Here is a 144179-nt window from a genome sequence, read left to right as displayed (position 1 = left end):
TGAACTGTAGCTCTCATGAAGTGCTGTGCAGCGTTTGCCTTGTGCGGGGCCTGTGGTGGGTTCTCATTTTGTGATTGGCCACTGACACTGGCGCAGTCTGTTATTCCGTCTGCCCCTCATAATGTGGTAATCACAAACACAGCCACATTGGAAAGTCTATGAGTCTGAGCCCCCTTCAGTTTATTTCATCAAGAGAATAACTGACATATGAGGTATTTTCGATAGGCATTTAAGTCGAGATTCCTTATTAATTAAATAAAGTATAGGTCTAACTTTTGAACATGTATGGTTAGCAGTTGTCTGGCCTTCATTTTGGCCCGGCGGGCACGCACTTTGCACATGATTCAAGCAGCAGCAACCCAGTTTGAATCTAAAGTCAAGTAAGTGAACACTTAGCTATCTACTCCCTCCACAGGTTGCACACTAGACCTCTTTTTCAGCTTATACTGTTCAGTTCGTGCTGCAAAATAATTTCAGTTCACTACACACGATCCAGTCAAACACTCTCATATGCACATGAAGTTAAGTAGGGCATACAAAAGTGAAGTGGCAGAGAGCGCACTGCTGGTGTCCAGGGACTCAGTGTCAGGTCCATTCCAGGTTCCATCAGTAGGCCCCCCTCAGTTCCTATTTTCAAGGGTAAAGTAAACGCTTTGCAGCAGTTTCCAATCTGGAGTTCCATCCAGAAACAGGTTCATGCCCGCAGTCTGAGGGAAAGTTGGTTTACGCTTCCTGATTGCTCCGCTAGAGTATTGGGTTAGCGTTCTAGTCTTCCTTGTTCGGTCCGCCATTTCCTTTTCCTGCACGTTCTAAGTGGCGCACTTCAACTGTCCTTTTTCGGCAGTTCGACGTCCCGCTTTTGGCCCCTGTCATAATCACTTAGTTTAGCCTAGTTTCAGCCCGTTTCCAGTCAGAAAACTCTCTGAATCATTTTTAGTGGGCTAAGGGGAGAAAGAGAATTCTCTGGTCCAATTCTTTTCTCCACTTCGTTTCCTGCCGCAGCTCCGCTCTTCGAGTTTCCAGTGGAGTCGGTAGGAATTCCTGAGGCAGCTTTCTTCAGCTGATTATTCCCAGTTGGCAAGTAATTCTTCCACTTCTATCCTGAACTTGAGCGGTAGGAATATTCATTTCTTCATAAAAGACTTCATTGCAGCGCTTGTGCAGTCCAGTGCAAATCTTGAACTATACCTTCTGAGTGGCAGAGACTTCATTGACAGGGAGAGTCTGCGCAGTTCTAATTGACTTTGTCAGCAATGCCTAATCTTTGAGCTGTTATTGAAAGGCAGTTTTCAATTGTAAGTCAGTCAACAGACTCTCCAGTTATACTGCAAATCCTTGAGTACAGTGAGCTTTGGATATCCTTCTGTAATTCTACGATGGCATAAACTCTACGAATTTCTACAAGTAAATGGGAGTATAAATTATATGCATGTGGTTATACTGTTATTTACCACCTCTACTAGACGCAACTATCAAAATAGACATTAACAAACAACTAGAGTCCTACTATTCAACAAGTAAAGACTAATTGGTAGTGTGCTCCAAGAGAGAGGCAAAATCCACATTGTATCAGGTATAGAGAGGTGGAGCGGAGAGAGAGTAGAATTTCCAAAAGTTGTCTGCACTGTAGTAATGATTTGTTAATTGTTTCAGGTGTTCGCCAGCTTCTCTAATTCAAGAGGTTGTGAAGAAGGCACCAGTGTGGAAGTCTCTCTTTGTTGTTTGTTATCCACTTCCCCTTTCCCTTCCATTCCTGGGCTTGGAGAAATCCGGGTGCAGGGGTGTTTGGTAATTTGGAAATATTCAGCATTGAAGGCTTGGTCATTCGCTCCCACGGAATCAAGATAATTCAGGTACTGCTTCTGACACTTAGTTTAAATCTGACACCAGGAGTGGTGATCACTTTAGCTCCTCCCCACACAGTAACCTCTCGTTCTCTGGCTTGAAAATACTGAAATGTAGTCCGTTATCAAGCGTGGTTCAAGTCACAACACAAGATTAAATTAATCACCACTCCAAATTGGATAGATGGACAAGTAGGGAGTAGGCAGACCACTGCAGGCAGCCAATCGACCCATTTCCCCCAAGACACGGAAGGGGTCAAATTAATTGTGGTTTATTGTGGTTTATTGCAATTTAGAATGGTTTATTCATGAGGCCTTGTAACTGATGATAGTTTTGAGGGGAGGCAGTGGCCTGTTTCTGTTAAGCACAGTGGCTTCCAAAAGTCTTGAAAATCCGCCATTTGCCTACTAATTTTTCCCCCCGAACCCTCCTTAGGTGGTTCGGGCTCGCTCGCTGCGCTCGCTCGCGCTGTGTGCTACACCAATCATTTTACGCCCACCACTTTCAAATGTCACCAGCCGCCACTGATCCATAGACTAAATGTTGTCCTGAAAGATGTTCAAGAATGGCTGACAAACAACCACCTGAAACTAAATCCAGACAAGACCGAAACACTCCTCATCTCGAACAAGGAGGATAACCCACAAATCACCGAATGGCTAAGGGCTATTGATGCGCTCAAAGGGAATCTTACTATAGCAGACTCTGTTAAATCTCTAGGCATCACCTTAGACCCAAAACTAAACATGATGAAACACTTTAAGAACTCAGCCAAAAGTGCATTCCTTAACCTTAGACTTCTGAACAAAACCAAACCCTACATTCCAACCAAGGATCTCAAACTGGCCACACAATCTCTGGTACTGTCAAGACTGGACTATGGGAACGCAGTGTGGTAAATATAAATTACCTATACTTAATTTATGCAGTAAAGTTCAATAAGAATAACTCAGTCAAAAATAAGAGGCAGAATCCGTGGTATTTGAGGTTTTAAAAGGGGTTTTATTCCTTAAAAAGGAATTGATTATATGGTTCGAACCAGGCAAATCGCATTCCATCACCACGAAGGTTCAGGAAGGGACAGACAATACTTTATTGACAGGTTATCATATATATAGTCAATGCATTACAGTAAAGGCAGATGCAGAAGGCGTAACAGCTGAGAGGAGAGATAAGAATACACATACGTAATGAAAAAGGCGTTACAATAGGCGTGCATGAGGGCATGTACTAGAAACGTCATTATGATATGTCACAGGTGGGTGGATCCACAAGAGAATCCTGCAGTGTCAGCAGAAATACATGGCAGAGATGCGCGTGCAGCAGCATGACGTGTAATTGACGTGTTACTGGAGGGTGAAGGGGACTTGACATTTAGCCCTACATGAGGAGACAGAAGTCTGGGATGTCAGAACAACCTAATCCCAAATCGTATCTAATACCTTGTGTTTAAGGAACTGTATTATCTGGAAGGAAAGGTCTCTCGGGCAGAGGCTATTCTATACTGACTGCTAGTGCGTGCATATGCGTCTACGTGTCTACGTGTAAAGCAAGAGGGCATGGGCCTACCATGGTAACAGGAGCTATGAATTACTTGAATGGAGACAGTGAGGCCGGGCCCTTTGCTCTGCAGCTGGAAGGATGTTTTCCTAAACTACTAGACAGGAATGTATTTTCGAGGAGCGGAGCAGATAACTTGAAGGCAAAATACAGTCTTGGCAGGCAAACAGGCTGAGCCTGGCACCGTTAGCCGCGTAGGGAGTAAGACAAAGGTCAGGGATACAGATGCAGGTCCAGGCTGCAGTATCCAAAGACAGAAGGCAGGCAAAGACTCGATGACAGAAATCAGGGCCTAACTCGCCTGAGCCACGGAAAACGTGAAAAGTGCACCATGGAAAGACGTTGGCAAGGCACACTTAGGAACGGAATATCCGACCCATTCATGGTGGATCTGAGAGAGGACATGTCAACGTTGGACGCAAATGTATTTGCGTCTTCATAGCTGGCACAGAAGGGAAGTTACATGCACTTTAAGCTCGTACATGGAGACGGTGGGGTACACGTTAGGGAACATTTCTGACCATAAAAATTTATATTTCCTCATTCCCTCCTTGTTCCCTACGGACCCTTCATGATATATCGATACTCATAAATCTATCAATCTGTTCACGTAGTATCATTTGCTCTTCTTTCTTCTTATGTCGTTTTGAATGAGAACTTGAATGAGGAATACATGATGTGGCGCACAAGCCGCAAATCGCTGGCCCACATTGCAGACATAGGCAGCAACTGAATACTATGAGAAGGGCAATACCTAGGAAGGATAGGACCTTCCATCCCCAGGCTGACAACGTGGTCCAGAACCAACCGGACCACGTCCAGGTGCCTGGATTCTGGTGTATCAAACTCTATGGCTCTATATACTGATGGCGCATTTTCTGGACTGAAAACACAGCAGCTCGATCCGATGACTCTACAAGCTCCGCCCCTATCGGCCAGGATGACGTCAAGGACGAGATGATTTTGAAGAACAACAATCCGCATCGCAGACTGCTCCTCTGTTAAGTTGCCTAGGGCAGAAGTAGTCTCATTCACTACTGCTTCGAGGGTTCTGGTTAACTTGCGTATCAGTTTACTATTAAAGACAGCACCTAAATAGGGAAAGAAACCTTTATTGAAATCTGTGTATTGCTCCCATGCCGTTTCAGTATAGTCGACAATCGGGAGATCTCTCTGGGGTCTATGGTGTACTAGATGGGTATTCCTATGATAATCAGGAGGGGCTAGGAAAACAGGTGGCAGAAGGAATGCAATGTAACAGGTGCCATCCCAATCTAGAGGTAAGCGTATATATGCGGTATGACCACAAATGAAGTAGGAATGTGGTGAAGCTTTAAACGCAGACTTGCCCTTATCACTGAATTCGATCACAGTAGTACATTTACTATGACCCAGGTGTACTGAACCATTCTTCCTAACACATAAATCACCTTTGACTGGTAATACTGACATAGCGGGCAAGACTGGCTCGGATTCGGATTCAACATTCAGAATCATGAGATTAAGTGTAAAGTTACCTAATCCATATACTTCATTTTCTAGATCAGTCCCTGTCCTTTTTGGTAGACCGTCCTTGTCAGGGTAACATACTTTATGCAGAACTGTGTTCAGGTTTCCCCATACCCAGTTGCCCTGGTAAACTACGGTATTTGAATCTAAAGAATTAATCAAACTAAACCATGCGCCACAGGAACCATTATGTGTGAACGGGTACGGAAAGAGGGGCAGAACTCCCTTGTATTTCTGGTAGGGAGGGAGTCGGCCACATATCCAACAATTTGTAGCGTTGCTGGTCTGATGAGAGTGATGTAACATACTAATGAAGGTGTTGTTGCGCAGCGCAAATCGGTAAGACAATTCATGCGGGGGTAATTCACTAAAAGAATGTTCAGCAGTAGCATTGAAAGCAGAATGTGCACGCTTGAAAATAGGGTAGTATATGTGTAACAGTATACTTGCAGCAATAATCAGAAGACTTAAAAAAAACATAATCAATAATGTCACTATACAGTGACTACGAAGTGATTTACAATATGCACGTTTCTTGAGCTGTTTCTGTCTATCTCTCTCTCTATTTCGGTCTAGGGGGTACATGTCAGAGACTAATTTAACTGATTCACCTAGGGGAGGACTTAAACAATTAAACTGTCTGACTTGCTAGACCTTAGTTTCAGCTTATATTCCTGGGAAGCGGTTTTCTCAACCAGGGGGAGTTTTGAGTCAGTCTGTGGAGGAGGGCAGGGCTGAGAATTCAAATCAGAAGGCAGTCCATGATATTTTTTTATGTGACTCGAGTGAAGCCAGCCCTTACGGCCCTCGACTTTCACTGCTGTCCTCGTCGTCAAAAGTACTAATTTCGGCGTCTGCCAGCGGGGCTCCAGCGGACTCCGTCGGTCGAAATTTCTTATGAAGACAAAGTCGCCAGGAACAACTTCATGGGGCTTCACCTCGTTGTTGTCGGGAAAGGCTGCAGCTACCTGTGAACGACAAGATTGTAGTGCAGACATCAAGGAGGCAAGGTAATCGGTCAGCATAATACAATCAACATCGGTAATTTTTCGAGGCAAAGGCGTCCCCCACATATTCGGTGGCCTACCAAAGACTACCTCATACGGGGATAGCCCTGTTCTGGAGTGTGGGACCATTCTTAGGTAAAAGAGTGCGACTGGCAAAGCTACTATCCAATCAACTCCTTTCTCTCTACAGATTTTGGCAAGTCGAATTTTCAAAGTCTGATTATGACGCTCCACGAGACCTGCTGCCTCGGGATGTCGGACACAGTGGAATTTCCACTGATAGCCTAACAGGAGTGTAACTTGTTTTACAAGCTCGGATGAGAATGGCTGACCGTTATCTGAGTATACGATACGGGGCAAACCATACCTGGGGAAAAATTCACGAACCAGCTGCTTGGCAGTGGTCGGAGCAGTGTAATCTGGGACTGGATATGCTTCTGTCCATCGGGAGAGTGCACATACAACTACGAGGACATATTTGAATCCTCGACAACGTTCCATCTGGATATAATCCATCTGGAGGACTTCAAAAGGGTGATCGGGAGGATGAAATCCACCTTGCTCTACAGGAATGCTTTTACCTGGGTTGAACTGACAACAAATCATGCAAGTACGCACTTTCTGTTTGGCTGCTGCTCGTAAGTGTTTATTGAACCAGATGTTTTGAATACTGTCTAGCATAGCTTTTTCTCCTAAATGTGCAGGACTGTGTACTGTGTTAATGATAACTTGAACCATAGAGTCGGGGAGAAACCATGTAGATTTTCCCTTCGTCATCCATCCCTGATCTGTTTGGATCCCTCCTAGTTCAGTCCATTTCTTGATTTCATCTGGTGTAGCATGTGTCTGTATGTCAATTACATCATGGGCGGGATCCCTAACAGTCATGCAGTGTGTCGGTGTCGGAACTATTGTCTTTGTCAAGTCAGTTGCGTGAGTCCGATTCTGAGCTGTATGCTTGGCTGTTCGATCTGCCAGGTCGTTACCCTGGGAAACGATATCGGTGACTTTTGTATGTGCCTTGCACTTCATGATGGATATAGCAGTAGGCAGATGTATTGCATCTAACAGAGCTTGAATGAGGGGACCGTGTTGAATGTTGGCACCGTGAGAAGTCAAGTAACCTCTCTCTCTCCATAATACACCGAAGTCGTGCACAACTCCGAATGCATAACGGTAATCTGTGTATATGTTAACTCTCTTGTTCTTGGCTTGAATACAGGCTTGTGTCAGAGCGATGAGCTCTGCTGCTTGAGCTGACAGAGTGTCAATACAATTTGTTTCTATGACTTCAGTGTCTGTCGTGACTGCGTAGGCGGCCACTAACTCTCCTGTACTTGTTCTCATACATGAACCATCCACATAAAGTGTCAGGTCTGGATCTGGTAATGGAGTGTCTGTCAAGTCTTGTCTAGGTTTCGTCGTAATAGTAATGACTTCAATACAATCATGTGCCAATGGGTCTGTTCCACTTAACGGCAAAAGTGTGGCGGGATTCAATGTACTACAGCGTCTGATCTCTATGTGTGGCTGAAACAATGTCAATTCATAACCTGTCAGTCGTGCTATAGTCAAGTGCTGGGTCTGTGTTCGGTTTAAAAGAACTTCCACGGAGTGTGGAACTTGTACTGTCAACTGATGTCCTAACACTATGGAATCACTTTGTCTGATTGCTAGAGCTGTTGCTGCAACTGATTTCAAGCACGCAGGCAGAGCCTGGGCTACTGGATCTAATGTGCTAGAAAAGTAAGCACACGGTTTGTGTGAACCTGCTTGTTCCTGGGTGAGTACTGACAAGGCAGTACCATCGCGTTCTGTGACAAAAAGTGTAAAAGGCTTACTGTAACATGGTGTTGCTAAAACAGGTGCTTGACATAAGGCTTTCTTTAAGTCTTCAAAAGCTTGTGTATGTTCCTGAGTCCAAGGAAGGACAGTCGAAGATGCTGCCTCCTGGGTTGTCAACTGAATGAGTGGCTTTGCTAGAAATGCGTATTGGGGAATCCATTGTCTGCAGTAAGAAGTGAGGCCTATGAAGGCCCGTACCTCCTTTTGTGTCTTGGGTCGTGACATATTTACAATTAACTGGATGCGATCAGGTGTGAGCTGTCTCCCCCCTTTGGACAGCAAGTGCCCAAGGTAAACAACTTGCTGAACACAGAATTGAAGCTTCGAAGGGGACACCTTGTGCCCCTTGTCGGCCAGAAAATGTAAAACCGTCAGTGATGCTCGTTCACATTCAGGTTCGCTTCGGGCGGTGATCAGCAGATCATCGACATACTGAAGCAGAGCAGTGTTATCAGGCATGTGAATACTGTCAAGTTGTCTTTTCAGTGCTTGGCTATAGATGCTGGGGCTTTCTGTAAATCCTTGAGGTGCGCGTGCAAATTTGAAGCTTCGTCCATTTAAACAGAATCCGAACAAGTATTGGCTTTCCGGATCAATTGGAACACTAAAGAAAGCGTTCTTCAGATCAATTACAGTAAAGAACGCTGCTTCGGAATCAATGGCTGTCAATAGAGATGAGATATCTGGAACCACCGGATACTGTGGTACAATGCATTTATTTAATTCGCGCAAATCAATAACTAATCGATAAACTGGAGGTGCATTGGGATCGGTACGTTTAAGAATTGGAATGATAGGGGAATTACATACATTGGAGTCGGTTTCCACCACCACTCCTTGTGCAATGAGCTCGTCAATGATTTGCAGTAAAGCCACTACAGCATCTGGGGGTAACTTGTATTGTCGCATTCGTGGTAATACCACTCCTGTCTTGAGTGTAACTCGATATGGTGTGATGTGCATACAACCTACATCAGTGGGGCCTTGCGCCCATAAATGTGCAGGGACGTTCTGTAATCTGGGATCAATATCTCTCAACACATAGTGACCCTTAAAGTCACGTAGGAACAATCTCACTCCTTCCGGAGAACAGCAAATCACAGCTCCTAGAGCTTTCAGTGTCTTTATACCTAGCAAGTTTTCTGGGCATGATTTTGTTAGCAATAAATCTGTAGTACGTGTCAATGGACCAACTGCAAGAGGAAGGGGTTGTGATACTTCGTTAATTATAGGTTTTCCTGAAAATCCAAGGGAAACATTCTGTGAGCCTGAGAGGGGTGCCCCTGGAACCTCGTCGTGACTGATAGGTGTCCTGCTTGCCCCTGTATCAATTAAAAACTTTCTGTCTTTCCCTAATACTTGACTATGTACATAAGGACCCTCTTGATCTACAGGAACCTCAATAAGAGGCAAACCAACCTCCCTCTCTAGGCTGTTTCATGTGTATCGCTGATAGTCAGGATAATCATTTTGCGCATACTGGTACATCTGTTGTGTCGTGTTTTGTGTTGCGGTGATGGGCTGTGACTGTGGCACTGCTACGGTCTGTACTGTCTGTTGTGAGGCTTGCATAGGCTGGATATTCTGGGGTACTTGTTGTTGGACCTGATCTTGTCTAGGTGGACGTGGTCTCTCTTTGGTTTTACCCGTAGAGATATTATGTTTCAAAACTGCACAATCATTTATATAGTGACCTGGCTGCTTACAGTAGTTACATGTCCCTTTAACAGGACCTGCGGACTGTGTCGTACCCTTTTTCTGACCGTCAGCTGGAACTGACTGAGCCACTAGCATCTTCATTTTCGTGTCTTTCATACGTCTTTGTTCGTGTTCATGTTCTTCTCTAATTCTATTCTGGTGGTACTGTAACATTTGTAACATTTGTGAAGGGGTATTAGCTTGCCAGGTACTTTCGACTTTCAATACTCGGTTCTTAACCTGGGGCAGGGAATTCTCGACTAATTTGGATACAAAAAGATGTGGATATGACTCGCTACTTGCTTTCAGGCCACTATTAATACCAAAACATTTCTCAAATCGGGAATAAAAATCACTAGTGTCTTCATCGGGTTTCTGTTTGCAGGCTGAGATTGCATCCCAGTCTTCCTTTTTCGTTGCCAATAAACGTGGTAATACTTGTACTAACAATCCTGGTAATGCTTTAGTTTTGTCCCCAAGCCCTAGGCCTGGAGTTCGAGTGTTTTCTTCGTTTTCTAATGCAGCCCACTCAATCTTTTGCTCTCCCACCTCCCATTCTTTTTCTTTGAGTTTCTCGTAAATACCGGCAGGCAATAATACTTTCAATATTTTCATGATATCGGGATAGGTATAATCACCCATGAGTAACATGTCTTTTATTTCACGGTGGAAACCTGCCGGATCTTTGTCATGGCTGGGCACTAATTTTTTCATTTCCAATAGTTCTATTTTAGTTATGGGCGTGTATACAAACATGCGTCTAAAAGTATTATCATCATTCCTGACTGGGTGCACTTCTCGTAAGGGATTCTGTCTGTCTATGTAATACGCTTTCCTTTCTATGGGTGTAGCTGGATCAAACTGTGGACACAGGAAGGCGCTATATCTGTGTCGATGTTCTAGAATTACTTTAATTAAATCGGTACCTAGGCCTCTCCATTTATTCATGAGTAGTTCTATTAATATGTCAGGTAGGGGACCAGGATCAGAGTGTTGGCTTTTATACAATATAAGGAGGTGTTGTATCATGTACATACCAGCTAGACGCTGTTCACCTGGGGAAAGATTCAAAAACGTTTGTGCTAACGTGTCATCACTATATTTATCAGGACTGTCAGCCCATTGTACTGCTGACCTGGCTAATTCTTGTTCATCCATGGAATCGAGTACATGGTACCCCATTCGTTCTTGAAGTATTTTATCGGTAGCCTGAAATAGGTATTCAGGTGTTTTTGGATTTGACATGGCTGCTTGAAAAACTCTCTTACTTTCTGGACGTACTGGACGCATACTATTATTAAAGTATCTTCCCTTACCTACATATGCTATTATTTCTCTAGCTGGTAACTGCACTGTTCCTGTTGCTGTTTCTGGTTGTTCCTCCTCCGAGGAATCATTCTTGTCTGTATCTATTTCCCTTTCCGGCTGTCTTCTTTCGTGTATTTGCTCTACTGTTTTTCGGATCCGTCGATACATATTTTCTATACAACTTTGTTTATCATGCTTTCCATCTGCTATATTCTGGCCCCATTTGTTAAGCGCTTTCATTTCTTCCGGGTCTACACCAGGCCTATCTCGATCTCTTATCAAGCAGTTTATGAAGAAACGTAATATCATTTTTTGAGTGTCAACTTTCTGGTGTGCCATAGCTTCGCCAATACTTTCCGGGCCTTGCCCCATTTGGACAAAGAGATATATTCGGTCTAGATGATCAATCATTCCTGGTAGTAACATTAAATAGTTTGCAACTCGTCGTAGACGTAGTGATGATAGCATCATTCTGTCGTCTTTACCGGGTACTGGATCATATCTACAGTCTGGAAGAGGTTCTTTAAACATGTCGTAACTCGCTGTTTGCGGTGTACGTTGTTGTGCTAAATCCATATAAGTCGTTCGATGTGTTGGTGGCGGTGTCTGGAAACCTCCTGCCGCACCTCCTGAAGATGAGCGCGGGACAACATACTTAAAGCTGAATTCATGGATGGTGCTTAGACCCCCGAAGAAGGGTCACCATAGACCCGAAATGCATTGGGTAAATGGGAGATGATAACTAAGATTGTCCGAAAAACGAAAGAATTTAAATGAATGATAAAGAAGTAATAAACAGAGATTATTGAAACAAAGAAAACAGTATGGATTATCATTATTCTGGCATACAGATATACCTGAGGAGAACCGAGTGGTTCATGTGAAAGTGTGCTGAGTGTTACCATAGACATTGGGATCTCCCGGTGTCTCACTTTTCGCAATATATCTAAGAAGTGTTTCCAGACTAAAACACTAAGGTAACTGTGCACAACAACGAAAGAGATTAAATTACAAAGAAAGCAAGTGAAAATAAGAGTGCTGGACGGACCCTATCACGGCACCTCCTGAGGTGCCAGGTAAAAAGGGATTTAGTGGATTCATGCCAGGGAGAATAGGTGCAGGAAGGACGGGGGCTGGAGGAACGGGCGCAGGATGTAGACCGGGCGGAGGAGTTCGTTGTTGTGGAAGTGGGTGCAGATTATCTCGGGGTGGGGTGCCGTCAGCAGGTGGTGTGTGTGGCGGCGGAATATTAACATATTCGGGGGCTACATCGTCTAAATAGGAAGAAAGGAATATATCCTTTGCTGTCTTGTGATGTAATTTAGTCGGGAGTAATGGAGGTGGCAGGTCTTTTGGTACTTCCGGGGTGGCCTTAGGTAAACCCTCGGCCATAAGAGGATACATACCATTCATAAGAGTGTTTCGTTGTCTGTCTACTTGTTCTGCTTTTACTCGTATACCTTCCTCAACTAATACGTTTTCTCGGGCTTTGTCAGAAACCTCCCTACTTTTCTCTTCTTTTCTGAGCGCTTTCTCTGTGCGTCTATGCGATTCCTTACGCCATAATTCAATGGCATCTTTCTGTGACTGTCTGGCTTTCTTTTTCCATAATGTTTCTTCTACTCTCATGATGCAATCGGCATCCCATGTCCCAGCAGCGGGCCATCTCTGATTCTCTGTTAAATCTTTGGTGTAATCCACCCACAAATCGAGATATAATACTGCATCTAGGCCATGTTTATGGTACATAAAGTACCCTGGAGTGTCCCTAGGTGGAATAGGAACAGCTTCCTCGAGTATCCCTTTTCTAGTTTTTATCTGTCTTAATTTGGAGAACAGTGGCATGTTTCAGCCGTGCTGCTTGATACTTGATACTTACTCGGACTTGACCACAATTAATACAATAAACACAGTAATAACAATCGAACAATCACTCATACCACGACATTTAAAACCACATTAAAACATTTTTAAAACGAACCACAATAATTAGAATAAAACTAGCTAACTGCATGATACTGGATGTACTGCTAAACAGTACAGATACACCGCTAAAACAGTGCAGACCGGATATACTGCTAAACAGTACAGATACACCGCTAAAACAGTGCAGACCGGGTCTGTGTACCCACCCCGTCTTGACCGGCACAAATTAATGCGCTCGTCTAGATGCGTCCCCAGCAACGGTACTCACCGGGAAGCACGGAACAGAAGGCCTCGGAAACTCGACACTGGACTGGACTGGACTCGACTCAACTCGTGACGTAGGTACTTCGGAACTTCGGAACCTGGTGGGCCTCCGTATACCTCGGATCTTGCTCTCTCAGCTAGGCTCTGGTCGGGATCCTCCGCACTCCTCACCGCCTCGTCTGGGTGTTGATCGCAGCCTCAGTCACCTCCGTTGGCCTGAGGGAGGTACAGGAAATCCTGCGGGTACGCGTAGTTGTCCATCCGGCTGTGGCAGGGGACCGGGCCTGCAACGCACCTCCGGCGCGTAAGGTGGGGGAGGGGTCCCTATTCGGGCGCCAATTATGTGGTAAATATAAATTACCTATACTTAATTTATGCGGTAAAGTTCAATAAGAATAACTCAGTCAAAAATAAGAGGCAGAATCCGTGGTATTTGAGGTTTTAAAAGGGGTTTTATTCCTTAAAAAGGAATTGATTATATGGTTCGAACCAGGCAAATCGCATTCCATCACCACAAAGGTTCAGGAAGGGACAGACAATACTTTATTGACAGGTTATCATATATATAGTCAATGCATTACAGTAAAGGCAGATGCAGAAGGCGTAACAGCTGAGAGGAGAGATAAGAATACACATACGTAATGAAAAAGGCGTTACAATAGGCGTGCATGAGGGCATGTACTAGAAACGTCATTATGAGATGTCACAGGTGGGTGGATCCACAAGAGAATCCTGCAGTGTCAGCAGAAATACATGGCAGAGATGCGCGCGCAGCAGCATGACGTGTAATTGACGTGTAACTGGAGGGTGAAGGGGACTTGACATTTAGCCCTACATGAGGAGACAGAAGTCTGGGATGTCAGAACAACCTAATCCCAAATCGTATCTAATATCTTGTGTTTAAGGAACTGTATTATCTGGAAGGAAAGGTCTCTCGGGCAGAGGCTATTCTATACTGACTGCTAGTGCGTGCATATGCGTCTACGTGTCTACGTGTAAAGCAAGGGGGGCATGGGTTTACCATGGTAACAGGAGCTATGAATTACTTGAATGGAGACAGTGAGGCCGGGCCCTTTGCTCTGCAGCTGGAAGGATGTTTTCCTAAACTACTAGACAGGAATGTATTTTCGAGGAGCGGAGCAGACAACTTGAAGGCAAAATACAGTCTTGGCAGGCAAACAGGCTGAGCCTGGCACCGTTAGCCGCGTAGGGAGTAAGACAAAGGTCAGGGATACAGATGCAGGTCCAGGCTGCAGTATCCAAAGACAGAAGGCAGGCAAAGACTCGATGACAGAAATCAGGGCCTAACTCGCCTGAGCCACGGAAAACGTGAAAAGTGCACCATGTAAAGACGTTGGCAAGGCACACTTAGGAACGGAATATCCGACCCATTCATGGTGGATCTGAGAAAGGACATGTTAACGTTGGACGCAAATGTATTTGCGTCTTCATAGCTGGCACAGAAGGGAAGTTACATGCACTTTAAGCTCGTACATGGAGACGGTGGGGTACACGTTAGGGAACATTTCTGACCATAAAAATTTATATTTCCTCAGCAGTCCTAACAGGAATTCCTAAATCGCACCTGGCACCGATCAAAACAACATTACATGCGGCAGCCAGAATGATCACCGGCATCAAAAAATCTGATCATATCTCCCCCGCACTCAAAGAACTCAAATGGCTCCCAGTAGAAATGCAAAGTAACTTCAGAACGGCCTGCCTAACCCACAAAGCCCTCCATACAGGCAAACCCGAATACCTGGCAAAAAAACTCAAAAAAGCAGGCCAAGCCAGGAATCTGAGAAGCTCTAACTCCCTCCTACTCATCCCACCTAAAACTAGAAAGAAAAGAACAGCGGATTGCTCTTTCACAGGAAACGCCCTTAAAATTTGGAACTCAATCCCCCCGTACATCAGAACATACCGTCCTTTGTGAAATTCAAAAGTCAACTCCAATCCCTGTTTCTCAACCGTTCCCTTGGTTGTGGATTGACATGATATGGGCCTCAGACCTGATTCTTGACAAATGCTTAATGGATATACATCCAAGGGTGACGTCTGATCATAACCCGATCTCTATAACATTTACACTTACAACTGAGGAAAATACTATTCGCTCCTTCTCTTTTCATCGTTACTTATTTTCTGATACGATGTTTATAAACCAGCTTAAAGAGCATATAAAAGAATTCATTGATATTAACAGACAATCCAGTTTACCATGGATAGTTTGGGATTCGTGTAAGGCTAGCGTACGTGGATTTACTCAGCAATACATTTGGCGACAAAACAAAGAACTCCGAACCATAAATCAGCAAAGGCTAAACGAAATCAGAGATATTGAACTCCAGATATCTGATGCTATCTGTAATAGTGCTTCAAACCTAGAAGAATTAAACTTCAAATTAATTGAGCTTAAAGCTGCAATAAAAAACCTTATGAGGGACAAAAGTATTAATAAACTTAAAAAATATCATCTAGAACAGTATGAAAATGGAGATAAAAGTGGGAAACTTTTGGCTTACAAAGTTGCGGAAGATCGTTCCATTAACATGGTTAAAGAAATTAAAGGGGACAATAATCAATTATTTTGCGATCCAAAATCGATTCTACAACAGTTTGCTTCCTTCTATCAAACCCTTTATACACCGGAAGCTGTTATCTCAGATGATTGTATTAATAACTATATTAATGTTAACAAAGTCAATAACTTAGAGCCAGAACAATCGGCTCCATTAGAGGCCGATATCACGCCTTTAGAAATTAGGGGCGCAATTAAATCTCTTGCAATGGGTAAAGCTGTAGGGGAAGATCTTATTCCTTTGGAACTGTATAAATATTGCATTGAAGAATTCATACCACTATTTGTTGATGTGATTAGTGCTATTGGTAAAGGGCAACAAGCACCCAGATCGTGGAATTTAACCCAAATTATTTTCTTTTTAAAAAAAGGTAAAGCACCACAAGAGAGGGGATCCTACAGGCCTATTTCACTTATTAATAGCGATGCAAAAATCTTTACCAAAATACTGGCTACTAGACTAGCTCCGTACATGTCCCAACTTGTCTCTCCCCAACAACATGGATTCATCCCTAAGCGTGACACCACAGCACATATTAACATGGCTATATCAGCCTTTGATGCAGCACGGATTAAACACACCCCACTCGGTATGATTTTATTAGACGCTGAAAAAGCATTTGACCGGGTGGGGTGGGGTTTTCTGTGGGCAGCTCTACAGGCATTTGGTATTAAAGGACAACATCTACGATGGATCCAATCTCTATATGATAATCCTATGGGTAAGATCTCATATATGGGGAAATGTTCTTCTCTGTTTTCCATTAAAAGAGGGACAAGGCAGGGGTGCCCTTTATCACCACTACTTTTTGCTCTTGCAATAGAACCTTTTTTAATTGCCCTACAACGCCAAACGCTAATCTGCCCTTTTTTTAATGGATTAGATAAATTAGATATAACTGTATATGCTGACGATATTGCAGTTTTCTCGCCAGATGTTGTTAAAACTATGAAAGGTATTTTAATAGAAGCTGGCATTTATGGCTCAGTCTCTGGTTACAGACTTAATACCACCAAAACTCAAGTCGTCATGAATTACCAACCAACCACTCCTGTTTCTGGAATAAGTAATGTAGCCACCTATTTAAGTGTTAAAATTTGCTCGGATATTGATTCCATCATAGGATTAAACTACGAACCTTTATTAAAAGAAACTGCCATGCAACTTAAGAAATGGCATAAACTTCCAATCAGTATGATTGGTCGAATAAATTTAATAAAAATGAAAATTTTGCCTAAATTCTTGTATTTGTTTCGAACAATCCCTCTGCGGGTCAACAATTCCTTCTTCATCAGACTAGAAGGTATCATTGGCAGTTTTGTATGGGGATATAAAAAATCCCGGCGTGCTGTATCACTGCTTAAACTCCCCTTTAGTCAAGGAGGACTGCTTTTTCCGGACTTTAAATTTTACTACTGGTCAGCATTTATGACTCGGATCTGCAGTTTGACAGTTCTGGATAAATGTTTATACTTTCACAAGTTCCTATTAGGATTAGATGTCAATATGTTTCTGTATAGGATAAATGACCCCAACTATTTTAAAAGGGTTAAATTTAAGACCATAAGGGACACTGTGAGTGTCTGGCGATCTATTATGGCTAAATGCAATACATCTCTTTTTCACAGTAAAACACCTTTATGGGGCAATCCCGGCTTCCCTACTATTTTTCATGACCCAGCCTGTCAAATGTTTTTAAACTCCGGTATTAGATTTCTGGGGGATTTATATGAGCATCATGGCTTTATGGCATTTGATAAAATGAAACTCTGCTATAATCTACCTGAAATGGCTAGGTTTAAATACTATCAGATTAGAGATTACTTAGTGAAAAAATTAGAACTCATTGCAGTCTCAGAATCTGAGATATGGGACTGTATCTATAGAGATGTTGATAAATCTATCATAAGCTTGGGTTATAAGCTCTTTTCTGATCTCAGGACCGGTGATGCTACTATTTTAACTGAGAAATGGAATAGGAAACTGGCAATGAGTGTCCCAACAGATCTAATTGTCACATCTCTTAAAAGCCTAAATGCATCAGTTCAATCTTCCTGCCTAAAATTGCAGATGTTTAAAACAGCTTGTCAATTATATTACACGCCTGAAAGGATACTTAAATGGGCAACGAACAATAATTATTCTGATAGAACGAAGTGCCCTAAATGTGATATGAGTGGCGCGGATATTGTCCACATGTTTTTCTCTTGCCCTCACCTTAAAGAATACTGGGAAGGAATAACTAAGGTTATCTCTGAGAGGCTGGAGCAACCCTTCTTAATTTCAAATATTGATGTTTGTGTTGGCGTCAATGGGGGTGAAAGGTTTAGAGATCTGTTGAATATCCTAATCACTTGTGCAAGGTTAATTATTGCCAGAGCATGGATCCAAAAGAACCCACCAATAGTTTTAGAATGGTGGAGTTTAGTTAAGGAGATTTATAGTATGGAAGCCGCTATTGCAGATTCAAGGGGATTGCAGGCCAGACGAAAAATTGACAGAATATGGGGTTTATTTATGTCTTAGTAATCTTTCTTAAAATTTATGTCTATCGGTTCTTAACTTTATGTTTGGCACTGTTTAAGTAGTGTTATATATGTATCTAAATGCAACCATGGAATACTGTTATATTTCTGTTTCTCTTTTGGAAAAAATGAAATGTTTATTGCCTATGTGATCCTTTGATGCAAATAAAAAACTTATTAAAAAAAAAAAAAAAATAGACTGTCTTTTGAAATTAAGTGATGTTCCCTCCTACGCATGTTGCACTCCAGCGTGGGGTGGTTGGCTCCTCTGCTAAATGCCTGGCGGAAAAAATATTCTTTTATCCTCCTGCGCACGCTGTGAGCGACACGTCAATCATAAATATAGAAGTGCTCACATTTGATCTGCAAACAAGAATAAGGGAATAGAGAAAAGGAATTTGATTTGGCCGTGCGATACAAGAGGAGGGTTAATAGTTACCCCATTCTCTGAGTGAAGTTTTATTTCAGGCACACCCTTCCCTTTGCCTGCAAAAACTCCTCCAATACCTCCACTTGTCAGTGGCGTACCTCCTCCATCCAGTGCTTACTTCAAGTGTACTTCACACTTTGGAGCAGCTAAATGGACAACAAGGAGTGGGGCAATGATCACTTTCCTTCAGCTTTGGAAGTTATCTTGTATGGTGGAAAGTTTGCCTCTTTACACATCGGACCTGTTGGCCTAATTATTATATTTTTACTACCCAGTCATGCATGCAAAAATGTAATTAGGTAGGATGTACATTCTGGCACAGCCCTTTCCTTTAGAAGTGTAGTAGTAAAGCTCATAGCACTTAACAAAGTACCCGTCACCAAATATAAAACTCAACTTTAAATAATGGAAATAAACATTTTTATTTACAAAGCAATCAATCAGCCATATCTTGAGCTATCTAGTGTATGGGATGAGTTACTTAAAACCTAATGTAACCAAATCAACACAAATGCACAAGCAACTCTAACCTATTATTTAGGGGCGTGTAACACTAAAGCACAATTATAATGACATGGTTTTATTTATTTGGCACTATAAAACCAAACCATTTTTTATTTCATGCAATGGAGTTGGTGATGATGGCTCACACACTCGCACATGGTTTTAACTCTGCTTTGAGATTATAGCTTGTGAAATCATATCATGGCATACTCGATTACAAAAAACAGCAGTACGATTTTCTGAATTCAACATGGGATAACATCAGATTCTTCTATTAGGAGTATTTTAATAAATATTTATCGGATGTCCTACGCATGCTGTCTACTTTTCACTCAGAGCACATTTGTTTTGGCTGTTCCATCAACCGTTTGGTATAGGTATAGGTTTTTGAATTTATTTGTCAGAAACTTGGGAAAAACCAAAACCGTCACATTATATGCGGAGACAATTACAAATGAATCTACCTATTTTTAAAAGCAATTTCACTGCCCCCATCTATGAAATGGAATTCACAGTACCTAGTATTTTTCTTGGCTTCTCTTGAAGTTGTTTATTTTAAAAATTAGCAATGAGGTAGTGAGCAGATATTGATCCAGAGTTAAAGAGGCATCTTCTGCATAAGAAAGGGTTTTCATTAGTGTCTTTATGTACTTGAAAGCAATCTAAGTCATTCTTCCTGTGAGACATTAAGGGGTAGTAAGCGCTATATAAATGCAATTACAATTATAAATACTTAACTGGAAGTCTGATTAACTGCTATGAAATGTTATGTAGAGTCATTTCAATGGTATTGAACTTTAGCTCTCATGAAGTGCTGTGCAGCGTTTGCCTTGTGCGGGGCCTGTGGTGGGTTCTCATTTTGTGATTGGCCACTGACACTGGCGCAGTCTGTTATTCCGTCTGCCCCTCATAATGTGGTAATCACAAACACAGCCACATTGGAAAGTCTATGAGTCTGAGCCCCCTTCAGTTTATTTCATCAAGAGAATAACTGACATATGAGGTATTTTCGATAGGCATTTAAGTCGAGATTCCTTATTAATTAAATAAAGTATAGGTCTAACTTTTGAACATGTATGGTTAGCAGTTGTCTGGCCTTCATTTTGGCCCGGCGGGCACGCACTTTGCACATGATTCAAGCAGCAGCAACCCAGTTTGAATCTAAAGTCAAGTAAGTGAACACTTAGCTATCTACTCCCTCTACAGGTTGCACACTAGACCTCTTTTTCAGCTTATACTGTTCAGTTCGTGCTGCAAAATAATTTCAGTTCACTACACACGATCCAGTCAAACACTCCCATATGCACATGAAGTTAAGTAGGGCATACAAAAGTGAAGTGGCAGAGAGCGCACTGCTGGTGTCCAGGGACTCAGTGTCAGGTCCATGCCAGGTTCCATCAGTAGGCCCCCCTCAGTTCCTATTTTCAAGGGTAAAGTAAACGCTTTGCAGCAGTTTCCAATCTGGAGTTCCATCTAGAAACAGGTTCATGCCCGCAGTCTGAGGGAAGGTTGGTTTACGCTTCCTGATTGCTCCGCTAGAGTATTGGGTTAGAGTTCTAGTCTTCCTTGTTCGGTCCGCCATTTCCTTTTCCTGCACGTTCTAAGTGGCGCACTTCAACTGTCCTTTTTCGGCAGTTCGACGTCTCGCGTTTGGCCCCTGTCATAATCACTTAGTTTAGCCTAGTTTCAGCCCGTTTCCAGTCAGAAAACTCTCTGAATCATTTTTAGTGGGCTAAGGGGAGAAGGAGAATTCTCTGGTCCAATTCTTTTCTCCACTTCGTTTCCTGCCGCAGCTCCGCTCTTCGAGTTTCCAGTGGAGTCGTTAGGAATTCCTGAGGCAGCTTTCTTCAGCTGATTATTCCCAGTTGGCAAGTAATTCTTCCACTTCTATCCTGAACTTGAGCGGTAGGAATATTCATTTCTTCATAAAAGACTTCATTGCAGCGCTTGTGCAGTCCAGTGCAAATCTTGAACTATACCTTCTGAGTGGCAGAGACTTCATTGACAGGGAGAGTCTGCGCAGTTCTAATTGACTTTGTCAGCAATGCCTAATCTTTGAGCTGTTATTGAAAGGCAGTTTTCAATTGTAAGTCAGTCAACAGACTCTCCAGTTATACTGCCAATCCTTGAGTACAGTGAGCTTTGGATATCCTTCTGTAATTCTACAATGGCATAAACTCTACGAATTTCTACAAGTAAATGGGAGTATAAATTATATGCATGTGGTTATACTGTTATTTACCACCTCTACTAGACGCAACTATCAAAATAGACATTAACAAATAACTAGAGTCCTACTATTCAACAAGTAAAGACTAATTGGTAGTGTGCTCCACAAGAGAGGCAAAATCCACATTGTATCAGGTATAGAGAGGTGGAGCGGAGAGAGAGTAGAATTTCCAAAAGTTGTCTGCACTGTAGTAATGATTTGTTAATTGTTTTAGGTGTTCGCCAGCTTCTCTAATTCAAGAGGTTGTGAAGAAGGCACCAGTGTGGAAGTCTCTCTTTGTTGTTTGTTATCCACTTCCCCTTTCCCTTCCATTCCTGGGCTTGGAGAAATCCGGGTGCAGGGGTGTTTGGGAATTTGGAAATATTCAGCATTGAAGCCTTGGTCATTCGCTCCCACGGAATCAAGATAATTCAGGTACTGCTTCTGACACTTAGTTTAAATCTGACACCAGGAGTGGTGATCACTTTAGCTCCTCCCCACACAGTAACCTCTCGTTCTCTGGCTTGAAAATACTGAAATGTAGTCCGTTATCAAACGTGGTTTAAGTCACAACACAAGATTAAATTAATCACCACTCCAAATTGGATAGATGGACAAGTAGGGAGTAGGCAGACCACTGCAGGCAGCCAATCGACCCATTTCCCCCAAGACACGGAAGGGGTCAAATTAATTGTGGTTTATTGTGGTTTATTGCAATTTAGAATAGTTTATTCGTGAGGCCTTGGAACTGATGATAGTTTTGAGGGGAGGCAGTGGCCTGTTTATGTTAAGCACAGTGGCTTCCAAAAGTCTTGAAAATCCGCCATTTGCCTACTAATTTTTCCCCCCGAACCCTCCTTAGGTGGTTCGGGCTCGCTCGCTCGCTGGGCTCCCTCGCGCGGTGTGCTACACCAATCATTTTACGCTCACCACTTTCAAATGTCACCAGCCGCCACTGATCCATAGACTAAATGTTGTCCTGAAAGATGTTCAAGAATGGCTGACAAACAACCACCTGAAACTAAATCCAGACAAGACCGAGACACTCCTCATCTCGAACAAGGAGGATAACCCACAAATCACTGAATGGCTAAGGGCTATTGATGCGCTCAAAGGGAATCTTACTCTAGCAGACTCTGTTAAATCTCTAGGCATCACCTTAGACCCAAAACTAAACATGATGAAACACATTAAGAACTCAGCCAAAAGTGCATTCCTTAACCTTAGACTTCTGAACAAAACCAAACCCTACATTCCAACCAAGGATCTCAAACTGGCCACACAATCTCTGGTACTGTCAAGACTGGACTATGGGAACGCAGTCCTAACAGGAATTCCTAAATCGCACCTGGCACCGATCAAAACAACATTACATGCGGCAGCCAGAATGATCACCGGCATCAAAAAATCTGATCATATCTCCCCCGCACTCAAAGAACTCAAATGGCTCCCAGTAGAAATGCGAAGTAACTTCAGAACGGCCTGCCTAACCCACAAAGCCCTCCATACAGGCAAACCCGAATACCTGGCAAAAAAACTCAAAAAAGCAGGCCAAGCCAGGAATCTGAGAAGCTCTAACTCCATCCTACTCATCCCACCTAAAACTAGAAAGAAAAGAACAGCGGATTGCTCTTTCACAGGAAACGCCCTTAAAATTTGGAACTCAATCCCCCCGTACATCAGAACATACCGTCCTTTGTGGAATTCAAAAGTCAACTCCAATCCCTGTTCCTCAACCGTTCCCTTGGTTGTGGATAACACGGAACAGACAGCAACCACAGAGCTATGCGACCCCAAAGAATCTTGAAGCCAAAGAAGTTCTGCATTACAATTACGCAGCTCTTACTCTGTCACTCGTTGATTGTAATACCGCTCATATGTCATGTTTCTGCTGATTATATGCTATTCTCCTACTGTAAAGCGCTCTGATACCTTTGGGTCTTGACAGCGCTATAGAAAACTTCTTAAATAATTTTTTTTTTTTAAAAATGGGTAGCCCGCACTGATACAACACTGGCCTAAATCCACTCACAGGTGCCTGTCTGCAGCCCCTACCAGAGCATCTCCCAGCAAATGACTGTGAACAGTTCTGGTAGTGAAGAAAGTGCCATCTTTACAAAAGGCAGCACCACTAGTTCCACTATTTGCACAAGGGCATTTTCCGATATGAGACAGTCTGAGAACGCACCCTCATAATAGAGCAGGATTCACTGCTCCCATGTTTTGTAAAAATGGCTATAAAAATCCTGTCTCTAAAACTACGTTTATGTTGTAGTTTATTAGCTTCCGTGAAAATTCGAGCTTTGCATTCAGGCAGTGAATGTCTGTGCTGTTACACATGACCATTGAGACTTTATTACCTCTGTCAGCTCTGAAACATAAACGGAAGCTGAAACATCCATGTTGGAACCGAATGTTGCCAAATCCTATAGCTCTGTTCAGGTGTACGGCGCGGTTTGCTTCAGAGCGCTTCTATTTGCATTCAGCAACTTTTCAGTTTTCCTTCAATGGATTTAGCAACGAGACTGAAACTTTGTCAAATGTTGATATATGCCACTGTCTGAGATCAAGCAATTTCCGTAATATTTTACGTAGAGAAAAATGCGCCCCTTCCCCACTGCTGAATGTTCATATGGGTCCTTGCCACAAGTGTTGAGGTTATTCAGAGAGCCTCCCAGGAACAGGGAAGGGGCAGGGGTTAACAAAAGACTCAATCAGAGGGAGCTGCCTGCTCTGATGAAGTACTGCGCCTGCTGCTGCCAGGCAATGCACAGGAGGTGGTTTTCTTGAACTTTCAACTGCAAGTGAAAGGCACAATGCTGTGCTGATAATGTTTCAAAATGAAGACTAATGGAGCCCTGATCCCTTCAAATTAATTTCAGGTCCTGTGTCCTAAATGTTTGTGATTTTGTACTTTGAACGTATCATATTCCTATGGTTAAGTACTGAATGCTTTTCCTGCTTTATTTGTTTAATTATTTGTATAGCACAGCTACTACCCTAAGGCATCCAGGCAATTGCCATCCAACATCCTGCCAGCGGAGAGACAGAGTAGTGCAAAGTCTAAAGTATAGCTGAATTTATGCAGTAAAAAGACAAGTCTTCAAACCTTTCCTGAAAGAAATCAGGTCAGGCGAATTTTGGAGTTTGTATGGCAGATGATTCCACAATCTGGCTGTGGTATTTAAAAAACCTTTGCCACCCCAGTTTGAAAGTCGTAATTTGGAGACCTCCACCAACATGTGTGAAGAGGACCGCAGCATTCTGGTCAGTGTATACCAGTGAAAACGATCCATCAGATATGCCGGGCCCTGATTATGCAGTGCCTTAAAGGCAATGCAAAGTGACTGAAATGAATCCGTTTTTCCACTGGAAGCCAGTGTAGAGAATTGAGGGCCAGCTTGGCGGAAGAATATGTTGGCATTCCAAAGAGCAATCGGGAGGCAGAGTTCTGTATAACTGCAGTTTAACAAGGAGAGCTTTGTTTATTCCAATCAGAAGGCCATTGCAGTAGTCCAGCCTTGACAGGACTAGTGCAGAAACCACTGTTTTCCGCAGGTCCAGTGGTATGAAAGGGGATATTTTCCTCAAAATCCTCAATGTGTAACAGGTAGGTAAAGTGATCGCTTTCACATGATGGGAGAAGGACAGGGTGGGCAAAGATGACTCCCAGATATTTTGCCTTGGTAGCTGGAATGGGGGGGGACTAATTCCTTGGGGCACCAGTCCGAGGACCGGAGAGATAAATCTCTGCCAAAAAGAAGAACCTCGGTCTTATTAGAGTTCATCTTGAGACAGTTTTCTGACATCCATCTGCTCACCTGCTGCATACAGGCGTGAAAGTTATGTGCTGTGTTGCGGGTATCATTTGAAATAGGGTTGTATGACGATCCATCGTAAACAAACTCCTCGCGGCCGTTCGCATCGCGGCCAATACATCGCAATGCCACTTACATCGCCGATTTTATCATCGCACGTCGTTGCGACGCAAATGCGGCCGTGGCCTAGGATCGCGTATCACATCGGCGACATTACATCGCGCAACATGACAACGCGATGTTTCACAGAGTTCCCGTGTTTGAGTAATAACACCTATGTATTATTTAAGTCCCAATTGTGTTTGCGGAGTGTGCACCCTAAATGGTCATTTGTATGGGGTACTCTATAGAACAATTTACTGAAAGAAAATGTGTTTCCATTTGATGGGCTTTGAGGCTGAGCCCTCTAAAAAGGACACTGAGAAATAAATGCCTCTTACACTTGCGAGATTGACTGAAGGGCTGGCAACAGAGCTAAAATTAAGCTGTGAAGCAGTTTCACTTGACCTCAGCATGGACAGACGTACATTTCAAGACTTCACACCTTTAGCAAAATTTATGGCGCGCCTCTCGAGTGACACCGGCAGAATGCGCATTACGTCTGGCAGCAGGCGCGCGAGCCAGCCACTTACTTTCATCGTGCGTTATACTTTAGGAACTGGGTCACACCTGCGGGTGCGATGACAAACGATGGCTCGAATAAACTTTCAAGACTGCCCTATCATTTTCACGGGCTACATTCATGTCGCGCGTAACAGGGGCCTTTCCGCAGCCCATCAGGAAATTTGGCAGGGTGTCCATTGGAACGGAATTTCTGATTGTCTGCTTTGACACTTGGATTCTTAATAATCTTCCAAATGACGCGGACCGTGGTCGGCTCATCTAAGCGCACTTTTCATTTTCTGTGCCCCAGTGCAGCAGACTGCCAGGTGATTCTGCTTTTCACCCTAGATATTTTCTGCAGGGCAGCTAATCAGCTTGTCAAGTTTATAAACATGAAAATCAAAAGAGAATTTAAGAACATGATAACCCCTTTTCCAAACTAACCACGCTTTTATTTTGTCTGTTGTGTTTACCCATATTGATCTGTTGTCTGGATCTCAAATGAGGCTGTGAAAGCCTCAGGCCCTCAGCGTGTCTTGAAGACTGTGTCAAAAATTGGATTCCAAGTCACATAAAATCAGGCTGCGAGCGGGTAAGGAGGCTTAAAAGAAATTTAGCCTTTCGTAGCTTTTAATACCTTCATGGGCTACTGTGTTATTGTGTTTGACTATTAACTATGTACAAACGTTGATTTTGTATTTGACAAATAAAAATGTACAAACTTGATTCTTGTCTATTTTTGTATGTGACATTACAGATCACCTCCATTAATCCACCATCACCCAAACACCCATCCACATCCATCCACCCATCCCACCCACCCACATCCATCCACCCATCCCACCCACTCATCCATTAATCCACCATCACCCATACACCCATCCCACCCACCCACATCCATCCCACCCACCCACATCCATCCACCCATCCCACCCACCCACATCCACCCACCCACCCACCCATTAATCCACCATCACCCACCCACCCATCCATCCATTAATCCACCATCACCCATACAGCCATCCCACCTACCCACATCCATCCACCCATCCCACCCACCCACATCCACCCACCCACCCATCCATTAATCCACCATTACCCATACACCCATCCCACCCACCCACATCCATCCACCCATCCCTCCCACCCACCCATTCATCCATTAATCCACCATCACCCATACAGCCAACATCCATCCACCCATCCCACCCACCCACCCATCCATCCATCAATCCACCATCACCCATCCACCCATCCCACCCACCCACATCCATCCACCCATCCCACCCATGCACATCAATCCACCAGGACCCATCCAACCCACCCGCCCATCCATCCCCCAGCACCCACCCATCCATCTATTAATCCACCCGCACCCATCCATCCACCCATCAGATGTTTATTAAATACTAGCAGCCCGTCCCGACCTTGTCCGGGAGCATTCAGGCTTCCCCTACCCCCGCCTGCCCCGACATTGGCAAGCAGCCCGTGCCCCCGCCTGCCCCGTCCCCCGCCTACCCTGACCCCAGCCTGCCCCGACATTGCCTTTCCTCAGCCGATCTGTTTTCCCACCTAGCCCGACCCCTGCCTGGCCTGAGTCAATGGAGGTCGGACAGTACTACCTGCAAAATGTTCCACCCATCACCTTGTTAGTCCCTGTCCCCCGCCTGCCCTGACCCCTGCCTGCCCCGACATTGCCTTTCCTCAGCTGATCTGTGTTGTTGTAACTCCCCGTCCCCTGCCTGGCCCGACACCCGCCTACCCCGACATTGTCCCCAGAGCCTTACCTCAGCCGCCGCTCCTTAGTTCACCACTCCTTGCCGCTCTGCTCCTCACCGCCTGTGTTGTTGTAACTCCCCGTCCCCCGCCTGGCCCGACACCCGCCTGCCCCGACTTTGTCCCCGGAGCCTTACCTCAACTGCCGCTCCTCAGTTCACCGCTCCTCGCCGCTCTGCTCCTCACCGCCTGTCCGCCGCGGCTCCTCCCCCGCGCCATGTCCGCCTCTCCGCTGATCGCACCGCCGCTGGCCTGTCCACTGCTTCTCAGGTCATCGCTCCTCCCCCACGCCATGTCCGCCGCTCCTCGGACGCCACTCCTCCCAGTGCTCCTGACGTGAGCACGCACGTCACGGCCTGCGCTACTTTGGAGGGACTACTTTTTTTTAAATATAAATTTTGTAAATAATGTATATTTTTTAAATTTATATAGCCTATGTCCTTCTGCTTGCCCTGATGTTTTCAAACATGCATTGGGTGTTTGGATTGGTGGTGTACTTTTCGAGTTTACCTGGCTCAAAGGACACAGTTCTCTCTTTATAATAGTAGTATAGATGATGCATCCACTCATCAGATGTTTATTAAATATGATGCATCCACTCATCAGATGTTTATTAAATATGATGCCTGAATCAGATGTTTATTAAATATGATGCTTGATTCAGATGTTTATCAAATATGATGCATGAATAAATATGATGCATGAAATTGTGTTGCATTTCTTTGTTTTCCAAATCAATTTACTTTAATAAAGATAATTTCCATTTGATGAACACAATTCCGCATATGCGCACAATTCCGCTCGCATATGCGCTGCTGTAATAATGCAATGTATGTTCAATGTACTGAAAAAACTTAATTGCCATTTTCTGAACACAATTCGGGTCGTATATCATTTTAGGAACACAATTCTGGTCGTATATCATTTTAGGAACACAATTTGGGTCATATATCATTTTAGGAACACAATTCTGGTTGTATATCATTTTAGGAACACAATTCTGGTCGTATATCATTTTGGTATGAATGGAGGCTCGAACCTTGTCTGCCAGCACCAAAGTCTGGCAACCTATCCGTCAGACCACATATCTTTTTTTATTTATTGACGTATTGTACGTCCTGGCTTGAATCAGATGTTAGTATCGTGAAAGAAATGACCTCAATTGCGTTGCATTTCTTTGTTTTCCAAATCAATTTACTTTAATAAAGACACGCACAATTCCGCTCGCATATGCATTTTCATATCTGTTAATGTTTCAATAAAGAAAATGCGATTCTGCTCGCAAAAGTCTCTTAAACAAAGAAATATGCCCGGTAAATAAATGTGTCTTCTTAAATAAACAAACCGCTTTATTTAAGAAGAGCACCAAAGTCTCTTCTTAAATAAACATTAAGTATGCCGGTATCTATTCTGCTCGTACCTTAAAGAAAATGCGATTCTGCTCGTATTGTGCTCTATTGTGTTCGTATCTGTTAGTGTTTCAATAAGCGATTCCGATGTAATGGTTAACGATGTACAAGGAAATGCGATGTACTTGCATGCGTCCTGATTACATGCGATGTCGTGCACGATGTAACAGCAACGATGCACTGTCAGCGCGATGCGATATATCCGCTGTAAGCGGTGCTTCCCTTGAAATAGAAACTATAATCTGGGTGTCATCTGAATATTACACCATGGCAAATCCATCGACTTTAATATGCCTAGCCAGGGGGACCACATATCGATTAAAAAGGGTCGGGCTCAGGGACGAGCCTTGTGGAATCCCACATGGAAGTTTGAAACTCTGGGAACTAAAACTGTCCATTTCCACAAATTGTTCCCGGTCCGAAAGGAAGGATTTGACCAGCGATAGGGCGGCACCAACTATGCCTATTTCTTGGAGGCGGTGTATTAGGAGGCTATGATCCACCGTATCAAACGCTGCCAAAAGATCCAGTAGGATCAGTGCCGCAAAGCCTCCCTTATCTACAGAGCGCCTGATTTCTTCTGACGCTGTGGTCAATGCATGCTTGGTTAATATTATATTGTATTTGGATATCATCCTTATGTAGTAGGTGCAGCATTTACTTAAATATTCTAAAGTATTTCTTTATCACGCCCAACCACTGTTTAGTGGCCACCAGCCAAATTACCATGAATGTTCCTTTAAACTTCTAGTGCTACTCAATAGAGAACTGAAGTGTCAAGATGGGAATTGGTCCTAATGTGCCACCTCTAGTTACTATTCAGTAGCACTTAAACAAAGAAGATGGAGGCTGTCATGTCTTACCATGTCTTACCACAGTTGTCTTGTGATTGCATCTATCCAACTTTGATGTCATCTCATAACTCATTTAAAAAATGTCTTCTTTTATTTCAGTACAACAGTCACTTACAGAGAGCTGGCTCTTTATGGCCCACATGCATCATTGTGTCATTTTGCATTTCTTAATTTGCGAAAAATAAGGAATCGCAAATTAAGAAGTGCAAAATGCTATGCATCATTTTTTTCGGTATTTCTTTGTGATTCGGTAAAAATCGCAATTTTTACCGAATCCCAAAGAAATACCGAATTCTTAAGTTAATTTTCGCAATTCCCATTGATTCCTATGGGCCAAAAGGCCCATAGGAGTCAATGCAAATTGCTAGTGGCACTTAGAAAATTTCATGGGTGCAGGGGGGGGGGTCCAAAGGACCCCCCCATGCACCCCTGAAATGTATTTTTCGCATCATGTTTCACACACACATGTCCTAAGGACATGTGTGTGTGAAACATGAATGTTGAAAAAAAAACATTCAAAGCATTTTAAACACTTTTTCCAAATTTACCGAGTGGTTCAACCACTCGGTAAATTTGGAACCCTAATTGCGAATTTCCACTTGTCAAAGTAATGATGCATTGCTTTTAAGAAGTCGCACATCTGCTACTTCTTAAAAGCACCCGCAATTTTAGAACTCGCAACAATGTTGCGAATTCTAAAATTGCTTCATGCATCCCAAAAAGCACTTTTGCATTCGCAAACGGCCGATTTTAAGGAATCGCACCGTTTGCGAATGAAAAAGTGCTTGATGCATGTGGGCCTATGTTTCTTTTTGATCAGTCTATCTTTATTGTGCTCTTTCCATTCTCTCTATATTTTCTTTTTATCCCAGTTGTCCCCTTTCCTCAGATTCTTTCCATCTCCTTCACTTACTCATTTTGGTATTCACAGAAGGCACTGTGAATACCAAAATGAGTAACTTACTCATTTTGAGTAACTTACTCATTTTGGTATTCACAGAATGCACTTACTCATCAGTAAGTGCTTTCTGTGAATACCAAAATGAGTAGGGGCCATATGTATCATCATGCCAATTTGCGATTCCTAAATAGCGATTTTTAAGGAATCGCTATTTAGAAATCGCAAAATGGTATGTATGTAGGAAATCGCTTCTTTTTAGCGATTTCTTAACATTCCTAAATTGCGATTAGCAAATTGCTAATCGCAAATTTCCCATTCATTTCTATGGGCCAGGAGGCCCGTAGGAATGAAGGGGAAATTTGTGATTAGCAATTTGCTAATCGCAATTTAGGAATATTTTCAAGGGTGCAGGGGTTTCACAAGAACACCCTGCTGCACCCCTGAAAATGACATGTGTGGGCATATGGCGCACATACATGCCCTAAGGGCATGTATGAGCGTCATATGCCACCTTTGGATTTAAAATAAATTGCTTTTTCAAAAGAATTCGCAACTTACCACCAACTAGAAGTTGGTGGTAATTTATGATTCCTTATGGGCATTTTTGCATACATTTTTATTTGATAAATTGCATTTAAGGAATCGCTAAATTTGCGATTCCTTAAGTGCAATTGCAAAATAAGGAATGGCAAATTTTGCGATTCCTTATTTTCCTGCGAAAATGTTTCATACATTCTATTTAGCAAATAAGTATGCACAAAGGCCGAAATTCGCTAATTTGCTTGATGCATATGGCCCTAAGTGCCTTCGGTGAATGCCAAAATTAGTAAGTGCCTTCTGTGAATACCAAAATGGTAATATGTTTAGGATTTTTGTCTTAAGTTAGTTTTGTGAATCGGGCCCAAGGAGTGGAATTGTGTTGTAGTGTTGAATTGTGTTGAATGTAATTGTGTGGTGCAGACTGGATTTTTGTGGCATGGAGTGTAATTATGTGGAGCCGAGTGGAGTATAATTGTGTAGAGTCATGTGGAATTGTATTGCGTGGAATTGTGTGGCGTGGAATTGTGCAGTGCAGAGCGGATCAATGTGGCATGAAGTGGACTTGTGTGGAACCGAGTGGAGTATAATTGTGTAGAGTTGCGTGGAATTGTATGGCGTGGAATTGTGTGGCGTGGAATTGTGCAGTGCAGAGCGGATAAATGTGGCATGAAGTGGACTTGAGCGGAGTGTAATTGTGTGGAATGAAACTGGTTGGCATGGAGTGGAAGTGAGTGGACTGGAAATGTGTGGAGTGGCATAGTGTGTCATAGAGTGAAATTGTTTGGCTCGGAATGCCATTTTGTGGTGTGAAGTGAAATAGATTGGGTTATGCAGCATAGAGTAGAATTGTATGGCATGGAGTGGAATTGTATGGAGTATAATGGAATTGTGTGGTGTGGAGTTGCATTCTGTGGCATGGAGTTGCAGTCTGTGGAGTGGAGTTGCAGTCTGTGGAGTGGAATTGTGTGTCATGGGATTATGTGGAATGTAATGTAACCAATGCTTATAAAGCACACTGTGACCCAAAGGGTATACTGTCGCTGTGAGACGAAGGGCCTGTGACAAGGGAGAAATCAGCGTTACGCTCTAGGGTAGAGCCAGGTCTTAATTTTCCTTCTAATCGGCAGTAGATCTTTCATCTGTCACAGCTCCGTGGGTAAGCTGTTCCAAAGCCTTGCTGCCGTGACACTGAAGGCTTGCCCCCTCAGTCTAGCTCTTCTGACCAAGGGTACCTTCACCCAGTAAGACAGAGAGTGGGAGCATACCAGCTGAATTTATTCTGCAGCGGTAGGGGCCCTAGACCATGCAGTGCCTTAAACACAACTCAAAGGGATTTAAAGTGAATCCTCTGCAAGATTGGGAGCCAATGAAGCTCCGCAAGGGCCTGGGAAGCAGAGGACTGGTAGGGTCTCATCAAGGCCAGCTTTGCCGCTGCCTTCTGGATTCTCTGTAGTCTCCCAATTAGATACTTTGGGGACTCCAGCAGCAACGCATTGTAGTAATCCAGTCTGCTCATAATGACACTCCTTACCACCAATGCACGTCTGTGTAGGAAGCATGGCGGGAATTTTCCTAAGGGCCCTGATAAGGGAGAAACAACTCCCAACGGCCTTGTTGACTTGTGTTTCCAAGGTCAACTTCTCATTAAAACCGATTCCCAAATTGCGAACCGTCTTAGATGGTGCCAAAGGAGGATCAACAGGAATGGGCCAGAAGTCCATTGAGAGAGAGTATGGCACTTTCCCACCCACAATACATAAAATCTCTGTTTTATCTGCGTTAAATTGCAGAGAATTGTTTCTCGGCCAGTGTACCACGTCCAGCATACAGGCATCGAAATTATATAGAGTGGTTGACTAATCTCCTTCCAGGGAAAGGATAAGCTGGGTGTCATCAGCATAGTTCACCAAGCCTATATTGTGGGACTTAATGACATCCACCAGGGGACACATATAGGCATTAAATAATATATGGCTAATCGCAGATCCCTGTGGAACCCCATAGCGTATCTTGGTGAACTTTGAACCGAAGGGGGGAAGGGCCACTGCCTGACATCTGTCAGACAGATAGGAATGAAGCCACTTCTGTGCCAGACCCACAACCCCCTCTCCTTCAAACTGTTTCAGGAGGACCTTATGATCGACTGTGTCGAATGCGGCAGACAGGTCTAACAGGATCAGTATGGCAGAATGACCCCTGTCTGCACGCAAACGAAGATCGTCCAACACAGTAAGCAGGGCGGTCTCCGTCCCATGTCCTGGGGAAGAGGGTCCAGGGGTACAGTGGAAATGTATGGAGTGGCATTTTGTAGCGTGAAGTGGTATGGAGTGATATTGTGTGGAGTAGAATAGACTGAAATTATGCAGCGTGGATTGGAATTGTGTGGCTTAGAGTGGGATTTTGTGGAGTGATTAGGAATTGTGTGGTGTGTAGTGGGATTGTGGTGTTGAGTTATGTGGAGTGGAATTGTGTGGCGTGGCATGGAATTGTGTGGCGTGGCGTGGAATTGCGTGGCATGGAGCAAAATTGTGTGGTGCGCAGTGAAATTGTGTAGAGTGGAATTGTGTGGAGTGGAGTTGAGTGATATTGAGTGCCATGGAGTGGAATTGTGTGGCTTAGAATTGTGCTGTGTAGAGTGGAATTGTGTGGTGTGGAGTGGAAGTCTGTGGCACAGAATTGCATGCATTAAATTGTGTGGAGTGGAGCAATATTGTATGGAGTGGAATTGTGTGGTGTGAAACTTTGTGTGGTGGAATTGTATGGTGCAAAGTGTATTTGTGTGGCATGGAGTAGAATTGTGAGGAATGGAATTGTGTGACATGGAATTGGTTGACATAGAGAGGAACAGTGTGGCGATGAGTGGAATTGCATGGCATGGAATAGATTGAAAATGTGTGGAGTTGAATGGCAATGTGGAGTGGCTTTCTTTGGCATTCAGTTGAGTGACCTTAAGAGGGGGACATTGAGTGGAGTGGAGTGACATTCTGCGGTGTGGAGTGCAGTGTGTGGAGTAGAATGGAGTGGTATTGTATGGCATAGAGTGGAATTGTGTAGAGTGGACTCATGTGGAATGGAATTATGTGCAGTGGAATTTATTGGATTGAAAGTGTGTGGACTGGAATTGTGTGGTTTGGAGTGGAATTGTGTGGCATTGAGTGTAATTTTGTGGCAAAGAGTGGAGTGGAATTGTGTGGCTTGGAGTTGCATGGAATTGTTTAGTGCAGAATTGTTTTGAGTGGAGCTGAAGCATGTGGAATAGCGTGGAGTGGAATTTTGTGCTGTGGAATTCGTTGGCATGGAGTGGAATGGTGTGGAGTGGAGTGAAATGTGTGAAATATATTGGCAGTGTGCAGAGTGGCACTGTGTGGAGTGGAGTGGCATTCAGTTGAGTTGCATTGCATGAAGTGGAGTGGCATTGAGTGGAGTGGCATTGGGTGGAGTGGAGTGGCATTGAGTGGATTGAAGTAGCATTGACTTTAGTGGTAGGCATTGTGTGGAGTCGAGTGGATTAGCATTGAGTTGAGTGGAGTTGTATTAAGTCAAATGGAGTGGCATTGTGTGCAGTGGAGTGGGATTATGTGGAGTGGAGTGGCAATGCGTGGAGTGGAGTGGCAATGCGTAGAGTGAAGTGGCAATGTGTAGAGTGGAATGGAGTGAAATTGTGTGGAATGGAGTGAAATTGTGTGGCATGGAGTGGAATTGTGTAGAGTGGAGGCATGTGTACTGGAATTATATGGAGTTGAGTTGAATTGTGTGGCATGCAGTGGAACTGTGTTGAGTGGAACTGTGTGGAGTGAAATGGAACTGTGCAGAGTGGAATTGTGTGGATTGTATTGTGTGGTATTAAGTGCTGTGGAATTGTGTGTTGCAGAATTGTGGGGAGTGGAGTTGAATTGTGTGGAGTGTAACTGTGTGAAATTGATTGAGTGGAATTACGTGGAGGAGAGTGGAATTGAGTGGAGTGGCCTCAAGTGGAATTGAGTGGAGGGGAATTGTGTTGCATGGAGTGCAACTGTGTGATGTGGTGTGGCAATGTGTGGCATAGAATTCTGTGGCATTGAATCCAGCTGTGTGGTGTGGAATTGTGTGGTGTGGAGTTGAATTGTGTGGAGTGGAATTGAGTCTAGTGGAATTGTGTGGGGTGGAATGGAATTGCGTGACATGGAGTGGAATTGTAGGGCATAGAGTAGAATTGTGTGGAGTGGAATTGCATAGCATGGAGTGGGATAGTGCAGCATGGAGTGGAAGTGTGCGGAGTGGAGTAGAATTGTGTGGAGTTGCATTGTCTTATGTGACGTGGTACTGTGTCTCCTGAAGTGGCACTGTGTCACCTAAAGTGGAACTTTGTCACGTGGAGTGGCACTTGATGGTGCTAAGTGATGTGGTATTGTGTGACTAAGAGTGGCATTTTGTGGAGTAGATTGGCACTAAGTGGAGTAGCATTGTGTGGAGTGGAGTGGCATTGTGTGATGTGGAAGTTAAATTGTGTGGCGTGCAGTGGAATTGAGTGGAGTGGAATACCTGGGCTGGGCCTGGATACTCAGGGCAAAACAATAGATCAACCTTGGATTGTTATTAATGCATTGATGGTCAGAGCATTATTTTCGTAAAGTTTGCCTATCTGCTCCTGTTAATGATTTCTTCCTATTGTGATCTATCTATATTGTCCCTTTTTTTTTTCTTTTTCTTACAAATTATTGCTTGATATTTATTTGTAAACCCTTCTCCCTATAAGGAGAACTTGTTTTAGGATTGTCTTTAAACTGTTTAATGTTCATTTTATGGTCAAGGAATATATATTTATCGTCAATTAATGTTTGTTATTATCTGTCTTTTATGATTATTTTAATCGAAATAAAGACTCTAAAACCTGAGTGGAGTGGAATTGTTTGGTTTGGAGTGGCATTGTGTGGCATAGAGAGACATTATGTGGAGTGGCGTGGAGTGGCGTGGGGTGGAATTTTGTGGCCAGGAATTGCAAGGGGTTCAGGAGAATTAACTGGAGTGGAGCTGAATTGTAGGGCATGGAGTGGAATTGTGTGGAGTGGAATTGCATAGCATGGGGTGGGATAGTGCAGCATGGAGTGGAATTGTGCGGAGTGGAGTAGAATTGTGTGGAGTTGCATTGTGTCATGTGAAGTGGTACTGTGTCTCCTGAATGGCACTGTGTCACCTAAAGTGGAACTTTGTCACGTGGAGTGGCAGCTGATGGCGCTAAGTGATGTGGTATTGTGTGACTATGAGTGGCATTGTGTGGTGGGAAGTGGCATTGTGTGGAGTAGAGTGGCCCTAAGTGGAGTGGCATTGTGTGGAGTGGAGTGGCATTGTGTGATGTAGAAGTTAAATTGTGTGACGTGCAGTGGAATTGAGTGGAGTGGAATTGTTTGGTTTGGAGTGGCATTAAGTGGCATGGAGAGACATTATGTGGAGTGGGGTGGGGTGGAATTTTGTGGCCAGGAATTGTGAGGGTTCAGGAGTATTGACTGAAGTGGAGCTGAATTGTGTGGTGTATAGTGGGATTGTGTGGCATGGAGTGCAATTGTGTGGTGTAGAGTGGAATTGAACTGTGGCATACAGCGTAATTGTGTGGAGCACAGGAGAATTGTGTGGTGTGGAGTGCAATTGTGTGGTGCAGAGTGGCATGGGATTGTGTAGCATGGAAAGAAGTGTGTGGCATAGAGTGGAATTGTTTGACTTGAAGTAGAACTGTAAGGAGTGGAGTGGAAATGTGTGGTGTTGAATTGTTTGGCATGGCTTTGAAATGTGCGGCATGAAGTGGAGTGGCATTCTTTGAAGTAGTGTGGAATTGTGTGGTATTAAGTGGAATTGTGTAGCAGGAAGTGGAATTGTGTAGCGTGTGTTGTGGAATGGAATTGTGTGGTGTACAATAGTGTGGCATGACATGGAATTGTGCGGAGTGGAATAGTGTGGTATGGAGTGACATTGTTTGGAGTGGAAGTGTGTGTGGTGGAATTATGTGGTGTGGAGTGAAATTCAATGGTAGGGAGTAGAATTGTGTAGAGTTAAGGTCAATTATGTGGCTTGAAGTGGAATTGTGTGGTATGGAGTGGAGTGGTGTGGAATCATATGGCATGAAATTGTGTAGCCTGGAGTGGAGAATAATTATGTGGAGTAGAACAGTGTGGCATAGAGTGGAATGGAACTGTGTGGCATGCAGTAGAATTTTTTGAAGTATGAATAAATGAATAAATAAATGAATGAATGAACAGGGCTTGTAAAGCGCACAGATACTCCAATCAGGAGTGTCCCAGCGCTAGAGGTTCACGCATGACTGCACAGAAGGCCGACTTAGCTCTTGAAGATTGGTTTTCAGCTGCTTCTTAAAGGATGTCAGATAGTAGCTCTCAGTGCTGCCGGTAGTTGGTTCCATGCTTGAGCACCCTGGTAGCCAAAATATTTGCCATCCCTGCACGCCAGGCATATCTTGGGGGTGCAGGCAAAGTCAGAGGATGATGATCTTAGCGGTCTGATGGGTGAATAGCGACAAACACGCTTTCTGATATATCCTGCGCCCTTGCCTTGGAAGACTTTGAAAAATATTACCATGGCCTTGAATTTTATCTGATCCTTCACTGGAAGCCAGTGTAGGGCCTTGAGATCAGGGGCTATATGAGACCTGGGTTTCAGCCTACAAATCGCCCTGGCTGCAGAGTTTTGCACCACCTGGGGGTGTTGGAGGGGGTAACCCGGCAGGCCTAAGTAAAGGACATTGTCATAGTCTAATCTAGACGTTACGAAAGCCTGAACCACGATCTTTCGGGAGTTCGATGGAAGGAGCGTGAGGAATTATTTAAGCATGCGGAGTATGTCAAAAGAAGTTCCAACGAGGGCCTGAACTTGGGATCTCATAGAGAGGGAGTTATCAACGTAGATCCCCAGGTTTTTCACCGTGGTTTGGGCAGCGCCTTTGGGGAGATGGGGCAATTACTCCGGACACCATAGACTCCAATCTCCCACAGAAGGCAGGGCAAACAAAACAATCTCAGATTTGTCAGTGTTGCATGTAAGCTGGTTTACCTTCAACCACTTAAAAACCTTCATGAGACAAGATCTATTTGCATCCCCGTTAAAGTCAGCACCTTTGTCGCAAGAAAAGATCAGCTGAGTATCGTCAGCATAATGTGAGATTATCTGGCACCGTTTGCCTCTGTCAGAGGCGCCAGAGGAGACATATATAGATTAAAAAGAGTCGGGCTCAGGATAGAGCCCAGAGGGACTCCTACCTTCATGTTGGGCATGGGGGCTGCAAAAGGGGGGGTCCATATTTCCTGATTTTTATCCTTCAGAAAGGATGTTATCCAGGCTAGTGTCAGACCGCCGATGCCAATGTTCCTCAGTCTATCAAGGAGCATCTTGTGTGGCACCGTGTTGAACGCCGCCGACAGGTCAAGTAGTATAAGAATCGCTATGCCCCCCTGATCCAGCTTTTCCTTAAGGTGCTCTGTCACCCCCAACAGAGCTGTTTCAGTGCTGTAATTAGCTGTGAAGCCAGATTGAGTGGGATGCAAAAGATTGTGACTTTCAGCATAATCCGAGATCGCTCTGTTGACATGTTTCTCAAGCACCTTGGAGAAGGCCCGAAGGAGGGAGATTGGCCTATAATTCGTGGGAACATTCGGGTCTGCGTTAGGTTTTTTAAGGAGTGGCAGGATTTTTGTCTTCTTCCAGAGGGATGGCATGATCCCTGTGGAAAGAGAAGAGTTAAGCACCTGAGTGGTTTATAGTAGAGGCTAGGGCAGGTAGTAATTTAGCTGGGCATGTGTCTGCCAGTGAGCCCAACTTAAAGCACTTAAGAAATGCAAGTGATTCGTCCAATTCTACGACCGGGAAATGTAACAGTGACAGTAATTGTGAAAGTGCCTGGGGAGACTTGGTTATTCCATCAGGAATGTGCGGTGAGAGCATGTCCCCCTCTATCTCCCCAAGTAAAGACTGATGGATCGCCATCATTTTATTATAGAAGGACCAGGCCACCTGGGTGGTCTATTCTGCCAAGGGGGGCCCTTCCTTACTGGCTGCCTTAGGTGCAGTGAAGGACGTTACAATTTTGAAGATCTTCTTGCCCTTGTTATTAGTAGTAGCAATCTTGTTGCACCACTTTCTTTCTAGGGCTTTGCATTTGCTTTTACTAAATCCCAGGGATTCAAGTAGAGTCGAATTGTGTGGTGCAGAATGCCATGGAATTGTGTGGTTTGGAGTGGAATTGCGTGGAGTGGTGTGGAGTGGAATGGAATTGTGTGGCATAATGCTGAACAATGTCAAACACTCCCCCCAGCGTTCTGGGCCTATATCCATCGTTTTTTTGCTCACCACCCCATTCCAGTTTGGACCCAGCCATATGCAAATCAGCTTTGACCCTGCCCCCCATGTAAACACTCCAGCCCGAACTGACAAGCCAGGTCCTCCCTGGACTGGAAACAAGCATCCAAGGACCGGTTTCAGGGTCTCATCCCTCATCAACGAGGATAGCTTGAATCCAGTGGCATGGATTTGTGTGACAGGGAATTGTGTGGTGCGGAACTGTGTGGAATTGAGTTAAACTGTGCGAAGTGGAATTATGTAGCATCGAGTGGAGTGGAATTGTGTGGCATGGAATTGGGTGGAGTGGCATGGAATTGTGTAGCGTTGAGTGGAACTGTGTGGAATGGAATTAAGTAGAATGTTGTGTTATGGAGTAGAACTGTGTGGCATGAAGTGGATTGCAGTGGAATTGTGTGGAGTGGAGTTGACTTGTCTGGCATGGGATTGTGTGGTGTGGCATGGAATTGTGTGGTGTGGAGTGAAATTGTGTGACATTGAGTAGGATTGTGTGGTGTGGATTTAAATGGAATTGTGTGGAGTGGAATTTAGGGGAATTTTTATGGCATGAAATGGAGTGGAGTTAAATTCTGTGGCATGGAAAGAGTAGAATTGTGTGGCATGCAGTGTAATTCTGTGGCAATGAAATATCGGATTGTGTGGCATGGAGTGTAAATGTGTGGCATGTTACTGTGTGCTGTGGAATTGTGTGGAGTGGAATTATTTGGCATGGAATGGAGTGGAACTGTATGGTGTGGAGTGGAATTTATTTGTGTAGAGTTGAGTGGAATTGTGTGGTGTAGAAATGTGAAGCATGGATTGGAATTGTGTAGAGTGAAGTGGAACTATGCGGAGTTGAGTGGAATTGTGTGCTGTGGAGTTGTGTAGCTGAGAGTGGAATTGTGCAGTGTGAAATTAAATGGCATGCATTTGTGTGACAGGGAGTGGAAGAGAGGGAGTGCAGTAGCATTGTGTGGAGTAGGGTGAAGTGGAGTGGCATTGTGTGGTGTGGTATGTACTAGAATGGCATTGTGAGGTATGGCCTGAGTTGCCACTGAATTGCCTGATAGCAATCATATATTGAATGAAGGAGTAGGAGTAATGTGGTGGTAGTGAAAGAAATACTATCTGAATCATATTGCAAGCAGCAGATGGACTCTAATTAGGATGACTCAATCTGTGCTTGGTCTATGCTCCACAATAAGAAAAGAAAGTGATGCTTGGCACGTGTTGCCCATGACAATGATGCCAACAAATGGTATGGATTGGGCGGGCTCCAAGACCCTTATTCAACATAATATCTATGTCAAACGAGAGCGCATACTCTAGAACATGCTCATGCAGGCGAGACCTGAAAAGCTGACTTCTCTAAATCTAAAGTTCTCGCTTGGCTATGCCAACTTCAGAATGAGATTACAATTACTTGACTAGTCATTCTACAACATGGGTTAAGAAAATGGCAGTGTTAACGTGCAATAATGCAGTAGGTAGCTTTAATCAGATAAATTAACAAATTCACCAATGTTGTTACAAACAGATAGGTATACATAAAAGAATATGCTCTAAATACACTCACAGGTTGAGACGTTTGTTAAATCACGTGTTTCCAGTACTTCTGTAAGATAAAATCAACACTTGTAGAAAGCAGCTTTACATGTTTTTTATTGTCCCACCCACATAACTTTTCCAGGGTTCTAGCACAGAGCACCACACATGAGACCTGTATCTCCACCCTGAGCACCTACGATAATTGACATAGCATCACATAGCATAACAACAAAGAGGCGCAAAACTGATCTGTGATTGTAGAACGTCTTTGGGAGATGTCGGTCTTTGGGTGCCAGAGTTTAAAATGACACTACATATGGATTATGTCATTACACTGAGTCTTTGCTTATGATGATGCTAACATGGGGACATTCCCAGTTTCTGCTTACTCCTGTCATCTTCAGCGATACTTATTGGTTACAACTTTCAGGGCATTGTGGGATATGAATAAACATCCAAAATGCACTTCTCCTGTATATTTATGAAGCAAGTGACTGAACTATCACATCACAAAATGTTATGCCATCTGATGCGAGGGACAGGTTCTGCATAGGGCAGCACCACCAGGCAGTGCCCGCATATGTTAATTGTACACACGCTCTTATTGGGTCTGCTGGAAACAGATGTCAATTTAGAGAGATTTGGGGAAATGTTTGCATGGCATGGAGAGATGAGGACCTTGGCAGGGTATGGCCATTACACTTGGCAGTTAGTTTGGTTGTCCACTGGTGTGAGGATTTGGGTGTATTATATGATATGCTGTACCTTTATCTCAATTCTGAGTAGCTGTAAGAAAGTTACACAAGACGAAAGAAATCGAACACCATTTTATAACAATAGATTACACTTTAATGATTTTTTTTTTTATTCCACGATGAGTAAAATCCACCAGAGGGTTCTGGAGACATAAAAGTTGTACGTTTTTTTTTAAACATTAAATAGGTTATTTGGGTGCTCTCTAATTAAAAAAATAGAAATAAAAATTGGAAAACTGAATGTGTTACCCAATATAGGAAATCCATATCCCTTCACCTACTATATCTATTTCTTAGAGTGTGCAGTGTCCCCGAAATGAACATTATAAATGTATTTATTAACCACGTTTCCAATAGTATTTCCACGTATGATATTGGTCATACAGAAAAAAACACACATACACAGCAGAGTCGCTGAACGATATTCCATAGAGTCCTCAATAGTGCTTTGTCATTCAGAAGATGCAGCTTTACTACGGCTGTTCAAGCAAAGGATTTGAGATTGTAGATGTCAAAATAATCAGTGTTCAAAGAGAACCCCTCAACATTATAACAATATGAGGTAATTTACAAAATTCGTCATTACTGTTCATTGCAAGCAGCTGGGGTGCAGTCAATTGGGGGTTGTTATTCATCCCATCATCATCCTCGGGACTCCAGCAGCGTTTTTTCCTCAATCCGAGGGGTCTAGCTCTTAACGCTAGAAGCAAGACAGCCACGGTTCCTGGATTTGGTAGTTACCTTTCTCTCCAATGGGGTGAAAAACAGAACAATGGAAATGCTGCGGCGATCACCTTGAACCGAGTCTTGGGTCCGTTTTTCAAAACCAACCCAGATTACCCAACACTCAAAGAATCTGAAGGGCATTTCTATTTGAGTCTGCCACATTTCCAAGTCAACCCGTTTCAAGTAGGTGTATACTATACGGAAAGGTGGCACGCTGGATTGTTATTGAACAGACGGATAAAGTGGGCTTCAATGAACTTGCCGAATGGCTCAAATTACGGGGCTAACACTCATGTGAGGGTAGATTGGTTGGATGGTGTGTTGTGGGCCTTAAACCATTTCTATGAGCAAAAGGTCCCCATGTCATGCTTTGGTTGCCCCACTGTGAACATTTCTGTTGGTTTGGCGATATACAATGGAGGTGTGTGCAAAACTGGTGTGCAAACTATTGAGGGGGCTGAAATAAAGATAAGTAGTGAATTTTATAGCCCCCTCTTTTTATTGCTTCTTTCCCCTCCCCACAACAACCCCCCTTCTCCACCGGCCCCATCCATCAAAGCGGTCCTTCTGTATTGTTTTCTCATTTTGGACCGCATGTGTGGCCATCTGAGAGAACTATATTAATCCCGCACAAATTTGGGGGCACCCACACCAACCGCAATAATACTGTGTCAGGGTTTGGTTTACACATTTTCCAAGATGGTGGACCATAACAGAATGGTTCTATGTTAAGAAAATGGGGAGCATTGGTATTAATCAACTTTGTGGCGTTAGACCCCTTTTTTCCTATATAGTTTCTCATATTTTCTTTTATATATCCCTTGGGGTCCAATTGAATTGGCATTTCTTACATTTCCGATTCGAATAAAGCGACTGTGTGAGAACGGAGGTCCTCACTTAATATGGTGTCTATTTTCCCCATTCTCTCAGTTTGCAGTCTAGGGGACGGATGCAATTACATGACCTACAGTAATGGCGTTTAAATCTGACTCGCCTACCCGGTGCCGGCTTGATGGTTCCTATGACGGTCTGCTGGCACCGGAGGTGAGTTGTTGAAAGGCTGTTTGGCACGAATAGGAGCCTTCACGCTCCTGCGAGTTTGTCTTGGCGGCTTCTCAAAGGGGAACCGACTGTGTGAAACTGGTAGTGAGAGCGCTACAGTTGAGTGCATGACCCAACCCTCGGCCTGAATAATAGGCTTCTACACGCGACTCTGGAGCGTGAGATTAGTAGCCAACTCATAAAACAATGATGTGTGAGGACTTGAAATGCGATGCACTTGGAATTTGACATTAGGATTAAACAGCAGCAGAAATCCTTTTTAGGTCTCGCCTATACAGTGCGCATGCGCTGCATAGGGAAGAGACCTCTTGGAATTGATCCGCTTTTTCGTGCAAAAACGTGCACGCGTTACATTGCTTTAAATGGCAACGCGTACACGTTTGGTGATTTCCTTGCAGGGAATTTTTAAACCTGGGAGCTTGCTCAAGGCAGTTAAATTAGTGGGAACAGCACCACGCGGTGCACCAGAGGGCGCTGCTTCTTTCCGCGGCTTGAGTAAATCTTGTATTCAAGCGTCAGCTTTCTCAACATGAATGGTCTCGCCGGAAGGCATTCTAGTGCCCAAACATCAAGCTAGGGGATGCAAATTCTCGCTCGCCAACATAACGCTGGCAAGCATCGCCTGAGAAAAAACTCCACCACTTGATGTTGGCGGAGTTTTGCCAGAACTCTGCTCTCCAAGTGGAACGTGGCATGGGCAACACTATTTGAACTCGGCCAGCAGAGCAGAATTTATCACCCACCCCTACTTGAAACCTCACTGACCTACCTATGGCTAGAACAAGTCTGGCTGCCAAACGTACGTATGATAATATTGTCCACACCCACGTAAGATGACACATACTCTCCCTCACCTGTGTTGTACAAAAGAAGCGCCATGGGGTCCAATTCTAATTCAGTGTGAATGATTCTCTTAAAATGTGGTAGAATTTCTTCCTAATGTGACATCTTGAGCAGGATTGCCACATATGCAACACCATGCCAGACATGTTACAATACATCCAAAAAATGTCAGGATGGCCATTCATAGCTTTCAACCTAACAGGGGTTTAATACCAACCTGTAAGTAACCATTTTCTCAGTGTTGGAAGCCCTCCCAATAAAATACACAATTTTGATACACCTTTATTTGTCTGTTTAGGAAATTGGGTTACTGGTTGAGGGGGTGAAAGACGACTCACACAGAAGCCACACTTCCGGTAAGGATGAAGTCACAAGCAAAACCCAAATTAACCTATGCTTAACCCTGTGGTATCTTGGCACAAACCAATTGGCTTTAACTTTCAGGCAATGTGCAAAGTATTTATGCAGCACATCAAACAGTATGAAAGTGAAAATACACCACAAGAAAAATCCGACACCAGTTTAGAACAGAGTAAAAAAGTTAATCAATTATTTCAGAACAAAACAGAAAATCTATCACTGGAACCAGAGATATGCAATTTTAAAGATTTAAGTGAAAATAGTGAGTAGAAGTACAAAGTGCCAGCTGTGGTTATCTGGTCGCACCGTACTGGGACAGTTACAAGTTTAGGCCAACAGCGTTCGGCCTGCTGAACAAACTAGCTTAAATTCTCGTCAGCAAAATGTTGCAAGATCCTACAGCGGTTCCAAGGAAGCAGCGATGTGGAATCCTGCGTCGTTGTTGAGGATGCGGACGAAAGCGGCTTGTGATGTGCAGCACAGAGGCTGTTCTGAGGAAGCTGTGATGTGAGGTCCTGCAACGGGAATGTGTCAAGTGGCAGTTCCCAAGAAGAGATGCAACGTGCTGCCTCTGTTCTGCTCACAGGACCAACACTAGGCTGGCAGAACACTTTGTGCCCATTTTCAAGGGTCCTGAACTGGGAGCTCATAGCAGAGAAAGTCTAGGTGCTTGGTTCAAGGTGGTTGGAGCCTTTTTTCTCCCTGAGGCTCAGATCAGGAGGCCAGCTGACTAGCCCATGGACTCACTCTGGTGGTCCTTGGCTCAAGATGCAAATCCAGTCCTTTTCACTCTGGTAGCACAGCAACAGGGCAACAGAGTATCAGTATTCTTGAAGAGCAGCATAGCAATTCTTCTGTATCTTCCACGTCTAGAGGTGTACGGAAGAGCTGGGGCTGCATGTCCAATATTTATACCTAGTGCCAGCTTTTAAGTAGGAGATGGTTCTGGACGTTTTCACCCCCAGAGGTTCTTGAAGTTTGCTGCCTCTCTGCCCTGGCCCCAGCTTGTCTGGTGGACAAAAGATTAGTGGCAAATCCTTTGTGAGTATGCTGAAGCAGAGTTTTTGTGATGTGCAAGTGTGGTAGGTGACAACTCCACACCCCCTTTCAAGTCAGAGGTGGCCCAACCTGCCAACACATAGTCCACCTTTCTTTCACTGTCTGGGAGCAATATACAGATACCAACTGCCCGCTACATCTAGTCATGTGGCAGAAGTGGAGAAGTGTGGCTCAGGGGTTAGAGGCGGCAGACCCGGAAGCTGAGATCGGCCCTGGACCAGGGTTCAATTCCCCGCCTCGACGGGGCTTGGGCTCAATAATTCCACGGACTCGATAATTCTCGCTCTGGTGCCTACTCGACTCACGGGTTCACACTCTGCGACTCTGGGCAATAGCTTGCTTAATCTCCACAACGGCCCCTCGCGGCGGGATGCCTGGCTTTCACCTTGTGGATACCCTGCCGGGGTTATCTCACAGGGGAATACCAGGATGGGTTCCCTAAGCAAGCGCTTAGATGCCTGCGATGTGGGTGGTTTGCGCTATATAAATACCTGTACATTTACATTTACATTTACAGGCTGAAGGCACCAAATGGTTGGGACAAGAAAATGCCAACCTTCTAAATGTGGTATTTTCAGACCTAACAAAATCGCTTTTAACATTAAAGAGAGTTTTAAATTGAAATTCTCTAGACAGCAAACTCAACATTCCTGCTTGCTCCCAACTAAAAAGTATCACTTCTTAAATGCAATAAGGTAACCTAAAGTTATCCTATAGGAGAGGAAGGCCTTGCAATAATAAAAAACAAATTTATGAGTTTTTCACTACTAGGTTTTGAAAATTTAAGATTACATATAAAACTTTTTTACACTGCACACTGCCCTCTAGGCTGTTTAGGGCTTACCCTCGGGGTGACTTACTTATGTGTATTTAAAAGGAAGGTTTAGGCCTGGCAATGGGTTAATTTTGACAGGTAGAATTGGCAGTTTAAACTGCGCACAAAAGCTGCAATGGCAGGCTTAAGACATGTTTAAAGGGATACTTACGTGGGTGGCACAATAAGTGCTGGGGTCCCGCTAAGAGCATTTAATTTACAGGCCCTGGGTGCATGTAATACCACTTTACTAGGAACCTACAAGTACATTAAATGTGCCAATTGGGGTTAAGCCAGTCCAGTTTAATCATGTTTAAAGGAGAGCACCAGCACTTTAGCAATGGTTAGCAGTGGTAAAGAGCACAGAGACCTAAAGGTCAACAAAGACGTGTTCAGAAAACAGGAGGTTGAATTCAGAAAGTTTGGGGGTGACCCTGCAGAGAGGGACAAGTCCAACGGTCTCATTTTGAGAGAACAAATGATACACTTCTGTTTCCTCTCAGACGACTTCCTGGCTCCTTTGCCCACCATATTCAATAGCTGCATCAGTTTAAAACTATCTCATGGAGTCAGCTCAACTCTATATGTGCAGCTATTTTCATTTATCACCTGTCTACTTTCAAACAGCTCACCTAACTGATGGGGCACCAAACTCACTATCCAGTAGCTCAGGAGGGAATGCTTGGTTGAAAAATATAGGCAAGAGTCAAGAGGGATCAGACCTGACCAATCCTTAATGACGACAGCCTTGATGGAGTAGATTCCTAGTGTTTTAAACCCGTAACAATTGTTTTAGATGATGTGAGAGCATTCGACACGCTTCCACCACGACACACACTTCACGCCTTCAAGTTCATTACCCTATCCCCTTCACAACGCCATTACAGCTGGACTACATGTGATATGATCCTGTAATAATGCAAACTGTGATGTAACACTGTATTATGTGATCCGCCCCGTGATATTTGTGCACACTCTTGAGAGGTGTGTAAATGTATGATGTACAAACAATGTTTTCTTTCCTCCTGTGAATTAAATAAAAGATATATTTCACACAAAAAAAATGATGTGAGAGCATTCTTTTCCAAACCTTAGCCCAGGGCATAATACACAGTGTGATGGACAACTCTAATGCAGGTCACAACTGGGCCACTAGGGTATATCTTCACAGAATGTGCTATCCCAAAACCCCATGTAACATCAAGCCTGCCCTTTCCTAATAAATCTCTATACAAATCATCTATCAAAGGCAGAATGTGTGTAGTATACATTAATTTGACAGGTCTTTTAACCCCACAGTATTAAAGAAGGTACTTCCGATTATTAAATAATGTGCGCTTAACATCATGAACATTTTGCATACAGAACAAAGACACGGCCCTTTACAAAAACCATATTTTTCTGTTCTTAGAATAAACTAGGCCAAAACCATCCCCAACTCCATATTGAATTTTAACGCAACCATGATGTGTGTGTTATCATTTCTTCTGTTCTCAAAGAACTCTGGAGAAAGTTTCCTTTTGTGACTGTTCCCATCCGTAGCCTGTATGGCCATTTATTTATAAGCTAGTTATTGTTTTGTGTGGAACTAGATTTGTACTGTCACCTTTTTTGACATTATGTCAAATACGGATTCATTAGGATTTTATTAGTTCGATATTCTTGCACATTGATTGCTGTATTGTGATTGGTTGATCCATACAACATTTAGCTATTTTATGTAGACAATGTGACCTTTTTGTGAATTTTGCTGTTAAAAACACCAAAATTGGAGGTGAGCCAGTCTGGTTTGCACCAACTCATTTTTGAGAGCAGACTCCTATCAGTCTGACTCATGCTTAGTACTTTGCGTCCTGTCAGGTTCTTTGCTGCATTTGATTAAGCCTTATGCTAATTCCCAACATTGATTTACCATGATTGTGACTATTTTTTTAAATTCTGTGGTGCACTTTAATTATTTAATAAACCTTTGTGTGTTCTAACTTTTACGAGTCTCACAAATGCCTATTTAATTGATTATGCTGTTTTATTTCATGTATTTATTGTCTCATATGTTCTTAAGAACAACACCGTCCCCAGTCCTGCGTAAATGCTTTATTTTGGATTTTCTGATAAGATAGTGTCAACAGGATGATGTCCAGTACCAGGTATTTTGAGACACTGCCCATCATTGGACGCCTCATCACCATGGGACTAAACATCACACGAGATGTATCACCATTTGGTTGGTTCCATCCACAAATATTAATGGTGCTCACAAAATGGAAACAAATACCACAGCCTCTAGATTAGATGTAAACTGGACTTTGTTGAAGTAAAGGTGAGATGATCTACTGATCACAGAGAATTGAACAGCACAAAAAAAGGAATGGATCATATGCAGGACATCACACTGCTGCCATCTAAGACAGCTTTAGGAATAAGACTGCCAGGAGTGAAGAGAATGTGTCCAAATCCATCAGGAACCACAGGATCTGGCTTCGTTGACCAAGCTGCCTCTCTGAGATGAGGCTGGGCTAAGATTGAAGAGCTGCTGCCTCTGCTCAGGCTAAGCAAGATGCACTGGATAGTCCTGAAGATTGTGGCTCTGTACCTCCACGTTCCCCGTGGAGAGCCCATCCTGCGCATTTCACCACCACTGAGGACAAGATGGCCGATTAAAGAGCTCAAGGCCTCCGAGTTGAACCACTTCTTGTATTGCAAATTGCCGATGGTGCTCTTCCACTCCTGCAACCTTTGTACTTGCTCCTGTGACCGAAGGTCCCTCAAGTGCCCGGCCATGTACCCTTGGCAGAGTAGGATAGGAATGTCAAACAGGAAAACTGAACTACAGGGATGACCTCCCAGAGACAGAAACCACCCGCAGTCTCTAAGACAAACGAACTTCACCTTTGAACAACACCATCCATGAGCTATTGTATGATGGATTTCACTGTTGTTTGGGTGGAAGGGTGCATTACATTTCCACCTTAGCATGTTTATATAATGGTAATATAGGTGTATGTTGAACTTTCTGTGATTATTTTCCAAGGTAGGAAACCGTTCTCTTTGTATATGATTATCTTAACATATGTTACATGGCAATAGTGTATATAACGCAATACTTGGGGCATGTGATGCTTGCAGTACTCTCACTCACTCGTCTCTGTGTTCAGTAGTCAATGACTGCTTGTATGATATTAGTTAATGATTATATTATATGCGTTTCTAAATCATCAGGGATTGTGGGCTATAGTATCGGCTGTTTCTTTAACATATTTATGTGGTTCTTTGTGGGAATTACTTTGTTGTGTTGGTGAATGTGTGCCACTGAGGTAGGAATATTGCAAGTCTATTAAAACTAAACACATTTTTGATGAGGTTGTAGTGGATTAATAGGTAAACAAGACTTAGTAGTAGTGCGAACATTATTGTACATACACTATTATTGCATAGTGTATTAATGTTATGTTATGTTATATTGATTTATAAAGCGCACGTATACCCAGAGGTGTGTTGGCGCTATGGACAGCGGGGGTCTGCACTTACATCTAGTTCTGAAACAGCCAGGTTTTCAGGCCTTTCCTAAAGGAGGTGAAGGGTGGGGCCACTTCTAAGCTCAAATGGGAGAGAGTTCCAGAGCTTGGTGGTGTAGAAGTGGAAGCTGCGGCTGCCCCATTGTAAGGTGCGGATTTCTGGCACCCACAGAAGTTTAGTGCCGGAGGGACGAAGATGCCTGGTAAGTTCGTACCAGGTGATCAGATTCTGCAAAAAGACTGTGCCTTTTTGGCTCAAGGCTTTGTAGGCTAGAGAGAGAGCCTTGTATTTAATCCGGTGCTCCACCGGGAGCCAAAGCAGTTTACAAATTTCAGCAGTGATTGAGTTGTTCCTAGGGATGTTGGATAGTAGCCGTGCTGCTGAATTCTGTACACTTTTCAATTATTGTTTCTGTACATTTCCCAGTAGTCCGTTACAGTAGTCAAGTTTTGACTCGATTAAGGATGTCACTACCATTTTTTTTTTAATCTACCGGAAGGTAAGGGAGGATCTTCCTTACTTTTTTAAAATTGAAAAGTGACTGGCTGAAACCGTTGCATTCGTGTGTTGGATAAGGGAAAGTTTGTGATCTAACCACACCCCCAGACTCTTAGCTTTTACCACCGGGATTGGGTGCTAGCTCATCTCTGCTGGCCACCATAGATTGCCCCAACTCGGTAGTAAATTGCCAAAGATCAGAATCTCTGTTTTATCAGAGTTTAGTTTGAGGCAGTGCGTATTCATTCATTGATTGATAGTACGCATACAATTTTGAAATTGTAGGGTGGGGGGGCCTCATTTTTGTGTGCTGTTACTACAATCTGAGTATCGTCAGCGTATGATGGGAGGCTGAACCCAAATCAATAATAATCTAAAGACGTATGAGAGGAGAGGAGTGGAGAGGTGTGGCTCACTGGTTAGAGGCGGCAGACCCGAGAGCAGAGAACGGCCCGGGACCAGGGTTCGATTCCCGACGCGGCAGGGTCTTGGACCAGGATCAGCGGACTGATAATTCTCGCATCGGTGCCTACTCCGACCAGAGATCACACTCGGCAACTCTGGGCATTAGCTTGCCTCATCTCCACAACGGCCCCACACAAACGTCGGGGATGCCTGGTTTCACCTTGGAGACCCCCAGGAGGGACTATCTCACAGGGAAAGCCAGGACGGGTTCCCCAGCGGTCTATAGCGCTACGAGGCCTGCAGTGCGGGTAGCAGTGCGCTTTACAAGACACCATTTTTTTTTTTTTTTACGTAGCAATAGATCTGTAATTTTTCTATAATTACAATCACATTAGGTGATGGACGTAGTAAAAAATGTTCTTTAATTTATTTGTGTTAAGGTGAAAAGGCCAAAGTATTGTCATCTGAGAGGTCCCCCAGCCAGGCCCTACACCCTACAATCGGCTGGCATCTAACTCCCCCAGCTTGTGGACTTCAGACACCGGCTGTGGGATGCACATCTGGCCAGAAGCCTGGATCTGTGTTTACCTTCCATGGGCATAGGATTGCCGCTGCACCTGTCCTTTGGCGGGGCCCTATGCCCAATGCTCCGCTGGCATCAAACCGACCTGCACACAGTATTTGGCCATGTGCAGCGGGGCGGGGCCACAGGCACAAGAGGATCCAGGCTTTGCCAAGAATCAGGACCTATGCAGCATCTGCGGAACCGGAGTCGTGGACCCTACAATAGGCTGAAATGGGTCCATGAAGCTTGCCCATGGTTCACGGAACCAGGTATGGGAGGCTTGATCAACCCTCCATTCCGAACCCAAAGAAAGAAAAAAAAATAATGTTAATAAATATATTTCAATTTGACTACTTACATAAGCCTGGGAAGTCAGAGTATCCTCACACTGCCCTCTCATGTTGTCAGGAGTCGGAAAGCGCCTCCATTTACATTTCATGCTATCAAGACTACATGTCCCAGAATCCTTGGTGTTATGGGAGGAGTATAAAAGGTGGAATCTGCTATGGAAAACCAAGGATATTCTTGTACCTGACCCGGTGTTGGATCGTCATCGGAGTTCCTGATCGTCTCGTTGCCTTGAGCCTCTCCTTGCTATCCATCCTTCGTTTTCGATTGTTTCCCCGTTGGCTGAGCCTTTTTGCATCGGCTCGTGCGGGGAAAGCATTTGTTTTCCTTGTTCCAAGCTTTCCGTTTTGCTTCACGCCAAGGTACGGCGTGTTTCTGGTTAAAGGTGTTTTCCGTTGGCTGAGCCTTCTTTCTCCGGCTCGTGCGGAGAACGCCCTGAGTTATTTTGTTTGTTTCGTTATATAGCGTCCCCGTTGGCTGAGCCTTCTTTCACCGGCTCGTGCGGTGGACGCTAAGAATTCCTTACCAGTAACAAGCGTTGCTTGTTCGTCAGATCCCAGTGCTCTCTGTTGTCTGAGCCTTCTTTCTCCGGCTCGTGCCGAGGAGCTCTGCTGTTTATTCCTACACCTTGTGGGCAGACCTTCCTGCCTTTTCCAGACCTGTTGGTTCTTCGACCAGGTACTGTACTTACACTTATAAGGGGTGACGTAACCCAAATCTTTACTTTATTGGTTGGTTCACTTATTTATAACTTGGTCCTTGATATGGTATGGTGAAACGTGTTCTCAGCTATCCATCAGATTCCTTATGGTATGTACTATTGAATAGTAATACATTAGTGACAGGAAAGTGGTCTATCCTCGCTAAGGTCACGGCTGATTGTGTATTTCAGGTGGAGATCATACACGCTTCATACAAATATCCAGGACCAGATAGTAGGGGAAGAGAAGTATCTTCAGGGCCTACTCTTATTTACGTTAAAGGTATAGGGTATAGTTGTTTCGAGTATTTGCTTGTGTCCATCATTTACTTTAAAGAGAGGTACAATCATTATTGTTCTTTTGTCGTTTCAGATCTCCCTCCCTGCTGTCCCCTTCCTTCCCCTCCTTCTTCCTTCCCTTCTGCCCTCACTTGATCCTTCCTCGACCCAGGCTGTTACAGCTTTCTGGGTTCGGTTAGATCAGGAGGTGGCCTTTATTTTCATCATCCCGCTGATTCCGAGGACTTGGAGGATAACACATGTGCCCCTGCGTTTAAACTTTCAGTACACAGGGACAGAGTCCTCTTGTCCTGTAATGGCAGCAACAGCTTTTTTCCCCAATGCTGCGGTTAGCCAATAGGATCCGTTCTTCGGGTCGGTGATGGCGAAATTGCCGATGGGAGAAATAACTTCTTTGACCAATCAGATATCAGCATCATATATATTTTTTATCTTCATACAGTGATGGTCCATAACCAGTACCTCAGGCCTGCTGCGAATTAACGATCTAGATATCTTTAAAATGTAACCTCTCCATGTCTTACCCAAGCACCATTTTAAAAGTACATTTCTAGAAAACTACTGAACAAATTAATACCAAATCAAAAAAGGCACTTCCTTGAGTAAAGTTCAACTTTACTCAAAAGTGCTCCCTACACTACAAATCCCAGATTGCACGCCTGCTAGTGGTGCAAGTAGACGCAGGACCAGGTGCTGTGTAGGAGCGATAAAGCACTTGAAGCTCTCCTGCTACATGGGACTCGAATGGTCATGGCCCAAGCAAAGACCAAGCGAGAGGCTGACCTGTTTGCGCCCGTCAGAACCAGGCCACCCCTCTTGGTAATGGCACCTGAGCATTAAAGTATTGAAATTGACTGGTTGGGGACTGTATTATGGGTAAAATGAAAATACCACCCTATGTGAAGGGTGGAGTCTATGCACAAGTCAATTCAATAATACATTTCCTATTGAGTACCTTGGGTGTGATTAGTAAGGAAATTACAAATGCAAAAGAGTGACTTGAGGTCACCCTGTGGTCAGTTTAAGAGGCTCAGGGAGTTACAAAGGGAAACACCGGGTTACTCACTTCACGGATCTTAGTAGCTGCTGGAGATTCGGGTTCTCTCTTGTGTCTCAAGCGAAACCTCAACAATTAACACTGTTTCACCGCCCATTGGTAGACAACCCACCACCCGCAAAAAAAAAAGAAAGAGGGTCTGACTCTGCCATGTGGGGGTAGTAGACTGTCACACAAGAACAATAATATTGTCAGGGTATTCTAGAGGTGTGGAATGAAGTGTGAAAGAGGATGTTTTGAAACTCCAAAATGCCATTGTTGACAGACTGTTTTCTTTGTGTGACTACGTTGAAGGAGAAGGTGTTTAATAGTATGGACATTATGACTAAAATCACTGAAAACTACCATCTCTAAACGTTGTGAGGCATTGGAGGACATTAAAGTAGCCATCAGTCAAGTGGCCTCACACATGGGCGACGTATGGGTAAATGCTAAATCACAAAATAAGGGGGGTGGGGACTAACCAGCCGACAAAGGGTTCTGTCGTGGATAGGCATTGTTGGCAGACTATTCGGCAAAATAAAGAGGGGCACCCTCTAGGGAGATCCAAGTGGCTGCTGCTACTACAACTACTATAGATACAACTCATGATGCCAGAGTAGCGGTATCAGCCTTTTGGCCCCTCCAGCGTCTTGTATTTGGGCCCTAAAGCCACACTTTATGCAGTGATGTTGGTGAACATGCCCACTATCCCACCCTGACAATAAGAAAATTGGCTAACACTTAAATTGGTGCACTGGATAGGGAACAGGGTAGGCTACATTAATGACCTACATACCATGTTAATATTCACAGAATATCCTGGGTACCGAAGGGGAGACAAACATCGAGAGGGGATTGTATAGTTAGAAATTTCAGGTCTTCAGATTAGGGGAAACTCTACTATCTAGATTAAATTATAGTACACGCTCCAATTATCAGGTAGGAGCAGTTCCTCTAGACTTCTCCTACAAGACGCAGGATTTTGTCAGAAGGAAGGCTGTTGAATGTAATGTCCCTTTACATGATTCTGTTCAAGATATGTATAACGTATACACCAGAAATGGCTTCTAACCTCTAAATGACTGTGCTAATGTTGAATGAATGGTTCCAATCTACAGGCCAGCCAAAGATTATTCAGTGAGCTCTGTTAGAGGCTAGAAGTGTCAGCTGAAAATACTGGGTGCTTTCATTATAGGGACTTTGTACGTGGTCCAGTGGGAGTGGACACACTGTTGAGAAGCTTAGGGTTCAGGCATACAACTCAAAAAGAGTCCCTTTTTAAAATCTGATAAATATTCTCTCATGGAATATGGCCGGCATTGTGGGTAAGCTGAATAAACAGGACTGGTTAAATCTTAGAGAGGTTTTCTATCTTTCTTTGTACGAGACATGGACAATAAAGACTGTACATCTGAATGGGTATGTTGGCTACCACACCCCTGCAGTGGGTTCTAGAGCAGGGCGAGCAAAATGGGGCCTCGATACTTTAATTCTCACCCTAGTTCCGGGCAAAGTGATCTTTAAACATTTTAACTGCCCCAAATATCAGATAATTGGAATCTCGCTTGCCTACAGCTTTCTGGTTGTCATTGTAAACTTTAATAACAACTTACTCAATTGAGAGAGAATATGTGTGATGAGCGTGATTTAGACCGCTTTTGTCACAAGAATAAGAGGTATACATCTCACGGGGAGGGTCCATTTTAATGGCCACCTCTGTGGTTTGCCATCTAAAGAGATCTGTGGACATCTTCATTCAGCGGAGAAGGGTCAACCCCATTTTTATCAGGCAATGAATAGGTCTTTGCCATTAAGGCTTGTTATCCCCCGCTCCTTCTAAATTTAACTTTCACAGATAGAGGGGATGGGAGTGCAATAGTTTATATTCTGATCACTGATAATCTGAGTCTATAAATAACTAGATTCAGAACCTGTTGTAGGCCAACTACATGAGTGACAATAATCCACATAGTCTCCCAATCCAAATTAGAAATATCAAGGCAAATATTCATAGAACAGTCCGAGCTGACAACACCGAAGAGACTAGGATTAATTGCGCCACATTGGGGTGGAATAGGTTGAAACCTGATGGGTTTCTTTTTAATCTAGTCAATTAAGTGTTTTGAAATCCGTTTAGATGATACAGCGGATGACTCGAAAATTAAGGAGGCCCTTGTGATGATAACAAAAGGTATAAAGAAGGGTTTAACATGAACGACCTGGGGTAGACAAACTAAACAAAACGTTTGGTTTGATAACAAGTGTACTACGGCATGCAGAAATTTGGAGCCGAGCCTTAGTAACATATGCAGTGGTTAAATAATGTAGAAGGGTGTTTAAAGCAGCTCTTAAGGACCACAAAAAGGGGGAAATCTAGCGGATGATAAAGTCAATTGAGAGTGGGCATTGTTTGCACACTTGCCTCCAAATAAGGAGGGGGCACACTCTAGGGAGATCCAGGAGGCTAATACTAGGGATAAAAAAGAATCAATCAGTAGATCTGTAGAGCACTACTCATCACCCGTGAGGCTATCCAGGCGGTGGAAGGATCCAGTTTATTAGTCAGGTCTTCAGGGACTTTTGGAACTCTGGAAAATATAAAGCGCAGAATGTCTCTGAGTAGACTATTGGCTTTCTGATCCCTCCAACGTTTTGGATTGGGCCCTGAAGCCACACTTTAAGCAGAGGAAGAAAGTTATTAAGGGAAGGTCCTGGACTAGACTCGTTGAGGCAAGTGAGATAAAGGGCAATGCGGCTTTCTGGCTGGTGATCAACCAACACTATTGTGGGAAAAGGGGGCATCAACGATAGAGGTCATGGTACCACTGTAATAATAAGATGAGCATTTCAGCAGGGATCACTGAAATAATATCGAGGGACAAAATATCGACTTGCAAAAATATCGTGGACAAAATATCGACAGTCAAAATATCGAGTTTGTATCTACAAACAGGTAAGTACAAAAATATCGAGTACAAAATATCGTTTACAATAATATAGTTGTAAAAAATATCGACTTTATTAAAAACAGTGTTAAATTAATATTCAAATTTAATTACTAAAATATACTTAAAAATACTTAGATTAATTTATAATAATTAAATAATAAATGAAATTAATAAAAAAAAATTTTTACAATCTTATTTGTTAAAACATATATATATAGTAAAATACTATAATTAAATAAGATACTATTATATTACCGTACGATACCAGAAGTGTAAAAAATACTATTCCCACTCCAAAGAGTGCAAGCGTAGGGAAAGCATTGGATAGCGTAGGGGTTAAAATTACTATTCCAACTCCAGTGGGTGCAACAGTAGGGAAAGCGTTGGATAGCGTAGGGGTTAAAATTACTATTCCCACTCCAGTGGGTGCAACAGTAGGGAAAGTGTTGGATAGCGTAGGGGTTAAAATTACTATTCCCACTCCAGTGGGTGCAACAGTAGGGGAAGTGTTGGATAGCATAGGGGTTAAAATTACTATTCCAACTCCAGTGGGTGCAACAGTAGGGAAAGCGTTGGATAGCGTAGGGGTTAAAATTACTATTCCCACTCCAGTGGGTGCAACAGTAGGGAAAGTGTTGGATAGCGTAGGGGTTAAAATTACTATTCCCACTCCAGTGGGTGCAACAGTAGGGAAAGCGTTGGATAGCGTAGGGGTTAAAATTACTATTCCAACTCCAGTGGGTGCAACAGTAGGGAAAGCGTTGGATAGCGTAGGGGTTAAAATTACTATTCCCACTCCAGTGGGTGCAACAGTAGGGAAAGTGTTGGATAGCGTAGGGGTTAAAATTACTATTCCCACTCCAGTGGGTGCAACAGTAGGGAAAGCGTTGGATAGCGTAGGGGTTAAAATTACTATTCCAACTCCAGTGGGTGCAACAGTAGGGAAAGCGTTGGATAGCGTAGGGGTTAAAATTACTATTCCCACTCCAGTGGGTGCAACAGTAGGGAAAGTGTTGGATAGCGTAGGGGTTAAAATTACTATTCCCACTCCAGTGGGTGCAACAGTAGGGAAAGCGTTGGAAAGCGTAGTTGTAATAATTAAATGTGTAAAAATCACATATTAACAAATTAATCAATTAACATAAAATTATTAACAATTACTATTTATATAATTAACACATATAAATTTATTATCAATTATTTACTAATTACTATCAATAAATATATTAACATATTTAATTATTATTAATTAAATTACTTCCCACCGTATTCCCCTATAATCCCACAACCCGCTACTGTATTAAATTTGTAAATTTTACATATTTACCAATGAATCAATTATTATTAATTAATTTGCAATTACTATTAAATTAATTAACACATATAAATTAATTTACAATTAATTTTACATTAATATCAATTAATTAATTTACATATTTAATTATAATTAAATTACTTCCCACCCTATTCCCCTATAAACCCACAACCCGCTACAGAATTACATTACGCAATTATTATTAAAACAAAATTCTTTTAATAAAATTATTTATAACATTAATACACACTTTTCACACATACTATTACATAAAAATACACTATAAAATATTATATATTATTAAAAATTCGATATTTTTGCTATCTATATTTTACACAGTCGATATTACTTCACTTACCTTAAAAACGATATTTTTGTAGTCGATATTCTTTCCAGTCGATATTTTGTCCAGTCTATATTTAAAAGTCGATATTATGTCCAGTCGATATTTTGGAGTTGATATTTTGTCTGTGCACCTTTCAGCAGTATATATGAGACTCCAAATAGGGAAAAACAGAGTGACATTACACAACCATATATTCCTACTCCTGTGGAGATGGTAAATAACTCCATGCCATTAGTTTTCACACTAAACAAAGTGTCTGGCCCGGACTGGATGCCTGTTGAACTCTTTTGGCAAGGGTAGGTGTGAAGCATGCAATTTGAAACTTACTAAGAGAGATCTATACAGGTACCACAAGAAAGGTTAGGCACCAGAGATCGTGGAGTGCTCAGAGGCTTTTAGCGTGAATGAGGGGCACTGAGGCTGGTCTGTATCCTTGCATGCTTCTTATTTACATTAAAAAATTTGTCCCAGCGCTAAAATACAACTACAAACTTGTCCTAATGGCACATACACCCAACGCTTAACAAGCACTGTTTAATTGTTTTGTGGGTTTTATGTCAGACTTAGACCGCAAAGTCAATTTCATGAAATAATTTATCTCATTAAATCATTTATCATGAATTGTGGCTATTTCCAGAGTAAAAGTACATTCACGCTTAGTGATGTTCTCTTATCCTTGATAGGCTCAGTTCTTATGTGGTCACATTTAGGCCGAGTAGGTACAGCACCATTTTACATGCTCACGTTTTAAAGTTGCCATCTTGGTTTGTAAGCTGACATTTGACACACACTTGCTTGTGTGACTGTGCAGGATAACAGTCTCTGAAATGGCTTTGCTTACATTTACACGTCTTCATAGGCATATTATTGAGTGCCTTGAACATTCTGTACAAAGGCTAAGCTCTTTACACAAAATGCTGTGGTTCATTATTGTCCGCTCAATGATAGCTCTATCACAAAAGAATCAACAATAGCAGCCTGACTGGGGCTTCGGTACGATTACAGGACTGAAGTTATTATATAAACAACATCACGTCTTTGTTAAGACAAAGGAGCATTTCCCGGACACCGCTGATATCACCCCATGCTGTAATGACAGCCCAGATGATTCATGTTTATCTTTCATGAGCGATGATGCCCTGCTCCACACCAAGACAGGCTCCCTGATGCAGTGGCGTAACGAAACTTGAGGGGGCCCCCCTGCAAACTACATGGAGGGGGCCCCCCTCCCATCCTCCGTGCCAGTCTGGAGCACTCAGGCCAGCGACCCGCCAGACGGCAGGGGATGCGGGCTATTGTTACGCCACTGTCACCAATACAGCTCTTATAAGTAACACTGGATGGTGGAGTTAAAGGTTGGGCGTAGTCTGCCAGCAGGCTATCATAGGTGGTGGTCCATTCATTACAGGGTCCCTGCCATCAGTACGCAGGGGAAGTTTGCCCAATTTTAGGTGGGTTTCCTGATGCAGACTCCTGTCATGATATACAACATCGGGCCCACTCATCGTTCAGTTTTGACAAAAGCGCATCCACTGCTCCTTATCCTTTCCGTTTTAAAACATTAGACAACGCGACAATGCAGTATTGCAAAAGCAGATGTAACTACAAAGAGCACATTTTGATAATACATTTTTATTAGTAGACAATGGCAATCTTAAGAGGCATTGCATAGCTTCATACACACTTTGACCCTAATTCCATCACAGTTTCTCTCTCTCTCTCTCTCTCTCTCTCTCTCTCAGCCTGTCAGTCTCTCTCTCAGTCAGTCAGTCTCTCTCTCTCTGTCATTCAGTCTCTCTCAGTCAGTCTGTCAGTCTCTCTCTCTCTCTGTCTGTCAGTCTGTCAGTCAATCAGTCGGACTCTCTCTCTCTGTCAGTCGTTCTATCTCTCTCAGTCTGTCAGTCAGTCAGTCAGTCAGTCTCTTTCTCTCTCTCTGTCAGTTTCTCAGCCAGTCAGTCTCTCCGTCAGTCAGTATTCAGTCTCTGAGTCAATCAGTCTCTACTCTCTCTCCACTCTATCTCTCTCTCTCAACTCTGTCCACTCTATCTCCACTGTCTCTCTGTCCACTCTCTCTCCACTGTCTCTCTCTCCACTGTCTCCACTCTCTGTACTGTCTCCACTCTCTCTACTCTCTCCACTCTCTCTACCCTCTTTCTCTCTCCACTGTCTCTCCACTGTCTCTCTCTCCACTGTCTCTCTCTCTCCACTGCCTCTCACTCTCTCTACACACACTCTCTCTCTACTCTCTCTCTCCCCACTCTCTCCACATTCTCTCTCTCCACTCTCTCTCTCTCTCCACTGTCTCCACTCTCTCCACTGTCTCCACTCTCTCTACTCTCTCCACTCTCTCTCTCTCAACTCTCTCTCTCCACTCTCTCTCTCCACTCTCTCTCCACTGTCTCTCTCTCCACTGTCTCTCCCTCTCTCTACTCTCTTCACTATCTCCCTCCACTCTCTCCCCACTCTCTCTCCCTTCTCTCTCTCTCTACTCTCTCTCCACTCTCTCTACTCTTTCTCTCTCTCTCCACTCTCTCTCTCCACTCTCTCTCTCTCCACTCTCTCTCTCTCCACTCTCTCTTCACTCTCTCTTCACTCTCTCTCCACTCTCTCTCTCTCCGCTCTCTCTCCACTCTCTCTCCGCTCTCTCTCCACTCTCTCTCTCGCTCTCCACTCTCTCTCTCGCTCTCTCTCTCCACTCTCTCTCTACCCTCTCTTTCTCCACTCTCTCTCTCTCTCCACTCTTGCTCTCCACTCTCGCTCTCCACTGTCTCTCTCCACTGTCTCTCTCTCCACTCCCTCTCTCCACTCCCTCTCTCTACTCTCTCTCTCTACTCTCTCTCTACTCTCTCTCTCTACTCTCTCCCTCTACTCTCTCTCTCTCTCCACTATCTCTCTCACTCCACTCTCTCTCACAAAGTAGTGTGCGTTGCCATGGGGTCCTCAGAAATGTTTCGGGGGGGAGGAGGGGCCCATTCTTAACTTCATCACCATCCCCCTTGCACTCTTCTCCCCTCTACACTCTCTCTCTCTCCACTCTCTCTCCACTGTCTCTCTCTCCGCTGTCTCCACTCTCTCTACTCTCTCCACTCTCTCCACTCTCTCCACTCTCTCTACTCTCTCCACTCTCTCTACTCTCTCCACTCTCTCCACTCTCTCTCTCCACTCTCTCTCTCCACTCTCTCTCTCCACTCTCTCTCCCTCTCTCTACTCTCTCTACTCTCTCCACTGTCTCCCTCCACTCCCTATCCACTCTCTCTCCCTTTTCTCTCTCTCTACTCTCTCGCCACTCTCTCTACTCTCTCTCTCTCTCTACTCTATCTTTCTCTCCACTCACTCTCTCTCCACTCTCTCTCTCTCTCCTCTCTCCCTCCACTCTCTCCCTCCACTCTCTCTCTCCACTCTCTCTCTCCGCTCTCTCTCTTCACTCTCTCTCTCTCTCTCCACTCTCACTCTCTCTCCACACTCACTGTCTCTCCACTCTCACTCTCTCTCCACGCTCTCTCTCCACTCTCTCTCTCCACTCTCTCTCTCCACTCTCTCTCTCCACTCTCTCTCTCCACTCTCTCTCTCCACTGTCTCTCTCTCTCCACTGTCTCTCTCTCTCCACTGCCTCTCACTCTCTCTACACACACTCTCTCTCTCTACTTTCTCTCTCTCTCTCTCTCCTCTCTCCCTCCACTCTCTCCCTCCACTCTCTCTCTCTCCCTCCGCTCTCAATCTCTCCGCTCTCTCTCTCTCCGCTCTCTCTCTCTCCGCTCTCTCTCTCTCCGCTTTCTCTCTCTACTCTCTCACTCTCTTCACTCTCACTCTCTCTCCACGCTCTCTCTCCACTCTCTCTCTCCACTCTCTCTCTCCACTCTCTCTCTCCACTCTCTCTCTCCACTCTCTCTCTCCACTCTCTCTCTCTCCACTCTCTTTCTCCACTCCCTCTCTCTCCACTCCCTCTCTCTCCACTCCCTCTCTCTCCACTCCCTCTCTCCACTGTCTCTCTCTCTCTCCACTGTCTCTCTCTCCACTGTCTCTCCACTGTCTCTCACTCTATCTACTCTCTCCACGCCCTCTCTCTACATTCTCTCTCCACTCTCTCTCCTCTCTCTCTCTCTACTCTCTCTCCACTCTCTCTCCACTCTCTCTCTCTATCTAGCTCCTCTCTATCTCTCTCTCTCTCTCTCTCTCCTCTCTCCCTCCACTCTCCCTCCACTCTCTCTCCACTCTCTCTCCACTCTCTCTCACTCCACTCTCTTTCTCTCTCTCTCTCCACTCTCGCTCTCCACTCTCGCTCTCCACTCTCTCTCTCCACTCTCTCTCTCCACTGTCTCTCTCTACTCTCTCTCTCTACTCTCTCTCTCTACTCTCTCTACTCTCTCTCGCTCTACTCTCTCTCTACTCTCTCTCTTTCTCTCTCTCCCTCCACTGTATCTCTACTCTCTCTCTCTCCATTCTCTCTAACTCCTCTCTCTCTCACTTCACTATCTCTCTCACTCCACTCTCTCACAAAGTAGTGTGCGTTGCCATGGGGTCCACAGAAATGTTTTGGGGGGGGAGATGGGCACATTCTTAACTTCATCACCATCCCCCTTGCACTCTTCTCCCCTCTGCCTTGCACCCTTCTCGCCCTCCCCCTTGCACCCTTCTCTCCCTCCCCCTTGCACCCTTCTCCCCCTTGCACCCTTTTCTACCTTGCACCATTCTCCCCTCTGCCTTGCACCCTTCTCCACTCTGCCTTGCACCCTTCTCCACTCTGCCTTGCCCCCTTCTCCCCTCTGCCTTGAACCCTTCTCCCCCTCCGCCTTGCACCCTTCTCCCCCTCCGCCTTGCACCCTTCTCCCCCTCCGCCTTGCACCCTTCTCCTCCTCTGCCTTGCACCCTTCTCTACCTTGCACCCTTCTACCCTCTGCCTTGCACTCTTCTCCCCTCTGCCTTGCACCCTTCTCCCCTCTGCCTTGCACCCTTCTCCCCTCTGCCTTCTACCCTACTCCACCTCGGCCTTGCACCCTTTTCTACCTTTCACCATTTTCCCCGCTGCCTTGCCCCATTTTATCCTCTCCGCCTTGCACCCTTCTCCCCTCTGCCTTGCACCCTTCTCCCCTCTGCCTTTCACCCTTCTCCCCTCTGCCTTTCACCCTTCTCCCCTCTGCCTTTCACCCTTCTCCCCTCTGCCTTGCACCCTTCTCCCCTCTGTCTTGCACCCTTCTCCTCTCCGCCTTGCACCCTTCTCCTCTCCTCCTCTCCGCCTTGCACCCTTCTCCCCTCTGCCTTGCACCCTTCTCCCCTCTGTCTTGCACCCTTCTCCGCTCTGCCTTGCACCCTTCTCCCCTCTGCCTTGCACCCTTCATTTACCAAAGAGAGTGGGCCCCCCTCACCCCCCACCGCGTTTGTTACGCCCCTGTCTGTGGCTCGTTAATGACCAGACTTATTTTTCAAGAAGGAAGAGTTTGAAAGCTCTTACTGTTTGAAAGGGTAGAGAAGTTCAGAATTTTTGTAATTATGGAGGAATTGTTTAATCATTAGAAAGGTTGTGGCTATAAACATTTTCAGAGTTGAATTTGTTTTTGAAAAACATATTAATGGAGAAATAGTAAGCTATGGCCAAGCCTGAACACAAGAGACTTCATTTAAGGCACTGTGTGACACAAAGTATAAAGTGGAAAATAGTTTCCATTCACAGTCGCTCAGTGTCCCTGAAATCTTGATCTGTGGGGAATGCCCTCTCTGGGCCCCCACTCCCACCCTGGTCAGGGCCCTGAGCAATGCTGGTGCTGCCTCCTGCTCTCTGGGGCCCCCACCCCATCCTCTTTGGGCCTCGCAGCTCTGACTGAAGAGAAACAATGTATGTTGATACTTTGTTTCTCTTCAGTCAGAGGGAGGGGGCGAGGGGATCCGAGCAGGCTGCACCTGCTTCAGACAACGGAGAGAGGCTTGCTTCAGCGCAAGCCTCTCTCACAGCCCTCAGAAGAGCTGATGGGGGGCTCGGGCCCCCTTTATTTAATGAGGGGAGTGAGGCCCCCCCGCACTGCGGGGGCTGCGGGGGCGTTTGTTACGCCCCTGCCCTGATGGCACTTACTCACAGGTAACAGGGGAGTTAGATCACCCTAAAGGGATTCCGGCAGGTTCACCCACACTAGACACAGCTAGCATATATCCTATGTAACAGCACAATGGTTAAATTGTTTATTTTCTTTACCATTCTCATAATGCTGATTACACTGTTCTGTTTCCTTCTATTGATAATTTCAGCGCACCCGAGACGATAATGCTGCTGAAGTTTGATAGTATGGGACTCCCGATGACATTCATATTCTACTGTGACAATGAGCTTTTGATGTCTTATCGCAATGTCTGTACGGAATATCTGAACAATGCTGTGCTTTAATTGTTTACATGCCGATTTCTCAATCAAAAGAGTTATAAAAATAAAAAAGTTAAAACGCACATATTTTACACAAGAATTATAATGCTACAATAGATATTGAAACGTCATGTTGTGTATTTTGTGTCTCTCTTTGGGTATGCGTGTGTTACCATACGAAAGGGTTCTAGATCTATTTCCACGATTTCCTTGGTGAGTCAGGTTGTCATGTTCTGAGGTTGCACATTCCATCTGTTACCTTGCCAGGTTAGGTGAACCAATGGTGCACTGTGAGCTAGCAGGACTAAGGCCAACATATCTTGGTGGTGTGCAGGGAATCAGTCTTGCACAGTTTTGACTTTTATGTTGTCCAATAAACGCACAGTTGTACTGAGAAACTATGAACCATATGACACCTTTTCTTAGTTAGGGGTTCTATTTGAATCTTGGGACTCGTGGAACCATCTGATAACTGCTAGGAGATGCCAGTTGCACAAAGCCATACCTGCCATTTTCAGATTCTCCACCAAACTAGGAATGAAGTCGCTTAGAGAAATGATAAAAATATATAAGGCTAAATATTTTGCAATTATCACATATTGAGTGGGAGTATGCGCCAAGTCAATGCAAATTATTTACTGGTTTCTGAAAATCAGTGTCTTCATATATTGCTGGTTGTTTCTATGGCTCGCTTGACCTAGGTTTGTCATCAGGAGCTGGGGATTCGTTTCCTGGACGATCTCATTCAGATGCTTCCCTCCATTTGTGGCACAGGACATGGACGCAGGAGAAATATTTGTCAGTGGATAAATGATCAGAGACTGCCTAGCTTTATACATGGACTGGGATATTCCATCGCTGTGCTGCATCTATTGTGATAGGTTGGGTAGACCTGAATTCTATAAAAATCCGGTGATACTGAATGCAGTAAGCAAAGGGTACTTGAAATCCCTATGTTTACATAGCTTAAAAGAAGACAGATATAACAAAGAGTGTCACAAGCAGAGTGTAATATCAAAATGCTTTAGTTTTGAATTAGCGAATACAGCCCTACTTGGTGCTGGTCATAAATACCCAGCAAAAGTTGTTGTTTGCATGTTTTACACTTAACATGATCTATCACAATGCTGCCTTCCCAAAATGATAGGTCAACAGCAGTAGCACTTTGTCCATGTGAAGGCTCCTCATCACAACCAACATGGCACTTTTTTCTCTCTGTAGGTATTCTGTAGTTCTTAGGAGGTGGTTCATCAAGCCTTTGTTATTAAAGGATCATTTTAGGCTTTGTAATCCAGTTTTAGTCTTCTACATGACCCCAAAACTTGAGCCGAAGTTTAAGCATTTATTATGTATGTGTGTATATATATATATATATATATATATATATGTATATGTACATATAAACAAGTGTAAGGCGGATCTTCTTCAATTGTAACTGGTTTTTAAGTATGATGTATTAGTCATGATAATAAACCTTTATTAGAAGTTCCTAATGTGTACATAATAAAAGTTTGTTTTGCTGGGTGCATACATCATAACCTGTTCAGGGACTTAGTATGATTTTTATGAGCATCGGCACTTTTATATTTAAATGAGTCTAAAGAATTGTATTGAAATCTTGTTTTTTATGGCCGTTTACATTTATGTTTTTTATTTAAGGAAACTGAATAAAGTTGTATTGATTTATTGAGTAAAGTTCTACCTTTGTGCCAAATTTGGTGTACTTCTGTTCAGCCATTTTTCTAATTTGAAGAGCAAAGAGTCCAATTGGAATTAAAAATCGGAGAGGTCACATTTGGTCCTCACAGAACATTTTCTTGGCCCTCACTTAACGGATTTGGATGCAACCGCTGACTCCAGCAAAGGTTCCATGCTCATCCACTCTAGTCCATTCTCAACTAGCCACCTAGTTCTTCAACAGAGGTATCCTTCTTTATCCTTTATATACTCTGTCTAAATGGGCCAATTACTCCACCCTAGGGGACCTTCTAGTCCTTGGATACAAGTTGGTAGTAGGCAAAAATAATAGTCTTCACCTCAGACAGACAGCAAGAACCTTCCCTTCTTTTCTCCAATAGGTTCACTGGTGATCTGGGGGCAGGTAGCCTTTTACAGTGTCCCTTGTAAGTGATTGGTCATATGCTCCAACCCAATAGTGAGAAAATTGCAACAGTTCAGTCAGCCCTCATTTGGAATAGTTGCTGTCTGCAAATAATCATGCAAAGCCCTACTATGGGGTTCTTTTAAGATGGCACAATACTTGTGCCAGTGAGCAGAGCCCTGAATTCCCACCCTATGATAAGAAGGACATATACATAAAAAAACAACCCTTGATTGTAAGCAGATGATAGGAAGTCAGAACCCTTGAGAACCCATGATGTTCCTAAATCCTTGCCTGGAGTATTTGCTCATTTGCTTGTTGGTGGAAGCAGGGGAAAGCAGAGAAAAGGGGTAAGAGAAATCCAAGACTGGATTCCCACACTAGGTGATTTGTCACAATTGGTGGTGCTCCGAGTACTTCTTGCAGGTAACCCTGGTAACATCAAGTGTTAATGGACCAGCTTTTTGGGTAAGCAGAATACATTCATGAGTCTGCAATATAGTAGATGGGGAGAGCCATAAAGACTAAGCAGTCGGATAGAGTGAGATGGAAAATGCTATCACAAGCCCATCGTTCTATCAGGACAGCAATGCTTTAACTCCCTTTCTTCTCCAAAGGGATAAATAGAACCTTAAACAGAACTCAAAAAGCTTGCTAAATAATATGGATTGAGGCGAAGAATCCTAAAAAGATGAATTTACCAAATCTTTAAATGCACTGTGAACCTTTTAGATGTCGACTGGCATCATTATGGTCCTTTGACATTTATATTGCATTGTTAGGGCCTGGAACACAGGATCAATATGCAAAGAACACAGGATTATGTGGCATAACTTGCTGGTTACAGATGTGTGGTGGATGTTTAAAAAAGTGAGCATACAAAGTAGTTCTACCTTTTTATAACAACAAGGAATTAGTTTATAGGAGCAGAGTAGACAGGCCTAAGACTGCAGTTGGCCATTCATCCATACAGCGCTGAATGGGTTTTTCAGGATGCTGGACATACACGACTTATAATTAAGCGTCTCTTGCCGAACAGGTACTGTGGAGACAAAAAAATGGGTACAGGTCATCTCTCGCTAATGCCTGTATATAGGGAACAGGAAATAGTACCCTCAAATAGAAGCCAGTATTCTCCTCTGGTTACATGTGATCTATATCTAGAAAGCAATGTCAGTGTAATCCTTTCCCCAAGAAATATGTAAAATAGGTTTCCTCAATATCATATCATCTATCACCAGCATGTTAAAAGCTACTTGCAGAAACTAAAGAGCCGATTAATAAATAGCCAGAGTCTCCTCAGTCACCTATTGCAATGATGGATAGTAATCCAACAAGCCTTTAACACAGGAGCAGACTAAAATTCTTGACTCGATGATAGCCTGTGCACTGCAGCAAATAACCTCCACTTGGAAGAACACCAGTCCGCGTAGGTTCAAACAACGGTGTAACTTACCTTATAAATTGACTGGTCGAGCGAAACTTCAGCTGCACAGTGCTACAGTCCCTTTGCCAGTAAATGTCAACAAATGAGCTTGATCAGCCTCTGAATCAGTGAAATAAACCCAGGTACTGAAACCCTCATAACTTTACTCCCAATAGTAGACTGTACTCATCCCCATAGCGCTTCCTTGATAGATTCCTGAAAGACTGGTGCAATGGAGATCGAAGACTACTACTTTGCTACAGTTCTACCCAGACTCTCTCCCAGTTCCTCCCCGCTATTTTAGTGAATTGTTGTAAAGATTTGTTTACATATTTACAAATGTTACCCTCCTGTTTGCACCCTTTCTCACCCCTCTTTATATTATTGTTCAGAACAATCAATGCACTTGTACTCAATTCCCATACAAGAGTTTAATTTTTACTGCAATGTTCTCAGTATCCTTGTTTGCATTTTTTGTGTTTAACTTAAACTGAAACAAAAGAGAGATTGCAACATTATCTTCCCAACACGGTGAAAGGACATGGGTGCAACTTCCTGAATTGTTATAATAAACTTCGAATTGGTTTCAGTACTAATAAAATGACACACTTTAATAGTAAGCATCCATGTAAAAAAATTGAGATCGATGTGGGAATCCCTTGCTGCAAGCCCAAGTGGATTTTTCTGAAAACACGCAAACTCTACGGAAAAATAACTTACAAATAAATATTGTGACAATAAATAAAAGTAGATCAATTTCCCATGACTTCTGGCCATATTGCGGAGCACATATCTCTAGGTGGGCTACAGCGAAGGGTTATCCTGCTTGCACACACCCCCAAATATTCTTGGTAAATACGGTGTCCCTAAAAGGGAACCCGAGGCCGGGGCCTATGAAAGTAAGGCAGTGTCAGTGGGATCCACAGACCCGTAGTTACATTGCATGATTTGCCTCCAGGTTAGCCCCCCCTCTGTTCACTCCCATATCTTTAGATAAAGAATTCACAATACTTTCTACAACATGGTTTTGATTGGGTCCAGTTTGTAGGTGCGGACATTTTCTTTGAAAATCCCTGAAAGTCACTTTGCAGTATGAGAAATCCTCCTACCCTGCAGAACTGAAGAGAGGGGGGGCGCGTGTACAAAACATTACAAGTAAGAATGGAGTGGAAAGAATTGATTGAGAAAGGGACCAACAAGGCATGAATGGGGAGAAGGCGAGATGAAGGAATGCACATAGATTTCAGGTGGGAATTCAGGAACAATAATCAAGATTGGATGATAGAGATAGGCTGTGCTAGAGATGAGAGCTTAGAGACACATAGGAATCCAAATGAACGAGCCTGACAGGGAAAGAGAGAAGGAAATCAGAAAAGGAAAGAGGGAAACATGGTAAAACGGTAAGAGACGTTTACCAGAACCTCCATTTCACCAGGTGCCACATCTTTCAGCCCTGGAACTTCTTTACACAAATAAATGGTTTAAGGTTGAAAAAGGCATAACAAAACAAACAGAACATGAAATGAGGCACAGAAAGTGAAGAAAACAAAGACAATGGATGAAAGAAAAAAAATGAAAAAATGAAAGAAAAATACTAAGAAAGAAAGATGAAGCAAAGGGTAAATAAAAAAGAGAGGGTGAAAGAGGATGTATTTAGTGTGTCCAAGACTAGGTGGTGTGTGTATAATGTACTACTTTCTCCGCTCTTTCCTTTGCTGCGGTCTAGAGTGGTTTTGTTTTGCTGTTTCCTTTAACAGGTTGCAGCTGATCAGTGGCACCTTCATCTTTTATCAAACTTGATTTCAATACTTTACGGGGGTCCGGAAGCCAGTCTGGAATATCTTGAAGAAAGACGCACAGTCCCCACAAACTCTTTAGCAAAGTAGATGGACCCTTTGGGATAATACTGAGCCGTCTGGGACCTTTGGCTGCCATAATCTACAAAACAGACTGAATTAAAAAAGGGCACATCATTTCCCGCATCTAAATAGCAGTATGCACAGAGTTGGTGGAGGATGTGCATTCTTCGTAGTGTACCTGGTTTACATCACTGTTCCTACACTCCTCGGTAAAGAAATCGGTCAGTCTAAAACCACTTTGTTGCTTCAGTGATAACCTACAAAGTACCTCACAAAATGGCAATACACTCCGTGACACATCTCTTCGAAGGTGCCTTTGCCCAAGAAATGCAAAGAGGTCAACATGGCTGTGAGCTCTGGGACAGTGGCTCCTGCAAAATCCCAGCCTCGTTTAGAGAACCACATTACACAATAAAGCACCTGAGAAGCAAATAAAGTGTCTGCTACAGATTTAAGGTATCAAAGTGCATTAGTCTTAAAAGATAAGACAAGGTCCAATGACAGGTCCTTTTGCTCAGCTTTGGATTTCACCGGGCGATACCCAAACATAGCCATCTCTTTCTTGCAGACATCTTGGATCAGCTGCACCTTCTCGAAAGAGAGTCTGTCCCTCCAGTGCTGGGCAATCTTCAGCGAGTCCCCTGTGAAGGGCATGAAGCCCTTGTCCTTGGGGCCAGACCCATGTGTGATGTTGTAGATCCAGGATTCCATAGTAGGAGAAAGGCTGAGCCCTATGTAATCATACCAGGTCTTCAGATAACCCAATGGGTCTTTTACCATGTCCTCATAGCGTATTACGATATAGCGGTCCTTCAGGAAAGGAGGTGGATCTCGTAGTGCAGTCTGGTACATTCGCATTTGAGCCCCACATATTTCCTGCATCACCACACTAATGTCGGCAGTGACGTTCTGCGCGTTGCTAATGATAGCATCGTCCACCTCCAACTGAAGGAAGCTTTCTCGTGATGAGACGATGGCCCTCGGATCACGCACCAAGTGGATGATCTTCAGGTTTAGATGGGGGTCTGTTAAAAGTGGATACAACACCTCAAGATCAAAGAAGCGTACTTCTTTCACCACCACGTGGCTGTGGGCTTTGCAGGCCTTCTCCATCTTCTCAAAAGGGACCTGGCGGCAGGTGCGGTTGCACTCTGGCCGATCGATAACATTGGAAGGTGGCATACTGCTGCAGGTGGAGTGGGAGCAGAGGGCTCGGCTCTCATGCCAGCCGAAGATCTCGGAGAAAAACTGTCCCTTTGGCATATATGGCAGGAAAGCCCCCATGTCACACCGAAAGATTGACCTGATTAGCTCTCGGATAGGGGTGTGAAGGTCATATGGGCTCCGGTCAGCCATGCTAAACCACACGGCTCGAGTGGGCTCGAGCATGTAGAAGACATCAGGGTTATGGTTGAAGAGCTGTCCAAGAAAGGAGGAACCCGACCTCCAGGTGGAGATGATGAGGAGGTGTGTCCTTGCTGGCGCAGTCGGTGTGTCCTGGAGGACGGGCATCGGGATCTGGTGTAACTGCCAGCTCGAATACAGGCTGAAGAGAAGAACTATAGCCAGAACCAGTATGTAGAGTTTGCACACGAAGCATCGTCCAATCATCTCTTCCCAACACCTGTGAGGAACAAAGTACAAAAAGTTCAGGATACAAAGGTATTTAGTAAGTAAGTGATTTTAACACAGTTTCTACTTGTAGGAGTGAATCACCCAAAGGTATTTCAATATCATCCCATGCAGTGTACCTGCAATGATGCAGGACATCACATAAGCAGCATTAGGGGCACACCGCCTTAAATGTATTCCGCATAAAACCTTGACGGGCCATGGCAAACATGGACTTTTCTGCTGGTGCTGAAGAGCTAATAGTTTGTTAGATCACCTCTGCAGAATTCTGGGTTACTATAGTTATTGTGAATGTAGTCCCAACAATATTAGACAATTAAAAGCCAAAACGTCAGTAATTGGTTAATTTCGATTCTACATGTCACTGGTATAGGAAATTCCAAGGAGTTCAATTGAGTGGGTCAATCACCTACCTATTCCTAGTGTTTTGTTTTACCTGTTTAGAACTAACCAGCGTGTATGCAGGTCTACAGCAGTAATTGCAATCACCATTAAGGTGTGAAATCAGTCCAAGTAGATCTTTCCAAAAAAGCAAAAGAGGATGCCGAATCCTCTTACTGCTATTACTCTTTGAGTATCCATCCTCGAAATTCTAATGCCAGACATCTTGCATCCACAATATTCTATACATTTTGTAAGTTTATGCCAGATAGTTAGTTACCTTGTGGGAAAGCTTATTCTCTTAACAGTAAGCCTAAGTGGCTTATAGTTATTAGCCTTCTGATCGCTGTGAATTGTAATGCCTGATGGCATAGCCTGCTTATTCGAATAACCAATGACAAGTAAGTATGTCTGTCTTATTTACTGTGAAAATCAGTTGTTAAAGCCAATAGGCCTTTGAGGTTTGATTGTTAGTGTAATGCATTATTGGGATCAGAGCAGTATTTTGTTCCATGGTACCTCAATGGTTGCCATGGCAGACCCAAGGTTTGGTTTGGTTTGGTTTTGCTCACACTGCTAAAACCTTGGTGGTAGAATATTTAGACTGTGGTAATCCTTTGTAGCCTCTCCGTAGCCTGTTATTTTTTTTGCCTGGATTGTCATGGATTACTTTTGTGTAAGTAAGAGGTCTGGTATTTCGTTCCCCTACAACTAATCAAGGCGTAGAAGACAGACCTTGTTAGACCCTATGTGTAGGAGCTGTATATTGTTTTGACAACTGTAATTTTGTATATATTTTTAACACGGCATAGATTATGGCTGCCTTGCGGGAAAACCTCTATGAATACAGTACAAGTCTGAGCTGGTTACAGCGACAAACCAAAGCTATTGGTCTGACTGGTTAATTGGGAAAGGTCATGTGCAATGCCAAAGGTCTGCTCTACCAATTATAAAAAGTAACAAACAACTGACCTCAAGGGCAACAGTTCTTTAACCCAGAGTGGGATGGGTATGCTCAGACGTGAGTCCCATGCTCTCCACACCACTGGATTCAAGCAAGCCGGACTGAAGGCGGCTGGAATGCCAGAAACCGGTCCTTGGAAGCTTGTTTCCGGTCCAGGGAAGACATGGCTTGGCAGTTCGGGCTGGACTGTTCCCATGAGGCACAGGGTCAGACTGATTTGCATATGGCCATGTCTGAACTGGGGTGGTGTGGAGTGCAAAAAACGAGGGATTTAGGCCCAGATCTCTGTACTGGGGTGAATGTATGACATTGTTCTGCATTCTGTCCATCAACTGTGGTTTTTGCAACAGTTCTTTAAGGCTGGATGGTTACTGCGCTTTGCTAAAGCCCGTAGACAGCTATTTTGCTAAATGGTGTTCACAGATTAATATAGGAGCAAACTGTGTTGTGTTGTTTACCCATCTGACAAATCCAGAGGCAGGGGAATTGGAATGCGATAATCACTGATAGGTCACCCAAGGAGGACCTGACAAGTTTGTCTGCCGGGCTCTTATAATTAAAATGTTTTTTTTTTTTAAATGCACACATTCTCATAAATACACCTATAATAGGGCTCTGGGATAGCCTTCTTTTGTTATTGATCTGTTTGGGTGTCACTCACACTCTGCATCCTTGACCGCATAAAGCATAAGAAGATGGGTCAGCCCACTTCATGCACTGGGTTGATTGGCACGGAAAGTAATAGATTGGAACGGAAAGCACTATCTGCTAGAGCAAAGTATGGTGAACTGCTTTGGTGCAAGGTGGCCAATTATGCAGAGTCAGCAGAATTTGGCAATCTAACGGTGCCCTGCTTGGTCTTCAGTTACTTTAGGTGAGACTGTAACAGGGTTGTCTGTACTACAGATTTTAGATGGAACTTTGCGTATCTGTGCAAAATGTTATGTGCCCGCCCTATATTCCTGGGAACGTGTGCAAGCCCGTAATAACAAGTTCCCCTCAGAGAGAAATATAAGCCTACACTTCTTTGGCTAAACATATAAGGATAGCAAATTATTTGGGAGCATACAGGTATTTACATTTACTGTACAATCTGGTTATTATAAACACATTGCATATACAAGCATATATACAATACTAGGGGATAATAAAAATAAACTGATTCTGTTATCATGCAAGGAATTACAATGGATTGAGGAACTGGGCTCAATTATACATGAACGCAATACAAGTGAAGATTGGAGATCAGCTTCACTGCTTTTATGAGTATTCAGTAAAGCACACCAGTGATTTATCATTTGTTTCACATTGACAACTTTAAACACATGTACAGACTATGATGCCCTGTTTAATAACGCTTGCCAATTATCAGTTCCACACACACATTTTTTATTATATGTACATGCCATCCATCACAACAACGTGGCAAGAGTTTTCTATTTCTATTGTAGCTCTCTTCAAAATAACATTAACCATGATTTATTTTTGCAAATCACCTTAATTTCTCAAATTCTTACCACTTTCTTTTTGGCCTCTTGGCAGTCTATTGCTGTACCTCTTTAATTGTTATTCAAATTCTTTGGCGGTTTCATTCCTCCCAAAAAATCAAGAGAAGGGAGGAAGAAGCAGTGATTCATGCTTAATATTTTATAATCAAAAGAGAATGAACCAGGTACCTTGAAAAAGCCAGGATCTATAAGTGTTGTTAAGTGTTGTACAGAGGCCCTAATACGCTCTATCCCGTGGGCAGCGGTATATCTTTGTTCTCCACTTGAGAAAGTTAGGTGATTGGTTTTATCACTGGGTTCTTTTCCGCCTCAGTTTCCCATTCTCCAGGCAGCCAACCTACCTCCACTTGGAGGAAGAACATCTGGTTCTTTGACGGTTGTGATTTCGATAGTGTTAGCAGAAAAAAGTGACACGTTAAAAATGCCTCCTGTCCTGTACTCTTGTCCTTTTCGTCAGGTTTGGGTAAGATTAAAAACAGTATGTGGTGCTCTGGTGGATGTGTGATTGACCTACATAATGATTAATTTAATAGTCGACATGTTTCAGTCCATGGGTGTCTCTAAAGATCGGTGGACTTTCATCAGGACCTTAGTCATAGCGATAACGTGATAGATCGCTTTGACACATCGGGTAAGTTAATGTCACTTACCCCTCTTCGTCATTATTTCCTGTAATCGACGGGTTTATAGGTTATGGTTCTACCTATAACTTTATGGAAGTTTAATTAAAAGCTATTGGGTGCTGCAGGTGCTCTCTAGAATACTACTTGCTTGTCATTATTGTAACTTCTTACCACAACCTGGACGTTATCCTTCACTCTTCCCATAGTGCACGTGTACCATGCCGCTAGTAAGGTCTAATTCTAGAATGCTCACGCAGGCAGATAGCATTTCCGATAGCCAGCGTTTGCCTGTGGTCTCAGTTAGTACCACTCTGTACTCACCGGATGGAAGAATATTTTCGCTTGGTTTGCATAGATATTAGCCTGACTTCACATCATACATTGCATTTTGAGACAAATGTAGCCTGCAAGTAAAAGATCCTCTGATGCCGTTTGATATCAGCCTCCTGGCGATCACACCAATTCATCCAAATGAGTGAGCTTCTCTCTTAGTGCTGTCAAAGGGACACATTACCTTAGCCTTGACTTTCCTCACATGAATGGGGAACACCACACCCCCTCCCCCTTTGTTGAATTGTACAATTATTGATCGCAGATTATTTAAGGGGCTTAACAGTAGTATGTGGCTAAGATCAAAGACTATATATTATTTATATTCATTCCATGGCAGTGAAAATAAATATGGTCCAATAACACATTTTTAGAGCAGCTGGCCTAATAAACAAACATGTATTACTATCAATCAATCAAAGACATTTATAGAGCGCACTACCTACCCGTAGGGTCTCGAGGCGCTTGGGGGGGGGGGGGGGGGGGGGGGTGCCGCTACTGCTCGAACAGCCAGGTCTTGAGCTTCTTCCTGAAGGAGAGGTGGTCTTGGGTCAGGCGCAGGTCGGCCGGGAGGGAGTTCCAGGTCTTGGCGGCCAGGTAGGAGAAGGACCTTCCTCCTGTAGTGGCTCTGCGGATGCGTGGGACGGCGGCGAGGGCGTGGCTGGCGGATCGGAGGTGGCGTTTGGGGGCGTAGAAGTTGATTCGGTTGTTGAGGTAGCTCGGGCCTTGGTCGTGGAGAGCTTTGTGTGCGTGGGTAAGGAGGCGGAAGGGGATTCTTTTGTTGACCGGGAGCCAGTGCAGGTCTCTTAGGTGTCCGGAGATGTGGCTGTGTCGTGGGATGTCGAGGATGAGTCTGGCTGAGGCGTTCTGGATGCGCTGGAGTCTCTTCTGGATCTTGGCGGTGGTTCCGGCGTAGAGTGCGTTGCCGTAGTCCAGTCGGCTGGTGACGAGGGCCTGGGTGACGGTCTTCCTGGTCTCTGTGGGGATCCACCAGAAGATCTTCCGAAGCATGCGCAGGATGTTGAAGCACGACGAGGAGACGGCGTTGACTTGCCTGGTCATGGAGAGGGACTATGAGTAGAAAGGTCAAGTAAAGTCTATTACCACAGTACAGAAGAAGCATTGGCATAGCCAATAGGTCTCGCCTATGGAACCTTATAACTTCTCAGCCTGGAAGCGCATTCTCCTTCGTGCTACAACATCAACTGTTCTTTAACGCTGAAGCTTTGACTCTAACAGGCACATTATAGCGCTGCATTCAGAAGTACTTATTTAAAGTGTTATTTTTGTACCACTGGTCGTCTGAACTTGTGATTCGTTGAAAACTACCAAAAACTACCAAAAACTACCGCCCCATCTCGCTTCTTCCATTCCCGGCCAAAGTCATCGAGAAAGCTGTCAACAACCAGCTCGCCGCCTTCCTCGAAGCCAACAAATCACTCGACCCCTCACAATCTGGCTTCCGTGCCAAACACAGCACTGAGACCGCCCTCATCGCAGCTACAGACGACATTCGAACTCTACTGGACAATGGAGACACAGTCGCCCTCATCCTCCTCGACCTCTCTGCAGCCTTCGACACAGTCTGCCACAGCACCCTTCTACAACGCCTCAGAAACATCGGAATCCAAGGAAAAGCACTGGAATGGATCACCTCGTTCCTCACCGGAAGAACCCAGAGAGTCCGCCTCCCACCATTCAAGTCCGAGGCCTCTGAAATCATCTGCGGAGTACCTCAAGGATCCTCACTCAGTCCCACCCTCTTCAACGTATACATGAGCCCCCTCGCGGCCATCGCCCGCCAACACAACCTCAACATCATCTCCTACGCGGATGACACTCAACTGATCCTTTCTCTCACCAAGGACCCCAGCACCGCCAAAACTAACCTACACGAAGGAATGAAAGAAGTCGCCGAATGGATGAAACAAAGCCGTCTGAAACTGAACTCAGACAAAACAGAAGTCCTCATCCTAGGTACTTCCCCCTCGGCATGGGACGACTCCTGGTGGCCGGAAGCCCTCGGAAAAGCACCCATCCCGACGGACCATGCACGAAACCTTGGCGTCATCCTGGATTCCTCACTCTCAATGAACAGACAAGTCAGCGCCGTATCCTCTTCCTGCTTTAACATCCTTCGCATGCTCAGAAAAACATTTCGCTGGATCCCCTCCGAAACAAGGAAAACAGTCACCCACGCTCTAGTCACGAGCCGACTGGACTACGGAAACACCCTCTACGCAGGTACCACCGCTAAACTCCAGAAGAAACTACAACGAATCCAAAACGCCTCAGCCAGGCTCATATTAGACATCCCACGCAACGAACACATCTCTGGCCACCTTAAAGACCTCCACTGGCTACCCGTCAATAAGAGGATCACTTTCCGACTGCTTACCCACGCACACAAATCACTCTACAACATCGGACCAGATTGCCTCAACTCTCGACTGTCCTTCTACACCCCCTCCCGCCAACTTCGCTCTTCCAGCCAAGCCTTCGCCACTGTACCTCGCATCAACAAGACCACCATGGGAGGCAGATCCTTTTCATACCTGGCTGCCAAAACATGGAACTCACTCCCCGCTCACCTTCGCCTCACCCAGAATCACCTAGCGTTCAGAAAGCAGCTTAAAACGTGGATATTTGACAAATAATCCTCCTCCCCTTCCTAAGCGCCTTGAAACCCTCTGGGTATGTAGTGCGCTATACAAATTTTATGACTTGACTTGACTTGACAATCATGCTCGTTATATTTGTAATGCTATTGGTGGAACATCTTCCTTAATCGTTATTATTTGATCCACTGAACACCACTCAAAACCGATCCCTGCCAACCCCGGTCAGAATAGGCTTCGGAGCAGATCAAAAGTTGGCCAGGGCCACAGTTTATGTTCGATCCTGTAAAAGCAGCCTCACCAAGAAGATGATGGGGCACAGCTCACACGGGGCACCCTCGAAAGAAACCACAGGCGTGGAAAGCGGACCAGCAACGTGCAAGCAGTAAATGCATCTTGCTGCAACAAATGCCCAAATAGTGTAGCATGAACAACCTGGAGCAGTCGTGCTGTAAAGAACACATGTATGACAGGCACTGAAGGTGTTTGAGCAAATCGATCTGTGCGAACGTGTTACAACAAGTGCACCAAACAGGGTATGTAAATAATATCGATCCGCTGTTTGAAGACGAAAGAGGATTACGTGGGTCTGTCCATTTTAAGCTGATAGTGTCACTACGTCGCTACTGTAGAAATGACGCACAGATATTTCCTCGAAGACCTTTAAACTCCAACACAAGGGTGTGCACTGACGCTTCACAACCAACCCGTCATGCAGGTTTCTGAGACAGGCCTGCAACCACGCCATTCCTTTTCACAAGATTGCACAAGACAGTGCTTCACGGAAAACAAAAAGAAGAAATCATATTAGAAACTTACTCTTACATTTCCACAAATGTATACATATATAATAATATTTACATGTGCACAAAGGCAGCACATTAACCGATTGGAATTATATCATTAGTCCGCCATCTATGCCTATTTAAAGAAAGTGAAGGTTTTCGAATCATAAACCTACACATAATTCGATACACAGAGGGCCGGTTTAGGGTGAAAACAAAACAGGCCTCAACTGAAAATAGATGGAATGTTCTTTTAGTTACTATATGAGAATGGGAGCCAAACAACCATCATGTAGGAATGGGACTGTACCTGTCTTCCCAGGGGAACGCAGAAGGAAGGGGGAGGGGGTGGTGCCGGAAATGTCCTACAGCTTTATGCAGAAGATGGAGCCCACTCTGCTGGTGTGTGAAGCAGCACTAATGGCCGACAGATCAGGGATTGTTCAGTAGAGGGGCAGAGAAGCCTTACCTTTCGAAAACGTGACGGACGCATCTAAACCAATAAAAATGATCTTAAAAACCCTTGCCAAATAGTAAAACTCACAATTCTCAGCTCCTTCCGATGCTTTTCCAAATGGGAAGCTTATGTGTTTTTTTTAAAGCAGAGCCTGTTTTTTTTTAAAGGAACATAGGTTCCTTAAAAAAAATCTATTTTAAAAATCCTTATTTTGGAAAGCAAACAGAAGGGTGGTAGTCTGCTGATCAGCTGTCCCTTGTAGGCCACCATCTCTGCTTCTAGCGAATGGCAGGGTGTGCAAGTTGGGTGCCTTCCTAAATAATATTAATTATTAGGCAGGTCGCTCTTCGACCCCCCTGCAAATGGTGATTTTGTGACATACTAGTACAGTCAAGTTGCAAAATCAGAGCCCAATCGCAAAAAATAATTTCACGAGTGGTCACACATTGTGCACAGACTCGAACTACATCAGTCCCGATATCTGAGGCTGAAACATTGTGAATTAGATTTTTGTACCATATAATTCTTGTGGCATTTTTACACCTAGAGGAGAACAAACCTGTCCAACAAAGATCAAAATCACATTCCGTTTGCACCAGTACAAATACAATAAAAAACTGTTATGTGAAACTTTTTCTAGTTTGTCATCCTCCGAGTGACGACATTATTACTCAGAAGCAGAACACAGGCGCCCATGATACTCTTGACTAACCCCTGAGAGGTGATCCTCAGAGAGGTGTTCCCCACCACTCCCATCCTGACACTCAGATAATAGGCTATTTATAGTAAGAATGCTTAGCCAACGCTGCAAGGTATGTGGTTGAACCTGTACAACACGCCCTGCGGCCTACTTTCAGGGAAGAGTTACTTGTGTTAAAAGTTTTTTCCAAGAATGTCAGAGACGTGCTTATTTTTTTTTCTAAATCGTAACTTCGTGCACAAAGGAAGCCAGGCCATACTGTATTTATTTTTTACATTTTTATTGAGTTTATATTCTGAGAACAATCTACAGAGAAACATTCATAACCGAGTTTAGTACATATGTAATCCCTCAGTGACAGTACAGGTTCCAAAACCACCGTATCAATATCTGCACAACCAGATAAGATTCAGAATATACCATTTTGCTACTTTCCCGCTACAGATATATTAATGTCCTTAAAGCGACCTGCAAAATACATCTGAATCTTGGCAGGATATCCCAACTTGCTAAATAAATATAGAATTTTCTCATATAAGGTTTTTTCTTGTTGTGGCCAGTGCGAACCGCCCAGTGGCAGAGTCCTGGTGTATTAGTACCAGGAAGGTGACAACAAAACATATTGCCTTAATATTTTCTTTAAGTATATTACCGACCTCAAATGTCAACATAGGTATGTGTGCTAAACTTTAAGTGAAGTTATAAATGTGCGTATTGTTTTTATATACTTTTATGACTAGTTTAGCCGACATTTTTTTATTTTGACTGGCTGATTGGATGGATACTTGCCAAGCCTTTGTCTGGTTATATGTTATTGATGTCCAACAATATTTTACACTTCCTCACCTTAAAAAATCCTATTGATTTACTATAAAAATATTATCTCGTCATGAGCCACGGCGCTCCGGTGCTCATGACGAGGAACGCTCGCATGCGGGGATAATTCCCCTGCTGTGCTGAGCCTTCCACGGGAACGGGTGTGGCCTCGACGAGCTGAGCTCGTCATGAGCATGTGAGCGCTGTGCGCTTCCCCTTTCCCCCTTGCACAGCGGGGGAATATCCCCTGCAGCGAAGGGGTTAACATTTCCAAGATAGCAGTAGCAGAAACACAGGTCCTTCAATGGAATTCTATGACCCATTTCCTCCAGCTCCATAGAGAACATACCTTCCAAAATCAAGCGTGTTTATGTGGCAGATAAAAGATGGGATTGGCTTGCCAGAGAAATCTCCACATTGTCCGACTATGGATTTTCCTAATTCAGCCTTCTTGACTATAAGTTCTGGCTACGGAGGCCGATCTCAGACATACAGGAACGGCTCAAAATTCCGACCCGAGCAAATACCTCTGTACTCAAACAAACAGCCTATTGTGCCCATATCTGAAACATCTAGTTTTCTATGTGAAAGCGAAACACATTGTGGGGCTGGAGCAAATATTAACCCCACGAAGCAGAACGAATAGAAAGATAAAATGTATAATTGTAAGCGATATCTGGGGAACCGCCTGAACAGGAACACATTTTATCTCTGTTCCTTCATACGACCTTTTGCTTGGCTTCTGTCCAAGATGTGTGGAGTGAACCCAGATACAGTCACAAAGTGTACCGAAAAAAAAATAGTGCAGCCTTTTAAGTGACACAGGTACAGGTAGATTTTTTGACAACAGCAGCATTGTTTAACCCCTTCACTGCGGCGGCTATTCCGCCGCAGTGCTAAGGGGGAGGGGCGGCCGCACGGCGGGTCCATGCTGGTGACGGAACCGCTCCGTCACCAGCCACGGTTGCGCTGTGCTCATGACATAGCAGTTCCGTCACGGCCCCGCCCGCTCAATGGAACGCTCAGCGCAGGCGCGAAATCCACGCCGCGCAGGCGTGCCGAGCGGGCCGTGACGGAACCGCTCCGTCATCAGCACAGCGCGACCGCGGCTGTTGACAGAGTGGTTCCATCACCAGCAGGGGAGGGGCTAAGGATGGTGTCCTGCCAGGGACACAAACTACACTGCCACAGCAGAACTGAGGTCCAGCCTTTCTCCCACCATTACTTCCGGGTTGAACATCTGTAGTTCTACTGCCCTTCCTCTCGTATTAGTTTCCTGACTCAAGTCCTCTCCACTTTGGCCCTCTGAGGAGCCAACATTGCCATTCAAGTCCATGTTCTCTCACATATGGGTTGAGGCAATACCCGCTCCCCTGCCTTCCAGACTCCACCCGGCCCCTCTTAAGGATACCCACCATGCTGCAGGATGGATCATAACAGGCTAGAAGAGATAGGACCAAATGACTCCTACCATGGGGGAAATCAGCTGGTTCCCCTTGCCGGTCTGCACCATTTTCAAAAACAGGGGCATCATTTACAAAGCCATCACAACGAGCACCCCTGCTTATCTTGCAGACAAGCTCACAATGTCCGGCAGCTCTCGGCAAGCTAGCAGCCAAGACACCATCGGCCTGGAGATGAAGAGTAAAAAAGAAACAAGGCAAGAGGGGACTACATCAAGCATCGAGGGTCTGGAACAATATTCTCGAATCCATCAAGACCGCCCCAACCCTGCTCCAATTTAGAAAAGAGTTGAAGGCACACCCCGTTAAAGGACACTACAAAATAGCACTACACCACTTCCACTCCCAGAACCCCGCTACCCCTCCAATCACTTGTTGACTATCTTTGCCCTTGATACTGTAGAGAGCTCTGCTGCCCTCTACCTAGGTTTGGGCTAGACTACTACCACATAGGAATGTTGTCTCCTGCATTAAATACAGTTTGGGAGGTTCAGCAGAGTTTTTCATGGTTGCCTGACAAGGTTCATTCGAATACCGAAACACCCCCAGTGCCACCACAAGGGAGAATTTCTCGTTATCCATGATCCAGTGAACAAACTAGGGCTCAGTTTGGCTGGATTCATGAACTTTGTTGCTTCAACGTCTGGTTATGGGGTAACAGCACCTCCCAGAAGTATTGACGGAACGCACTAAAGTGGTATTTTGTGATATGGGCTTTAGCCATAACCATTGAATTAAAACAAAGAACTACTATAACTACAATGTTGTTTAACGTAGAAGAGAAAGAAAGTGTAAGAAAGCATTGGGAAAGCCATTAGGACTGGCCTTCGTAAACTAGTACAATGTTTTTTTTTTTTCTGGAAGCCTATGCTACAAAAATATAAAGTAAAAACTGCTGCCTATCCTAGAAGGCAAGAGTGCTTAAAACAGGCATAGACAACTCTTTAATTTTGATGCACATCATACGAAAATGTGGTTCTGATTGTTGCAAAAGAAAAGGCACTTCTGGCCTGGAATTATTGTAACCTGAAGACACAGTTTAAACACACAAGGATTGATAACAAAAAATTAGGAAGGATTAAGACTAGAACCCAAAATAACCAATTTGTGAAGAGGGCCGACTCAAAGCCCCTTTCTGTATATATTTTTATACTTATACATTTGTTTTGAATACAGGTAGCTGGATAAACAGCTAGAGCGGTGTCTAGTCCAGACCTAAAATTATTTTAACACAGGAAATAGAAGAAATTATGCGGTAGTAAAGTAAAGTGGGAACGCATGAAATTATGATGCAACAAAACCACAGTACAATATGCTGCACACCTCCCTCCCCATACAAAAAAAGTATCTCACGCTGGGGGATTGGGAAGGTGCGCCACGCAAGCCCCTCCCCTTAAAAATAGAATGCAGCCCTGGGGTATAGGGTCCCAGGGGTCTGTATAGGCTTGAGAAGGGGAGGTGCACGCACACACACACCCAGGCCTGTAGCCAACCCATGTGGCATGGGGCTGGGTTTACATCTGGTGATGAACTAGTACTTTAGATTTTTTTATTTTATTTTAAACCTAGAAATTCACTGAAAGAAAACACAAAGGTTTAAGTGACGTTATAGTTACCACCGACTAAGAAAGACAGTATGGCAAATATGCCTGGGGAACCTTAGAGAGCAAGAAACATGGCGACTGCTTTCATTGGTAACTTTGGGGCCTGTATAATAAAAAGTTGATTAATCTAATGTACAATCCAGCCATGGGAGACATACCATTTGCGAAGAACAGGTCGAGAGCGCAGTGGGTCCATGAGCTAGAGACTGATATAAACAAACAGTGCATATACTGCTAACTGCAAAACGAAGGACGCATCTATGAACCGGAGACACAGTATAATAAAAAACTGATATGCTATACATTTCTACACTGTATGCATTATACGCGCTTCTCTTAGGTGAAATTCACTGCTAGCAGCGACGGTGCCATGCCCCTGATGCAGACTTTCTACACTTTGGGGCTGCACACTGATTAGGGACTACTGACAAAGGCTCTTTCATACACTTAATGGCATATCAAGACTGCTGGGCTATGTTGAAAGGGTCTCCAGAAGAAATAGCAAATTTGTTGTACTGGCAGTATTGATGGGAAAACGCAGGGTGGCCACACACTGGAGCAGAGGTAAGAACCCTACAACGGCTGACTGGATCACGGACCTGGTCACATGATGCACACATGCCGAAACGTACAGCAAACTATTACCCAGGATATCTCCACCACAGGACATTTGAAGCTCCCTGAGAACACACCTGGCGAGGGCTGGAGCAGACGAAGAGGACGATATACTAAGCCACGGAGAACTCATACCTTTGCTGCAACAGGGGTGCAGCACTGCGGCATGACACTGCGCACAGGTATGCACCTCAGATGATCTGTGTGGTATGAAAAAGTTGCAATCAAATTTCTGGCTTGACTAGTATATTGCACTGTGAAAAACTAAGCATGCAATGTAGAGAACCTGAACTGGCTGGAGATGTATATTAGCTGTGTAATAAATAAAATGTTTTAAAAAAAGTGACGTTATAGTTAGAAACTTTAACTTTGTACTGGACATTAAAAAATAAAAAAAATAAAAAATGTACTGAAAAACCCACAAAGGTTAAAGGTATGTTATAATTAAGTGAACATGTCAGTTAAAACAAACCGTCTTAAACAAAAAAAAACGCTGAAATTCACCAGCTAAAGTTCTCAAGTAAGTCTAACTCGCGCCCTCGCCATGCACTGTTGCATTGCCTCCCAGATTGCATCACTCATGACAGGTTCTATGACAATACTGATAATGTCACTGCAACATCTGAAATGACATTACTGATGTCAACACTGTGCATGGCGGGGGAGCGAGTTATAGTTGCTTTAGGGCACGAGATGGTGTGTTGTACACAATACTACACAATGCTTAAGACGAATCTGGCGAAACACTGGGAGCCCGATGAAAGGTTAAAGGACAAGCGTGATGTGGTCCTATGGTTTTAAGTGTAGGGGTAGTCTGGCCACTGAACTGTACACCCAATGTTATTAATGTAGGAGAAATCTCTGGGCTCCTACGTATAGCGCATTTTCATAGTTCTGTGAGAGGGAAGCCTAGGTAAGGTAACATTAAACCGGAGTTCTCCATCTTAGGCTGGTATCTCTTTGTGCAGGTGGGATGGGTCCACATAGGAGGTTTTATCTGGGTTGAGCTGAGGGTCCTATCAAGATATTCTTGAATTTGAGGATAATCTACTGAGCTGGCCGTTCTGGCTTTCTACAGGCTATGGAATGACTTCTTTACCTTACTGTTCGAGCTGAACTAAGTTATCTAAGAAGACTGAGTCACCCCTCTGAAAGATTCAAGGATTTCCAATTTAGGGCAAAAATTATATTTGTGTGTGACCGCGACAGGGCAACCGAGATTCTATTCCGCTACCTAATCTACCAGTTTTACTGGTTTGAAGTAGAATCGATGCAGCACACACTGTTCTCTGGCACTGGTCTTTTCATTTTCCATTTTAGAGGATTTATTATTTGATCCTTTTGTGGAAATGTAGGAATTTTTTTAACAGAGGGGAATTTATTTCGTTCATCTATGCAGGCAAAATACAAATGTGTTCAGAAACGTAATGCATGCATTAGAACTTTTTCTAATGCGTAGAGGAAGAGATATGATATTATATGGGGTCACTGTAACTTACTGATATTTTTCATGGTGTATTTAAGCAGTTATCCGAATGACATTTATTAAAATAATCAGATGTATATTTGAAACTTAACTTTTAAAAATGTATGTTTTTTTTTTAAAGCACAGCTCTCCCACAGTGGGTTTATTATCTAGAACTGTTTGGAAAAGGGCAAAGCTTCCACGGTCATGGAAATCGGCCCATTCCTTTTTTTTTCTTTTTTTAAATTAAATTAATTGCCCAACTGATTTCCCTAAACAGAGGAGTGCCCCCGCCCCCCCCCCCGGGAACCCATATACCTTTACCAACAAGATCTGACTCACTGATAGCTGCCCCATGTAAATTTCATTTTTTTGTTGGTTATATTATGGGCGAGACTGGTTGATTGCATGGACTTTGGTCGCCGTACCTTCCAGGGCTTGGCTTACCGGCAGACTGCCGGGAACGTTATAAAATATCTATAGCAGATTACAGAATGCACGAGACCTAAGCCCTGCAGAAGATAACTAGGCACCAGCAGGTGGTGGGGCCATGGACATAGAAACCCTGGGGGAGGTTGGGAGTGATTCTGGGGTGGGGGGTGACTCAGAGGAATTAATCCCACCACCCCCAAGGGTTTTGAAGTTGAAACCAAGGATTAAAAAATGGCAGACAGAACATGACTCAGATGAAGAGCCCGATTTATATCTCGGTGAATGGAATACTATGTCACAAACGTAACAGATATCCCGTCCGCCATATTACAATCTCTATAGGATATAATGGGATCGTAATGCAGTGGACAGGATATCCGTCACGTTAGTGACAGAGTATTCCCCTCCAGCAGGATTTAAATCAATCCCTAAATCTCCCAGAAGGCCGGAAGAGCAAACCAATAATGGTCTATGACCTCCTTGTTTTATTATTTAATTGTAGTCATTGAGGTGCTGAGTCTTGTTGTATTTGTGAAGCCAGTGGACCAGAAGGAGAAACAACCTTTACAACGCAGTCATTACATCGCAACATCCTTTACATAGCATGTCAATACAGCGCAGCCATTACATCGCATGTCACAACAAAACATGTCATTACAACGGAGGCATTACATCACAAGTCATTACAACACATAGTACCTTTAGAATATCTGACACTTGCCCTACTGTTGCACTCATTGGAGTTAGAATAGTACATTTTACCCCTACACTATCCAACACTTACCCTACTGTTGCACTCACTGGAGTTAGAATAATATTTTTTACCCCTACACTATCCAATACTTACCCTACTGTTGCACCCATTAGAGTTAGAATAGTAATTATTACCCCTATACTATCCAACACTTACCTTAAATGCGATGTAATGGTATGCAGTGTAATGGTCTGCGTTGTAAAGGTATAATGCGATGTAATGGAATGCGTTGTAAAGGATGTTGCGATGTAAAAACTGTGTTGTAAAGGCATGCGTTGTAAATGCGCTGTAACGTCATACATTCGGCCAGAAGAGTAATGGAACTGCTGGGGATGCTAGTTAATGTTACTGCTGGCTCAACTTTAGTTAAGGCTCAGCTCCTCATAGACAGGAATTGGGATTCTGGACAACCCAATTGACCCTGTGCCTAAAAAAACCAAAAGTAAACAAACAAAAAAAACTTTTTTGGCTCCATGTAATGTAATCTGGCGCTCCTGTAAAGCGCATCAACGCACAAAAATAATTGAAGAAGTGCAGCAGGGCATGTTCTGTCACTATGTCATGTTTCCACAGACATTGACAACCAAACAAACAGAAAAGCATACCTTTAAAACGTGTGTTTATACTGTCAGGTTGATTTAAGGTGTAATAAGTGTACCAAAACAAATCATTGAATGAAGAGAAGAAATATAACCCTAGAATTTCTTAACTGCGTAATATACATTGAAGATACCAGAGCTCAAAACCCGGCTTCCCCGCTTAAATACAATGTGTGATCCACGGCCCATCATTTACGTCTTCACTATGCATCACTTTCCGTAACCATCCACTTTGAGAGCATGTTGCAGTAATTCAGTGATGGAACTCCACAATACATAAAAACTTACTTCTATATGGTTAATATAAAATAATCTGTCTGCCCATTCAAAAACAAATAAGGGTTATAAAATAAAGAACATGACAAGCTGGCACATTTTGGGTAACTCGTGGCAATGACGTCAGGGCACTAGTGGATTCTTGAAAGTTTCAGGTTGATAAAAGACTATTACTTTCAATAAATGTCATCTGGCTCTTTGATCTAATAGAATGTAGTTAATTGTGAGCACTGAGAAATGTTGAAAAAAAAATGTTATTTCATTTTATTTTTTCCACAACATTTGCTGTTGGATTTACATTTTTTGATGGCTCAGCTCGTGCTGGGGCTGTTAGAATTAGGGTCGGGCGGAATTTGCGTAGTCGCGTTACGCAAAGTTCTGCGAAACGGTAAAAAATCTCCACGAGCTACGCAGAATTCTGCGATCGTACAGAATTGCTTGTTCCGCCCGTTCTCAACGCGTTTTTCCTGTTCGGGGACGCTGTTTGCGTGCACAGGGAGAAATATCTCGCGAACTTGCCCATCCGGTACCCAATTGGAACGGCCATCTTGTTTCACTTGTCCCGCCTACCTGCGAGGCGTATTTCCTGTTTGCGACTGCGGATGTCCGATGGCGCGTCCGAATGACATGTTTGCGATGGCACACTCTCACGGGCTCGCGCGGTCAGCTAAGTATCATGGCGCATGCGAACAGATAGGAAAACTCGTTGGTGAATGCAGGGATCCCGGTAAGCCACTACAGCGCATGAAAAAACACGCATTTTGAAAGCGCGAACAAGGAAAAAATTCCGCTACGTCGCAGATTGTGGAACTTTCAGCAATTCCACGTTCTCCGCGAACGCGGAATTGCCAAAATTCCACAAATTCAGCGAGTGGAGTGGAATTTACCGCCCAGGTCTAGTTAGAACCAAACTCTCCGCTCGGCTCGCCCCCCCAAAAGCTGACCGTGTCCCTCCCAGAAGGTTAGGGTCTCCTGTGTCCTTGCATCAGCACATGTAACGGGAACCAATAGCATTGAAGCAGGTTAAATCTACAGACCGTGCGGAAATTTGCATGTCAAGGGCGGGGAGGACATGCACAGATGGGTGCGCCTGGACCATATCACTTGATATCGCCGTAGTCAATAAAGATTGTGGTAATATGGTAGAAAGAGCGACTGAAGCACGAACCCTGCTGCGTCACAAAGGACCAGCTGCAGCTTAACTAGAGGCTGAAACTCTCTGCTTAAGTAGCTAGCATTTACAGTGCAACCGGTCTCGCATTAGTGAAAGTTAGAGTCATTGGCGTTGCAAATGACAAGGTTTCTTAAATATGCAGCAGCCCAGAGCTTTAAATGGGCTGGTACTGTCCAGTACTGAGTACCAGCACTTTTTTTTTTACTTTAAAAGGGAGAGTACCTGCACTTCTCAAGAGAAATGTAATACTTTTATTTGGAGAGTACTGGCACTTCTCAGAAACAAGCAGGTTCCATTTCAAGCAGTGCGGCAGCCCAAGCTTAGAACCAGAACTAAGAATCAGCCCTTAGTTAACATTAAAGGCCCTGCTGGGTCCTACGCTTCTGTGTTGCTCTTAGTTTATGACAGCGAGTGCAGCACTTTGCAGAAACCTTGAAGAGTGATGACGTATGCCAAGAATCCCTGTGGGCCTACAGCTTGCCAATGAATCAGTACTCTTACAACTTTTCACAGCTTGAGGGACCCGGTGTCCATGAAAGCAGCCATTGTGCACCTTACTGGCTATCGCACATCCCACAGAACTTGAGCTCCTAAACAAACCAGCTCCTGAAATCCTATTGTGAAACGGACACGAGTCCTCCAGGCAACATAATGTAAGCGCAAGCCCTCGCTCAGCCAAGCAGGATGGCCTCACCAGATCAGTCAATTAAGCAAATTGCAGAAGGTGCTGAAAACCCAGGTCATGTTAACCTGTAGGCGAGTGCCGGAGCTTGATCCTTCACACTGTCGTGAACAACAAGCCTTCAAACCAGAGCGCTTTTGGCTTTTAAAAAAGCAAGAGCAACTCCACATAGCCTACCAATGAACCTCTCTTCTGGAGACGAACAACCAGGGGCCGCTCCTCTGCTACAGCGGGGCCGTCGCCCCACTGCTCTCAGAGCAGGAAAAGGGAAAAATAAAATGATAATAATGTAGGTATTATTGTTACAAAGTAAGAATCTTCAGGAAGTCAGGTAGTTGATTCCAAGTAGTAACTTTATTTGTAGGAAGTTACAGGAAGCTTAAGGTGAGCCAAGATGGTAAATAGGCTATAAAGTAGGCCCCACCAGGAGCAGTATATCCTTACTGCTCAGCCTGCTGACACCAACTGCCTAAACCCCTGCACCCAACATTCTATGCAGTCATCACATTCTATAGGCAACTAGGCTGAACAGGAGGAAAGAGCAAAGGAAGAAGAAGAGCGTGAATTAACTTCACAACATAACCTCTCCCTTTACACCTAAAGAATGAATAAAATGAATAAAGAACAGAACCAAAGCGCCAAATAAACAGTGGCGTAGAGAAGAAAAATGAGAAGCATATAAATAGCAATAGCATTAAAGAGAGGTGTGAAATAACACCAAATGCAACAATAATACAACGTGAGAAAGCGCACGCACCAAGAGCGTGAATTAACCTCACAACAATTATCATTTAATTTTTATAGGATAGAGCACGGCTTTCCAAAGTGTGTGGTGCGACACGTTACTGTGTCGCGCCCCATGCGTAGGTGTGTCGCGCGATCAGAATTATGAGGGCAGATTTATGGGGAGAATGAGCGGGAGGAAAACGGCGGCGGCTGGTGGAGCGAGTGGCGCCATTTCACCCTAAATCGGGTCCGGACGTGGAGGGAGCCGCAGCCTATAGCGTGGGCTCTGAACGGGCCACAGTATCCTGCACCAATCTATCAGCGGCTCCCTGTAGGACACTGAATTTGGAGATGACCACCGGGGCCCGAGACTAGCATCGCACTGCAGGTTACGCTCCTGAGCATTCCCAGGGGCAATGAGGAGGGCGGGCTGCTAACGGGGGCAAAGAGGAGGGCGGGCTGCTAACCCCCGGCCTGAGGCTACTGCATTAGAGGCACCGATCCCTGGCGGTCCCGGATGGCGCTTCCTTGGTGTGAGTGAGCTGCTCCTGCGATAACTTCCCACCCCCTCCTGATCTGCGATCGTTCTCAGCAGCAGCAGTGGAATGACCGGTACCCTCCGAGTCCCGTGTAAGAAGTGCACAGTAGCGGTAGCTGGGGCCGGCGGCTGGGATGGGTGAGCCCACAGGCTGAGATCCGACTCCTTGCTGGGGCGTGCTGGCTACGTGTGCGGCTGGTCCTCCCGGGGTGACCTCTGGGGCCTTTCTGCCTTGGGATCCTTTCTACTAGAGGTCTTCAGCCAGATAGTTAAGTGAAAAGCACACCAGCATTCTAGTGGCACAGCAATAAGCCTGATCGGCCCCTGGTTTCCCTTTGCCTGCACCTTCCCGCTTTGCACCAGGGGCCCACAAGGATTGCAGAGCTAAAACCGAAACGTGAATTGGAGCATCCTGAACGTATGAGCACACCCCGCAGCTGGTACAAGAAGCAGCCCAGCTGCACGAAGGTGGCCAAGCGGAGTCAGATCGATCCTAGGAGGGGGGGGGGGGTCAGGGGGAGGGGAGCCTGGGACCCAGTGAAGATTTGGAGGTGAGCTGCCCGGGATACAGAGACGGCGGGGGATTGCGGGCCATCTTCGGCACCGGTGTGGGGGGAAGAGGTGCCAAGGTTTCAGATTGCCAAGTGTGACATTTTTAGAATTTCAATGTAATTATGAGTGACTTTTCAACAACTATGAGTGACACTTTCTTGCACGCAAAATCAACTTATAAAGATGAGGGAAACATACCAATATTATAAATGACACCCATTTGAGCAATGAAAAACTATTAAAAAAAAGATCTTAAAACGGCTAGAAAGCACCAGAAATGGATGGGTACACACATAGATAGGGGTCACAAACCAGCTGCAGTCTGTTACTTATTTCAAAAAGACATTGAGCAGTTTAATAAAAATGAATTCGTTAATTACAGAATTGCGCACAGCGCCACCAGCTATTATTAACCTGAGGCTGAAAGTAATTTGCATGGCTAGTCTATGCAATTATCATTACAATACAATGAGGCATGATGGGGGCAAGGTTCAGGAGAAGAGACTGACTGAGGTACACATAGCCTAGATATCTATGCTGTATTATTTGAAAAAGACACTTTGAGACACGGAGCAGTAATAATCCTAAACCTGAACGTTGGACCGCCTTGGCCAGGGTCTGGTGTGTGGCCAGCACTATTACCTAAGAGTACCTAAGAGCACAGACAAGTTCTAGCTGAAGGTAATTATATGCATAGCCTGGTTCTAGATTAAGTTAATTCTGTGCACAGATAGCAGCTAGCTGAAGTTAATTGATTGCACATACTGCAGCTAGCTGAAGGTAAGTAAGTGCACAGGCAGTAGCTAGCTGACTTTAATTGTGTGCACAGATTGTAGCTGGCTGAAGTTAATTTTATACACAGACTACAGCTAGCTAAAGTTAATTGTGTGCACAGGCTGCATCTACCGTACGTTAATTGTCTGCACAGACTGCTGCTAGTTGGCGTTAATTGTGTGCTCTGGGCACAGCAGATACCGACTGGGTGCCCAAACTAGTCATGTGATTAAAATCTAGGATTTGGTGAGCATAATCTATAATGAAATCAACTGAAACACGATCATGTTTACTACAGATAGATGAACTGAAGTACATTTTGTAGATTAATTGCTTCTTAAACAGGTTTCGGATTTGTAAATACACTATCTTGATTGAATGCCATTGAAACAAGCATTGGCAAACTCAGTAGGCTCGGCATTAGCAAGGGCCTTGGATGGTTTGGGCACGCTCGCTTCGCTCGCTCGCGTTACCGTGTCCCGAAATTTTATTTTCCAGAATGGCGTGTCACCAACATGAAAAGTTTGGAAAGCTGTGGGTTAGAGGCTGGGTTAGGGAGGGCAGGCTGGTGGCACAGGGGGAGGAGTGGTTTGTGCACACTAAGTACACATTACTGCTTGGCAGGCCGTCTGCGGCCGGTCAAACAGTCATGCCCAGTTAGCATGTTCCCCACGAGGCTGTAATTCACAGCCTGACGAGGAACAAGCATAGGTTCCCTGCCCCCGTCTGAGCGCTGAACCATGGCGTTAGGGTAGCTTCCTTCTACTTCTGGGTCGAAGCAATGGAGGAGGGACAGTGGCTGGCGACTGTGAAGACAAAGGTAAGTGTTTTCTTTTTTTTCATATTTTATTCCAGCCCATCCTCCCTCACCCACCCCCTGTTCCCTGCCAGCCGCTACTGCAAACAACAACTGTTCCCAAATAAGACTGGAACCAGCAGTAAATGTAAATGTAAACTAACAATAAACCATGTTCCAGAAGCAATGTGAGGTGAGAAAACCCTTCACTTAAACGAAATAAAATGACTTGGTCTGAGAGAAGAGTTACAATTGTCCAGGTGGCAAAGGGTGCACAAGCCAGCATCGATGACAACCATGATCAGGCACCTAGTGCAATCATCAGAATCTACTTGGGATGATCACGTGGCCGAGCCATTTACAGTACATTCACATGACAACTCCTAAATTCAGTGCAAGGACCCTGGAACACAAGCAGTATGAGATATGCAAAACGGAATAGAAAATACATGATGGATAACGAGAATTGCATTGCAAATACTTGTTTGAAGTTGATCTTACCTCCACGATCCCATGACGTTTTTTAACAGTATTTGGGTGGCCTGTAGAAAAGGGCCTTAATGTTCCCTCTCCAGATAACCACATGGATGGACGCTGCATTTGCGTGACTGGTGGGGGGGGTTAGGAAGTTGTGCAGGCAAGCAGTCAAGAGATGGCCAGAGCTGGCCAACCAAAATAATCAATTTGTCATGACCGCTTGGAGGCAACCAACCACCGAAAGATGGGACAGATGCACAATATTAACCAACCAGAGAAAAATAATTTTAAAAATCAGGCCCACTAACCAACCAAAAGTGGTGGGTGTGTCCAAAGTCCCCGAGAGCCCATCTACCGAACACAGCATGCCTTACAGAGCAGCGCATTTGCTGCTGCCCAGACTCAACCTAAAAAGTGCAGAAATTACTTTCAGTTTCCAAACATGTCCAGTGCACTCTACCCTTCGCTTTATAGAGTACCTAGCTACCGAGGCCAGCCCTTTTTAGAGCTCAACGAATCCAGATTTGCCATGCAGGTTTGGGGGCTGCTGAGTCCATGCTGGATGAGTCCACGCGGGATGAGTCCATTGGTGTGGAGGAGGACAACTGTTGAACAGAAGACAGGAATAGGTGTGTTTCAGGGCTTCAAAGGACCAGCCAGTGGTGATTGACTTCTCCTTTTCCTTTGGAAGTGATGCATTCCGGTCTAGGGTTAGTGACGTGTTTAGGTAGTATGCGAGGTAGAGGAATTGTATTACTGACCTTTCTAAGGTAAGGACGGAGAGTACTGGCACTTCTCAGAAACAAGCAGGTTCCATTTCAAGCAGTGCAGCAGCCCAAGCTTGGAACCAGAACGAAGAATCAGCCCTTAGTTAACATTAAAGGCCCTGCTGGGTCCTACGCTTCTGTGTTGCTCTTAGTTTATGACAGCGAGTGCAGCACTTTGCAGAAACCTTGAAGAGTGATGACGTATGCCAAGAATCCCTGTGGGCCTACAGCTTGCCAATGAATCAGTACTCTTACAACTTTTCACAGCTTGAGGGACCCGGTGTCCATGAAAGCAGCCATTGTGCACCTTACTGGCTATCGCACATCCCACAGAACTTGAGCTCCTAAACAAACAAGCTCCTGAAATCCTATTGTGAAACAGACATGCATCCTCCAGGCAACATAATGTAAGCGCAAGCCCTCGCTCAGCCAAGCGGGGATGGCCTCACCATATCAGCCAAGTAACCAATATCCAGGTCACAGTAACCTGTAGGCGAGTGCCGGAGCTTGATCTTTCACACTGTCATGAACAAGAAGTCTTTAACCCAAAGTGTTTTTGGTTTTGCAAGAGCAACTCCAAATTGCCTACAACGAACCTGTCTTCTGGAGACGAACAACCAGGGGCTGCAGGGATCGGTGATCTTGAACTCCAGAGGTCAGTGCACTGCACTCAGCGTGAGGCAGATTTTTCAGCTGCTGACAGGTAATGCGTCAATTCTTTGGCCGCACAGCGGCGGTGCGTGGAAATTCTTCCTGCACGGCAGTGCTGTCTCAGAAAAATAGGCACTGGAAGGATGATGCATTGATGTTATTGGTTTCTTCAAGCTTTTTAAGCTCCCTGTAACAGAGCCATCTCCTGAGTCCCAGACATGGAACAGGCACATTCCTGGCAGGGCAGGGCTCACAACAGTAATGTTCAAGGAAGCTGGTGGTGAAGTCTTTGTGTCCTTTAGACTTCAGAACAGGAGGCAAGCACACACCAGCCCTTGGAGATTCTTCACAAGCAGATTTGCAGCAAAGTTCCAGTCTTTGTCCTCTCCTTGTCAGAAGCAGCAACTGAAGGCCAACTCCTCAAAGCAACACAGCAAAGGGGCAGTCTTCTCCTCACAGCTCTTCCTTGGCAGACGTTCCTCTTGATTCCAGAAGTAATCTAATTTTCTGGGGTTTTAGGTCTAATATGTATACCCCATTTTTTTTTTAAGTCTTAGTTGCAAGAGTCTCTGAGCTCAGTAAGAACCAGTTCTGTCCTCCCTGGTCCAGCTCCACTACAGGAGGTGGAGACAGCATTGTGCAGAGCAGACCTAACCTATTCAGGTGCTTGTGAAAACTCCTCCCACCACTCTAAATGTAGAGAAGTCTATTTAGCCTGGCTACGAGTCACACAGGAAAGGAAAAACACACCTCAATCCCCACTTGTGACGGTCCTCTGCTCCTGTCACTCCAAATTTAAACGGTGAATACGCAAACAAGCAGAGACACACAGGATAGTTAAAGAAGAAAATGCCCACTTTTTAAAAGTGGCATTTTCGAACACAGCATTTACAAACCACCTTTACTAAAAGATGTGTTGTTAAATTCTGAGTTCAAAGAGCCTAAACTCCAAGGGCCAGATGTATGACCTTTTTTGCAGTCGCAAATGGGAACTCTGTCAGTTTGCGACTGCAAAAAGGGTGTCGGTATGTACTAATTCTATTTTGCAAGTCGGTCACAAAATAGCATTTGTGAGGCGCTACTAGGAAGGGGCGTGGAAAGGGCATCCCTTCCTAATATCGAGTCAGAATGGTATGTACCATTGTTTTTCAACCACATTTGCCATCGCAAAACTCCAGCAGTTTACCATCTAATTCAAGTAGGTGGTAAGCAACTCGCAAGCGGGAAGGGGTGCCCAGGGGACCCTTTACCCTTTGTGAAAGGATGCAAACATATTTTTTACGTGAAGGCAGTGTTCCCGCGGACCACTACTTACTCTTAAAAAAGTAAACAAAAGTTTAATCTTTCTTTTATAAATGCAGCCTGTTTTTAGGGAAACAGGCTGCATTGAAAAAAAACTGCTTTATTGAAAAAAAGGTTGTGAGCTGCTAGGAAGAGGTACTCGGACCCCCAGCCTGCCGCACCGTCCTGGAAAAATTAACTCAAGTATTTCCCACGCACTGGAGAAAACAGCCACCACCAGAATCCCCAATTAGAGCTTGGAATCTAACTTAATTTAATATTCCTTGAAAAGCTGCGACATGCGCCCAGCTGTACTGCACGAATGACCATCCTTGCCCTCTCCACTGGCAAGTTTCAGGAGGCTCAACTGTCCTGATGAAGATCTAAAATAATATAGATCGAAACGCCGTCGACCTACCCAAGGAATTTCACGTGTACCATTGTATATAATTGTTGAGTGTGTTTATCCTTGTTGTGTGTGACAGTTCGTTCACTTTGATCACCTATGTCACGTCCTGCACCGTACTATTCACCTGAGCACCTGGAATACAGTGTATATATATATTTTTAATATTTTGTGTCTTGATATAAGAAAAGAGTAAAAATAAAAAACTCCATTTTTTCCTACTACCAATGCTCCCTAGCGAATTATTAAATACTCGCTAATACCCTTTAAGGACCACATAAGGCCTACTCCGAACCATTGTTCTACAAAATTATCTTTCTACCCCAGGTTCAACTGTATGGGGTTCCCTTGTATATAACAAACATTATTGAAAAAGCAGTCACAGACGTGATGGTCTGCAGACCCCAGCAGGCCACCATTCGTGCAAGTGCTGGCCATTCCCAAAGGGTTTCAAATTGCGACCGGTCTCATGAATATTGATGAGGCAGGTAATATGCTCCCCATTAGGAATCGCAAACAGTGTCCGAGACACTGTTGTACCTTCCATTTTGCGAGTCACAAATTGCCAGTCTAAAAACGTCGCAATTTGCGACTTGCAAAATGGAATGGTCTTACATTTGGCCCCAAATCCCTAGCTGTTCCCAAATGAAAGTTAAATATGAAAAATGTTACAGTGCAGATCCAATGATAGCCTATGGTAGAGGCAGCCTTTCAACAGTGAAAAACGAAATACACAGTATTTCACTATCAGGACACGTAAAACACACCAGTACATGTCCTACATTTCACATACACTGCACCCTGCACTTGGGGGTACTTTAGGCCTACCTTAGGGGTGCCTTACATGTAAGAAAAGGGAAGGTTAGGGCCTGGCAAGTGGGTGCACCTGCCAGGTTGACATGCCAGTCTAAGACTGCGTGTACAGACACTGCAGTGGCAGGTCTGAGACACATTTACAGGGTAACTAATGAGGGTGGCGCTACCAGTGCTGTAAGTCCAGTAGTTGTATTTGATTTACAGACCCTGGGCACACCCATGCACTTTACTAGGAACTTACTAGTAAATCAAAAATTCCAATCATGGATAACCAATCATAATCACAATTTACACAGGGAGCATTTGCATTTTGACCCTGATCAGCAGTGGCAAATTGCCCAAAGCATCAAAGCCAGTAAAAGCGAGATCCAGTACACAGTCACAAATGCAGGAGGTAAAGGCAAAAGGTCATGGGAAACCACACCAAGGTTGCAAAGTTTAATATGCATCCACTAAAGAGAGTATTTGGAAGGAGGAATATATTAAAATGTTCATGCTTCTGCACAGAGGTGTGAGCAATGGAAGGGGCTAAGGAAAAGGAGTTTGAGTTAGCTTGGAGGCCTAGACTTTTTTACTATAGAAAATTGTACAACAGTGTTTTTAATTTACTCTAGTGTCTATTGTGAAAAATCCCCTGAGCGTTGTGTTAGATTTTTCAAATATACTGATTTTGTGCAAAAGGCCTAGCTAAAGTTTGCAGGTGGGTGTCAGTGTGATATGACAAGGTGGCCAGGGCCTGTTTGGCCAAAGATACGGATGGGATTCGGGGGCAATTGGATAAGGAACTGTTTTTGCAAACAATGGTGCCAGAGAAGCCAGGTCCTACAATGTACTTGGACAGTGGGTGGCCTTTGGTGTACAAACCGTTTCCAGGCCCTCCTTCACAAGGAGTGGTGGAATGTTATGGAAGAGGACAGGAAGGGCAGACATAGGCACGATGGGCTTTGAACAAAGGGATATGTAACCAGGAGTATTGCAGTTTAGGCATGAATGCTCAAAGAGAAACACTCATTGTTGAGTGAGACCCCGAGCCAGGGATGGGTAGGATAGTCAATGTGGGGCTTAGCACAATAAGAATGACAGAAGTAGGGGAAGAGGGAACCAGAACATGCGCTCATGCACCGGTTAAAATTGAGCGACTGAGATACTGGGTTTATTTATTTATTTATTTTCAAGGTTTTTTTATAGCATTGGCTAGACCCAGGGGCATCAGAGCGCTTTACAGGAATGTGAGGAGATACAGTATTCAACAACATTTCATCAAAACAAGAGCCAATATAACAAAGAAAGCAGATGAATGCGAAAGCTATTTACAAAACAACTATAGTAAGCAAACGTGGGTAGTGAGAACTTAGGCTATGGTGGGTGGGTGAGGGTGAAAGATTAGGGGAGTAGTAAATCAGTGGGAGGCCGTGCATAGGGTTAGATGTCAAATGTAGATATAGAGAGCAGGGAGGGAGGATTAGGGGATAAGAGTAGCGTGAGGGAGGGGTGTTTAGTGGGAGACAGTGCGGGGAAAGAATTGGAGGGCAATAGAGGGGGGCCTGACGGGGTCGCAGAGAGAGAGAACAGTGTCAGATTTAGGTATTAAGGACCCCAGTATTTGTTGAGGAGGAACAATATGAGTTCATTTTTTAGGTTGAGAAAGCAGGGGTGTGAAATTTAATAAAACATCTACTTGTCCATGGGGCAGATTACTTCATAAATCTACTTGTCCTCTAACAAAATCCACTTGTCCCTTTGGTGCCATGTACTGCGGCGATAAATCATGGCAGTAATCTCATTATATAAGAACTCTGATTATGTCAGGGGTCATACCATAGTAGTGTTTGAATACTTGCAATCCCCTTATGTTGCCACCTTTCCGCAGATCTACATACTAGGGCTGAAATGAAGTGGTAAGCAATAGTTCCAGGGTTAGAATGCCCTTTTGAGCCTGTCCAAACCTACTAACTTAGATGTTTCAAGGGTTTTCAACAACTCTTTTCTAACCTGTTCTCATACTGAGAAATGTTGGCAGTTTACTCTTGAAAACGGCAGACTTAAACCTTCTTCTAGATTTGGGGAAAAAAAGTGGTTGGAGGGAAAGTGAACATGCAAACACTCAGATTTTCGCATGATCAAATCTACATATGCAGTTCACAAATATTTTTTAGGAGTACTATTTCTTGTCCTACTTCTGTAAATTCTTGGGGATTCACAAAAGCCGTATAGCTGCACTTAATTCAAGGACATATACCAGGGGTGCACTTTGGAGACTTTCTTCAATAATTGGGCCCCTAATTTGGTCTGGCATTGACCGTGACTTTTTGAGTTTATTAAAATACTGTCTCTCTCACTGTATCGTCTGGCTTCACTGTGAGTGACAGCATTCTTCTCTTTAACAAGGAGCATATCGGCACACAAAGTGGTTTTGTTCAGTGCCAGTAACTACTGTGGCTGTGTGCTTTTTGAGACCAAAAACAACCTTTGCTTTTGCCAATGCTTGTTATAATGGTGAGGGCCGGACAGCTCTTACACCAGTGAGGTTTTACAAAAACCATGCCAACACAAGTCACACATTGACAAAACTAAAAAGCTGACCACCAATTTCAGACCTACAGGCTTTGCCAATGCTTGTTTATTTGTGTTTCCCATAATCTTATTGAAACTGGTTACACTTATTTTCCATTATGAATATTTTTGGGAAAAACAAGCATGCATCAACACCTTACTAAATTATGCTGCAAAGAATTTGTACCTAAAATTTTACAGTGGTTTAGAGAAATGTTTTTTTCTGCTTTCATTTTTTTATGAACATTTTATTTTGAAAGCAAAGAATCATCAATCTTGCTTTCAAGCTTCTGCAAATATTTGCATCCAATCAGAGAGCACTCTGGGAGCATTATAATAGCCTCATATTGCTAAACTTTGAATGGAGCAAGGTGGACTTTAGATGTTCCAGCAAGGATAGCATTGCCGTAGTCGATTCTCGACAGGACCAGCGGATGGACAACAGTTTTAAAGTCATAAGCCGGGATGAAGGGGTTAATTTTCTCGAGATGACAGAGAGTGAAGAGTGCTCCTTTGGCTGAAGTTTTTATGTGGGAAGTGAGGGCAAGGCTATTATCAATGGTGATGCCTAGAGACTTAACTGAATTAGAATTGGTGAGAAAGCAGTTGAGAGCATTAAGGTCAGAGATCGAGTCTTGTATGGGGAGTGGGTTGTATTTAGGCACAAAGAGACTGATTTCATTTTTTTTAGGGTTGCGTTTGAGATGATTATGGTGGAACCTTGATTGGATCCTGGCCAGGGTGTCATTTAGGTAAAGGATATCGGAGTGGGATTTATTCTTATAGTAAAGTTGTGTGTCGTCGGCATAAAGATGATAATTGATTCCGGCTTGTTTGAGGATGAGGGCGAGTGGTTCCATGAAGAGGTTGAAGAGAGCAGGAGAGAGAATGGATCCCTGTGGGACACCAAGTGAGATTGGAGTGGGGATGGAGAGGCAGTTCTCAATTTTTACTTGTTGGGTTCTGTGTTGGAGAACGGAGGTGAACCAGTTGAGGACAAGTCCATTGAGGCCAAAGCGGACTTTGAGAGTTTAGTACGGCAGTGTGGTTAACAGTATCAAAGGCAGCAGATAGGTCAAGGAGAATGAGAAGGGATGATTCACCACTGACGAGTGAACGATGTAAGTCGGCCAATATATTCAGCATGGCAGATTCTGTGCTGCATCCTATTCTGAAGCCAGATTGTAGTGAGTCAAAGAGGTAAAAAGTGTTGATGTGATTATCTAGTTGGAGCAGGGCACATTTTTCAAGGGCTTTGAAGCATTCGGTGAGACGGAGGACACCATGTTATTGTTATGAAGTTTTAAATTTGTTTTTGTGTCAGTTAGGAGGTCCTCAGGTTGAGAAGATGGGTGGAGCATTTAAGATCAGTGCGGGGACATTAGGAGATGGTCCAGGCTAAATTGTTGTAGGAAGTGAAGGAAGGTCTCACGAAGGAGCCATTTGTTTGGTGATCGATGGACATGTTATTGATTTCTGACTGGTGCCAAAAGAGGAGCCATGTGAATTTAGGCTCATCCAACATCTGTTGTGTCCTGAGGGGCAATCCCCAACTATCGCATTATTCCCCCCCAACTATCGCATTATTCCCCCCAACTATCGCATTATTAGACTCGACAGGAATGGCAAGACGGGCGGGGGAATCGCATGCATCTTCAGGAGCAACCTAGCTGTCACTGAAGGCCCCTCCCCCTCCCTCTCCGCCTGCGAACTCATCTGCCTTGAGATTACTAGTGAGGGCAAACCTGTGTGCTCCCTTCATGTTATTTACCACCCACCCGGTGACAACTTCATCTTCTCCCAACAACTAATGGACACGATATCCACCAACGCCGGTCGACAGCTCAATCAAATTTACCTGGGAGACTTCAACCTCCACTGGAATGACCAGAAAGACACTGTGGTGAAGAGCCTTAAGACTTTCCTCGACGCGCTTGACCTCACCCAAATATGCAACGGTCCGACACATGAAAAAGGCTCTATCATAGACCTTATCATCGCCAAAGAAGACTCTACCCAACTAGTCGCAATCGAACCATGTGACTGGTCAGACCACCACATCATCACCTTCTTCATCAACGAAAAAGTCAAACTTAACCCGGCGCAACCTGCCAAAACCAAGATTTGGAAGAGGGACCTGAAGAACCTTAACCCAAAGACCTTGCCTGCCCACACAGGCAGTCTCCTTCTTCCCCCGACGGACGTCTCTGATGTGCATTCATTGACCAACCTCTACCTAGACTCCATGTCTACAATAATCAATGAAGCCGCACCCTTGCAATTGAAGAGAGTCTCCACCAAGAACTCGAACCCATGGTACGATGGCAGACTCAATGAAGACAGACGTGTGATGCGCTTAGCTGAGCGCGCGTGGAGATCGGACCCCTCAGCACTGAACCTTAGAACGCTTAAGAGTAAGAGAAACGCTTACTTCAGAAAAATCAAACGCTCAAAATCAATATTCTTTAGCCAACAGCTGGATCAAGCTAAAAACCGACCAAAAAAACTGTTCGAGTTAGTCAAAACCCAAACCAAAACGCAACCTCCACAACCCAACAACTTAACAAAGGCTATCCCAAGTTGCGAAGACTTCTCTGCTTTCTTCAAGCAAAAGAACGACACTATAAGAAGCGATCTCACCAAGGATGTAAGTCGATTCGCCGGCTCCTTATGCATAACTAACACTCATGCTAAAAACAACGCTTCATGGACGTCCTTCGACACCTATTCCGAAGAATCAATCCACAAGCTGCTGGTCACCTTGAAACCCGCCAATCATCACTCAGATTCCCTACCTGCCAATGCTGTTAAAGTCCTCACCCCCCTGTTCCTCCCACTCTGGACTAAAATCATCAACTGTTCCCTGCAACAAGGGCTCATCCCAGATTCCCTCAAGATTGGGCAAGTCACGCCTATACTCAAGAAACCCACAGCTGACCCGGCCGACCTAAACAACTATCGTCCTATCACCAATATCACCACTCTAGCAAAACTGTTAGAAAAATGCGTACAACTCCAACTGACAAAACACATTGAGCAGTTTGACCTCCTCAACTCTCACCAATCCGGATTCAGAGCAAAGCATAGCACGGAAACGGCCATGACACACATAATAGATGATGCCCTCCAAATCCTTGATCACAATGAGTCTTGCCTCCTCATCCTTCTTGACCTCTCTTCAGCATTTGATACGGTCAAACACGAGAATCTACTGGAGCTCCTAAATACCAGAATGGGCATATCCGGGACGGTTCTCAAATGGTTCACGTCCTTTCTGCACAACCGTTCTCAGAGGTTCAAGATCAACAACGCACTGTCCTCGCCTGTGCCAGTAACACTGGGCGTTCCGCAAGGTTCCTCCCTATCCCCCACATTGTTCAACCTCATCATGGAACCACTGACCACATTGCTTCAATCCTCTAAGGTACAGTTCCATATGTACGCCGATGACACTCAGCTCTACCTCAAGCTTCAATCCCCTGAAGACATCAAACTGTTGAATGCCACACTAAGAAACACCCAAGCTTGGTTGGCCGACAATCACCTCAAACTAAATGCTCTGAAAACTGAGTTCCTTCTGATCTCTCCTCCTGCGAAAAAGGCCATCACCCAAACCTGGCTCAATCATTTAACCGCACTCAATGTCCAACCTACCATCGTGGACTCAGCGAAATCCCTTGGCATCACACTGGACTGCAATATCGACATGCAGCAGCATATTAGCATAGCAACTAAAGGAGCCAACTTCCAAATCAACACGCTGAGAAAACTCAAACCCTTCCTTCCACCCAAGGACTTCCAAACTGTGGTACAAGCCTTAGTCATTCCTCGCATAGACTACGGAATTGTGGCTCTCAGCGGGCTCCCCCTGACAACAACGGCTCCCCTAAGAGCCTCCCTGAACGCGGCCGCGAGACTCATCACCGGCTCAAGAAAACACTCGCATATATCCCCTGACTTAAAAGCCCTGAACTGGCTGCCTATTGAAGCCAGAATTCAGTTGAAAATTGCCTGTATGACACACTCTGCCGTACATCACAAGGCACCCAACTACCTCTCTCATAAGCTGACCATATCAGGAGGCTCAAGATCCAACAGAAGCACAAACACTCTCCTCCTGAAACCACGGAGATTCCGGAAGGAAAAAACATACAAACGCTCCTTCTCTGGAATGGCACCTAGGATCTGGAATGCACTCCCGCCAGAAACCAGGCTTATCCCGTCCACCATACTCTTCAAGAAAGAGGTGAAGGCCATCCTTATGGCTAAATACACCTGAACACTATTGATACTGGATCAATGACAGAATTTGGCTCCCTCATTATCGGCTGTCTGAATACTTACCTTTGTACACTAGGACTTGAGTGCCTCAATAACCTGCAATGCACCCACTACTGACTACTGCTCTGCCTTCAACATTGTGTTTATTCACCCTCTGGGGTGCTATAATCTTATCCGTTTAGACATTGTACTGTTTCCATATTATTGTTTCTTGATTGTTATTACTCTGTATACTCGTGTATGATAGATACCCTACTTTTTGCAACTCACGGTCTACGGAATCTCATATTGATTTAGGAGTCTTGTTTATCCTACCTCCTGTTTCTGTAAAGCGCTCTGATATCTGCAAAGATCTTGTTCGCGCTATATAAAACTTTAAATAAAATAAATAAATAATTGATTTCATATCGGAATCCTTGAGCATAGTGAAATATGTCACTGTTGATGATGCAATTGCTTTGGTGAACAAGTTGGAGCTGGGTGCGCCAACGGCAAAGTGTGATGTGAAGTCAGCTTTCCGCCTTCTGCCTATGCACTTGGATGACTGAGTTGCTGTTCATACAATTTGGTGGTCAAATCTATAGTGACAAGGCTTTGCTCAAGGGTTGTTCCATCTCTTGTTTACATGACTCCCTACTAGGATTATTTTTTTGTATGTGATGGCTAGACAGCATCAGGCATATGCATGGATTTATTGCACAGTTTTGCATGGTTGAAGATAGATTTGGGTGCCCCATTGACCCTGAAGATGACAGCTGGGCCCAGTATATGTTTGACTATTCTGGGAGTGGAATTTGGTACGGTGATTCTGCAGTGTGATTGCCAGAGGATAAAAAACATGAGGCTGCTGGTTTTACTAGAGGGGATGTCGACCAGAAGGAAGGCTCAAATGCAAGAGATTCAGGTGTTACTGGGGCAGTTAAACATTGAATGTCGGGCTGTGAGGGGTTGACATGCTTTTTTTGCAGATGTTTTAGGTTGGTAATTTCTGGCTCCAGAGTGTTGAATCACAGGGTGTGGCAGGCAGTGGGAGTTATGGCAGATCTGTATGTGCGTCGCTCTTTTCCCGAAGGGCTCAATTAAGTAGAACCCTTGATGAAGAGGTTGGGGACTTGAGGTGGGACAGTCCATATAAGTTTTCACAGAAGCTTCAGGAGAGGCGGAATTTAGTATTTACTGGCAAGGGAAATGGTGAGCAGAAGGTTGACTGGAGGAGTGGAAAGGTGACTATTGCAGCATCACATTTCTTGAACTTTTTTTAACCTTGGTGACCGCAGTGATTTCTTGGTATAAGCACTAACCGGAAGGTTTTGTTCAATGGGGACAACATGGCAGTGCTAAATGTGGTTAAAAAGCAGTCCTAAGGGATGCAATGGTATTGCAGTTGTTGAGAGTTTTTGTTTTGCAGTGCTTAAAATACAACATTGTGTTCATGACGAGACATATTTCAGGAATTGACAATGTTATTGCAGATGCTTCACCTCGTTCTCAGTGGAGGAGATTCCATGGGCTAGCCCCAGGGCCGACCTACTGAAGACTGAGATATCCCAGGAATTGTAGGACATAGCATGGTGCTCATGATAGAGCTGATCAAGCGCTCATAATCTGAATTTACCAGAAAAGCGTACAGTGGAATTCTTAGTGTTGGGGGTTAGGAGGAGGTCTGTGGAGGATGGTCTAGAGCAGCGTCGGGAGAATGTTGTACATTTTATAATGTTCATGAATGAGAAAGGTACGTCTCCAGTAACAACTGAAGGTAAATTGGTAGGATTGGCATTCTATTGAAATTCTGTGGGATTGCTGTTATGAGCAGTCAGCGGTGGAGATGGATAGGAGGATATGGTAGAGCTAGCCATGGGAGAGAAGTCTGCGAGATTTTATTGTTTTTTTGGCATTTTAGGTGGCGGAGTTTCTTGGTGGGAGGTTATATGAAGGGTTGAGGAGAGAGAGCGTGGTTGAACGGGTAATGTGCTATGAATAAAATTAATGAGGTCAAAGACGGATCAGATGGGATAGGGGAGATCTATGCCATGGGCAGTATACCCAGATGAGAGGGTGTACCCTAAAGTTTCGGGATCTAGATATGAAGAAGAGGGTTTGGGGACTGCAGCGGGGACTTTTCAGCATGAGAATGGCAGTGACAGGCGTGACAGCAGCATAACTGTTGGGGGTTTTGAGCAAGGCATTGGGACATTTGCAGTTGGCGGTAGCAGAGTACAGGACACACTCTTTTCGCATTTGTGTGGCTACAGAGGCGGAGTGTAGGGGATGTTCACGGGAGGAAATTATGAGATTGAGGAGGTGTAAGGCCACTGTTGCAAATACCCCTTTTTTAATGGTTTTGTGGCAGGGCTGGACCAGAACACTGAGATTTAGATGTACAGCCATTCCGTGACAAGAAGATACAGGACTCAATTGGGCCTCGATTACCCGAAATATGACCTGAAGTGAATAGTTTTGAAAAGGTGCATGCACTGGCTTGAATTGTTGCCAGGAATGGACATTTTGACTCTTAGTGTGTTTTTCCACCATATGTTGTTGATCCATCTAGGGAAAATTGATCTGGTTACTTAATGAAAAGTTTTGCCTTGGTAAAATCGGTGAAGAAGGATCTGCCGGAGCTGAAACAGGAATGGTCAGTCACTTCCATGAGGAGGAATGAGCTGCTGTGGGAAGGTAATGTCGAGGAACTAAGAAACTAGGAGCTACTGATGAAGCGCGTTGCAAGATGAATAGGGAGATATGTAGGTTCTGCTGCGCGGGTGTGTTTTTGGTAGAGCTTACGGACATTCATTTCATGGTGTCACCATTTTTTGTGATGAAGGGGTTTATCTTTCGGCAGCTTTCATGGAACTGCATTTGCGTTGTGCAGCTAAGGATTTATTGGAGGAGAGATGGTAGATGTGCTTTTTTCTACTTTTTTAGGGGGAGAGGGAAACAGAAATACTCGGCGGTCGAATTTTTCTGGTCGAGATTTCAGAGAGGAATTTGCAGGAGTTGAATAGAGTTCTGATAATACTGGGCAACACAATGAGTGGGTTGGGGGGACTCAAATTGAAGAGTAAGATACCAATGCAGGACTATACACTGTGATGATATTGATGGTTGCATTTGAGTGAGGGGAGTTTGTTTTTGTACAAGGGAATGTTTATGGATTGTTTAGGGGAGGGGGATGAACAGGTTTTTGAATCATTCCAGCGTTTTTTTTCTAGTATGTATGGCAAGTGCCAATGCAATGTTTACCTGAATTATGCACCTGTTTCATTAAAGAGGCCAATTTCACATAGATTGGACTTGTGGAATTACTTGATGTACCCTCCCGCCTGGATAAAAGAGTGCCGTATCTAGCTGAAGACCTCAGGACTAGAGGCGAAACCATAAGTCAAAATGGAGACCCATTTCTGAAGCTTTTCCGACACATAAATGTCCTTTTTTATGTGGCATAGAGTCAAGAGAAATTATCCAGTGGTTACGTTTCCACCAGTAGATACTAACTTCGGCTTCATAACCAGACTACTATATATATAGTAATTCTAAGGAAATAATCTTATCGCCCTACGTTTCTGATTTATTATCTGCTAAAAAGTGAAACATTTTGAAATGGGATGAAATGCATACAGCCACATTATAAAAACAGACATTCCATTCACACATCGAGCCCCCTTGACTAAAGACCAACAGGATATTTTCTAGGGAAACTCTAATACATTACCAAAAACCAATAATGTAAATGAACATAGCAAATAAAACAGTTCATCTACGAGACAAGTGGACAGCGAACACAAGAGACTCTTATTAGTACCAGGGTGTAAATACCGCCCTCTGGTCTAGTGCCCGCCGAGCAGTGATGCACACTCACACTTCTGGCTCAGAAGTGGCACTTGAATTCAGTGACGCTCACTACTACCAGTAGTATGAGTGCACACACCACAGCACGAGCCAGGAATACAACAATGAAGATAAGAATAATGTTAACAAGTGCTGAATTTTGGGGGGTGGGGTTGCCATGTCCTGATCATTCACAAACAATCGGTTATAACGTGGTGGAGGTGGTCTGCAAAAGGGGTGCACAGGTTTGGCTCACTTCGAAGCTGGACCCCTAGGATCTCGTAGGTGAACAGCCCACACAGCCAAGGACGCAACTAGAACAAGGTAGCATGAACTGGAGGGTGAAGTGAGCTTTATGGGGTTTGTTGCCCACTTGTGACCCCCCATTTCTTCTCATGCCACTACAAAAAAAGCCCTGAAACAGAAAGTAGGGTGGTGCACAGTGTAATTTACATAAAGGAGTGTTTGTGCACTGTGTTTTTGTCTCAGGGCAACAATTTAACCCCTTGTACTGAGGTTTGGAGAGTAACCACCCAGCAGCTCTTTTTGGGGCGACGTCTACAGCATGAGAGATGATTGTATAAGTCGACATTTCTTCCTAAAACAGACAAAATACGGGGTAGAGTGGCTTGTCATCCAAGATGGCGGCTGCAACCTAGTACAGCTCTGAGGAAGCCTCATTTTATAATACATTTATCCTCACCCAAGTTACCCCAACAATTCGCCATAAAATTAAGCGTCCCTCCTTGGGCCCCCTTCTCCACCCGGTGCTGAAGTGACTGGCGCCCTGGTAGCGGAAGCACTGATCCTGCAACTTGCCGGGAAGTCAGTCACTATACTATGTGAAGACTACAAAAAGCAGTGTTCACTGTATTTGTGGTATCTACAGTACTTGAACAACAAACTATTTATTGATGCTAACGGTAGGAGACTGCATGGTTGATGTGGTAGTTGGAGGGCAGGGTTTTCATACACGGGTTTGGAGCCATTCAGGTAGGAGGGGAGTTCTTCATTTCATGTTAGACCCATAGCCTAACATGGAAGGTCCTGATAGGGCTCCAGTCTCCTCCCTCGCACAAACAGAAGGGAAACCCAGAATTCCCCCACACCCAACACCCAGTCACACAAACTATCCAAAGAAACAATACAAAGAGCCAGATGGGAGGCAGAACTTAACTCTACCAGGGCACCATAAACTATGGAAGCTGCACAATCAGATGGAAAGCCCCTCACACACAACAGTCTCCAGTAGGTGCAGACTGAAACTTCTGAAAACCCAATAACACCAGTGCAGTACAGTCCTACCACCCCAACACCAGTCCACATCAGTGCACTGCAACAAAGGCATAAAATGCCAGGACAGGCAAGAACCTACATACTACACCCTACACTTGGGACAGCTGAAGTCAAGTCAGATCCTTCCATCCATACACAATGATGACTGAAACCAGTACATGAAAGCTGAATCACATGCACCAACAAAGGCAATCACCAAAGTACTCTGCCTACAGTAATGCAGACTGGTCCCAGAGCACATACAGGTGAAACAAAAAACACACAACACTCCTCAATCTTAAGTAATCCACTGACGACTGGTCCCAGAGCACACTTAGGTGAAATTTGTGCCTACCAGCCACAACAATACTTTCTCGCAAAAGGGAACTCCTTCTCCAACTTTGCAATACATTATGCAAACCTCACAACAGCTACTTCTCTTCCCCATATTTACATTGCCATACACAAATTTATTAAACTTTACCAAATACTCAAAGTTTCTTCTCTTGTGGCAGGGGACGCCTCAATCCCCAAACCAAAGGCTAGGGTAGAGCTGCACTTCAACATCATTGCACACCAAACACCAAGGACACCATCTGACCACCTTGGCAACACCAAGATCACAACGTGACATGGTGGTCCTCTTGCCCACAATAACATGTTATGTTATGTTATGTTATTTTTATTTGTACCACGCACAGCTGCCCCAGCAAAGGGGCGTCCTGGCGCTTTGAGAAGGTAAACACAACACAGCATTAAAAACAGGCAGCAAAGAGAGGGGACACATTAGATGAGCTAAACAAATAAAAAGGTCTTGATAGCCCGTCTAAACTGAAGGAGCTCATCGATGGCCCGGATTTGTGGAGGAAGAGAATTCCACCAGCTCGCCGCCAAGACTCGAAAAGAGCGGCCACCAACTCTGCTCAGCTTAAAACGCGGGACCACTGCTAAGTTCTGGCCTAAGGATCTAAGAGTGCGGGAGGGGACATAGGGGATCAACAATTTCTCCAAGATTTGTGGGGATGTACCCTTAAGAATTTTAAATGCAAGGCAAAGAACCTTGAATCTAACCCTCTGCTGCACAGGGAGCCAGTGGAGAGAGCGCAGGGTATTGGACACCGAGCACCGCCTAGGCAGACCTGTCACCAGTCGGGCCGCAGCGTTTTGAACCCGCTGGAGCCGTGAAAGTTCTGACTGGTTAACCCCCGCCAGTAGGGAGCTGGCATAGTCCAGCCTGGACAGCACTGATGCTTGGACCACCAGTTGTCTTGTGGGGGCATCAAAGAATTTGAGAATGGGTCGAAGTCCTCTGATGATGCCATAGCAAGAAGCCGCCACCTTCTTGGTATGACAGATGAAACTCAGAGAAGGATCAAGCCACACCCCCAGGTTTTTTATCTCTGCCGCTGGGAGGGGAGTCACACCCAAATCCGAAGGCCACCATTTGTCGCCCCACAAAGCCACCTGTTTACCAACCACCATAATCTCCGTCTTCTTGGTGTTTAACTGGAGACAGTTGGAATTCATCCAGTTAGCCACTTCCCGCAGACCCTCACAGAACCTGGGAGCTTCCAGATCTGAGTCCCCACTCAGTGTGACCGCCAGCTGCGTGTCATCTGCGTAAGAGACCATAGTCAGGCCCCACCGCTTGACGACCGCAGCCTCCGGTCTCACATACAGATTAAAAAGGGTGGGACTCAGTGATGACCCCTGTGGGACTCCCTGGTCTAACGGGTAGGATGACGACTTACCGGGCGGGATCGCCACCTGGAATGACCTATTCGTAAGGAAAGATCGAAACCAGCACAAGGCGGAGCCAGAGACGCCCACCTCCTCAAGACGCCGAAGCAGAATCCCGTCGAATCGTCGAAGGCGGCACTGAGATCTAATAACAATAGTGCCGCCGTCCGACCGGAATCCAGCACGGAACGCAAATGCTCGACCATCGAGAGAAGGGCCGTCTCCGTGCTGTGACCCGCACGGAACCCGTTCTGAGTAGGGTCAAGAATGTTAAGCCTACCAAGATGGTCTGAAAGAGCATGGTCTGAAACATATGCACAATTAGTATGCAATTCCAAAATGACACACAAATGTGTACATTTGTTCAAACTCCACTCTTGTGTATCACACGTACAGTCACTGTACATGCACAATGTGTATGTCTGCACATCAACCGGCAGAAAAACACTGCCCTTTCTTCCCCAACCTGCCACAGTAATACTCCTCCCAAACTCTAGAAGAGAGAAAAGGTCCCAAAATGACAGCATTGGTAGGTCTTGCAAAAGTGGCAACCACTCGCATTGTTTACAAAAATCCAAAACATATTCCCACTCAAATTAGGTGTATGGATCTCCATAAACACAAACTGATACACAGCAATACATTTCAGTCTTCCCACACTACATGCAAGTGCGAAAAAGTCTGGAAAATAAATGTTTCCATCATTCATAAGAACCTCATGAAGCTCTGGTGCTCACTCCTCTCTTTAAAAGCTCGCCTGTTCATTGAAACACAACAGCCATGGCAGAGCTTGGGAAATCCCTGTAATCCTCTTGTCTTTCCCACCACAAGAAGAAAAAAAAGGACACTGCTCCTTAGTCTATCTTCCCTGTCAATTTCCTTGATGGAAGTTCTTCCTCAGTGCCGGTTCTGTGGGGTCAAAGGTGCTCTGCTCTCCTGTGTGCACAATCAGGTGTGAGGCATTGAGCACCTTCAAGACAGTGCATGTTCTGTCTTCTCTTGACCTGTGATGGACAACATAGCCTCGGCGCTCACAGGAGCAGTGCACAGACACTGGTGGCCAATGCTGGGTGCCTTTAACATTAGTTAAAATTTCTGAGGACCTGCACTGGGCGCTTTCAAATCACTGATCAAAGGAGCCAAACACTGGCTTCATTGGTGACCCCCCCACGACTGCCTTCACGTCATCGCCCCCAGGTTCTGGCTTACCTGGTGATATTGTGTCTACCACTAATTGATGCCATGGGTCCATGTCATGCATACCTACACTCGTTCCCATGAGGCACAGGGTCAGACTGATTTGCATATGGCCATGTCTGAACTGGGGTGGCAGAGTGGGCTAAAGGACGGTGATGGATTAAACCCAGATCTGTTGACTGGGTGTGAGTGTTTGATTGGTTCAGATGGTTCAGATGCTCCGTCCATCACCACCCTCTTTTGTACCGCTTTGTTTGCCATAAGTTGGCAGGGTATGCTCAGACGTGAGTCCCTTGCTCACTTCGCCACTGGATTCAAGCAAGCCTGGCTGAAGACGACTAATGCCAGAAACCGGTCCTAGGAAGCTTGAATCCAGTCCAGGCATCGGCGTAGGTAGAGGGATGCAGGGGAGTGCTTTACACTTGCAGGCACAGTCACTGCAGGCAGAGGCAGCTTTCAGACTCAGCCTGGACTAATTAATTGAAGAGGTGAGTCTGGCCCCAAAGTGAAAATTGTAGAGCTCTTCCTACATCACTCATGCAAGAATAATTTGGTTGTAAATATGGGTCTCTGGTAAGTGTAGTAAGAGGTCTAACACTAGACGCCCCTGGGTAAGCGGGCTGTTCTAATTTAATTCAAAGTTTAGGGTCTTAAATATATGCATGCTTTGTGCACATCATAGAAACTTAAGGCTGACCTACACATGCAACACTTGCTTCTGTTCACATTTGTGATAAGTCACTGTTTCCAACTTTGACGATAGGAAGAGACTCTCAAACTCAAAAACAGAGCCTGCTGATGAGAGACCAGATAATTCATGAAATGCTTGTAAATCCAACTTCGTTCGCTATGTTTGCCATACATAAAGGTGCATGTAACTTGCATGACCGAGGTTACTATTAGCAGCAATACTACGTGTCTCTCAGGCATTTTTCAAGTGCTCACCGTCCTTTTTCCCCAGCACCAATAAGATCCCCCCACCCCCAGTTGGGGCGGCAATCTGAGGGATAGCCCCGGGCGCCACAAGCTCTAGCTACGCCCCTGGGTCCAGGGAAGGCATGGCTTGGCAGTTCGGGCTGGACTGTTCCCATGAGGCACAGGGTCAGACTGATTTGCATATGGCCATGTCTGAACTGGGGTGGCAGAGTGGGCTAAAGAACGGTGATGGATTAAACCCAGATCTGTTGACTGGGTGTGAGTGTTTGATTGGTTCAGATGCTCCGTCCATCACCACCTCCTTTTGTACCTACCTACACTCGTGAGCGCCATTGCTTGCACTCACTTTTCCAAAACCAAACTACCCCACCAAGACACGCTGACCACCCCAGTGTTAGTACATCTTAAGGCATGTTGGTAGAAATCAAGCTGAAACTTGCCTGACATCCAAAACGTTAATAAAGCAGAGACTCACACAAGTCCTGTCTCCCCTCAAGTCTAGTCCCCAGACTTCCTTTCTATGGCGCTGCCCAGCATGTGGCAGCACTTCTTAGCTCCTGGTGCTTCTCACATGCTTGCTGCCAACCATTTGGTAGATTTCTTTTCACCCTTTCTCTCTCCAAAGCTCTGTCAATTGCCTTATATTCTTGATGCTTTGCTCTGTTCAGCCAACTTCTTGACCACCTTCCCCACTGGGATCCTCTCACCCAGCAGCCATTGCTGACCCTGTATGATGGGCTGGAGGGTGGACGGCCCCAGAGTACTCCTCGTTAGTCACAGCGACCATTTACATCGCTACACAGGGCTCCTCCTCTGACAGAATTGACTTCCAACTGCAGCCAGAGTCCTGCTGCATCTCTGCATAGGTCTTTCAACAACAACGCTAAAATGTTGTAGCAGGAGGGCAGGGTCTTCACATAAGAGCCCAAAGTTATTCAGGTAGGTGGCAAGTTCTTTTTTTATAGCCGCTTTTTCAATTCTTTTCCACAATGAACGAAATTTTGGATTGAAATGTGTGTCGCCTGGTGGCAGACAATAAGCAGGTACAGAGTTTCAAAGCCACGGGCTCTTTGGCACTCTACCAGCTGCAGCGCACGTCAGACACAATAATTGGTGCAGAGGACCTGCAGACGCGTTCAGGCAGTAACCAGTGCAGAGGTAAGACAGGGTGTAGCCCCCTTCAGTCAGTTTATCAGCTCTCAATGCATGACCTATGGCGCCATTCTTCTCACACACTGCTGGCCAACAAATATTTGGGGAGACTCTGTTAGAGTGAATTGTTGTAATCCGGTTGTGGAAGGACACTGAAGGTCTATTGTTTCCTTCTTGACTCTCCTAGGAAAAGGAGACTCCTCCAGTAAAAAAAAAAAAAAGGAGTATCAGGCTACACTGTAAATGTGAAAAGCATCAAGTGTCTTTTTCGGGGTTCCAGTAACGAGAGAAAAGCCCAAAGGCACAAAAATAACCTCCTTGGCAATCTTGGACATTTTTGGCTGAAGATGAACGAATGCAGGTGTAGACAGGCAATGCAGAGGCAGAGGTTGAGTGGCAGCATGGGCTCTATGGCAATCAGGGGCATGTGAGAAGGTCTCTGAATGTAGCCAAAAATAAACATATGGAGACTTCAGTTAAGAACACTGAACGGAACAACTTTCTACAAAAAGTTACTCTGATCTAATACATTTAATCTAAATTACATGTGCTTGGTACACCAGGTCAAACAAATACATTCAGTTGATATTTGTGACGATTATTTGGATGAATACCATCTTTTTTTTGCTTTGATGTCACAAATATTCTTAGTTCACTTAAGGTTTTTTTTGTTTCCTCATAACCATTATTGGCGGTAACCATGGGGGTTGTTAGGGGGGGGGGGAAGGGGCGAGGCTTGATATTCTTAATGTTTGCCCCTTTCAGTGCTGTTAGTTATTTCTCTATTTAGGAGAGTAGGTGAAATCGAGTCAGTTGGTGGAGCAGAACCACTGGCTGCACCGGTTTGTTGAGGTCTAGTTTTACTTACTTATTCACAGAAAGCCAGTGCCTTTGAAGATAATAATGTGGTTTTCTACACCATCCTCGAGTTCACACGTATGCACACCTGGTGCTAAGCAGATTAACTGAAGTGATTCTCCTGCAAACATTTGGTGGCCACTTCCATCTTCTCTCTGTGCCTCCCCGCCCCCCAGTGTTAGAAATATGTCTTGATGATAGCTTCCCTAAGCATAGATCAGCCTTGTGATCACGTGGGTCCGTCCAACACGTTTTCAACTTGCACACCATGTACATATCATTGACGCAAAGTCCAATCTCTAGGAGTGCCCTTGAACGCTGGAATACTTATTTTGCACTTAAGATTGGTTACTCCTCAGCTCTTTCCAATAAGGTATAGCTAATCTTTTCTCAGACTCCGCCTCACTTGCATGTCAGGGTGAGGATAAAGTGTTGTTATTACATAATATGTGTGCATAATGGCCTTCATCTTTGCCTCGTGACTCGCCTCAGCTCTGCGGACCTGCACACACAGATTCCTCTTGGAACACACTGAAAAGTATTTTTTGTTTACCAGATGTGCCACTTCATGTAGGTTCCTCTCACCAGCTTTGTTGAAGAGTAGCCCTACTCACCCTTGGATTTGAGATATACAAAGGCCCTTTTTGATGTTGGAGCAGCCTACATGAATTCCCCCTCCCCATCCCATGCCAACAGACATTTCACCACAACAATTACGAGGAAGGACAGGATAGATCAGGAGTGGACACTAGGCATAGCAGCTGTTGGTTTCTGGGATAAATTAAGAAGGAGTGAATTTTAAAGGTTAGTCTTAATGCATGGTCTCAAAGCTCTGGTTGGGCAGGATTTCCGCTCCTGTGCTGGTCTCGCACTCCACGCAGGCAGGGAGGGCGACCGGTATGACAAACTAAAACTTACTGGTAAAAAGCAAGGAGGAAGATTTGGACAGATAAGGAAATGAATGAACTATTAAATATAATACGCAGGTTTTGAACTATAAAGGGAACAGATAGACACAGCAGAGCTTGTCTCTTGGCAAATGAATAATAAACGATTCCCCGTTAGAGAAGGAAGCAAGGAAAGGACCCAAGAGAGCCTAAGATTGTAAGACTGGGAACCTTCTTACAACGGAAGACGGAGCAAAACAGAAAAGTGGGCTAGTGCAGGCTGGGGTGCGGCACCTCAGTAGCTAGGGCTGGCATCCTCTACACTTTGCATTCCCTTTGGTACCCCTGCCCGCCGTTGCCATCCGTGGTCTCAGAAGCGAACCTAGGTCTAAGAGCAGTGTCTACTTCCTGAAGTCCACATTCTTTTTATGTTCCACACCTCCTCAGCAGCACACAGACCAGTGAGGGTGCGACAGAAGGTCTGCCCAGTGATGTCACCAGGCTGAAAGTGGGTGCATGATCTCGCTTTCCCTTCATTTAATTGAACCCTACTTGTTTGGTTTGACTCGCGAGTTGTATTCACGAAACCATTGGCGCAGTCCAACTACGCAGTAATTCAGTCATGCAAAAGCTTGGCATTTTGAAATTCCAAACAATATTGTAATCATTCAATACCAGTTGGTTGAACGCAATGGAATTTTAAAATTCGTCTTAAGCTTTCTCAATCTACGTAGTGGGACCTCACCAAGGGACAAATGTGTAGTTTTTTTTGTTTTGCTTTTTTAATCGGCATGCATAATACCAAATGAAGGTGTGTTCGTTGTCATTATCAGTACCTGTAGCCAGGGTAGCTTTGGCAGGAAATAGGTCTGGGCACCAAAATATAAGCAGTCCCCACGAGCGAATTAGATAGGCTTAAAAAGAACTGGCCCACATTTGCAAATAGGGGCAGAACTGAACTTTTAAAGACATGCTGTATAGCGGTTTTACAAGGTATGGGAGACTACATGCATTTGTGCTTGCTACTGGTAATGTATGTGGAAATACAAGGGAAATCAGCAGCAGCAGTGAAAACAACTCCAGACCGTAAAACAGACGGACAAACTGCCCAAAAACGGCCCCCACAAGGAGCTGACAGACAAGCCCTTCAGGCACTACTAAAGTGACCCACAGACCAGCCCAGCCCTCCCTGTAGCTGCGGAATATTTTCTACCCAGGGTTCCAGAGTGAAAAGTCTGTGAAGGGCCTGGTCATGAAAAGCCGTGGTAAATCTTGAGGTGCCTTCACCCTTGTTGGAGTCTTCATTGCGCAACAACGGGTCACTGTCCTCCTAAAGCCATCCTCACCAGTGGAAGACACTCCGCCTCGCCTTGCTTACGTCATGGTGCTGGCAGTCCGCTCAGAGGGCAGCTCTGAGAATGCAGGGACATTCCAACACAGGGCAGGCACCAGTCTCTTCTTATTAACTCAAATAAAAGCCTTCATGAGGTCTTCATAAAGAAAGCCTGACCCTGCCCAACGGGCACTGTCCCAAAAGAAATATCTTAATGACTACGTAATGTGTCACAAAAGAACTGACACCACACACTACAAGCTCTTGGATACCTAAAGCGCAAGGCATTAGAGCGACATATAAAATATAAGCACAATGCCATAAAATTAAACTGCAGAATAACTAGGGTACGTCTCGGGGGACAAAATAAATTCAATTCCCACAGATCTCGCCGAGACACAAATGAATACAAGCAGTGCTTGATTTATTTGCTCGTTGTGGCACTGATTTTTGGGGGCTGGCACTTATTTTCCTGCTTTAGACAGTTGTCAAAGCAAGAGAGGGAAACCACATACAATGGAATGACACAGAACAGGCAACTACATGCGGACTTCATCAGGGCATAATTGTCTTTTAAAGCATTAAAGCCCGAGGCGTGCCGAAATGTAATCATATATGACCGTATAGATTCCTCGTATGGATACTGACCTGCTCTTCATTGGATCCCCATATGTTTAGGGGTGAGCAAATCCCATCAAAATTCCTGAGTGTATGGCAGAGAGGCACCTTCATACCCACCTCCCAATCTGGCATCAGACACCAGATTGGGAGGCGGGTCTATACGGTCATATATGATGAATGGGCCAGAACATCCAGGCCCCGACTATAGATCAAGCTCCCCGTTTGCAAATAGATGAAGGTGAAGGTGAAAGGGCTTCAACTGGTTAAAGCGATATATACCTAAGAACTTTGGGAAAAAGCAGCCAAGAAATGTATGCAGCATAGAAAAAATGCATATAAACTTATGACAAGGAGGTACCATTTACCACAATATCAAAAGCAAAATTTGGTGGGGCCCAATACATGTTAGGAGGTTTGTAGAGAAAGAGTACACTACTCTATTCATGGTGGTCTTGTATTAGTATACAAAGAGATACTATCACACGTCAGGTCCATGTTGGGAATTTCTCAGCTACATCAGCCATGGACGTTGCTACTGGAAGAGTCAGGTGAATGCAATATTTATCCTTGGACCAAAAATGCAGGGAGATCGAGATTGCAGCTGTCATTGCCAAGGTTTGGAAGTTGTCATCCAATATACAAGACGGGGAGTGCAGGTTTGAGAGGGTGTGGCTTCCTTTTATGAACCACATGAAACTAAGAAGATTTAAAACTGCTGCAATTGAACTATGACTTTGCTTTTACTCAATATTTGTGACTGCCGTAATTTCTACTGTAATGCTCTTTGTCTATCATATATGGCCCAACACCATTGTGTAGTATCATTTATATGCCTTATATCATCTATTTCATTTGTAAAGCACTCTAACATCTTGTGGTCCCTCTCTCCCAAACAGTTCATTTGTTCTATAGTGCTGCTCATACCAGAGCAGGTTGTCAGATCACTTTACATCAGACAAACATTATACCAGCACAATGACAATTTTGTGGGTACTCCAGTCTATCAAATGTTATTCCTAGCACATATCCCCTTACTACAGCTGAAGTGTTTTCATGAGTAGTTCATCCTTCCAGCAATGGTCTGGGATGAAACTAAAGTGCGTTGCAGTGTTCACAAGCATTCTGCCTGGTGTGCTGCAAGATATCGGACACAAATATGAAGTTAGCAATTGGGGGTCCGGGCCAGCAAGACTGAAAATATATCGCAGAGTGACTCACCTGAGTACTAACATAGGCAGGCACTGACTGCAGGCTGCAGCTGCCTAACCGTGCGCTGCTATTCATTGTGTAACTCACACAGAGGCTGGTGGTACTTATTTGGACAGTGACTGCAGAGTCCAGAGGAGCGTGGCAGTGACGCTCCGCTTCAAGAATTGCTCGACACACCATCGTTCTGCAAGGCAGTGGCTGCAGGCTCATTTAGGCCACGCGCAGCAGTAATTTGGGTTTGCCAGCCCGGGCCGCCTCAGTTAATAGTCACCCTCCAGGCCTGTGAGTCCTGGGCAGGGCCGTCTAGTAACACGCAGACTCTCTGTCCTGGCGGCCGCAGCAACCCGGGTCACTCACTCTTCTCAGACATCCTCGGCTCCATTATTGAATTGTGGGAGGGGGGCCATAGCAAAATGGCTGAAAGCGCCCGACAGGCAACGGGCCGGGGCGATCTGGGTACAGCAGGCAACGTGACGCTGCTAGCGCCATATTTGAATACATTTGCAGAGCCGCACATAACACTAACCGGCCTCTGCTTTTCTTCACAATCTTCCCGGACCCGCTCTCGCAGCAGGATGTGACGTCCCCCGCGGCCTGGCCTGAAGCACACAACCTGATTGGTCGGCTGCTCTGCGGGTGTTCAAGGTGATACATTGTAGCAGTGTGAACCTTCACCCTGCCAGGAGCCTTAATTAATAGCTCAACTGCAAGCCTGTGAGAGCCGCAGGGGCATGGCGCGCTGCCATACATAACAGTTTTAACAGCCAGACAGCACTTCAGTGGCAGCTGTGAGACACTATGCATTATGCGTGACATTGCATTTTAGTGCGGAGTACCACACTGAAATGCGTTAGTCTAACACCTGATGTGTGATACTTTGCAGGACTGCTGCTGAGGGATACTTTCCCTGGTGGAGTTTGGTGGTGTTCACACTTCTATTTATCAACCCGAGTTGGCGCTGTCGAAAGGGGAGTTTGGGCTCCGCAGCTCACATCAGATGACAGCAGCGATCGCTTTACTGATTAATCCATCTGACTGACTGTCACCTACACTATCTCTCAAAGACTCCTCGTTGCTTGGATAGCCCAGTCTACAAGCTCATCACTTCCGCCATTTTGTCCACGTGTAAACAGGATGGACGAACAAGCCACCACGGCAATATACAGTGGAAAGGAGGAAAAAGTTGCTCAAAGTTCAAGGGCACCTGCCTCACTACAATACCGACCTTCATAAATCAGTGATACAAATATTTCCTAACGTAGATTAACATTTTAAACAAACATAGTTATTTGGCGAGTAGTTTAACACTTTGTTGTGCTGCAAATAACAAGAGCCTCTATTGCCCAGCTCAGCGGCACTCACTACATCCACCTCAACAGGATGAAAGGGAGGCTCTGCCCTGCAACGGCAGGATGCACACATGCCTTGAACAAACAGGATGACAAGATTGTCCCATTTCACTGGAATAGAACCTTTCCAATCCTAGCCTTTCCTTTAAAACTTTATTGCCTTCAGGTGCGTTGGAACAAGTAGTTCAACTGTCAAGCCTACAACTCCCAGAGTGCACTACTGTGTTGCATTAAAATCCATAAATGGAAAAGTTAAGTCTCAAAAACATGGAAGGTCTAGCGCTTGGTCACCTAGCCTTAAATGTAAGTGCTGCATTCATGCATACTACTGCGATGATGTGGTTAGCATCTGGTCACATGTTTGACTGGGATGAATCCAGTGCTTAATTAGTAAAAGAATAAGTGTTTGGGCCCATTGTCTTGCTCAGAAGCCTGGTTTGGCGCTACCAGATGAAGGGAGTGACGGATGGAAAGGCTGCCAAGTCCTGATTTCACTTCATGTCTTTCCTTCCTTCACTCAACAGTCATTCCTGATTCTTTACCTCACTCTGGCAAGTTCTTGGCTCCCTTAAGTCACTGTTTTTTCCATCTTTCTCTCCCTCCTCCTTCCGCTTTTTCCTGCCTTTCATTCTCTTGTTCTGGGTGAAAGTCTGATGAAAAATAAGCCTTGGTACCCAAATATGAGTGCTGGTGGTCCCACCTGCAATTACCGGCTCAAATTAAGCCCTGGATGAGTCTACCGACTCTGGAACCGGGAAACCAGGTTTGAATCCCAACGAAGGCTCAACATCCTGTGATTCTGGGCAAATCAGTTAATAAACCCGTGCAAGAGCTGAGCCTTGACAATATTTAGTATATAAATCATGCAATAAACAACATTAAAAGCTTTTCACCTTTGACATCAGACTTTCTCACAACATTGAGAGGTAGTCATTTAAAGTGATAGTTTTTAAACCTGAATTTAGAAATGTTACTGCCCCTGACGCTCCACAAGCCTGATGGCAATGCTATTAGTGAGCTAAAAAGTAGGCTAGTTGGCACATAAAATGAGGTTTAGATTCTTACTAAAGATGGAGCAACATTATAATCTATTAAATTGAACTCAAGAGGTTTCTGTACAGCACACATCCTGAAATTATTTATTTGGAGATCCTCTCATATATGATATAGAAGAAAAGGGAGGCTCGGTAAAAAAGCATATTTGCCTTGGATCACACAATTTGCTAGCAGGGCAGCTGGGATTGGTGACATGTTTTCTAGTTTCAAATTGTTCAGTACAGCCACTAGATGGGTATTTATTTCTCTCCTGTTTTATATTAAATATTAATGCTTAATCTTCAATTCTTGGTGCACGAGGTTCTGCTCTGTTAGGGCTTGAAGGCCCAAGAAGACCACGAGCGGAGCCAGATCAAGACATCTGGCTTGAGCTTTCAGCAGCTAGCCACTCCTAACAGCCAGTTATTTCAAAAAGACTTTAACATACTCTCAATTGCCATTTTTGTGGAGCGCAACTGGACCACGCTAGCTGCTTTGAAACGCTGAGAGCTTTGAGGCTGAGCTCAAAGCGCTTGGCCAACGTTCTGCTGCTGTAAATGAGAGCTTTGCAACCAGTGCTCAAGATCCATGAGTGTAGCAACTTTGTGGGGGAAAGGGCAGATTTATCTACCCTACCACCACAGCCTGGAGTGGTGGGGAGATGCTATCTCCCTCTCCCCCTTAAGATTTTGAAGTTGGAACTGAAGATTAAACACGGTCAGGCAGAACATGTCTTACTGAAACTGAGGAGCAAACTCTTGCTGTGTTCATTATTTAATTACAATTATTTAGGTGTTGAGCGTCTCTTAAAATTCTTCTGTTTGTCCAAACGAGACGGTGAGCAAAGTAGGGAAGAAAGAAAGGAGAAGCTATTCTATGTTAATGTTACTGTTGGCTCTGCCGACTTGAGAAAGTCAGTCCTGGCTTCCCTACTAGACCAAACGGAGTGATCCACGGCCCATCACTTTACAAGATTATATATCGTTTTCTGACACATTTTGTGTAACTTGTGCCAACATTGTGCGGGCATGGGAGCATTCATATCAGTGATTTCAAAAGTATGTACTTCATTCAGATACTGAGAAATGTTGAAAAATATATTTTTCTTCATTTAAAAGACGTAATTTCAAAGACGTAATTATATTTTTACATGACCTGTTGCTTCATTTACATATTGTGATGATACGCCTCGTGTTTCGGCTTTCTCCGAGGCTGTGCCCCCGATTCCGCCCTATGCCACCCAACGAAAAATGTTAATAACTCCTACGCCTTTGTCAAGGCCTGCAACTGCAACCTCTCGGCCTCTGGCATCTAATCTCCCGACCCTACTACAATAGTGTCTGCATGGTGCTCACAGACACTCAAGGGGAGCCACACCCACTAATGTCAGACCCACTAATGTCAGACTGCCACCCATCCAGAAATACCTGTTCATTTGTAAAACTAGGCGCGAGGCTGCGAGCCGAGGCCCTGGGACAAAGACACACGCGCTCTTATCCACCTCATCAAATAAGATGTAAGGAGGGGAATACTGCGGCAGAGTGTGCGATTAGGAAACCAAAAACCGTCCCCAGGCTTAATTAACACTGAGAGCAGGCAAAGCTGCCCAGTGCCTAGAAGCGGGTGTACTTCAAAACACTTAAAAACTCCAGGGACGTGCCGGAAGGGCTGATACCGGCGGATTGCAAAACCTTCACAAAATATATAGACAACACAACGAAGAACCATCGCTCATTTCTGGATAATATAGGAATGATAGCTCACACATATAACTCTATGAAAGATTACATATCGACAATACTTGTATATAGAAGCAGAATGCACCAGAGATGGCAAGATACAAGAGAGCTCACCACCCCTCTGGGCACCGTGAAGTCCACCCCCCCCCCCCACCCCCCCCCCCCCCTACCCGAAACATACCACACCACCACTCAGAACTCCCACCAAAATACCTTCAAACTCACGCCCCGCAGCCGGATCACAGAACTCCCATCCAAAGTCGAGAAAGGTGACCTGAATTTGAGAAGTGAAAACCGGGCCAGGCAAGACATAAAAGAAGGACTAGAGCCTTCAGTTCTTAATTCTATGTATGGCCGTCCCGGTTTGTGCATGACCTACTAAGTGCGAGTGTACACAAGCACACACACAAATATATGTATATATATATTTTGTTTTCCACTGGAAAAAAAAAAGAAACACGGACGTTATAGCTAGCCTCAGACTTCATTTATACAAAACAATAGAAATTCAGGGGCTATAGTTACCTAAGCCAACTATAATTTACGCCCCCGTAAAGCACCGCTTATGACATCACATATTACATACATCACTGATGACATCATCCAGTGAGGGTGTTTCGTAAAAGTTCTGAGAACTGTGGTTAAAATGCTTCCTAAAGAAAGGCATGTCCCTTCGCAGCGAACAGTGCTTCTTAACCCGCAATTTGTTTGCTCTCTTGTAATTGACAAACACCTGTTGCAAATGTGGATTCAAACTGCATTGCGACTTAAAGCGCTCCAAGTTCAAAAGGTGCTATTCGTTCAGCATGCGTCCAAAGCGCGCCAAGTTCACAAGGCGCTATTTGTTCAGCACGCGTCTTTATGTTACAATAGGTACCATGCACATAACTTACTGAACTCTATCTCATTTCAGTCCTGTCTGAAGCACGTCTGTGTCCACGGCTTGCTTAACCAATTGTAGCCAAAAGTGTTACCTGCAGGTATCACCAACAATTTGTCGGTCATTTTTTACTGTCTCAAACTAAGATTGCTTTTACGCACTTTATGTTTTGGATTCCCTTTTAAATCAATGTTTATTTCCCTGGAAACTTTTCAAGTTATCACAGCATAATATAACTGTGTGTTTAGAACTGGATAATTAGCTCAGACCGACAATAAATCAGTCAGTTAATGCGCCTGCTGCAGAATACGGTGACTCAACCCATTATCCCTCTAAGGTAAAATAAAATTAAAAAAAGAGAGCCCCTGATTTTTAGGTCGAGCCAATAAATAGTGCAGCTCTCTGGTTGCAAAAGATATATTGTGAGCTTTTAAAAACATACAGGGGCTTGTAGCCCGCCCACTGCTTACCATTGGTTTGCTTTCCTGTCACTCACATTACCTGCTACTTATTTATGTCCCAGCTTCTCACACATGTGTGTGCCCTTCCCATGAAGCTTAGCCTCTTTATCATCTCTTGATTGGCTGGCTTATATGCGTCTGTTGCTTGATTTTCAAACACTACTTGTTCTTTTCAGATAAGCACTCCACGAGAGCGAATGTGTTTTCCAGCTGTCTCCCTTGTGTACTTCTTTGCCCTTGCACTCCGTGTTGCTCACTGCTGCCTGTGTGCTTCTGCCACCCCAACCCAAGGTGGTGCTGTGTGCACCCCTTTGTTTTCTCCCCTGTGTGCTTCCCTCTTACCTATGCCCCCTCGTTCCTTGCCTGTTGCCTCTCCTTCCCACCCTGACGATGACTGTATTGCTTCTGCCCCATCATCCTCAGAGTTGCTTCACCCAACTGCACCCTCCTTCTGAGTCACTTCTCCTCCGCCTGATCTCCTTCATACCACCCACGCCCTCCACATTGCCCTACCAGTGCTCTCCATGTTGTCCTTCCCATCTGCACTTCAAACAAACACTTTTGTGCATCTTTATCTTCATTTTACTTAAAAAAGTGACCACCTCATTTTGTAGGCGCGTGCATCTTCCTACAAAACGATAGAGTTGTCCAGGTCAAATCCATTTATTTCTTATTTAGCCATGCTGCACCGCATTGAGAATGCTGTACAGCGTGGCAATAAACCATTGATAAAGCCAACAGGTTTCAAAGGCAAGCCAGCCCTATTGGCTTTGATAATGCTTGTTGGGGTATATAAAAATGAAAACATGAGAACAGTGGTCAAAGTGGGGGGACAAAAGTAGGAGACCTGTGGGGGGAGAATCAGAAGGCGGGAATAACTTGAGGCTTGGGTCAGTGGGTGGAGTCAGAGGTGTGGCTGAAAAGAGCAAAATATCCAATTTTTTAGTATTTGCTTGGCACTTCCCTGACCAGCCGTAGCTTATTGCATTACTTAATTCAACCAATTGATACACATGTTTACTTAAAGTTAAATATGCGTTATTGACATTAAAATACATTCACAAAGTGGGATGTTTCCAATCACAGAATGTCCCAAATACGAGTAAAAATGGAATTGCAAGCCGTTTGTTGCCGAGCCATGCAGTTTATCGCATCAGCATTTCTCCTCCCTTTTTCCACAAGAGCAGTTCAAACATGAATGGCAAAATATCTTAGTTTGAAAATGTTTTCCACATAATTATGGCTCGCCATATTTGCACATAATACATAAACTGCTGCATAATCTGACGATTTTTAACTAAAAATTGTTTGTAGCTCAAACGGATCAAAAGTTACTAAAAAATGTGACTAGTGTTGCTGCGAAGTAGAGGGCCCTTTGCAAAGGTTGACCTGTCACCTTTCTCACTGCGGCATTTGTATGTTACAAATTGTTTTAAGGAGGCAAAATCTTTGTAGAGACCGTTACGTGTAAAAATGTCAAAATAATAAAATATCAGAAAATGTACCGCATTACGCTACAGCATTTTTTAATGCATAACTTACTTGACAATGCAACATAATTTTTACCTCCATTGCTGTATAATTCCAGTGCCCCCGAAGCAGGCAGCTCATGTTAGAAGAGCATATGCATGAAGCATTTAAATTCTGCATTGTCGATCCCCGGTGTGTTGCACTACTACTGCTGAAACAAGGCCAATTGAGGTACCAATGGGTGATGCTGACTGGTCTCAAGGGCCCTGTGACCTCAGGGACAGTCACTGTCGCATTAGGGCAGAGGTATTCAAACTTTTCCAGGTTGAGCCCCCCCCAGCTGAATTCCCCCAGATGTTGGGCCCCGCCACCACCCGACCGAAACCTCGGGAATCCGGCACACCACATGATCGACTGCAACGCGCACACCACGGGCCATATCCGGCAAACAATGCTCAACACAACAAGAGTGCCTAGCAAACTGCAGGCCTGTGAGTGGGTGTGGCGAAATGACAGAGGCGTACCACACAGCTGAAAACACAATCCTCCAAGGCAAAGGAAGTCATCACAACCCTCCCCATCCATCATGTACACCTTGTCATCCACCAACTCCCCCACCATTCATTCCATCCCTCCATCTGTGCCCCATCCACATCCAAACCCCTTCAACCACTTGCAAACCCATCCACCATCCATCCATCATCTCACCCATCCATCCCTCCATCCACCCCTCACCCATCCATCCATCATCCATCCATCCCTTCACCCAATCCATCCCCTCACCAATCCATCCACTCTTCCACCCATCCATCCACCCACTCATCCATCCAACCACTCACCCCTTCACCCAAGTTATCCTCTCACTCATCCATCCATCCACTCCTCCATTCACCCCTCCACTCTTCCACCCATCCATCCACTCCTCCACCCATCCATCCACTCACTCATCCATCCAACCACCCACCCTCTCACCCATCCAGCCATCCCCCACCCACTCAGTCACTCATCCATCCACCCACTCAACCCCCCACTCATCCATCCACCCACCCATCCATCCATCCCTACCGCTCTCCACCCTCCGCCCACTCATGCATGCACTCTCTGACCCATCCATCTCCATGCTCCTCTCCTCACCCATCCATGCACACACCTGCCCATCCACTCTGCCAATCATTCATCCATGTTCTCACTCATCCATCCATCCATCCATCCATCCTCCCCCTCTCTCTCCATTCCCCCCTCACCCAGCCACCCATCCCTCCATCCACCCTTCACCCATCTACCCACTCATCCATCCACTCATCCACTCATGAATCCATCCTTTGACCTCTCACCCACCCCTTCACTCCTCCATCCAGCCCCCGTCCATCCACCCTCCTCAATCACCCATCCATCCCCACATCCACCCATTCACTCATCCATCCATCCATCCATCCATTCATTCACCCCTTCACCCATCAATACATCAATACATCCATCACCTCTCTCATCCATCCACCCACCGACTCGTCCACCATCCACCCCCCCATTGATCCATCCACCATTTCACTGATCCATCCATCCCTCCACCCATCCATCTACCCTTCCAACGATACACACATCCATCCACTCCCATCCATCCCTCCACTCATGCATCCATCCTCTCTCCCACCATCCATCCACCCCTTCACCCATCCATTCATTCCCTCACTCATCCATCCACCCCCCCACCCATACATCCACCATGTCACCCACACATCCACCATTCCACCCTTCACTCCACCCATACATCCACCACTCCACCCATACATCTATTCACCCACATGGCAACATAACGGACGTCTGGTGGCCGGCTCCACCCGACATCCCTCACACATTTGATGATTCAAATTCGAATCTGCAGACCAACATCCCTGAGCACAGACACTTCGGTGCCCCACACAAAGATCTTCATGAGTTGATGACCGCAGACTAGAGCCCACCGTCCCGATTCATGGCCCAAACCCGAATTGCAACCTCTCCCTCCCTTCCCAAAATAACTGAAGGACTCCCGCCCCCTCCCCCTCACTCCCACCCCCCTTGAAAGGCTGGGGCCCTGGGACAATTTCTACAATACGCAAAATTAGCAGTGGTCGCACGCCATCTGTGGTCAACCTTCCCGGAGGGCCCAGAGCCCACCCACACAATGGTGACTATGCTGTCCATGACTGGAGGCTTCTGGCTGGTCACACATCTATACCGAGCACTGCGTAAGGATAAGTGGCTTAAGCCACTGCAAGTGGAAGAGAGATGGCAATCTCTTAGCGATTAACCCATACTGCCCAGGGATTGGTCTAAGATGCATGCAGGGGTCTGAAGAGTATCAGTGAGCAAAAGGTTTAAGCAAATTCAATTTAAAATAATTCATATGGCCAACCTGTACCCCAAGCGCCTGTATGCTACCTATCCAATGAGAGTCCTGATGCCCGAGATGAAAGGTTACTGAGGCTGATTTCTAGCACATGCTCTGGCACTGCCCGCCAGTAGCTACCTTTTGAGGAGAAATACTAACACAGCTCAAGCAGGCAATGGGTTGGAACGTACCAATGATGTTTAATCAGTGCCTGCTAGGCATACTGCCAGATGACCCGAAGCGCAAACCAAGCAGATGCTTCGCAGTGCTCTGACTTACACTGGCAAAACGCCGCATAGCGATCCATTGGATGAGCGATCGGCCCCTGACTAGGGAAAAGTGGGAGAAGGACCTGCGGGAGGGAGCCGAAGCAAAGGAGGAACATATACGTAAGACAAGACGTGACAACAAATTGCCTGAAGTGCTGCTTGCATGGGGACAATGATGAGAGATTTGTTGGAACAGGTTGGATCCCAGGGTCACGCGTCCGGATGATTAGAAGACTCAGGCGAGAAAGGCTGCAAGGTAGTGAGAGTGAGACTAGAAACGCTTCAGTCCAGTAGATGGGATGGTAAAACAACCCATAGCTAGGGCCACTGTTCACCCAGGTATGACACAAACCAGGCAAATAAAATAAAGCACAGAGGACAAAGGATGTAGAGGAAAGGAATAATGGGAATCCTAGACCCTTTTCCACATAGCAGCTAGGAGGGGAGAGGGGAGTTGGGAAATGTTTCAGTTTTTATTTTACTGTTTATGAGTGTTATTATTTGCTGTAATTGATGCAATGTATAATGATTCGGTCAATTTCACTTAATCCGAAAAGAATGGAGGGCACTTGTACAGACTCCTTTTTGTATTTATTAAATAATACTCCCTTTATCCTGGGAGCGCGAGGTTTTCCTTTAAATGACTGAAAAACATCCCTATGTATAGACTAAATTATGCTGCAACCGTATATAATTTATCCAGCAAAATATGCATCTTACTCTCTGGCAATATGGGGTCATCCATTGGCACACAAATATTTTTGTGAAATTTGGAAATTATGTGACCAATTACATGACAAATGCTGTAAATCCTTAAAGCAGATAAATGCTGCAGCTAAAGACATGCATATATTCCTTGTCCCCGCCAGTGTTCATTGCCTTATCAAAAATTAATTCATGAATGGTAAAGAAAACCAAACTTTCTAAATCCAATCTGTGCTCACTGTTAGTCGCATTTCGGGAAATAACTTTTTTCAAGTTAACTACCCAATGATGTTCTTGTTTTATAGCAGCAAAACATAAGTGTGACCTAATAAACAAAATGTTACTTATCAGCTGGGTCAAGCGCTGTTGGGCACAGATATTCATGTATTTGCTATTGTTGAAGATAGACCTGATAGGCCAGAGCCCACCCCGCCCGTGCCTCAAACCCTCTCCGGAAACCTTCTCTCCCTTTTGGGAAGAGCTAACTCTCCCAGGAGGGGGCCAATTCACGGAGTCGACAGCTTCAGCTGCAGTGGGAGGCAAGGGGTCTCCTCTGCTAAAGCTGAAAGCGTGTCTGTTTGTTTGCTTCGTTTTTAGCAGAGGACACTCCTTGCCTGCACTGCAGCCGAAGCTGTCAACTCCTTGAATTGGCCCCCTCCTGGGAGAATCACACAGACAAAGGAAGGGGCACAAAGGGAAGATCGGAGTGGAGCGCACCCCCAGGGGGGCGCGCCCCACAGTTTGAAGAACCCTGCATTAGGGTGTGCTGCTTCGTAGGCCTGCCCGCAAGATTGGAAGTGTACTTTTGTGTGGATTGTGGTGGACAGGCCTTCAAGGTTAACCCACACTTGCCGCTGCTAGGGTCCACCTGCTGGTGCTAAGACACCAGGGCTTCTGTGGTCTAGCCGGGGCTTCTATGGTCTAGCCGAGGCTTCTAAGGTCTAGCATGGGAATGTGCTCCCTCAGGAGAGTGGAATGAGGGACTGGTCATTAAGGCTGAAACTGGTTTACCAAGTTCCATTTATTTTCAGCAGCTCTGGCCAAAGTGCCACATCCTCTCACCCACTGAACACCATACTTCCAACATGTTTCCACTCCCTGTAGCTAAAATGCACCAACAGTTATGCTAAGAAATACCCTAGTACATTAGGAGACTGCCTTCAGCTACAACCCAATTGTGCCATGCTATAAACACCTGGACGCGACTCAATTCAAAGAAAACACTGGACAAGAGTAATATCCTGCCTGATTAAAAAAAAAGGTAAAAAGGTAGTAACTTCCTGGAAAAAGCAGCACTCGTAGGGAATGCAAGATTACGGAAAGCAGCGAAATGTACGAACAGCATGGTTATCTTAACGCTTTTACACTCATTATTCAGAAATCAATGAGTGTTTTGCCTGAAGAGTTAAGGACATGACTAGAGGGCCCAGAAGGGACCCGTTTCAATGCCCATTAATTAGATCTTTACAAAACATTAAAAGTATGGTTTAAAAAAGACCACATCCGTGAACACAGAGCTGTTGTACACATTTTATAAACTAAAATAAGGAAAATAGCTGATAAGGATCACATTAAACGTTTTCCACTCCAATCATCAATCAGGTATTGCAGTACCTCTAGGAATGGTGCACTTCCCCACCCAGAGAAAACAATGATGTTCAAAGAAGGATGAGAAAATTAAAGTAGCGCTTCACTGGCAAACTCTGTAAAGTGGTGCTGTGTTTGGGTGTGAATAAATCCTATCTGGCCAATTTGCGACCACTCAGTCTTGCTTTTTTGGGGATTTTAAAAGTTTTTTTCTCTCCGTCCCGAGGCTGAACTTTGAAATAGAAAATATCAGGAAAAGACGACATTTCCAGTGGAAAAGGATGGGTAAGAGCGGGGGGGGGGGGTAAGAGCGGTTTCTTGAAACCACGGTTTTCAGCAAGTGAGGAGCAAGACATGGACCGAAAGTGAAGGAATAAGAGGAAGAGAGAGAAAAGGGAGGGCAGCTGCCAGCACCAGAGCAGATGTGTGTGTCCTGGTCTTCTCTGGGCAAGAAGGAAAAGCCACACAGTCCTTTTCCTTCTCTGCCCGCCCCAACCCGCCCGTCCCAGAATGGCCAAACACGGCTGAGCCTTATCCATTGGCCTTGGCTATTTCTGCCATCCTGGGACGCATTTTTTAAATAAAAAAGTAAGTGAATGGATTCAATTAAATTTAAAAAGTAGGAGCACGCCATACCCTGCCGATCCCGCCCGCTTCATTCACTGTATGAGAATTAAATGTGTATACAACGCATGCCTGGTCTCCCAATAGCACAGAGTTAATGAGTCTGCTGGAAAAACCAGTGTGTCCAATGTCAGGTTTAATTGTGCGCGTCTATATGTCTTTCATTCTTCCTCCTGTAATGCACTGTTTGCTACCTCATGTATTTTGTTTGCTCACAATTGTCACTTTTACCTCATGTAACTTATCGTCAGCTTTTGTAATTTGTTCACTTGTAATTTTCTGTTCCTATTGTGAAGCGCTCTGACGCCTTCGGGTAAAGTCTGCGCTATATAAAAACGCATAAATAAATAAATCGATAAAATGCATAATGATACATTTGGTAAAAATACCACCTACAGCTTAAAACTCCGAGTAATAAAGTAGTATGTGGTTTGCCCTGCATTGAACATTAAATGATAAGAATATTTTTTTATTATTAAAAATGAAAGCAACCTTCGGAGGAAGTGTGGGGTGAAAACAGGCAGGATAGATAGAGTGAGAGGGCTTCATGTTAGTAGTTACATAGGCATGTCGGTCTATAAGTATCCCTACAGCTTACGTGCGCACCTCTGAAGATGTAAACACACGCATTCCATTGACCCGGTTCAGGCGGGACTCTGCTGGTTTCCCACGCCAAAATGGGCTTTTTAGGAATTTTCACGCTGGAATTTGCTTCAACTTCAACAATAAAAGAAATACATTCTCCCGATTCTTATTTTTTTTTTTTTCAATTTCCCACTTTCCTCTTCCAAAATGTTGTCTGTATGAAAAGAGGACTCACCTGTCACTCCAGCGGATGCTCCCCGTCCTCCCCTGCAGAGCTCTGAACCTGTCCTGCAGGTGCCTGGCCTCGGCATCCCCTCCCGGGCTCGCGGGCGGCTCCTCCCCGGAGCCAGGCTGCTCCTCCCAGCATCGGACGCTCGGCTAGAGCAGCAGGCAGCACCAGGGAGGTGCCCCTCCTCCGGGACGAGAGCCCCACCTCTAACCCAGGTAGTGTCGCCCGCAGTGGCCCTCCTCCAGGCGCCTCCTACCCCACCCCCGGAAGTGCCTCCCCGCCGTATTTGTAGTCTGCTCCTGGCCTTGCTGGCCCTCCCACCTGCTTCTCCCATTGTTAGCGCCTCGTCCGGAAGTGCCGCGCCTCACGGAGCTTAGATGTGCGCTTCTGTTGTCCTGACGACTGTGTCAAACTACTGCAGGTCTGTCGTGGTGTTTACAGAGCGTGACGTGGGGCGTCGTCAGCCAGTCCGGATTTCAGCCAGGGCGCTTAAAAAATCTGTGTTACTGTCCTGGACTGTACCTTAAAGTCGCAATGTTAAGAGAGAAAATACAAGCCCCAGAATGCACCTGCAGTAAGTCTAAAAGCTGGGACTGGGTGAAGTGGTACCCACACGACAGGGTCAGCAGGTGGTTCTGCTGTCACCCTCGCCCGGCCTGTGGCGCAGTTACACCCTCGCGGGATAGAGCACATTAATATTAGTTAGGTTTGGCGAAGCCAAGGACCTTTACATTTTAATCACATCGCATATACAATATGCATACGCGTAGAAGCTTTCAACCAGCCCTGTTCGACTTGGAAAAAAAACTACAGAAGAAAATATCTGGGGGAAAATGCAAATCAAATACTCTTGAGGAAACTTAGATGAGGTAAAACATAAAACGGAAATACCTCACATGGATTAAATTTTGTCTGCTGTGAAACTGATCTCTGTTTTTGCCAGTCAAGTTAAAGACATTACTCGGAGTCAGTCTTCCTCGCCTCAGTCCTGACCTTGGAGCCTCGAGCACAGAGCCTCCAAGGTCAGGACTGTGATGAGAAAGGTGGAGGAGGAAGGTAATTGAGGTTATCAGAAAGTGCTAGTTGTATTACCGTCTTTCTTCTCCCAGACCTTACTTATGAGCAGTGTCACAAGTCATTGTTTGAAGGATAAGGCAAATAAGACAACGTGTGTATGTAAAATGGCAGTGTTTTCTCACCGGGACTATTTTAGCCACACGACAAGGCAAATTATGCGGCGCTGTACAGCATAGTTTGTGACAGCATCTCCTCGTTATTTTACCATTTATACTCACGGTATGTTGGGAATTGTTTGTATCTTCTTCCAGCTGAAATGCAAAAGAGTCCATAATGGAGCGGTCATGTGTCACCAAGGCAGGGGTAGCCTGTTTAATGCTTGTTGAGGTAATGGGGGGGGAAGGGGAGTCGCCACTGGTACCAGTGTGCAGGGCCCTGTCTCCAGGTTAAGACCAATTCACAGCATTGGGGGCAAGATGATGTGCATACATGGGAGTGGTGGTACTAGACCCCTCACCCCTGCGGGAGGGGTGGAGATGTTATGCACTGTCACAAAGTAATTCCATCAGCTTATATATATTTGTAAATTGGTGTATAGTATAGAGCGGTGTGTGTGTTTAATAAATGTACTCTTACTTTCATAAAGCAAAGTACAGACTGGACAATCAATTATTGAGTGTTCTTGCGCACCTGCAACTGGCGATTACTAGCCCCCACCACCTTCCTTGAGTAAGCCTCAGACTGCTCTGCAACGGTACACTCTGAGAGTCAGGTGCTGCCCTAGGGTGTTTGGTTCCCAGTGAAGGACAAATGTGTCATGTTATTTGTGCAGGCCTCCCAATATTCTGATTTGTTACCTTTGTCTCAAATTGTAAAGTGCTCTGATATCCTTCGGGATCAAGTTAGCGCCATATAAAACGTTATAAATAAATAAATAAAATAAAGTCAAATGGGGTGGGGGGGTGGCGGGGGGTTGAGCCATTTGGCAGCGAGAAGGATGTAAATGCACAAAAGCTTCAAACGCATGCCTGATAGACGTCACGCTACAGAAAGCAACACAGACACGACTAATGTCGCAGAAGAGCCTGAGCTGAAACACTGAGTTCTACAGTTCCTAGTCCCAATTACAGACAAAACCAAGGAGGAAGATGCTGGGAGTGTCAAAATCCCTTTCAACAATTTTAGGGATACTGGCGCTACATGGGTGAATTCACAGAATATCTAGATAACTGTATCACTTCAACAGTGCTGAAGGGTGGAGAGATCCACCGGCCTCCCCAAAACTTGTAAAACTTGTGGCCTAAACTACAACTATACGAAATTGCAATCCCCAGCACACGTTTCTTTTATTCAGTAAAATGACAGCAGTAGCATAAGTAAATCCACTTAATCACAAAATAAACATAGTAATGAGGTTCTTTGTTTCTTTTATTCTTTTATTATTTTCCTCGATTTCTTTTTTATTTATACAGGTTCGTAGCCAACCGATACGTGTTTCGCGGCCACAGTGGGAATATAAACCCACAACTTTTTCAAGGCTCCATTGTACTTGTTCTAACCTATTTCAAATGTGGTGACAATTCAAACCCACAGGATAATTGGACGAAGATATTCATACTTTAAGTTATTGGCTTCCAATTATTCATCCACTGACAACCGAAATCTCAGTCTGTCGTCATGTGTGCTGTTACAAAGTTCCCAAGTACGTTCTTGTTCCGGTTCCTCGTACTCGCCATGTTTGAAACAGATTATAACAAGTACATTGGAGCCTTGAAAAAGTCAGGGGTTTATATTCCCTTGGCGACGAAACACGTCTGGCTAAGAACCTGTACAAATAAAAACTATTAAGGCTGCCCAACCATGAAATCTTTAGTTTCCCCCACCAATATAAATCCGTTAAGGGGGCTGTAAGAAGTGGGGGTATGTAACAGGAGTAAATATCTTTCGACTTAAGAGACAATTGGATCCCCAAGTATGTAATTGCCTTAATTTCCCATTGGAAGCCAACCCCTCCCCCCTAGGAGGTTTTGAGTATCAGCAACCCCTATGCCCCGAGACTTGTCGAAGTTGATTAAGGAGTCTGGCACTAAAGAATGTTGTCGGCAAATGTTTTACATCATCGACAACCATGCCAGTGATGCAGGTGTCAGCTTGAACTCTAGCTACAAACGGTTTCATCATAAGAGCGAATGTAAAAGGGGATAGGAAGCATCCCTGGTGGGTGCCTCTCGTAGGCCAGAAGGACTGTCTCAACCAGCTTTTATGTGTTCCTATACAAGATTAAGTACCAGCCTTCCCAGAAATCAAATTAAATGGCCCTTATGATAACCTGTTTACAAGTTGTATTTAATTTATTCCCCCCTAGTGCCTCGGTGTCCCTGTTTTGGTGAGCCCTGTCTTCTAAATCATTCTGCCCCTCTTGAACGATGTGAAATTGTAGTCTACTTCTATTTTTGGGAAATGTCCCAGTTTTTGGACTGAACAATCTGATAACCATATTCTAGTTGGTCCAATTTTTAGCCTTTTTAATGACTGTTTTTCGCTGGCAGTTTCACTCTATGCACTGTTACACTGATACCTAGTTTAACAGCATATGCGCTCTAACCCTATAACATGAGGTATCACTGGCTACACCCAATGGCTTATTTAACTTTTCACAAAGTCTATAGTAAGTTGGTGCAGGAAGTGCACCAGTGGTGGAATGGAATGGAATGGAATGAGGATTTGTAAAGCGCGTTGGCTACCCAGGGGCGTCCCAGCGCTGTTAGGAGCTTGAGCTGAGTCGGAGAGGCTGGAATAGGAGAGGTTGGGTGAAGTTTTAAGCCGAAGTTTTGCTGAATAGCCAGGTTTTAAGAGTCTTCCGGAAGGTGAGGAGGTTGGGTTCAGATCTAATATGGAGAGGGAGGGAGTTCCAGATCCTGGCTAAGTTGTAGGAGAGCGAGCAGCCTCCACATCTGGCCTTCCTAATGCGTGGTACTGAGGCGAGGTGGGAGGTCGCGGATCTGAGGGAACGGGTGGGCTGGTAGGCTTTCACAAGGGGGAAATTGATGGAGGGGCCTGTTCCCCAGAAAGAGCGATGTGCAATGCACATGCTCTTAAATTCGATTCTGGATCTCACCGGGAGCCAGTGAAGATCTTTCAGTCTAGCTCTTACTGAGGTACGGCGAGGAATATCCAAGCAAATTCTTGCCGCACAGTTTTGGATAACCTGGAGTTTGTTGAGTGTGGATTGAGGTGCCCCAAGATATAGGGCATTTCCACAGTCGAGGCGGGAGAGGATCAATCCTTGAACCATAATTCGTCTCGAGTGGGGTGGGAGGAGAGGGAGGATTTTTCGAAGCAGTCTCATCAGTCCAAAACAAGTAGCAGCGAGCTTGGTGGCCTGATGGTTGAAGGAAAGAGTTAAACGAGGAAGTTAAACATCACATGAGCTACAGTGTACACCTACATGTATTACACAGTCCGGGTGCACCACTGTAGGCTTGTTGGCTGCAGGTTAAACACTGAAGTAACATGTCAGAGAAAGGTACTTGCATGGAGAAAGAACTACTTTTACACATTAGATAAGTCACCTCTAACTGGCACTAGAGCCGTGGAGTGTGGTGATTAAAGTATAAAAGACGACGTGCTTAATATTAAGAAAAAAAAAACCCTAAGATGAACAGCTACAGTGCTTCTTGAAATGTATTTTTTAAAGTAGCAATTTTCGGGAGGAGCTACGCGTCAGTCCAAGATCACCGCGTAAGAATTTGGCTCCGCCGTACCCATCCTCCAGCTACGAGTTGCTGTTAATCATCCAGACCTTGGAGCCTAGTGCTCGATTGCGGCGCAAAAGTGGCACTCCCGGCGGCAACTCCGGCCCTCCTGCGACATCGGGGGCCGGAGATATGAGAGTCGGACATCGCAACCTGCATTGAGCCCGGACCTGGAGACTGAGATAGAACTGTGGCCGGAGCGGAGTGCAATAACATCGGGATCACGGACCAGAAATCACAGGTCACACCCGGGGCCGGACTGGAAACCAAAACCGGCCCTGGCAAAGTGCCCAGCCGGCCCCTCCTACCCGCTCCGGGGGGTTGGGGATACTGCTGAGCTGTTTGTCAGGGCCTGTAACAAAAGCGCCCCCAGTGGCCAAAACCGGCCCCCACACCCGTGCGGCGCACCAGGGGATTGCCCAGTGCCCGCAACGGCCAGTCCGGCCCTGGTCACAGCCCAGTCTCCCAAAATCACATCGGACGCAGTTGCGGCGGCACATAAACAGTGGAGAGGACGAGTGGTGGCGCCTTAGGGAGAGCTCCCCCCCTTCGCGTTTGGTCCCTGGAGTGGCAGGAAGAGTGCCGGAGAAACTGAGATGCTGCAGCGTTGATACAGGCTGCAGGGCATCTGCGGGAGTCAGAGCGAGGCACTCTTGAGGGGGATTGGGGGTGAGTGAGAGGCCGCTGTTTGTGTCCCCCCCTTCCCCCTCCTTCACAATATCAAGAGGGAGGCATACCAAACGCCCTGGGAGGAAGGGCTCCGATTCCTGAGCGGCCAGATAGATTGCCCCGCGGATGCTGAACTTGGCCCGTGGTGGAGTGTGGAGTCCTGAGGGTGTTGATGGCTGATGATGACCACCCCGGAGGCTGCTCTTTGACTCGGGAAGACCGCAGTGTCGATCGGTATGCCGTGAGGGGGTGGCCCTGTGACAGGGATTGGAGACCCGGCCCGGGTGCTTTCTGTTGGAGGGGTCCGAGAGGAGCGGGCCCCAACCCTGGTGTGAACCTTCACTAGAAAGCAGGGTCAGTGTGAGAGGTGCTGGATTTGGATCACAGGAGACACCAACTCCGTTACGCATCAGACAGACTCGTGGACTGTGACAGCTGCGGACCAGCATAAACACAGAGGAGCTCTGTGTGCCCCTCGGCGAGCATCGCCTGGACTGACCCTGGCAGAGGAGTGGGGGAACGGATAGCCTGCTAGCTACGAAAGAGCTGACTGGGGTCCTGTGTAGCACATTCGAAGGGGGAAATAACGCTGACGTGCCCCGAGAACCGATCTCCCGATGGCGACGAAACCAGACTTCGACAGGCACCAACCCAGGACATCTAAGGGAATGAGGCAAGTCCAGACCAATAAACTAGACCAGTATACGATGCCCAAAGGTTCCCCTACAGATTCAAGGCACACTACGTTGGCAGGAGGAGATTCCTCGGGCCCAGCATCTGAACTGATACTGCTCGATGTAATGGCAGCAATAGATGGGGTTAAATAGTCCATGGGGCAGAAAATGGAGTTGCTGGACAATAAGTTGGACACAGTCTCCATAGAAGTAATTATTTTCCGCGCAGATCTCACTAAAGTTAAGGAAAAGGTCAAATCGCTCGACATAAAGACAGCCAGTCTGACAGATAATTTGGCGTTTCTCCAGCAGGAAGTGCGTGAACTTAAATCTTCCCATGAACTGGCCGAGCGTAAACAGGATGATTATGAAGGGAGAGCCCGGCGTAATAATATCCATATCCTGGGGGTGCCCGAAAAGTCTGAAGGCCCGGCCCCAGACCTGTTTATTGAAGATCTTATCCTAACGCATCTCAAGCCCAAGGGACTGGGTAACTTCTTTACCATCGAGCATGCACACAGGGTCCCGGGGGATCACTGACAAAATATCGACCTACAAAATATCGACCTACAGGAATATCGAGTCAAAAATATCGAAGGCAAGAATATCGACATCCTATCTACAACATGGTAAGTACAAAAATATCGAAAATATAATATAGATGTTAAATATATCGATGTTAAAAATATCGTTTTTTTTCTTTTAAAATATAAATGTAAAATAAAGTACATAACACCAATAAATAAAATCAACATAGTTAAAATTATCTAATAATGTTTAAAATTAATAAATAATACACATTAATTAAATATATACAGTAAATATATAATATATATGTACTTAACAATAAGTTGTAATAATTATTTTACTAATTTATAAATTAATAAAAAATATTATAAATTACAAATACATTTACAAACATAAAACAAAAACATAAATAAAAAGTAAAAAAATAAAAAAATTAAATATACTTTTAATATTTTTAAAATTAATTATTAAAAACGTTGGATAGCGTAAGGGTAAAAATTACTATTCCCACTCCAGAGAGTGCAACAGTAGGGAAAGCGTTGGATAGCGTAGGGGTAAAGATTACTATTCCCACTCCAGAGAGTGCAACAGTAGGGAAAATGTTGGATAGCGTAGGGGTACAAAATACTATTCCCACTCCAGCGAGTGCAACAGTATGGAAAGCTTTGGATAGCATAGGGGCATAAATTACTATTCCCACTCCAGAGAATGCAACAGTACAGAAAGCGTTGGATAGGGTAGGGGTAAAAATTACTATTCCCACTCCAGAAAGTGCAACAGTAGGGAAAGCGTTGGATAGCGTAGGGGTAAAAATTACTATTCCCACTCCAGAGAGTGCAACAGTAGGGAAAACAATGGATAGCGTAGGAGTAAAAATTACTATTTCCACTCCAGATAGTGCAACAGTAGGAAAAGCGTTGGATAGCGTAGGAGTAAAAATTACTATTGCCACTCCAGAGAGTCCAACAGTAGGGAAAGCATTGGATAGCGTAGGGGTAAAAATTACTATTCCCACTCCAGAGAGTGCAACAGTAGGGAAAACATTGGATGGCGTAGGAGTAAAAATTACTATCCCCACTCCAGAGAGTGCAACAGTAGGGAAAGTGTTGAATAGCGTAGGAATAAAAATTACTATTCCCACTCCAGAGAGTGCAACAGTAAGGAAAGCGTTGGATAGCGTAGGGATACAAATTACGATTCCCACTCCAGAGAGTGCAACAGTAGGGAAAGTGTTGGATAGCGTAGGGGTAAAAATTACTATTCCCACTCCAGAGAGTGCAACAGTAGGGAAAGCGTTGGATAGCGTAGGGATAAAAATTACTATTCCCACTCCCGAGAATGCAACAGTAGGGAAAACATTGGATAGCGTACGAGTAAAAATTACTATTCCCACTCCAGATAGTACAACAGTAGGGAAAGCGTTGAATAGCGTAGGAGTAAAAATTACTATTCCCACTCCAGAGAGTGCAACAGTAGGGAAAGCGTTGAATAGGGCAATGGGGAACAAATTACTATTCCCACTCCAGAGAGTGCAACAGTAGGGAAAGAGTTAGATAGCGTAGGAGTAAAAATTACTATTCCCACTCCAGAGAGTGCAACAGTAGGGAAAGCGTTGGATAGCGAGGGGTAAAAATTACTATTCCCACTCCAGAGAGTGCAACAGTAGGGAAAACATTGGATAGCGTAGGAGTAAAAATTACTATTCCCACTCCAGATACTGCAACAGTAGGGAAAGCTTTGGATAGCGTAGGAGTAAAAATTACTATTCCCACTCCAGAGAGTGCAACAGTAGGGAAAGCGTTGGATAGCGTAGCGGTAAAAATGACTATTACCACTCCAGAGAGTGCAACAGTAGGGAAAGCATTGGATAGTGTAGAAATTAAATATTACAAACTTATAAATAATTGTTGTAAATAAAATAATTAAAATATTTATTTTTAAATAACTACATCATTTGCTAATCCCCAGTGATAATTACTAAATACATACTTACAATTAAATAATTATTAAACATTAAATGAACAATAAATACAAATAAATATTAATTAATAAATATAAATAACCAAATAATATTGAACTCTAAAATATATTTCTAAACAAAAAACATATTAATTATGACAAATTGATTAACAATTAAAAAATGGTAAACTACATTTATTTTTGAATAAAAAATATTTGTTAATAAAAATTATTTTCCAATTAATAAAATAAATTTCCAATTAATAACAATTAAATAACAATAAACAGTATTATTTACCAATTAAAAAAATTATTTACCAATTAAAAAAATTATTTACAAATTAAAAATTGTAATTACAAATAACAAACCTTAATTACCAATTAAGAAAATAATTGTCAATTAAAAAATGTAATTACCAATTACAAACCTTAGTTACCAATTGAAAAAAATAATTGCCAATTAAAATATGTCATTACCAATTACAAACCTTAATTACCAATTAAAAAAAATAATTGCCAATTAAAATATGTATTTACCAATTACAAACCTAAATTACCAATTAATAAAATTAATTACCAATTAAAAAACTGTATTTACAAATCACAAACCTAAATTACCAATTAATAAAATTAATTACCAATTAAAATAATTAATTACCAATTAATAATTAATTAGAAATAAAATATTTATCATTACCAATCCAAAAAATTATTTACTTAATTACAATTAAATTACTTCCCACCCTATTCCCCTATAAACCCACAACCCGCTAAAGAACTTAAACGCAAAAATTAATAAAAATTAATTTACAATTACTAAAAATATATAATTAATTTAATATAATTAAATAACTTACCACCCTATTCCCCTATAAACCCACAACCCGCTCCAGAACAAAAAAATTAAATTAAATTAAAAATAACATTTTTTATACATAATAAATAGTACGCATATAATTTTAAACAAATAAACTAAACAAAAACATATAACACATACATATAAAATACATTATAAAATACATAACAACTAACAAATATCGATATTAGTAACATCGAAATTAGTGACATCGATATAATTGATATCGATATTACCAACTTCGATATTACTTACATCGATATAAAAAAATTCAATATTACTTACCTTAGGGTCGATATTCTGTCCAACGATATTCTTGTCCTCGATATTCTCCACCTTCGATATTTACAACTCGATATTATTGTAGGTCGATATTAAGGAATCGATATTTTGACTGTGCACCGGTCCCGGGAGGGTGAACTAAGCCTGGCACTCCCCGCATCCGATGATTGCCAGGGTATTGAATTTTAGGGACAGAGACTTTAGCCTGCAGGCTGCCCGATTGGGACCCCCTCTGCGTTATGAGAATGCCACCCTCTCATTCTTCCCTGATTTCACACAAATGGTGCAGAAACAACGCCGGACCTTTCTCGCGGTCAAGAAAAAACTTAGGGACAAAGGGATTAAATATGAGATGATTTTCCCGGCGCGTGTGAGGGTGGAGATTGAGGGAAGAGGTTGGTTCTTTGATAATCCAGAGGTGGCTTCAGACTGGGGGTTGGGGGGGGAGGGTTGGCTGTGATTTTCGTTTTTGAGATCGCATTGTTTGTAAGAATGTTTTTCAATTTCGACTTTGAATTGTTTACAGTTTTAATTGTTTCAGCATCATCAAACGACAATGCAGAGCAGATGACACTTCCGCACCGGGGATTAGCGTACTGAGTTGGAATGTAAACGGAATGGGAGACAAAATAAAGAAGGGGATGGTAAATCCATTTATCAGAAGGCACACCCCGGACGTGATCCTTTTGCAGGAAACACACTTAATTGGGAACAAGTGCATGGCCTTACATAGAGGAGGGTATAAGCTTGTGGCACTCATGAGTTTCACCTCAGGGTCGAGGGGGGTTGGCATACTGATTAAAACCTCAATTTTCCTTGCTATACAGGCCACATGGTCAGACAAGCGGGGTAGATATGTTGGGATATCGGGCCAATGGGAAGGGAAAACAGCCATGTTTGTTTCAATATATGTCCCACCTGGCCTACAGTCAGACACATTTAAAGACCTGAGTTTGATCTTCTTGACACTACCACTGGGCCTCTTGGTGCTGGATGGAGACTTCAACGTGATAATGGACGGGGAAATAGACCGATATCCGGCTCGTACACTTAGGCCCGCTCAAAGGTGGCTTCCCTACTATATGGACACAATGGGGCTGGTAGATAGCTGGCAGGCACACAACCGAGGCAGAACACAGTACACACATGTCATACACGCACCAAAGCTTGTCTAGAATAGACAATGTACTTGTCCCGGCCGCGCAGGCCCATGCCCTCCGGGAGGTACGTCACCTGGGTCCAGGCATCTCAGATCATTCCCCTGTGGGGCTCAAAATGGAATTTGA

General features: G+C 44.5%; 1 protein-coding gene across 1 annotated transcript; it reads right to left on the bottom strand.

Annotated features, from left to right (window-relative positions):
• Positions 1-68874: 68874 nt before the first annotated feature.
• On the bottom strand, positions 68875-133298 carry LOC147717667 (carbohydrate sulfotransferase 5-like). The gene is made up of 2 exons (XM_086924460.1): positions 133160-133298; positions 68875-71941 (listed from the first exon to the last, which is right to left on the bottom strand). Exon 2 carries the CDS (start codon positions 71926-71928, stop codon positions 70777-70779), a length of 1152 nt encoding a protein of 383 aa, XP_086780586.1. The 5' UTR covers positions 71929-71941; positions 133160-133298; the 3' UTR covers positions 68875-70776.
• Between the last annotated feature and the right edge of the window lie 10881 nt (positions 133299-144179).

The sequence above is a fragment of the Lissotriton vulgaris genome, chromosome 5, assembly GCF_964263255.1.
Source record: "Lissotriton vulgaris chromosome 5, aLisVul1.2, whole genome shotgun sequence".
In the NCBI taxonomy this organism is placed as follows: Eukaryota; Metazoa; Chordata; class Amphibia; order Caudata; family Salamandridae; genus Lissotriton; species Lissotriton vulgaris.
The sequence above is the reverse complement of the archived record's forward strand: the minus strand, read 5'-3'. Positions and strand labels throughout refer to the sequence as shown.

Bases quoted from the DNA above. Each gene is read 5' to 3' on its own strand.
- LOC147717667 (XM_086924460.1), bottom strand. From the start codon at position 71,928: ATGATTGGACGATGCTTCGTGTGCAAACTCTACATACTGGTTCTGGCT.